The sequence below is a fragment of the Ursus arctos genome, unplaced genomic scaffold (genome assembly GCF_023065955.2).
Source record: "Ursus arctos isolate Adak ecotype North America unplaced genomic scaffold, UrsArc2.0 scaffold_24, whole genome shotgun sequence".
NCBI lineage: Eukaryota > Metazoa > Chordata > Mammalia > Carnivora > Ursidae > Ursus > Ursus arctos.
The window spans coordinates 38,579,330-38,705,793 of NW_026622919.1; the positions used below are offsets into that span (position 1 = coordinate 38,579,330).

General features: G+C 46.8%; 3 protein-coding genes across 12 annotated transcripts; 1 reads left to right on the forward strand and 2 right to left on the reverse strand.

Annotated features, from left to right (window-relative positions):
* Positions 1-367: 367 nt before the first annotated feature.
* ZNF207 (zinc finger protein 207) lies at positions 368-27,279 on the reverse strand. Of its 9 annotated transcripts, none has more exons than XR_008961260.1 (13): positions 27,096-27,279; positions 25,330-25,456; positions 20,624-20,762; positions 18,805-18,972; positions 18,501-18,576; positions 17,951-17,998; positions 16,801-16,871; positions 14,450-14,607; positions 13,472-13,564; positions 12,225-12,467; positions 11,465-11,624; positions 10,838-11,321; positions 368-8,047 (listed from the first exon to the last, which is right to left on the reverse strand). XR_008961260.1 is itself a non-coding variant. In XM_026517632.4 (12 exons), exons 1-12 carry the CDS (start codon positions 27,134-27,136, stop codon positions 11,161-11,163), a joined length of 1,485 nt encoding a protein of 494 aa, XP_026373417.1. In that variant the 5' UTR covers positions 27,137-27,279; the 3' UTR covers positions 368-11,160. The 9 variants fall into 9 exon arrangements, 7 of the variants coding, with proteins under 7 accessions (XP_026373417.1, XP_026373416.1, XP_026373419.1 ...); XR_008961259.1 differs by having other exon boundaries at positions 18,805-18,975; positions 27,096-27,278; XM_026517632.4 differs by having other exon boundaries at positions 368-11,321.
* Positions 27,280-30,788: 3,509 nt separating this feature from the next.
* On the forward strand, positions 30,789-41,004 carry CUNH17orf75 (chromosome unknown C17orf75 homolog). The gene is made up of 10 exons (XM_026517641.4): positions 30,789-31,005; positions 31,720-31,800; positions 32,638-32,763; positions 33,682-33,825; positions 34,068-34,125; positions 35,897-36,016; positions 36,916-36,980; positions 37,129-37,265; positions 38,184-38,287; positions 38,844-41,004. Exons 1-10 carry the CDS (start codon positions 30,866-30,868, stop codon positions 39,057-39,059), a joined length of 1,191 nt encoding a protein of 396 aa, XP_026373426.1. The 5' UTR covers positions 30,789-30,865; the 3' UTR covers positions 39,060-41,004.
* RHBDL3 (rhomboid like 3) lies at positions 41,001-90,918 on the reverse strand. Of its 2 annotated transcripts, XM_026517637.4 has the most exons (9): positions 90,770-90,918; positions 89,236-89,259; positions 74,960-75,118; positions 70,697-70,921; positions 66,624-66,772; positions 63,760-63,872; positions 58,280-58,380; positions 49,723-49,783; positions 41,001-46,765 (listed from the first exon to the last, which is right to left on the reverse strand). In XM_026517637.4, exons 1-9 carry the CDS (start codon positions 90,875-90,877, stop codon positions 46,494-46,496), a joined length of 1,212 nt encoding a protein of 403 aa, XP_026373422.1. In that variant the 5' UTR covers positions 90,878-90,918; the 3' UTR covers positions 41,001-46,493. The 2 variants fall into 2 exon arrangements, with proteins under 2 accessions (XP_026373422.1, XP_026373423.1); XM_026517638.4 differs by lacking the exon at positions 89,236-89,259.
* Between the last annotated feature and the right edge of the window lie 35,546 nt (positions 90,919-126,464).

Below are 126,464 nucleotides of genomic sequence, written 5' to 3' on the forward strand. Positions count from 1 at the left end.
GCTTTCTCCCAAGAGATATTTCCTTTTTTTTTTTTTAAGATTTTATTTTTTTTTTTTTGACAGAGATAGAGACAGCCAGCAAGAGAGGGAATACAGCAGGGGAGTGGGAGAGGAAGAAGCAGGCTCATAGCGGAGGAGCCTGATGTGGGGCTCGATCCCATAACGCCGGGATCACGCCTTGAGCCGAAGGCAGACGCTTAACCGCTGTGCCACCCAGGCGCCCCGAGACATTTCCATTTTTAATCAAAGTAACTGCCTGTCTTTTCCACACCAAAAACTGATCAGGACAGCCGATGCTTATTACTTCAATCATTCTCAATATAAATTGTTCTGGATACATTTAATAAAATGGGCTCAGACAAGTATCATAAATAATAAATGATTTTATTCATCTTTGTAAATAACAGGCGCTCAAATATTAATGGTTAACCATAAACAGGGGACAAAGAGGCTTACTTTTAATAATGCAGAAGCAAAAATCCTTCAACTTTTAGATGAAAACTGCTTCAGCTATGAAAATAAAACACCATTTCTCAAATGGTAGTTTTAGCTTTCTTGAAGTCTAGCAAACACCCCCAGACTACCTCAAAGAGAAACAAAAAAACTTAGTGCCTTTTGGCATGTTAGTCTTAGCGTATGGCTATACACTAAGGAACAGCTCTTCCCCCAAACCCTAAGAACCGACTAAAATTCAACACTGGTAAACAGCGTAATTGTGGTCATCCACTTCATTTTTCTTTTGCATTAGCTTCCCGTGATACATTATTGTGCAAGAAAACTTTATTTAATTGGGGGGGGGAGGGAGAGAGGGTAAATCTTAAGCAGGCTCCATGCCTAGTGTGGAGCCAGATGCCGGGCTTGTTCTCACAACCCTGAGATCATGACCTGAACAGAAATAAAGAGTCAGACACTTAACCAATTGAGCCACCCAGATGCCCTGCAAGAAATTTACGCTACTAGCCAAATTTTTTTGTTTAGCTAGATCATTTAACCATACAAAGGGACTAGTCCTTTATTCTCCCTTGCCTGTTCATTCAGATGTAACTTGCTTTTCCATTCCCCTCCCTGCCAGTACAATTATAGCGTGAAGCCTGTAAACTGAACTGAGTTTCCTACAACCCTTTGGGATCTTGAACTGCTTCACAAAATAATGCTATCCTAGTTAGGAAGGAAATGGACATACTACTCAGAAATAAATCACCTTCCCTGGTGTAGCAATTAAATGTCTTCACTTGAAGTTCCATTTACTCTTATTATTAAATACAACATCCCAGGAAGAACAGTGGAGATTCCAAATTTCATCACCTTTTCTCTTAATTTAAAAAGCACTGCTTCTGTGAAAATCAAAAACCAGCTTCACAACATTTTACTATTAAACAATGATTCCTACAATATTCCAGAAAGAGCACAAGGTTGGTTCCCCCCAGCCCCCCATTTCTGGTCAGCTGTCTACTGTCAGTTTTAACTGGAGCTGAAAAACAGAAGGCTTTAAAAAAGCTAAAAAGTTATCACTGGGTTTTAAATAATTCTTCTTGAAGGTATTTTTTTTATCAGCCACTTATTTCTACCCTGAAAAAGGCTTGAAATACAATTAGTGTTTAAAGCACCATACAAAATTAAAAGAAAACAGACCAGACAAAGGAGTTAAGGTTCATTTCAATTTAATCATTGTGCACACAAATTTGTAAAAATGCTAGACACACATACATTAAGTCCCAAAGGAGATTCAAGAATTCTTGTTCATGTCTAAACGTTATTTTAAACTATGGCAATTTGGCTACTTACTCTCACCACTATTACATGCATTTAGAGTTACATACTTACCACATTTTCAATGTCTGCTTATCCTTGCTAGGAAAGGACAGAGTTCCTTAGAAATTTACTTCACTTTAAATCTTAAAGACATAAATTGAGGGTCCATACTTTGTTTAGTGCTTATCTAGAAGAATACATCACCATTATCACATACTCAACATATCAATTTTCAGATTTTAGAAGACTATCATTTCCATACTGAAAAGCATTAGGAGCAGCTTCCTGTTCACTGTTGGCTTACAAACCTCACAGCAAGACATACAATGTGAAAACATCCTTAGCTTATATTGACATCAGCTAGGATGTGGCTAAAGACTAGGGAGAAAAAAAACCCCATGTGTCACTCTGAAGGAAAGTACTAAACAAGGCATAAAGTAATTAGAAATATACCCAGAGGCTAATTTCCACTGGTATACACAGTCCCAGAAACCAGTATTTCTAACCCAAGTTTTCCATGCAAGGTTAAAAGATTTAAAGATATCTTGAAATTTTCAAGCCTCATTCATAGAGAATCCTATAAGCACTAGTCTGCAGGAGCATTTCAGGCAAGTCCTTCTTCAAGCCTACCCTCAGCTTTAATTGCTCACGAATCACTGCAACAGCAGCTTCATGGAGAAGAGACAAATTCTGATATTTAAATTTTACACCTGTGCAGTGCAGGGACCAAAAGCATTAAGACAAAACTTTTGGTTGTCAGCTAAAAACAAAATCTTAAGCTAAAAACATTTTTCTAAAGCATTAGTTTTGAGTAAAAACATTTTTTTCCATCTTACCAAAAGAAAAAAATTGCGTGTTAAAGGTTTTTCAGTTACAGTCTAAGTGGAAGTCAGAAAAGTGATCCTGGATTATTAGGGAAATGTCAGGAGGTGAAATAATCAACTTTTAAAATACACTTCCAATTCAAGCATCTAAAGAGTGTAATAATTCAAACTGCTCACTTCTTTGATCAGTAACCCATTTCAGTTAAACTTAAAGGAAAAATTGTGACAGAGAAGTATAAAATAATACTCACCAGAAAGGCAGCTTTATAGAGATGGTTTTAAGGAAAACCATTTCCACTGTATCTACGCCATTTCTTATATAGATTAAACTGTGAAAGGCAATGAAACTTAAGCCCTTAGGCGATTTTATATTAAAAAAACAAGTGGATAGCTTATAAAATATATTTTATTATCAGTTGATTTATCGAGATTTTTAATTAAGTACATGACTTTCATATAAAATAACATTAAGATGGTCTGTTTTCAGTGGCTAATTACCATCCCCATGTAACAGAATACAAGATCAGCTAGTTTTATGGACTGTCTCAAATTAGACATCACCACACTTAGGGTGTAGAGGAGGTAGCCATGCATCCTAGTCAATGCTACAGAATGGAAGGATGGTTCAGGCTTGTACAAACCAAACTGTAAGGTTTATTCTTCTCCTTGGTATTTAAAATGTTTATCAACATAAGAGCGTAATATTTAAAGGTTAAAGGAAGGATCTCAGAGATGGTTGAAGACAACAATGAATTCTGGTAGAACCAGACAGTAATAAAAACCTTCACAGATCTTTTACAAGCCATTACACCCTCACTGCCCCTCAAAAGGAATACACAAGGATCTGTCTAGGTTTCTTGATGCACGTCAGTTTTCATTTGAATATTAAAAAGTCAGTTTTGTTATTCTTAATTCAAGGTAAAATGAGCCCACAGTGGTAGTGCACCAACAGAATAGGTTATAGTTTACAAAAAAGATGAACAAAATTAGTACTTATTTACAGCAAGAGTTACTAAAAACATTTAACAAAAAAGCAGTATGAAAACATTTTCTAGCTTATGATTGCACACCATGTATCATTGCTAGAGGTGAGGAAACTTGACTTTCTTGGGATGATTCATACTGTAAAAAGTTAAAAGGTAAAATATGAGTACCACCATGGGAGAGGCTTAAGTAAAAGAGCCTGGACCCAAAGCCCTGCACTGTTACCAGATAACCAACATGTGCATATAGCCAATTGCAACTTTTAACTGTCTTTTCCTTTTATGCACAACATATCTACTTATGGCCAACCACGACCAGATAATAAAGGAGCAATATTACACCTTTCTCACAACTGAGGTTAGCAAACCTAGCTACTTTGGCCCAAGTACTGAGTGTTTAAAAAAGTGTCCAATGGATCTATTATTAGTTATACTCACATTTAAGTAACTGCACAGCTTTCTTCCTTGTGTGGGTTATATGGTATGTTTGAAAAAAATAGGAACAGCAGGTACTTACAGATTAAACTAACCTGTACTGGCAGGGCTGTGGGATTTTTCTTCTCTACCAGTAAGTAGCAAATGCTGAAATTCTGCTGCTAGTTAACAAAAACACAAATTGTATTAAACTGAGGAGTTCAATCCATAGTTTAAAAAGTCAATGTGCATTAAATTTCCTCAGAACCTGACATTAACACATTTTAAACGTTTTCCCTAAGGCTTACAAAAGTTATCTTACATTGGCTCTTAAATTTAAAGTGACCTTATGAGAATGACTCAAAAACACTATCTCTTGGACACACTTCACTTTTAATAAACTATGTATTCCAGAATGTATATTATGTGGAAATTTTGGTTCCTCTAAAAAAGGGGGGGCATGTATGAGGGGGGAAAAATCTCAACATGGTAATTTCTAAATTTAAGTGTGTGCAGACGTACTCCTCAGAGGAAAGCAACTTTTAATAGCTTAAAATTCAATTTTCAAAACATTTGATTTCATTTTATTAGAGATTTAAAACATGGACTGAAAAATAAAATGTTTCTCCTGGAAATACACTAATAAACTAGTAACTAAAAGGGAGGCTTTGCTCAATAAATACATGCCCCATACTGTTCTAACTCAAACCTACAGAAACTTCGATAACTTCCCTTGGCTCACGTGGATGGTTAAGCAGCCTTGTTTCGTTAGTAGAGAAAGGAAATGATGCTGCAAATTTTATTTTCATTTGATTGCTCAAGTATTTATGAACAAAATGTAAAGAGGAAGATACATTATAATAAATGATTGGTGAAACCTTAATCACAAATGCAAACCAGAAGCAGGAATGCTGTTACCTTTCACTATAATTAAGGTTCTTAAGCCTAACAACATTATATGACCACCTCTCAAATAAACCTGGTCTGTGTGTAGTAAACTGGGGAAATATCTTTCTGCATTTTTATTCAAGTTGGGCATCAATAATTTCACTGCCAGCTCCGCAAATTTAACCAAAGGTGAAGGCATAGATTCATCAATAATGATGGTTTAAAAAAAAAAAAAAAAACCCCCCCCCCCCAAAAACCCAGACACGGTAAAAATGCCTAAGGGCCAAGAGAATTCCAAAAAAAGGCCTTCCCCTCTTTATACAGCATTACACAACCCCTGACCAAACACACAGCACATTACTGAAGCTGTGCCATAACACAACCTTACACAGCATTTAGAATTAATGGATGGGACCAAGTTATCAATCATTAAAATAGTTTACTCACATGCATCTTCTCTGTAATTTGATCAAGATTAAAACATATACACAAACATATTCTAATATAGCTGATTATATGCCTCCTAAAGAACCTAACCATGAACAGTCTTGACTTATAATACAGGATTCAATTTGCTTCAAATAGTAGTAGTTGAAATTAGCATCAGTGAAGAGCTCCTTTAAGTCTTCAATTTCTGCCTTAATATGACTTCTACATCCTGCTTATTAGTAAAATAAAGGTATTTCCCCTGAGAATACATGAGCTTAATTGAACAGATTGAGAGAGACATGGTTTAAAAGTTCAAATTAATATAGTTTCAAGCTACTATTTTTCCAGAGTTAGGGAGAAAATGAAAAACTCTTCCCTTTATGGCCAAATTATTATACAAGGATGTACAGAGCTCAGAGCAGAAACAACAATGCTTATAAAAAGCAATTCTGAGCTTTATTAATCTTTTTTTTTAATTCTACTTTCAAGCCTATCATTTCTCAATGAAAATGCCAAGTAAGAACATGAAGACACCGGGGAAAAGTTGGAGATATTTCAAGTATCAGGGAGCTCAAAATCAAGTCCCACATCCCCCATTTCCTACGAGTTAGTTTGACTTAGATCCCATAACAGGGAATGCCTAACAGCAAGATATTAAAGATATTGTTCTGAAAATTCAACATTAATCACAAAATTATGAATAATCACTATGTGCGTAACACTACATACAACATCATTAAAGTAACTGCTTCTCATTTTGCCAAGAAATATCACACAGAAGTTAGAGGATTTCTATGCTAGAAAAACAAAAAGTCATTTATTAAAATGATTCAGATGACAGAAAACAAAATATTGAGAAAGGGTTAAAAAAAAAAGAGCAACCTTCACTAATATTCAAGTCATGAGACAGCAAGAAGTGTAACTAGTGGGAATGTTTACTTACAAAACTGCCTTAGAATCAATAGTCTTATAACTGAATCCCTCCTTTTAGAAGAGTTTCCCATAAAAGTTACAGTAAGAGAAAACCGACTTTGTTTTGGAATAACATACAAAGGTTACTTAATATTAGGCAGATAAATACTGCCTCTTTAAAAAGATGTACCTGATTCATACAAAATTTTTATATTTTAAATACTTTCTATCCCCTAGCCAATACAAGTATCAGTTTACTCAAAACAAAATTTTATCTCTGTAAAGTAGCTAGTTCAACATTTCATTTACCAAGTATTACCAGTGGAAGTAATAGACACCTGAAGTTATGTAATTCTCAAAATCATACTACTTCAGAAGTATTTTCAACAAATTATGCCACCCTTAGAAAATCCCTCCAACCCCCAATAGTCAAGTATGTAAGAGCCTATTTTAATTATTTCAACTTTCACTATTAGAATTAGGACAAGCAGCCTCATTCTTGAATATTTCACTATACTGGGGGATGGTGGATGCAACAGAAAGCATCTCCAATTAAGGAGACTTAAGAGATGTAATTACCGAACAGGTTATAAATGTATTCTTTTGTTGTGACAAAATTTTTTTCGATCACTAAAATCTTTTTTTCCGTGATTCAGTTACAGAGAAAGTCGTATGTTCCAATTGCACAGGTGAAAATTTGGAATTCATTTAATGTATATTTTTTTCTTTATGCTTCCAAGAATTAAAACCACATAGAAAACAATCCTGGGTTAGCTAAACACTATACTATTATGTTGTTACTGTTCAAAAGAATATGCAGTCTGGATAGAACAGATGTGTGGCTTAAACACAGGAAGAAACAAAAGTAGTCCAGTTTATGTTTTGGCCTCTCTTCCATTTCCTTCTTTACTCCTCACAACATATACACATAAACACGTTTTTCACCAAATAAAAGCAAATTTTAGTTAGAATCAAATGCGCATACTTTTCATGTGTGCATACTGCATAAAATATTTTTCAGCAATGCTGAAAATGAACCTCAAAAAATGTTCCACCACAGTTCAATGTACAAAGTTTACCACGATTCAATTTCAGTTTGGCTACTTGAAAATTAGTAACCTATCCAATACTGACAGGTCTGTAATACCCAAACTCTTTTATTATCCTTTTATCAAATGTGTAGTGTATATGCATACATACCACACACACACCACCTTCCCACTCTTCACAAGGGCTCTACATTAACATTTGCTCTAATGTGGTGAAGTTTGGAAATATTAAAAATCACAAGCATTTCCACATGACCCTTCAACCTTAATGTTCAATGCGTAACTTTGGGATTAAGAATGCAGATTTCAGTATCCTATGGCATTTCCAATGATCAAACTTATCCATGAAGTTAAATTTAACAGTTTGAGAAGAAAATGACCAGTATCTTTTTCCTGAAAGTGAAAGTGGAAAATTTGAACAAAACATTCCATGCCTCCAAATCAAGAACGTCAAATTTTGTCAATTTACTAATAAAGATCGATATAGCAATACCAGCTTTACTGAGGCTATTAACACAAATTACATAAAATTACATATATCAAATACTTTTTAGGTTTATTAACACCACAGTCAAACGTGAATATTAATATAGAGCCTTCTCTGCCAAAAGAGTATAAAAATCCTAAGTTTAATTAAATTTAGGGGCCTTCACCAAACTTGCTGCAAGTTTGGGGACATAAATATCCAACAGCCATAAAGCTGTGAAAGCCCCTATAAGGAATAAAATAAATCCCACTTGCCTCAGACTGAACAGGGCAACACTGAGACTCAGCCTCAGCCTGTCCTATGGCAGGGCTATAGGAAGAAGAAAATTTTAATTTTAGAAAAACATTACCCAATTAATTTAAAAGACATGCATTAAAAAAAAAATCCCAATGATCAAGCAAGCAAAGGAAAAAAGAGCAGCTCTTTTTAAAAAAAAAAACTACTGTCTGCTGTAATTCCACTCTGAACCCATACTTATTTTTGTTGGGGATCTCCCCCCAAATAACTAAGTTCAATTAAGATGAGTTTAAGCTCAATATGTAACTTAATCAGTGGAACAGGAGTACACTAGTATTTTCCCCATTCCTAATGGTAAATGTGTGCGATTATTACTAAAATATAAGTAATCAAATTAAATGATAATTCCAGCACCCACTCAAAAGTTGATCCTCACCTGCTGGTCTTGTTCTGTCATACAGTAGGTAAAATCTATACACAATAGAAACTAGTGCCAGACAAAACGTTAAGTCACTTTTTTGTTTTGTTTTTTTTTAAAGTAACATAGGAGTGGACTAGTAAGGGAGAGCCAAAGTTGGCAGTCCCATTAATCTTACAACTTCCTAAATTATGGCAATCACAATGCCTGCCTGAATATAACAAGTCCTAAAGATGTCTTCTGTGAGGGCAAATGGAAGTTTATTTCAACTCAACTCCATCTATTATTTTAAGAAAGCATAAGTTAGAGTTAATTATTTCAACATGATTTGTTCCACTCATGACTTAACTACACTATGGACCCCAGAAGCAGTTAGGTAAAAGGTATTTTCCAGAAGCTTAATTATGCTGATGCATGCACAAATTACACTTTAAATATACCAAATGGGCACCACCTGAGCCATATACCTAACACAACACTGGAGACAGTGTGCTTAAGTGTCATGCATAACACTTTGGATTAACTTTTAATTAAAATTAAAATTCTACAACTTATTTAAAAGTAGTATTTTCTCTCTTTAGACTTCAGAAAGCAACAAACTTTGATATAAAATATCAGTTATCTTTGCATTAAATGTAAATAAAGCTTTGCATAAGTTCTGAAACATTACTAACCTTTTGTATTTTGCTGATAAGCCTGTACATGAAATGTTGAAACACAACAGATTTGGGAAAACATTTCCTATTTAATCATTCTAATTTTAATCATGCCATTTTTACCTTACAGATTTTCAACACAGGCTCTTCTTTGGCAGTCTAATAAATGTGCTGCCAAATCTAAGTGTATATTAATTCCAAAACTACTTAGTAGGCAGGTGTTTGGTGAGGGAAAGGGTAGCGGTATGGGGCTTATTAGCTGCTGGCAGAAGGAAACGCATTCTTGGTGATACACAGACAGATGTTGCCTTTTCAAGCTATGAAGTTTCTTGAACCTCAATGGTACAAGATATAAAACATTTCACTGGAGCAAATGTCTGATTTAAAACAGCACCCAGCTCTGTAAATATTTGTATGCTTTGTTTAAAATAAATGATTTTTACTTGTCATTTAAATACAGACTCTTTTATGATGATTAAAAGTTTTCAGTATTTTCCTACAAGGTTAAAACTTTTTTTCAAAGACAACAACTCAGATTTCATGTCATATCTACACCTTCACATGTAGGTTATAAAAAATTATCACCATTTTCTCACAAGCCTTAACTTTATGTTGAGAAAAACTTGACTTCATTATATAATAATTATGCTCTGTACAGGTCATTTGAAACTTAAATAATCATAAAAGTACCTTACGAAAATAAAGATTAAAACAATGCCAAAAAAGGTCAACAAGAGCTATTATTGTAGGAGACTTGCAACACAAGATACTAATAGCAGTGTCACCTCTACAGAAAACTTCTTCACAGGACACAGTCACATTCAAATTTCCAAGAATGAAAAGGTTAACAGGAAAGCCATTCAGGCTTTATAATAACAGAAGGTAGCCATCTTAAATCAAAGAAAGAATGTAATTTTCCAAGAACATAATAAAATTAAAAAATTTTAAAGCCGTCTGTTAACCATCCAGAGGCACATTTAGATTATTTTGGCATTATACTTAGAAAAGATTCCAATCCATGAACAGCAAAAAGCTATTACTGCATGCACCAAAGCTTCTAGAAGTCTACACCTGAAAAGCTTCTGAGGTCCACGCAGTACTGCAGTCTCAAAAATAATCAGAAGGAAATGAATGGGTCTGGCACTAGGCTCTGAACTTCATCAGCAGGAAAGAGGGCATACTAAGGGTTACATTTTAAATATCTAGGATATCTAACATATCTAACACGTAGTGACATCAAGGGTGTGGAAAGGTGACACAATATAAAGATTTCATACCCACTATGTAATGACTCATATGTATCTAAGTTTTTCTGTCAACTTAAGCACTAACACACAATTCTATATATATTGTCCAGTTTAAAACATGCAGCTAAGGAACAACCTACAATTCAAAGACAGAATCCAATGATATATCAAAACTGTATTGGTAACTATGAATTTTATTATGTGGACATCTACTGTGGCATGCATCTGTACAAACCTTTCAGGCAGTGGTCCACAGCTGGGTTATGAATAAAAAGGCGTAAGTTTTTCTCTCATTTTATTACAATGAAGTTTAACAGTACAGAAAAGTCACATGACCTTGGTGGGTCAGATTTCTTAAACCCTGCAACATGAGGAACTCTAAATACATTAAATATTGTTATACATTCAGACTTCCAATGTACAGGTCTCGGAAACAGTTACAGCCCTCACCAAGCTAGGTTGGGGACATGAAGTCCAACAGCATATGAAATGCTGTGAAGGCATAACTTTACAAATAGCAATGTAAGCTTACAGAACTTGCCTTTATTAAGGTGGTATGTTCATGTAATTCCAGCGCCTTCACAATATAACGAACCAAATTTACTATACTTCACTTCTAAAAACCTAGATGAAACATGAAAAAGAAGCCATACAGTATAAATTGCAACTTCAGGAAAAGTTCCTGCTTTATTATTCCAAATAATTTTTCCCATGTAAAATAAATGTCCAATAGTTCCTGGTATGTGGGAAGATAATGTTTGTTAAAGTCACAATGAAGCCTTATTGACGGAAGCTTGGCTATATAAACAGCACAAGTTGAGAAAAGGTTTAATCTCCAAACCTATTAGATTGGATGAAGTAAGATCAGTAACGGCCACCTTGCGACATTACAGGAGGTCTCATTCCCATCGGAGGTCGAGGAGGCCCACCTTGGTAAGGGGGCACCATTGGCGGTCCCTGCCCATATGGCGGCATAGCACCAGGAAGGTAACCTGGCATGCCTTGATGATGACCACCATACTGACCTAAAAAACACATTTAAAACACAAAAAATAGATTGAGTTGGTGTGTTATATTTTTAAATGCAATGTATTTTGAACATAAATTTATATGTATACTCAGAAAATCCACTAAATACAATAAATACAATAAACATAAAAAGAAATACCATGAGGCGGCATTGGGGGTCTCATTCCTTGTTGCTGTGGGATGCCTGGCTGTGGTGGCATCATACCTCCAATAGGTCCAACTGGTGGATTACCAATGGGAGCCTGTCCTGGTCGAGGAAGATTACGTTGATATTTAGGTAACTGTGCCCTTCTCTCTTCCTACGAATAAAAATGAACACAATGTTAAACATCTGAATGCAGAGAACGTGTCATTAAGCATAAAAAACAAATATCCAAAATCTTATACAGTAACTTTTAAAAAATGTACCCTTAACTTCCCAATCATTATTTTTGCTCCACAAACCAATCCAACTGCTTAAAATCTAAATGCCTTGAGGAAACGTCACCTATTTTTATATTTGAAAAATGGCTAATAACCTTCCAGGAGTTATATACTGGCTCAGCAAGAAAGTGTCTAGTGAAGAAAGTAAATAAGCTTCAAAGGATCTGTATATTCTATTCTACCTCACACTTGTTTTATCATTTACAAATTTATGTGTAACCAAAATGATTTTTGAGAGTTAAGAACCCAACTTACAGTCTTCTTTTAAAAATAGTCTGAGTAGAGGAAAGAGTGTGTTTAAGATCAAAACACACAATATTCACTCTACTTTGTGGTTCTTAAAAATCAGAATGATAAAAAACCACACAGCATTAGATCAGATTATAAGACCACTTGTGTACAAATTAATATTTTAAGAAGAAAAGTTACTACAATGGTATTCAAACTATGTTAGTAAAAACCTGTAAAAAACTTACCAGTGATATATCCTCATCTGGGTGGATCAACTTACTGGTTGCACTGGTTGTCGTAAGTGTAGCGGGCTTACTTGTTATTGAAGCCGCTGGTTTAGCTGCAGTGCTATTTGTTGTACTAGTGGTTGAAGCTGTAGACTGTGTATAAGCAGGGAATGTAGGCTTTGGGGGTTCTGTAGTTGTTGCAGGGGTACTATTTAAGGGCTTGAAATCTGTACCAACAGGTCCTTGGACAGCTGCCTGGGCCTGGAAAACACAATCTTTCATTAAGGAAACGTCAAAACCCAAAATTGAATTATCTATTATAATTAACTTAAAAATGAGATACCAACATTCAATAAAGGACCAAATTTTAAATGAAATTAAAACAAAGTTAACTAAAACTCCACAAAAAAATCTAGATGATACATAAGAATATCAAAAGATGCTGGGTCAAAGTCACATCCAAAACTCAGCAGCGGAAACAGGACTGCATATATAACTTCTAAGATGTTATCTACCTTCTCACCAAAATTTACTTGCTTTACAAAGCTTTGTATTTATTTCAGACTGATGAATTACATTGTACTGAAACAGCATGTTCTACTTTTACTATTCTAAATTAGTTGTTTAACCAATCTACCAAGCACCTCAAAAAAAAAAAAAGTTAGAAATTACAAAATACGAATGTCTGAATAAATTTTAGTTACTAAGCATAGCATAAATAGTATCAGTGGTGACACATTAAAGATGTCCCTTCAGAGATATCTTCATATAGATCATACAGTGTCCTCCCAATTAACAATGGCTAGATGATTATCATGGACAAAGGGGCTCAGTAGGATCTTTAAAGGGTAAAATTACCAGTAATAAATGTGTTACTCTTCATAACACCAAATATATGAAACATAACACTAGGCCAACTTTAGAACCAAATGCAGAGTACTAAATTTCCTTACATTGTATGTGATGCATTAGATTAAACAGCATAAATCAAAAAAGCTTAATCATGCATCAGGCTAACCATTGGCCACTATAATGCATTTACTGCTTACATGCTTTTAACCCTTTAGAACCATAGAAGTTTGGGGTACATATTTTTCTATTAGTATGAGTTCAAATTTTCAAATATCACTGATTTTTATACCATTAACTTTAAAAAAATTAAACATAGTATATTTTTTGGGAAAAGATTTAGTTTTAAAGTAGGGTCCAAAGGGTTAAATTTATAAAGCCATTTTAACAATTTTAAACTGCAACTTCCTGCGTACTTGTGCTGTGCTAGGAAACAGAGCTTTAGAAGATGCAGACAGACTTTCTGAATTGGATGAAGCTGTACTTGAGCTTGTTACAGGTGTCCCCATCTGTAGCATAAAAGAAAGGAAACAATGAAAAGTCTCCAAACAAATGGGTGAAAATAAGCCATGTGGTAGACTTTTTTTAAAGTATAGATTGCATTTTTATAAATGCAAAATATAATGCAATCAAATCTGATTTATTTAAAGAGGCAGGCAGTTAATGCATTTACAATAAACAAAGTGACAGTATGAGCCTCAAAAAAAATTTTTTTAAATCTACACCAATAAACCTAGTTAACCAGTTTCTTTTCTAAAACTGGATGTGTTTTTGCATTGTGATTTTTCAAAAATGATACCTTCAATTGAGAATAAAGATGTATTACTACTGTCTGGGGAAAAAAAAGAGAAAGTAACAACCATTATATACATACTATATATATATGTAACAAAAGGATCTTTGGCTTCTGAGTTCTGAAAAAAGACAAGTTCAGTAGGAAAGATTAAGTCTAACTAGGTCAAATGATGTCTTCCTGCAAAAGTGTAGCATTGTTGTTTGTCACTGTTCTAGATTAAAGATCCAACAAATGATTTGCTAAGGTCTTAGGATTTTCACCTTTGACTCTGGTTTCATTCCACTCACAGTTCAAGAGGCGAAAGAGGACCTCTAAACATTATCATGTATTTAAGTCCCCAGAAATTAAACTTTCACATCTAACTAAAGCTAAGAATAACCAGAGTTCACAGCTATGAAAAAAATAACATACTACACTATCTGGCTCTAGTCAATGTGTGCAAACATGGAAAAGAACAGGACACTTCTTTGTATTTAATAAATTATATTAAAAAGATTAAAAACAAAAAATTGACCTATGACAATTTCAAGGATTTGTACAAACAACTACAATTTACCTTTAATTATAAGTGCACTCCTTTTCAGGAATTTCACCTTACCTGTCCAGCACTGGGGAAAAGAGGCTTAGTAACTGGAGGCTGTGGAGCAGGAACTGTTGCTGTCGGTGCAGGTGGTCTATTAAGAATGCCTGGTGCTGAAACAGCCTGTGCTTGAGTCATTGGAGGAATTCCAGGACGGGGAACAGGAGGGGGCATACCTATAGAAAAGAAATGTTGGGAGCATGGGGGGGGGGGTGTTGAAACATTTAGTTCAGAAAAAATTTTCCCCAAAACTCTGTTAAAATATACCATATTGAAAATGTGGCTCAGCTGCTTGGGCCTCTGACTCTACATTTCTGTTCAGACTATGGGATCAAGCTGCCCATCAGCGGCCATGCTGGGTGTGGAAACTGCTTGGGATTCTCTCCCTCCCTCTCCCTCTGCACTCCCCCACGTGCTCTCCTCAAAAATAAATAAATAAATAAACAAATGAATAAATAAAAAGTTAAAAAATAAAATAAAATAAAATAAAATAAAATAAAATAAAATAAAGGAGGAGTCTGGGTGGCTCAGTTGGTTAAGCGCCTGCCTTCAGGTCAGGTCCTATCTCAGGGTCCTGGGATCGAGCCCCGGGTAAGGCTCTCTGCTCACCAGGGTGTCTCCTCTCCCCCTCCCTCTGCCCTTCCCAACTGCTTGTGCACACTCTCTAATAAATAAATAAAATTTTGAAAAAAAACTGAAAAAAATAAAAATAAAAAAATGCTTCTATACTACAAAGTTACTGATGAACTGTTCAATTCAATGAAGTCCAAATAACTCAGGCATTTGCTCATTGGAACAATCTTGCCGCAACCTTTCTATTCCTTTGTGTATGTGTTTTCAGAATTTTGGGAAGTGAAAGATACCACTAGAGATTCTATATATGGGGAAAGTAGCAATTAAGCTTACTAATATTACTGATTTGGCAAACTTTGTGAAACATGTAAAGAATTACTGCAATCATCCAACAGCTGGATGCTCTCCGAAATCTAATCCAAATTACTATAAAAACTTTGATAGGTCATATACCCATAAAAGTTTTTCCAGAAAACTAAGTTATTCCTGTAAACACTTTAAAGACTGTATTTTTCTTAAGTCAACTCTACACCCAACATGGGGCTCAAACTTAAAACCTGAGATAAAGGGTTGCATGCTCTACTGACTGAGCCAGCCAGGTGCCCCTCCTTCAAGCACTTCAAATAAATTTTCCTAAAACCCATCACTAGTGCATTCTTCAAACTTCCTCAACATTACTTTGCCTAAAATTATCTCAGAACTTAACATATGTGGAGCTACTGCCCATAAATTAATGGTTGCACTGGCAACGATCCAAATTTTGCTGCTGCCTTATTTTTCCTGTTCCTTTTACATCAACTATAACTTGAGCACTTCTAAATCTGCTATGAAGTGCAAACCAAACTTGCTAGAATTACATATAAAAAAGCAAGGAAACCAACTGAGAGCCTCATGAAGGCCTCTATGGCACACCTACTTGGCTAACCAAATCCCATTCCCCACATTATAGACTACAAAGTCAAGACAGGGTTTTTTTATAGACTCCCTTGCAGCTAGAGGGTACATTAGTCCCAGACATTAGGAGGCTAGGAAGCTTCTCAGAGAGATACTTTGCTCCCTAATGAAAAAAACCAACACTTTGCTGTTGACACGCTTTCTTGTCTGAATTACTTTGTAACAACTGAATGATGTGTCTGAGGGAGAAAAGCTAAGGTTAGCAAAGAAGAAAATTTAAAAACACATGGGTGCTTGATATCACCAGCCACTGAAGCTACCACTTTTCTTTTTGTTGAGACAATAAATGCCTACGTTTTAAAATATGGTTTGACGGTTTTCTCCATTACTTGCCAAAAGAGTCTCCATTACTCATCTAAAATATTTCTAACAAATACAACCCCTCGGGGTGCCTGGGTGGCTCAGTTGGTTAAGCATCTGCCTTGGGCTCAGGTCATGATCCCAGAGTCCTGGGATCAAGCCCCACGTCGGGCTCCCTGCTTGGCAGGGAGCTGCTTTCCCCCTCTCCCTCTGCTTATGCTCCCTCTCTCAAATGAATAAATAAAATCTTCAAAACAAAAACAAGCCCACAAATACAACCCCTCTTAGGTATATGACCTTTGGTGCATAGGTTCTGTGACTCATTTTGACTGCTTTGAAACCTGTTTATCATCTATTTTAAAACTCAAAAAACCCCAAGGTCCATTCCAACACTTCTCCACCAAGTAATTTAAAAAAGAACTCAGCAACCTATGGAAATTATAAATTACAACTGCACTAAAATCCATAAGCCTATTGTCCAAAATAGGTAAGAATAAAGCATGCTAGTCATATTAAAAAGGAAATTATCTAATGTTTCATACCTGGTGGCATACCAGGCATCAGAGGTGGTATTCCTGGTCCAGGTGGCATCATTCCACCCATTGGCATCATTCTATTAGAAAGCAAATTTCGAGAAACAACCCAAGTTAATTAACAGTATAAACTATTAGAAAATATTTTGGCTAAAGCCTGAAACAACAGATAAAAGACTTGAATTTGACCCCTAATATTGAAATCAATCAAGCTGAAAGAACACACAACACTAAAACAATTCTATCAAAATAAACCCTCTATAAACCAGCAAACTCTTGGGTTTACGAGTAAAATAAGGGGGAAAAATCAGTCTTTGTTGACAAAATATTTTCATACATTTAAAGTCACTAAAAACAATTATACCCTCAATATATACAAGAGGCCTCTTCTAAAATATGTGTAATTGGAAATCAAAATCACCTTTTGTCTCATTTGAAAATTTCCACACAGAATGTAAATAAAAGAGAGAAACTATTTCAGAGTCATCAGATTTTTCAAAAGAAAATACTGAATGTACACTGTGGAGTAAAGATTTTTTTGGAGGGTTACAAAAAAAACAAAAACCAAAAACCTACCACTGAAATTAAAGACAGTCAAAAGTAAACTCACACAATTGCCTAATGTCTATTTATAACAGCTACCTAACACTAAACCATGACTTAAAAACATAACCCATATTTATTTTCCTTCCCCTAAAAGAGCTCACCTTCAAATATCAGTGTCCAATTCACTTAAAACAGTTACAAGTTCGTGAATTCTCAATTGAGGACTTTATCAAAAGATAAACTTCTATATACAGATTTCATTAAAAGAAAACCGAATTACCTTCTACAATAATAAAGCATGTAATTTTGGCAAAATATCTATTCTTTCTTAAACAGCAACCCTTTTAACTAAATTCCATTACTTTAGCAGTTTGGGGGGAAAAACAGCTGCATTTAGAAAATGCTTTATTTATATGGGTCTATTACAATTTCCTCACAGATGTTTTATTTCCCTCCATTAAAAAACCTGTGTCAACCAGCTTGCACATTTTAGAAATTTTAGTGAGGAAGGTTAGAAAATTTCTGAAGTCAACTGAATAGATACCATTTAAACACACAAAAAAATGACATTATGATTATACCTCCTGAATTACATTATGAATGAGATGCTTACATGTTTTCACCGCAAAATGACTGGGTGTATTTTCTCTGATGATGCAATCTGTGAAAATGTATGACAAAATCAAAATCTAACTGTGATTTTCAAAATACAGTGGGAAAGTGTATTGTATACCTCTCACATCCAACAATATTTAAGTAAAAGTGATAGGCACAAGCACCTCATATTCATTTTAGTTCTTGATGATTTGACAAATAAAATCATTTACAGAGTTTGCTTCTTGTCACAACTACAAAGGTGTATTGGACAGTTCTGAATCTCAGAAACACAAATCTACAACCAACTACTTTAATTACATTAGATGCAATTGAAGCAGATGGCTGCCTACAGACATCCTAAAACCCAAAAATCTCTTCAGAGGCAAATTTATATTCCTTTAATTTATTGGTAGACCCCTTTATTACACAAGTTTAATATTTATGGAGCCCATACCTTTTAGAAGAAAAAAAAAAGGCAATGTAACATTTAAAAATTCACATAACACCCAAGTTGAAAAAGATCATTACTAGGCACAAGCCCACAAGTCAATTAAAAGTTCTCTTACCCAGGTGGCATGCCTGGCATAACTGGTGGCATTCCTGGCATCAGAGGAGGAACACCTGGCATTAATGGAGGTATGCCTATAAATAAGAATTCCAACAAAAAAAACCCACAAATATTAAAGGGGTAAGAGAAAGATTTTAATACTTCTACACCATATCAATAAAGTTCTTAAAATGTTAAATTTTGAGAAACTTTATGTACACAACTAATGAATCATCGAACTTTACATCAAAAACCAGGATGTACTGTATGGTGACTAACATAATAAAAAGAAACATTAAAAAAAAAGAACCCTTATGTAATACCTGGAGGCATCCCTGGCGCTCCTGGAACTGGTGGCAGCCCTGGCTGTGCCATTGGGGGGATATAACCTTGTTGAGGTTGAACAGGCTGTGGCTGAAATGAAGTGGAAGCTGCAGAGTCATCATCATCATATTCATCAGAATCATCTTGTTGCTTCTTTTTTTGACTCTCTGCTAAAAAAAAGTTTTAATTAGTTTTTTCCCATAAAGTAAAAAAGAAAAACTGAGCAAGCCTGACATTCAACATTTAAAAAAATTATTTTAGGGCGCCTGGGTGGCTCAGTCGGTTAAGATCTGCCTTCAGCTCAGGTCATGATCCCATGTTCCTGGGATTGAGTTCCACATAGGGCTCCCTGCTCAGCACGGAGTCTGCTTCTCCCTCTCCCTCTGCCCCTCCTGCTTGCTCTCTAATAAATAAACCTTTTTTTTTTTTTTTAAAGATTTTATTTACTTATCTGACAGAGAGAGACAGCTAGCCTCAAGAGAGGGAACACAAGCAGGGGGAGTGGGAGAGGAAGAAGCAGGCTCCCAGCGGAGCAGGGAGCCCGATGCGGGACTTGATCCCAGGACCCCGGCATCAGGCCCTGAGCCGGAGGCAGACGCTTTAACGACTGAGCCACTCAGGGGCCCCATATATAAAATCTTAAAATAATAGTAATAATAATAATAATATTACTTCAGTACATGAGATTTTTCTTACCAAAAAAAAAAAAAAAAAGTCAATACTGTTCTTTTTACTCTTCAAATGTCTTTTCAATCTACCTTAAGCAAGAAAGTTAACACACTTTTCCTATTCTATGACAGGTAAATTAATTTTCCTAAGTTAGTTTTATTTTAAAAAACAGCTTTCTATTCCATCCCAAAAGGTAAACTATGACAAAGAGGTCTGACCTCTCCGCAATGCTTTTCAAAACAAAAGTTTCAGGGCACCTGGCTGGCTCAGTTGGTAGAGCATGTGACTCTAGATCTGGGGGTCTTGAGTTTAGGCTCCACACTGGGTGTAGAGCTTACTTCAAAAAAAAAAAATTTCATGGGGCGCCTGCATGGTGGCTTAGTCAGTTGAGTGTCTGACTCTTGATTTCAACTTGGGTCATGATCCTTAGGTCCTGGGATTGAGCCCCAAGTCTAGGCTCACCCCTCAGTGCAGAGTCTGCTTGAGATTCTCTCTCCCTCTGTCCCTCCCCAAATTCGCTCGCTCCCTCCCATTCAAAAAAAATTCTAAACCTTAAAAACATAAAATAAAATAAAGGGGCGCCTGGGTTGCTAAGTTGGTTAAGCATCCAACTCTTGGTTTCAGCTCAGGTCATGATTTCAGAGTTGTGAGATCGAGCTGAGGCTCAGCGCAGAGTCTGCCTGAGTCTCTCCCTTTTCCTCTGCTCCCCCCTTCAACATGCTCTCTCACAATAAATAAAATCGTAGAAGAGAAAAAAATTTCATAGGTGATTAATAACTTCTACCACCCACCTGGATAGTGATCGCAAATTCCGAGTCAAATAACAGCACTAAAAAAATTTTTTTACTATTAATGATTACACAAATCAAAACAAGCGATCTTCATTTTCAAAAACCTCAACACCTGCTAATCCCACTTGGAATTCAGTTAGGAATAAAAACATAATAAAGTGTTTGGAATGATCCCTGTGCTATTACATATATACAAATCAAATATACAACCTTCCAACATTTAAGACCTAAAAAACAAAACTCAAAATTGGAATTCTGAATAAATCTAACACCCACTATTAAATTTATACATCAAAAGTATTATAATACTCTCATTAGTGAAGCTGTATTAAGAAAAAGAATAGATCTTAATATTTACCTTGCGTTTTCTGTTCAAGAAGTCGTCTTCTTTCATCCATGTCTTTTTCTGGAATACCTTCCATACCGTATATTTCCAATTCTATATCTGTTCTTCCAGGTATTGCATTTGGTACAGCATCTATTGTCTCTTTATGCACCTAACATTAAAACAAACTTCCATTAGATAAAGTGTCTCATAAAGTCCTTTAAGAGTAATTTGAAATTACTTAGAGAACACTTAGTATAATGGTTAAGAATAACTGGTTCTGGGGCGCCTGGGTGGCACAGCGGTTGGGCGTCTGCCTTCGGCTCAGGGCGTGATCCCGGCGTTATGGGATCGAGCCCCACATCAGGCTCCTCCGCTGTGAGCCTGCTTCTTCCTCTCCCACTCGCCCTGCTTGTGTTCCCTTTCTCGCTGGCTGTCTCTATCTCGTCGAATAAATAAATAAAATCTTTAAAAAAAAAAAAAAAAGAGTAACTGGTTCTATAGTGAGACTATCTGAATTCAATCCTCAGTTCTGCGGCTTACTAACTAGGTATGTGGATTAGGCAAATCACTTGATTTAAGATTACTCCACCAATAGTACCTAACACATTTTTAGGATTAAAGAAAATATAATGAATATAAAAAGGACTTGGTAGGATGTCTAACACATGATAAGGGCTCAATAAACATTAATTCAAGTTTACTATATAATCTTGCTTGCTTGGAGTATCAGCAATGAACAAGCAAACCCACTCATATCAGAGAAGTTTCAAGTCTGACTTAAATAAAGCTTATGAAGCAGTCTCATTATATTAAGAATTAAAATTTCCAAGAATGGATCTTGAGACAAGCCTGTGGTTACCACAAAATATAAAAGTAACTTTTACAATTAGCGTTCCCCATAACTAATGATTACCTGAGGCACTTACTACAGAGCAGTGATCCTGTCATTACCCTAAATTTATTTGGTAGATCACAAAGAGAAGGAAGTTCTATTATAAAACACTGGAAATCTACAGGTTTTTTTTTCCCCTGTATGGTTTTTGCTAGAACAAATAGGTCTCTTTTGTCAATACAGTAAAATTCCTGTCAGTCTTGGTTTCTTCAGCAACTTGCACTAACTTAGGCTAAAAAATGTCTCGGTATTTCGCCTGTACTATCAGCATCACCTGAAAGCTTATTAGAAATGCAAATTCTCAGCATACCCCCACCCCATCAGAAACACTTGGGTAAGGCTAGCAATCTGTGCTTTAACAAGCCCTCGAGATGATTCTGAGGCATGCTTCAACTTGAGAACCACTGATTTACATTAGTAAGGACTTGGACATATTTGTCCAATACTCAAATTTTTCTTTCCTCCCAAAACACTTTCATGTAAGAACAGAAAGGTAATTAAAGGAAGCTAAGTATTTTCTTCTTAGATATGTATCTCAAAGATTTTAAACAGTGACATACAAATCAAAATAAAAAATTGCCATAATTTTTTATTAATTTTTAACCACTGTTCCTTATTATGATTAAAAGATCCATAAATAAAGCTACCCAACAAGTGACTTAATCACCCTGTTTTCTTTTCTTTTTTTTTTTTTTTTAAAGATTTTATTTTTATTTATTTGACAGAGAGAGAGACAGCCAGCGACAGAGGAAACACAGGCAGGGGGAGCGGGAGAGGAAGAAGGAGGCTCCCAGCAGAGGAGCCTGATGTGGGGCTCTATCCCAGGTCTCCGAGATCACACCCCGAGCCTCCTGAGCCAGAAGGCAGACGCCTAACGACTGAGCCATCCCAGGCGCCCCTTAATCACCCAGTTTTCTAAGTTTCCTGGAATGTTACTATTCTTGACAAATGGAGATGAAGTAATTCATGTTTTCCAAAGAAATAAAATTATATTTACATACACATTAACTAGTCTGTTATATTTCTAAATGATAAGGCCAAGAATAAACATATCAAAAGCTGCTGGGAAGAAAGGAAAAGTAACATGATTTACCGAACCACCTCACAATACCCCAGCCAGAATTAGATTTCTTACGATCTTGCCTAGAAGTCGGTATGGTCTTGGCTGAAAAGATAGAAGAACTGATGTGAACCATCTAAAATATTCATGTCCTAGTATCATCTATAAAATTGGAGGATGTATCTGATTTAACTGCCATGCCTATCTCACAGGTTGCTGTGAAACTACACTAGGACTACAAAAACAGAAGCACTTAAGTCAAAAAGATGTTACTGAAAAAATTTCTCAACTAATCTCCTAGTTCCATTCCATTTCTCTGCTATTGTCTATAGTGCAACTTCTTTAAAGAGTGCCTCTACTTCCTTATTTTCTCTTGAAAGCACTCCAATCAGGCTTTCATCCTCATTCTACGAAATCACTCTTGGCAAGTGACCAATGATCTCCACTTAGATTAATCCAATCTCAGTCCTCTTCTTCCTTGACCTACCACCAGCATTTGACTCAGTTAAATAACTCACTCCTTGAAACCTTTCATTCGTTTCCAGGGCACTGTTCTCTTGGATTCCCTACCTTTTCAATGTCCTTGAATGGTTTATTTTAATCTTCCAAACTTTAAATGTTAGGAGTGGCCTAAAGTGGAGTCCTTGCACCCCTTTTTCATTTATATTCTACTCCCTGAGAAAGGACATCTAGTATAATGAATTAAAATAGACATCCTTACATGGTATCCTTCCAGCTCCACCTCTCTGAACTCCAGGCTTGTAAACACAACTGCTTAAAGGACATCTCCCTCTGGATATTCAATAGACATTCTCAAAATTAAATACCCATACTCAAAATTAACATAACACAATCCTGATGTCCTCACCTCTAAGTCTCTTCTTCCCACAGCTTTCTACATCTCAGTATATGGTAACTCATTTCTCACACTCCTCAGACCAAAAACCTTCAAATCATCTGTAACTCCTCATTTTATTATACTCCGCATCTAATCCACCAGCAAATTCTGGTCTCTGTCACCATCACCTCGTGCCTGGAATGCTCTATTCATCCTAAGTGTTCTCACTGCACTTTGCAGCCTGTCTAATCTCAAGCCTACAGCCAGGACAATGATTAAAAAAAAAAAAAAAAAAAAGTGCAACAGAGCATGCTCTACCTCTACTCAAACCTCCCAAGTCATTCAGAATTAAAGAAAATGGCCTACAGTAAGTAAGCCTTCCCATACAAAGCACATTGCTACCCTTTCCTTTTTCCTTCAATATAGGAGAATGCTTCTATATATGAGCGTCTTTCATTTGTTGGTCCCTAGAAGCTCCCACTTCCTTTCAGATCTCTTTGTTCAGATGTCAGTTTCTCATTCAGGCTTTTCCTATCTTGTGGCCCTCTCTATGCCCCCTACCTAGTTTTAGTTTTCTCTATCACTTATCACCAAACAACTATTTAGTTTATTTTCTTCCACCATATGAATCTAAACTCCACAATGGTGACTTTTTCTTCGCAGCTATATACTTAGTGCCTAAAACACTGTCTAGCACAATACCCTCTCATAGGAACTTTTTCCAATAAACAGTAATATTCTATATCTAAACTACCCAATACAATAGTGATCCAACAGCCACATGTGATTGAGCACTGGAAATGTGGTTATAACGTGACTGACATATTAAATTTTTAATTTTTAAATTAGGCTTAAAAAAAAAAAAGATTTATTTCAGAGAGAGTGAGAGAAAGCACGAAGAAGGGCCAGAAGGAGCAGCAGGCTCCCCACTGAGCAGGGAGCCTGATGCAGGGCTGAATTCCAGGACCCTAGGATATTAACCTGAGCGAAGAAGGCAGGCGCTTAACCAACTGAGCCACCAGGAGCCCCTAAGCTTCTTTTAAGTAGCCACATGTAACTAGTGATTGCCACAGTGGAAAACTGTGGGGTCCAGCATGTAGCAGGATCTAAAATATTTTTGAATGGATATTAAATTATTGTTATAGTTATATAATTGGAGTGAAAAAGATCTATATAAACTTAATTTTCTTTTATAAACTTATTTTTAAACTCGGGGAAACATCTTATTTTAATTTACCTCCCTGCCTCCTACCAACAGTAGTTTCCAATGAATAGGGATTTGCTCATCTCTCATCTCTCTAGGGTCCAATTAGGCAAAAATTCAGGCAGCTCTAGGATTGGCAAAAGTAGAAGAGATAACGTTGAATAAGACACAAAGGTACTTACTAGATCTTTAAAAATATAAATTGCAAAGCTCTCCCTACCTAGTAGTGAAAAAACTCAAGAAACCCAAAAATTATCAAATGAAACAACGTTACCACTCCAAAAGAGGTCCATGGAATAAGAGAAGCCTATCCCCAGGCAACAGATTATAACAAATCCTTCAATGGCAGTGAGTAATGGTAGCTAATTATGTATTAATTCTCATGGGATTAGAACTAGTCAGACTGACCACAAAATTTAAATCACTGATCCTTGTTCTCTAACCCAAGTACAGAGAAGATACTTTGGGACCTCAACTTAATTGTCACCAATCTAACCTAGGATAAAAAATACTGTAATTCAAAAATAAACATTATCAACATAAATTTTCTTCAAACATTAAAAAAATCAATTATCTTCTTAATGGCTAAAAACAGGTTTTTTTTTTTTAAAGCTGACTGACCACATCTGATCTTTTGCAATAAACAAAACCCTACAGCTGCCAAAGAGAAATTCAAAAATTTTTTTCATGTTTTCCAAACAAGGGGGTATAAATTAAATACAGAAAAAAAAAAAATCCTTACCTGCATGCAATGAATAGCTAAGCCAGGTCCTGTGTATAACTTCTTATGACATATGTGGCATTTAAAATGTTTTGCTTTTTGGTGTTGTATAAGAATCTTCTCATCGTCAAAATCTCTGTTACAATACCTGATCAACGTTAAGGTACAAAACCAGCATAATAACGACACTGCTTATTAAAAAAAAAATCTGTCATATAAGAGAACAGGAAGAACATTAAGATATGAAAACAGTTAAAACCAAAAATATAATTTATACAAACTTTGCCTCTGATATTTACTATACAATTCGGAATTATCTTGCCACGTAATTCGACTCTCTTAAGTTTCCTAGAAACCCATACTCTCTCTTCACCTCTAAATGAACACATCTCAGTAATCAGCAATACAGTTTTGTCAAATCCCTGCATTTAACAAAGATTTAAGTGAAACTAACTTTTCTGTTCAACATTTCAACATTTAAAATGCACACTGTAGACTGGACAGTTCAATGTTAAAAAATTCCAAGTTTGGGGCGCCTGAGTGGCTCAGTCAATTAAACGTCTGCCTTTTGCTCAGGTCATGATCTCAGGGTCCTGGGAGCCCACACTGGGCTCCTTACTCAGTGGGGAGTCTGATTTTCTCCCTACGCATGCCGCTCCCCCTGCGTGTGCTGTCAAATAAATCTTAAAAAAAAAAAAAATCCCAAGTTTATATAAAGACTGAATTTCAAAATAGAATTCATTAAACAGAAAACAAAAATTTTCGAAATACTAAAAATCTACCTAATATCTAGAATTTAAGAGTATTTATATTATTTAGACCCAAAAATCTCATAAGAACATATCCATAGAAACAGTCCATAAAGTTCTTTGCAACTCCTTACAAATTTATGTTGCCACATGGAATGTATTTAAACTCACACATAAGTTAATTAATAAAACAGAATTTTTATCTCACTCGTCAGATTATCCTAAAAGCACATTTAAAAATTTAGTGACCGTTTTTCAACTAGCATGTAAATAAATGCAATTCTGTAACAAACCGTTTTTAAGTACAAGACAATAAGTAAAACCAATTTTAACGAGTAGTGTATTGGCGCTTCCGTAAAACATTAAAAAGACGCCACGTTTTAGCAAGCGATAAGCAGCATTTTCTTTTTTTTACTCTTAAAAAGCCAGGTAATAGACACAAGAAACTCCACCCTCTAAGAGAACGCTTCTTGAAGATTAAGGCGCCAGCGGGTGAGACGCGGAAGCTAGTTCTCCCCCAACCCCGGCCAAAAAAAAAGGGGGGGGGGTTTCGAAACCAGGATTGACTAACACAAGCCTTTACTAAACCACCGAATTTACAATAAAACGGAAAAAGTGGGTGACAGACTCCGGAAGCTCTCCCCTAATCCTCCATAGACTCAATCTGCGTATTATACTCGAAGAAAGTCCCTTTGTTGAATCGTCACCAAAACAACGGAGTGCGGCAGAATATCCTTAGGGGACACTGTCCTTGGTGGAGGGGTCCAAGCCGCCTCCCAGCGGTTGGGTCAAGGCACGTACCAAAGCAAGAACCTCCTGAGTCACGAAGTCCACCGACCCCCAACTGCCAGAGCCTCTCGCCCTAGGGAATTCATTTTCTGCAAAGCATTCCCAAATCCGGCCCCAGCCACCAAGCCGCCCACCTCGAGGCCTAGATCTCAGACACACTCTGCCACAGGCCAGAGCAAGGCCTCCCAGTCCCAGGCACCACCACCCGGCGCCCCCGCTCGGCCTCGACTTCAAACCGATAAAGGATATCAGCACCATGGCTTCAGTTGCTTCTTCTTCTTGCGACCCATAACTGCGCTCTACCGACAAAATAAAAGGGGGGAAAAAACAAGCAGGAAAAACGAGGCAAAAATCGCTCACTCTTCCGACCCAACTGCCACCACCGCGTCCCACAGGAAACAGACACAAAATGGCCGACGCCCTCGTTCGCCGCTCTGCTCCCGTCAGCCACTGCGGCCGGAGGCGGTGCCAGGCAGGGAAGGGTCACATGACGCAGGCCTCCTCCCTGAGTGGGTGGAGACTGTGGCCGCTGTGATGCAGCCGCCATCTTGTCCGTTTAAGCTGTCCCGGCCCTCATTGGTTGTGGTTGCTAATCCCTCCGGTTTCTTTTGTAAGGGAGCTGGCTACCGAAGTACGCCGAGACTCTGGCTAATTGAAGGGGGACAAAAAAAAAAAAAAAAAAAAAAAAGCTGGAAATATTATCATTGGAATTACGGACAGACTACAAATAAAGAATAATGAACGCCCAACTTTTAATTTTGTTTCATTGCCCGGATTAATCCTTTCTGTAGTAAGTGTTGGGCATTTGCTTATTACAGGCTAAAGTTAAAAAAGGGGCAGTCTCTGCCTTGTAATTCACAGATTGGTGACAGATGAGTAAACAAGGCAGCGTGGTTAGCGCGGCGCTGGGGCAAATACAAGGTCCTGCAGACCTCCGGAGGGGAGACCAACAAGGGTCTTGGAGGTCACTGGGGTGTCAAGGAAGGTTTTCTGAAGGGTCAGTGGGAGCAAGGGAAGTGGAAGAGACAGAATCTCATTGAAGGAGCAAGAAGTGCAAGTCTTTGAGGCTAAGCGTCTGAAATACACTTAACGGTGTTAGGGCTGGAGCTCATAGTGATGGGGCTGGTGGCAAGAGATAATCCTAGGGAAGGGGAAAAAAAAAGGAATCCGGGCTGGAAAGGAAGAAGTAAAACCGTGTTCACAGATAGCATAATCTTGTTATGGGTTGAACTGTGTCATTGTGTGTGTCCACCCCCCTCACACGCAATTACCCACAAAGAAAAATTAAGTCCTATCCCCCAGTACCTCAGAATGAGACTTTTAGGGGTGAGCAAGCTGACACTCTAGTAGAGGAAACAGACAATAAACAAATGCATAATGTCAGGAGCGATAAATGCACTGAAAAAGAACTAAACAGTATAAGGGGACATGATAGACACTTGCTGGGATGACAGCAGAGGTTTGTGTGGGATGTGTTTTGTATAGGACATTTTCTGACTGAGGAGGTGACATTTGTGCAGAAAACTGAATGATATGAAAGAAAAAGACATGCAGATACCTGGGGGCATTCCAGACAGAAGCGCAAATTAAAAGACTGTTACTCTGGGGGAAAAATTGAAGTGTTTGAGAAACACCAGGAAATATGACCAGAACAGAGTGAGCAAGGGAGAGAGTAATAAATAGGAGATGAAGTCAGAGGGGGAGGTGGAGGCTAAATGATGAAAGCCTCTGTGCATCACAAAATCAGAGCCTTTTTCTTAAAGTTGTTTCTAAACCCAAGCAGGAGAATACAATGTAAAATAACAGTTAAGATTATAGATTCATCAGGATGCCTAGGTAGCTCAGTAGTTAAGCATCTGCCCTCGCCTCAGGTCATGATCCCAGGGTCCTGGATGGAGCCAGAGTCAGGCTTTATGCTTGGCAGTGAGTCGGCTTCTCCCTCTGCCACTCCCCCTGCTTGTGTGCTCGCTCTCGCGCTCTCTCTGTCAAGTAAATAAATAAAATCTTTAAAGAACAAACAAAACAATATGGGGGGGAAAAAAGAAGCCAGTAATGAGATTCCATAAGATCACCCTTGTCTGCATTACTTTCTTGGCAGTAATTACATTCTGTTGTCTTTCTATATGTGCACATATTCTAATTCATTCTTTTTAATAGCTGCATAGTCTTCTGGTACACATGTGTATTAGTTTCCTATTGCTGCTGTAACAAAATTAACCACAGATTTAGTGGCTTAAAACAACATAAATTTATTATTTTACGGTCCTGGAGATTAGAAGTCTGAAATGGCAGGTCTGCATTCCTTCTGCAGCCTCTAGGGAAGAATCACTTACTGCCTTTTCTAGCCTCTAGAGAATGCCCAAATTCCTGGCGTGTGGTCCCAAATCACTTCAGTCTCTATATATCACAATTGCCTTCTCCTCTCTGATTTCCTGCCTCCTTCTTACAGAGACTTTTATGGTTACACTGGGCCTACTTGGCTAATCTAAGGTAATCGTCCCATTTCAATTTCCTTAGTATAATCACACCTGCAAAGTCCCTTTTGCTATATGAGGTAACATATTCTCAGGTTCCAGAGATTAGGACGTGGACATCTTGGGGGGGGAGGGGGTGTCACTATTCTGCCTCCCATGCATGTACCAAAACTTACATAATCAGTACTCGAATGACCAACATTGAGATTTTGTCTAGTTTTTCATCATTATAAACCATGTTGCAAGGAATATTTTTGGACTTGCATTTTTCACACTTACAGAAATGTACCCATTTGACAATGTCCTGGTATTGCACTGATAGTCAAAGGGTATGTGAATTTAAAATGTTGATAAACATTTTCAAATTCCTTTCTAAACCATGTGCATGGCTCAGTTGGTAGAGCATGCAACTCCTAATCTCAGGGTTATGAGTTCGATCCCCATGTTGGATGTAGAGATTACTTTACAAAATAAAATCTAAAATAAATAAATAAAATTAAATTAACCATGTGCATTAATTTTATTCCTATCAACTGTTTAGGAGAATGACTGCTTCTTTACGCACCCCAACACAAAGTATTACCAAACTTTCAAATGTCGCTAATGTGCCAGGTGAAAAGTAGTACAATATACCACCAATTTCATTTGAAATTGAACAGTTTATTTAAATGAAGAATATGTAAATATTCTTCATTTTTATTTTTGCGAACTGCCTATTGTCTTTCTTTTTTATTGACGAATGACAGCCCTCCATCTATTATATACGTTGCAAATATTTTCCCTAGTTGGTCATTTGTGTTTTGACTTTGGGCAACACAGAAGTTTAGTTTCTACCCTGTCAGATTTACTAATCTTTTGCCATGTGGTTTTTAAGTGTTTTAAATATTTAAGAAAGGCCTTCTTCAAGAATGTTCAAAATTCTCCCATGTTTTCACCTGGGAGTGGGCATTTTAATTCTTATATCTTTTGGGGCACCTGGGTGGCTCAGTCAGTTGGGCCTCTGACTCTTGATTTTGACTCAAGTCATGATCTTGGGGTCCTGGGGTCAAGCCCGGGGTCAGGCTTCCCACTGGGCAGGGAGTCTGCTTGTCTCCCTCACCCTGCTTGAGCGTGCTCCCTCTCTTTCACATAAATAAATCTTAAAAAATAAATAGATTTGTATATCTTTTATCAAACTGGTGCACGTGAGTGTGTGTCCACGCGCTTGAAGGGCGGGAGGAGGGCCCATTCATTCCTTTCCAGGTGGTTAGCTAATTGTACCATGTTTATTACGTCTTAGACGATAGCCAGAGGAGAAAAGGGACTCAAAAGAGAAATGGTAAAAGATTCTGCGGGAGGTAATTCGGCGCGCGCACTAGCCCCTGCGGGGGGTAAAGCCCTCCCCCTCCCCCAGGGCAGCCAGCTTCCTGGCCTGCGACTCTGGGAAACCGGCGGAACGCAGGTGCGCGAGGGCCGGGAGCCGCACGAGCCCGGCCTCGGAGGACTGTACGGCAGCGGGGGAGCGGTTTGGCGGTTACACAGGGCCGCTCGGAGGCCGCCGCCGCGATGCTCCCCTCCTTGCAGGAATCTCTGGATGGGGATGAAAAGGAGCTAGAGAGCAGCGAGGAGGGAGGCTCTGCGGAGGAGCGGAGACTCGAGCCGCCGCCCAGCAGCCACTACTGTCTCTACAGCTACCGCGGAAGCAGGTGCAGCACCCACCGTCCCCGTGGCCCCGCCCCGGCCCGGCATCCCGGCCCCCCATGCCGGCCCCGCATCTCACCTCTGGCCGCTCGCAAAGGCCTTCTTCCCCGCTCCCAGCTATATAGTTTCTGGCCCTAAGGGCCCTCCTCGCCTCACGTCGTTCTTCCGGGCCACCGTCCTGGACTTTCGTGCCCCTCCTAAACCTCTGCGCTCCAACTGTCCCTCTCGACTTCTCAGCCCCTTCCTGTCGCCCCTGCCCTTTGGCGCAGCGCCTCGCACACTCATTAATGTCAATTTCCACCCCGTCCTTCCTGTCATTATCGCCCCGCTTTCTCCCATTAGCCCCACGCATCCACATGCCCCCCCGCCCCCGACTGTCCTCTGTTTTCGCTGCCTCCTTTTCCTCGGTCAGGGCAGATGTTCCTGGGGCTCTCTTGGAAAGTCTGGTTTTTAGAGGAAATTTCCTTGACTGTTGTGAATGTTTAATTTAACCTTTCCTCCGCCCCTTAGAAGGCCTGGAGAGAGAAGGGGTTCTTGTCCGCACCGTTTCATGGGTTCTCCCTGTCCTGAGGGTAGGCAATGGAGGATCCACGCACTTCTAACTTGCGACATTTTCGGTTGACTGTTCACTCCCACCCTGCTTGCCGGCGGGGAGGGGGCCATACTGCACTTGAGTTAGAGCCCGTAACTGATAGCTGTATTGCTTTTGTGATGTGCAGATTGGCACAACAGCGAGGGGACAGTGATGATGGAAGCCCAAGCGGCACAAATGCAGAAACGCCCTCTGGTGATGATTTCAGGTACAAACAGCTCGACCCTAACCCACGGGTGTACTTTCATCTTCTGTGCATCACTGTCTTGTAGAGATCAGTGGGTGCCCTACTTCCCTTCAGCTTTCCCCGAGTCAAACCACCAAGCCCACCTGTCCCCTAGGAACCTCATCTGGATTTCCTCATTAGTTCATTCAAGGCTGGGCTGATCCGAATACCGGCAGTGCTTCTGGTCTTAAGCCAAGGCAATCAATCTTAGGTCTTCGACTGGAGCTGCCTTAAACATTCAATGTCACACGGGTAGAAAGAAATCTAAAACGCTCCTTTTCCCCACCTTCAGTACCCTTTCAGAGCTCTATTGCTACACACTGGAATGTAAATTCTAGGACAGCAGAGATTGTTGTGTCTTTGGTCCATTGATATCTCCCTACCTGGCACCCTGAGTCAGGGTAGACAGTTAATACATATTTAGTAAATGAATGAATGCCTGAACCTTAACACTTGATGCGAAGTAGGGTATAATACAACAGTATGTTCACTGACTGGGTGGTGGATGATTTAAGGAATTTTTTAGGTGTTACAATAGCATTACGGTATTGTGAAAAGGAGGTAAGGTCAGTGGATTAGGGGTCCCGGTGGAGTCATCATACTAGAGAGAATGAGCTGGGAAGATAGGATTGTTTTAAGCTGTTGGATGAGGAAGATCGTGCTTGGAGACATACACACCTAGAAGCCTCCCCAGCAGGATTCCTATAAAAAGCTTTGTCAAATCCTTAAAAGAGCTCCTGGCTTTTAGTAATATTCTGCCTTACGAGGTGTGAATGTAGCAGTCCGCTGGTAAGGAACGTGTGTCTTTCATCTGTCCAGCCTCTCCTTGGTGGACACTAACCTGCCATCGGAAGTGGAGCCCGAGCTGCGCGGCTTCATTGCTAAGCGTCTTTCTAAGGGAGCAGTATTTGAAGGGCTGGGTAATGTTGCATCCGTGGAGCTGAGGTAAGTGTAAAATGTGCTGTGTCCTGAATTTTTATTTCTGAGCTGAATATGAGACGTGAGGAGAAATCGCAAAAGATCAGCTCCTACTAGACTCGCAAAGCTGGTCTTTGTTCCCTGGCAGCCTGAGCACTGGGTCTCACACACACACACATCTGTGGAAGGGAATTAATCGAGTGGCCGGCTCTGCCACCGAAGTGTACTTATTTTAGTCTTGTACTTGGAAGAAAAGAGTTAGTTACCAAAACTAAAATTGTATACTTTACAGTTTGTGAAGTGCTTTCCCAAACTTTGATGCCATTCTCTCTAGCAAGGGGCAATAGAGCAAGATGCTCTTACTTCCATTTTCAGATGAGCAAATAAACTCAAAGACATTAAGGTCACAAAGTTGGTCATATTGATGGAGTTCAGGCTTAATCATAGGTGTCCTCTGTTGACTTCCAGAAAGATTTCCATCACACCCCTTGATTGTAGTTCACTTTAGACTCGGATTTTGGCATCATTTCCCCTCAGGAGTATGAAGCCACAGCCCAAAGATAAAGCCCCAGGATTAACATGTCACATCTGCTGGAGCTTCAGTGATTCGTGAAGTTTGGGGGGAGAAAGAGAACATACTTATATTTATGTAACCATGGATATACCATAAACGAGAATAAAATGTGCATGAGTTTTTCACATGAGAGGAAAACTCAAAGAATTGCCATGTTTGAAATTCCAGGTGCTGCTTTCACTAAAGTCCATAATGTACATGTTGATTTTCCTCTGCTGTTTCATGTAAGCCAAGGAGAAGTCTAGGAAGTTCTGACCTAGTTCGCAATCTAACAGTATTGCCAGATGAAGATGACGAGGGTTTGGAGCCGTCCATAAAACTAGATGCATGAGTTAGCAAAATAATACATTTTACTGTCTTGTCTGTTCTAGGATTCCAGATTACCGGGTCGGCTGTTATTACTGTCTTTTCCAACAAGAAAAACTGCTTCCTGAAGCAGCAACAGTGGACTCTGAACATAGCGCTTCAGAGTATGTGGTCTGTTTTTTAGGAGGGTCTGAAAAAGGACTTGAGCTATATCCTTTCTTTGGTCTTTGAGGATTTCAGGAAGGAAAACATGGGAAGCCAAGTGGAGGAGTATTCCTACCAACCTCCAAAGAGCTTTCCTACCCCTTCTAGACCTACTTCATTTCATCCCTTCGTACAACCAGTTTGTCTTGGCGTGTTGTAGAGTTTGCATCATTTGAAAAGAATTTTATGTTTCCTGTTGAGAGATCACTGTCTCGATGCATCCTTTATTGCTTCCTTAAGAACGTACTTTCAGGCTTGAATTGGACAAATATATCCAAGGGCTGAAAAACAACATGAGCCGTGAGGTAAGATGATCGATTTAATTGGTAAGACTGAGATGATAAACACGCTGTAATTGCTGTGCTTATGACATCACACGGGTGGACACAAAGACCCCCAAATTCTAAAAATGTACTACGCTGTGGGCTAATAGGAAGGTGCTGGTTAAGGAAAGCAGGGAACGTAGTCCTGTAAGTGCTGTAAGTTTCACAAGACTGCTTCTCATGTTTTGTATCCAGGAAAAATTGAATCCATTAAATTCAGGGTATACGGTAACATGCCAGGGGAGGAAGAGCATGCTCTTTTCCTGATTTCTAGGCACATAAAACTTACGCTGTGGTCAGAGCTAATGTCCAGGAAGCCTCTGGCACCAAAGACATGCTGCTATACAATGGTATGACTGTCCTTGAACTCAACATCAGAGATTTGTAGAAAAATTCCATTTTTTTATTGGTTGATATCTCGTGAACTAGATACATCCATATTGGTTAAATTTTCCATTCCTTTTGGGGCGCCTGGGTGGCTCAGTCGTTAAGCGTCTGCCTTCGGCTCAGGGCGTGATCCCAGCGTTCTGGGATCAAGCCCCACGTCAGGCTCCTCCGCTGGGAGCCTGCTTCTTCCTCTCCCACTCCCCCTGCTTGTGTTTCCTCTCTCGCTGGCTGTCTCTCTCTCTGTCGAATAAATAAATAAAATCTTAAAAAAAAAAAAATTTCCATCCCTTTAAAAAACTACACTTCAGCGTGTAGTAGTTGTTAAAGTCATAACTCTTCCAACTTTACTACCCATTACATGTGGTACCAATTCCTTTTACTTGTCATGTGCTTACAAGATCCTGCGGGAGAGGAAAGGCTAGCATTGGAGTAAGCCAGGGAAAGGAGTCTAGGGGGAGCTGCTTTGCCAGAGTGGAGCTCTGCCACTAGTCCCCAGGGAGCAGCACAGCCTAGAAAGCCAGATGTGCTCGTGGCAGCATGTCTGACAGCTGGAGTGGGCTGGAGTGCTTTGATGAATTAGTGTGTGTCCTTCTCTGATCCTATTTGAATGTGAGTGAGCTGTCTCACTCCTTCAGCCATTCAGCAGGTGCTCTATAAGCTCATGCATGGATGTTTCAGGCACTGCCAAGTGCTGGGGCGACAAGGATTATTAAGAGAATATCTCCTGGGCACCTGGCTGGCTCAGTTCGTAGAGCACGCAACTCTTGATCTCGGGGTTGTGAGTTCGATCCCCACTTTGAGTGCAGGGATCACTTAAAAAGAAAATCTTAAAAAAAAAAATCTCCAACTAGTACACACAGTATGATAGGGGGAGATGGACATGTAAATGCCCAACTTCTCCCAGCAAAGAAATACCATGAAACCCTACTAATTCGGTCTCTTTATGTAACACATTTCTAAGTGTGTTTTTAAGAAATTCAGTACAGAATTAATCCCCACTCTGCTCAGGAAAGTTGTATCACAATTCCTTTTTTGAGTTGGTGGTGTTAGCTTAAAAAAAGGTGTCTATCCTCATTTTTTTATCCTCATTTTTTTAAAAGATTTTATTTATTTGAGAGAGAGAGCACGAGCAGGGCCAGAGGCTGAGGGAGAAGCAGACTCCCCACTGAGCAGGGAGTCCGACGACAGGCTCGATCCCAGGACCTTGGGATCATGACCTGAGCTGAAGGCAGACGCTCAACTGACTGAGCCACGCAGGTGCCCCTGTCCTGAGTTCTTTGCACTGTCAAGAGTATCATTAAGAAAATGTTAAGTCCACTAAAGTGAAGGGTTATATTAAAGCAGACGATGTTCTTTCTTGATCTAGGAGAGGGGCCTGGAGAACCACATAAAATCTTACCTGAGCAGCTGGTTTGAGGATGTCGTATGCCCAATCCAAAGGGTGGTTCTTCTCTTTCAGGAGCAGCTTACCTTTCTGCTACATGCCGTAAGTATTGCCCAAACGAAAGCATTTCTTTAATCAAGAGTCAGTTTGCCAGAGTTTGGGTTATTTAAAGACATACTCACTTTCTCTGAATACTACTCCTCCCCGCCCCCACCGAATATTCATTCAAACGATGCTTGCAATCAGAATAGACCATGCTCTGTTTACTGAGATCTAGAAAGTTCCATTACTCAGGTAGAATTGCAAATACTAAATCTTCCTAATAGGATAAAACATTATTATTATTTTCAGTAGGTTCCACGACCAGCTTGAGTGGGACTTAAACTCATAACCCTGAGATCAAGACCTGAGCTGAGATCAAGATTCTGACCCTTAACTGACTGAGCCAGCCCCTAGGATAAAACATTTTAAAATAATACTTTTGAAGTGATCTGGGAGAGGCACAATTTTCAAAACAATTTGAGAAGGAAAACAAAACTCCAAAGTGATTTTTAACTATATAAAAAGTCCATATAGGGGTGCCTGGCTGGCTCAGTCAGTAGAGCATGCAACTCTTGATCTTGGGGTCATAAGTTCAAGCCCCACATTGTGAGTAGAGATTACTTAAAAAATGTCCAGATAAAAAATGAAAAATTCATGAAAATATCCAGACAATGGGGGAAGGCTAGAGTGTATGGCCAGGCTTTTATTTAAATAGGTGGTAGGTAAATTCAGCTTCGACTGGATGGTCCCATGAGACCAGGGTGGTAAAGGCAGGTTTTAGGCTATCAGTGGGCAGCCTCTGAACAAGGCTCTGGAGAACTCCTGGGTAGTGCCCATCAAGAATGGTCTAGTGTGGTGGTTATTGGGGAAGCTGAAGTTTAGTGTCGAGTAGCTGCTCAATAAGGAAAACCCTTATCAATGAATCCCTGTATCAGTTAGGCTTTATTTTTCTCTCATAGGCTCTGAGTTATACTCCTGTTGAAGTTAAGGAATCAGATGAAAAAACAAAGAGAGACATTAACAGGTAAAGAAGAGTTTTGCAAGGAGGGAACCTTTTCCACAGCAAGCCTGATATTACATTTTCAAACCCCCCGCCAGTACAGAACGCATTTGCTTTCTGCCTCCTATCCTGCAATACCGTTTGTGGAAAAGAACTTGTATATGTGTGGCAGGTTTCTGAGTGTGGCCAGTCTTCAAGGCCTCATTCACGAAGGCACCATGACGTCCTTGTGCATGGCCATGACCGAGGAGCTGCATAAATCTGTGGTCATCGATTGCAGCGGCCCCCAGCCTCAGTTCTACAATGCAGGTGAGCCACAGCCCGAGGCAGCCCTCCTGGCTCTGCTGTGAGTGTCCGTGTTTGCACAGAGAACACATGATACACACTTAGCCCTCCTGCCTTATACCCTTGCACCTGTTTATCTCACACTCACCAAAAACAGTATCAATTCTAGAACCACGGAAATCCCATCATGCCCAGCAATTCCACTCCTGTGTCTATAGAGAAGCTCTTGTATGTGTACGTAAGGAGACAAGTACAGAAATAGTCATAAAGGTATTGTTTGAAATAGTGAAAAAGCCATTAAAGAAAAACACAAAGTTTTAACGTATGTAAAGTAATACTATATAAGCCTTAGAGATTAAAAAAAAAAAAGTATGGACAAAAGTTGAAAGAAATACGTGGCTATGATAATCCTTTCCGATAGGAAAGGAGAGGGCTGTGATGGGGAAGACGCACTCAGGGCTTCAACCATTTGCTATTTCTTAGCCAGGTGGTGAGTAGACTATTTTTTCAGACCGTTATAGAAGTCTTAAATAATTCACTGTAAGCGGGGCCCCAGGGTGGCTCAGTCGGTTGAACATCCGACTCTTGATTTTGGCTCAGGTCACGGTCTCAGGATCCTGGGAGCCAGCCCTGTGTCTGGCTTCTTGCTCAGCAGGGAGTCTGCTTGAGATTCTCTTCCTGTCTCTCTGCCACTCCCCCCATTTGTGCATGCTCGCTCTTTCTCTCTCTCAAATAAATAAATCTTTAAAAAAAATTCACTGTGTTTTTACCGAGAAAGAAAGAAAATCACGATGGATACACGTGGTATAAACCTGAAACTAAGAAGTTACATGTCAATTACACTTCCGTTAAAAATAAATAAAAATGAATAGAAAGAATAAATGTCTTATGCTTTGTAGGATTTCGGTTTTATTTATTTAATTTTTCTAAAATACTTCATAGGAAGCAACCGGTTTTGTGAGGACTGGATGCAGGCTTTTTTGAACGGCACTGAAGGAGGTAACCCTTTTCTTTTTCGACAAGTACTGGAGAACTTTAAACTAAAGGTAATTAATTGGCTATGTGCCAAATGCCACATATCATTTTTGTCTGAATTTTAGTTAGTACCAGTGACAGAGTAACACATCTGCTTTACAGCTGGGATTCTATTAAATAAATAGGACGTTCGCAAAACTAGAATCCCCAGAAGGCATTTACTTCATTTATATTTTCCAGGAGCTTCTGCATATTTATCATTGCATTTCCAATTAATTGGGTCGAATGCTTGCTTGTATCTCAGGGACATCAGTCTTCTGATTTGTGATGTATCTTAGTTGGAAAGCACCAAAAAAAAAAATAGTTCAGTGCCTAAGGGTTCAAAATTCTGATGGGGAGGAGTGTTGTTACTTTATTTAGGAGATTTTAAAAGTATTTTTCCTTTATGTAAGAGATAGTGTTCTCCCAAGGGCAAAGCAATATTAGCAATAAGAATGATGGAAATATTGAAAATAAAAAGCAAATATCTTGGCACCATATGTCAAGCTCTCAGCTGGATAGGAGATATTTTTCAGGCTTCATTATTATCTCACTAAACACATATTTAACTGGGTAATCTTTTTCTAGGCCATACAAGACACAAATAATTTGAAGAGATTTATCCGACAGGCAGAAATGAATCATTATGCTTTGTTTAAATGTTACATGTTCCTAAAGAACTGTGGTAGTGGAGACATTCTTTTGAAGATTGTTAAAGTGGAACACGAAGAAATGCCTGAAGCCAAAAACGTGGTGGCTGTCCTCGAAGAATTTATGAAAGAAGCCCTTGCCCAAAGTTCCTGAACACACATTTTGAGATAATTGTATTGTGAAGTTGTACATTCAAGCCTTGGTGTTGACACTGCGGTCGTTCTGTCATAGGATTGCTACTTAAGACTAATTCAGACACATTCTAGATCTCTTCATTTTGTACTTTTAAAAATTTAACTTACTTAGACCTAAAAATCTGAGGACCATTTTCACCGAGTCTTAGAATGTGTGTTAGAGTCGTGGAATTTTAGTACTGCTCAATTCTAGACCCCATAAATTCTAGACTTCAGGGGGTTGATGCTCAGAAATCTTGAAAGGTAATTTTGTGGCTTCTCTGAGGAGTTGGCTGCAGTGTTTAGCAATTTTTCCTCCCAGAAAAATTGAATATACTCCTTTCTCAATGTACTGTAGCTTCTTTAAAAAAAGATGTCCTCCTAGTCTCAGGACGGGTTAGCACCGCAACCCCATTTCAGAGACAGATCTGTGCATCCTGTGGGTGCTTGGATCGATTTTTTTTCTGTCTGATTATGGCATGGATGACAAAGCCAGCTTTTAAGTCAATACACAAATCATGAGTGTGTAAGAAATTAAATGAGCTTTAAAAATAGATGCACTAGCTTCAAGACAAAACATCGTCTCTGACAGAAAGCTACTGTAGAAGTGGCCCCCAGCCCCTTTCTTCATTCATTTGTTCACAGGTATTTGTCAAGAGCCTGTATTTTCTTTTCTTTTTTTCTATTGAAAATGCTCGAGTTTTTAAACCGAGTGTTAAAAAAGAAACAAAGTACATAAATTCTACAAGCAAACTAACATAAAGAATGCAAACAAACAGATTCTTCATATCAGAGTTACTCATTGATTTCAGTTTTTTGTGTATTTGTTACAAGCCTCATATTGTTCTGCACCGAATCAATGGAACGTGTCCTCAGCTCGAGCCATTTATAATTCCCGTGGAAGCCAGTCGTAGCTACACACGTGATGCAGTTTGTTCTGCAAAGCTCTTTAATAAATCCATTTGATAATGATTTCTGTTTAGAAGATCAGAAGTCGTCTCACTGCCCTCAGGACGCTCAGAGGAACACAAGCCCGTAAAAACCCTCTCCTAAACTCATACGTCCGTGCTGAGTTTTAACTTTTAAAATGACTGACAATGGCCTGATGCTTTCTCGTCTACAGAAGTCTGGGGACATGACTCACCAAGCCATTTCTCTTCCTTTAATGAGAAATACAATTCAGGATCTTCATAAAGGCTCTCATATGGTTTTAAATTTTAATAACTTGGATTGTAGGCAGTGTAGAAAACAAAATCCAAATAGCATTTTTTATAGCATTAAATTCAGAATGACTATGGGAAATAAGCAATTCAAAGGCACTACCCTTGAATCTGACTTTTTCTAATGTACTTGGTTGCTCATTTAGAAATCAATTTTTTTAATGGACAACATTAGGACATCAACATTTGGAGCTAAAGAACATATTTTTCATTTTCAAATTCACATATCTTTCAACAGTCCATGATGTAAATGGCATTTAAAAGTGAATGTGTTACCTGCTTCAAGCCATTTATGGATATAGTCAAGGTGTAATTAGATATTCCTTACATGTGCTCTTATATATATATTTTGTGATGCAGGCTCACTACAGTACACAGTTGTGTACCATACAGTCCTATTTTACAAGTCTGTGGCAAACTATCACTATTGTAGGCAAGGAAAATGGTGACATAGAATCAAGTGTCTTGTTGGCCATGAGGAGAAACCCAAAGAGCTCATGACCAGAAAATGTACTGTATTCAAATTTTAATAAGCTAATGTATTAACTTTTAAAGTTTTAAAAAGGATTTGTTCAAGTGTGGAATCCACTTATGTATTGTGTGCTCAACACACAGAGGAAATATGTTTGTCATGTATCAAAAATGGCCTCATTTTAATTGTAATTATATTTGTAATAATAATAATAAACCAATTTAGCTTCTCAAGAGTCATTTTTATTTCACTAGTTCCATTCTCAAGGCTGACATTTTTATTAAAGCACGACAAGTTTAGGGGGGAGATTATACTTCTTATGCTAAGGACTTTGTTGAAGAGAATCACCTCACCTGCTGGAATACGCATTTCCGCACCTGCAGGAGGCGTCAGGCGGGGTGTGAGGGCAATTTCCCTCACTATGTTTTATTCATTGTCCAGGGAAGTTACACCTGTAGAACTCAACCCAAGTCACTTCCCTTCACTCTCATTCATTATTAAGGGCGTGCTTACACCAGATGCTAGGAAAGCCTGCAGGCATCCGGGAAATAAGACGAGGACCACATTTTCCTAACCATGTGTCTTTTCAGTCATGGAGAGTCCCCCCCCACCCCAACACACGCACCCCGGCGTCGATGAAGTCTTTCCTCTTGGAGGTCTAAGAGGACAGCTCCAGTTCTGCAACTGCTAAACTTCTTAAATGTGTCACAGACTTCAGATCCTTCTGAGTTGGCATAAATGCTAGATCCCAGAAGTCGGGGGTGGTAGGGAGCGGCAATGAATTCACAGCTGTGGATTTTCTTGTGAACTATTCTAGGAGGGCTGATAAAGCAGAGACCCTGTTAAGTGAGCACTCAATGAATGTTCCAAGGTCCATTACTGTTACTAAAGCAGTGAGACTGGATCTTGAAATGGACACCCTGGCCCTTCTACAGGTTTCGTGCCCGTAAAGTCCCATACAAACAGCCGAGGGGTGAGAGCGTGAACTTGGGAACCACAGTGCGAATCCGTCTATGCCATGAGGTCCCCTACGCGTCTCTCAGCCTGCACCTCACGTAAACACGGGCATATTGATACCCACCTCACACCAAGTAGCTGTGCACTAAACGAGGATAATCTACGGAAAATGCCTCACACGATGCCCAGCACATACGAAGTCATCAGTAAGTTGTCTTCACAGTTACCTTATCACCGGTAAATGTCTCACAAAGTCATCGAAGAATCAGACTCTGGCAGAAGCGAGGAACCAGAAAAGTCAAGGGGGCAGAGAGAGGAGGCCCAAGGCGAAGCCAGCTAAACAGCTTCTGGCTGTCCAGGGAGCTTGCCCCTAAGCACCTCGGCGACTGGAGCCTGGAACTGAGCCCCGAGGTCCCGATTCTCCCTCCCCAGAAGTTCCTTAGCCACCGTGAAACGGAAATGAGTTCTTTGACCTTGAACCTGAACTGTACTCTCAAATTTGTTCTGGGATGAGTTCTGCAGCTTTTAGCAATGTTTTTCAATGACCTACAGGAAACCAATGTGACAGAACATTAAGGAAAACAGCTCCCATGCTGAATTTAACAGGATCGTTTAATCCCTGAACGAAATTTAACGGTAATGAGTGGCAAACCCACGTACGCTGCCATCAGTTTAGAAAAGCTGGAGAAAACACTTCACTTTCTCAGACTGCAGCCATTCAAACCCATTTGATTATGAAACTTACCAAGCACTACACTTGACCATTTACGCCCCTCTTGTTCTCCCCTTCTGTATGTGAACTATGTACTTTCACCCTGAGAACATTCCTATCCCTTCCTCAAGATCCAGGTGTTGACTGCTCCTAGAAAGACCTAAAGAATAGACTATTGGGGTAAAGAAGGAAGTTCCTAGATATTTCAAAGATCACTCCAATAACAGTAGTCAAAATATTAGTCTCCCGTCAGAGTATAGGGTAAGAGGAGAAGAGGAAGACGGGGCGCCCAGCAGGACACCTGGCACAAATGTTCTTGACCTGAAGCTATGGACCAGTTTCCTTATTCACAGACCACCTCCCTCCTCCACATTGTACACAAAATCATTCACTTTTAGAGCAAGAGAAAGCACAGCTTTCATCAACCACTCAAAAGAGTTCAGTAATTTAAGAACGGTTAAGAGCCACCGAGCCAGAAACACCAGCACCAAGCCCCGACTCCCAGAGCTGTGATGTCTGTACATCAGGGGCCCAGAGCTACTGCTGTCCACCGCCTCCCCCCTCCCCAACCCACACAGAGATGAAACAGGCTCCCAGTGCTTGCCCTTCAGGTCACTTCCTGAGTCACCGATGGCTTTAAAAAAAAATCTTTAATGGAATCTGTGTTCAAATAATATGTTACAACAAAAATATACAGAATGTACACAATACAAAAATATTTAGAAACAAACATTGCAGCTTGTGTTTCCCTTTGTTTCCACTGACTCAAGTCCTGGGGGTGGGGGGTGGAAATTCAGTGTTGGGCACTGTTTTGTTAAGGCAGAGGAGTATCCGTGCTTGCTGGCCAGCCCCGGGAGCCACAGGAAGGATGCCAGGAAAGGGCTTCCACTGCACCCGGGAATCTGCATTATTCGCAAACGAAATTGGACCCTGGGGGAAGACCTGGGTTTGGTGAGCAAGGACTCCCCTAATCCTCTGGGTAAGAAGGGTCCTCGTGGAAATGGAGCGTCCTATTAGCTGGCAAAAACACCTCATTAGGGAGCTTTTCCTAATTAAAAAAAATGAATGACTAATGGTGTCATTAAAACCAAATTTCTCCTTTGAAGATCTGTTTTCCCTTCCCTAGTTTCTGTGAGTCCTCTTCCGTTTAACGAGCGAGCACATCTATGGCTGCTGTTCGGGGAATCCCCAGCTTTCAGTCTCTGTATCCCGTGGATGCAAGGCCGGCCACCCTCCATGGCCCCAAGAGGCACGCCGGGCCGCTGGCTGTACCAGCCCAGGGAGGAGGGATGACGGCGACGTGCCGCTGGCAGGGTGTGGGGGGCGAGGGTGCACAGACGGGCTGAGGAGAAAGCCAGACACCCAAACGGAAACCTTTCTTACCAGACAGTGATCTCTGGCCCTGGTTTGGAGACCTGGGTTGCATGGAGTGACCGTGGACCCCACTGGGTGGCCCTGCTCGGAGCTGATGGTTGGGCGAGGGTGGGGAGGTGGGTGTGAAGCAGACCAAGGAACTTGTGGGTTCCTTTTGGACCCTGCTGACAGGGAACGGCTGGGGCTGGTGGCCTGAGATAAGATGAGGCTCCCTTGGTGGGTCTGAGACAGGATGGCAGATGGGATTTTCGCCTCAGGCAGTCCTCCCTGGCAGCAAGCTCCCATCTGCAGCCCTGAGGGTACTGGGTGCTTCTCTGAGGCCTTTCTAGAGTCTTCTGGTTCACAGTCTTCTCACCCCTGCGAGAGGGAGACCCCTCTCCAGGCTGCCTCAGATGAAGGTAGGGGGGACTCTCCACTCCCACCACCCACAACCCAGAGCACCCGGGGGCCTGGGGGGGATCCCTGCCCCCCCCGCAGAGCACCGCCTGCCTCTGCTCCTCCAGGGAGGGACAGCACCACCCAGGTTTCGGGGGCTGCAGCCCACGGCAGGGCCCCCCTCTCCATCCTTACCTAAATCCTCTCAGGCCCCAGTTCCAACTTGCTCTCCTCTCCTAGGAAGCGGACTCTTCCAGCTACACCCTTCCCTCAGTGGGGCAGAGACAGGCTGGCAGGGGACAGACAAGATGCCCCAGGGTGACACAGCTCAGCCACCGATCTGGGCCTGTGCCAACTCAGCCTGGCAGTCCTCAGTACTGTGCTGGCACGAGGGCGGCACGACCTCAGGAGCCCCGTGCGGGGACCAGGACAATCTATTTAGCACCAGGCAAAGACGGGGAAGGGCTTGGCATAGCCTGGGGCTGCATGGAGACCCTGCCCAGTCACGTGTGATCACTGAGGACAGGAAGCCACAGTGGCCCAGGACCGCTAACTGCCTGGCCCGGCTGACTCCAGACTAAGCTCCTGCTCCCGCCCCTCAGTGACCCAGTCCCTGTGCCTCCCGGACTGGAGTTCTTTGTCTCTCTGGGTTGTCAGTGGTTGGGAATTCCAAGAGCAGAACACAGGGAATCACATATTTTGTCAAAGGCCATCCTCCCCTCCCCCTCTATTCAGGGCCCCCATCAGCTCCGGCTCAGAAGTCATTCCCTTAGCCTGGTTTTCCCACTTGGGCCATGGGGGTGGGGGTGAACCTGACAATAACCAAGTTCCCTCCAAGCCCTGAGCACCTGAGCCTATGGGCTGCCCTCACTTCTGGCCCTCATCCAAATACCCGACAATTCTCTAGAAGCAGTTTTCCCCTAAACTGGAATTCCTTTACTACAGACTTCTGTCTGCCCTACTCAGTAGACACACGGCTTCAATATTCCTGCCCCAGCCTGTCTTACACCCCAAAGCTCCTTCCCTCCTCAGGAAAACAGAACAGAACCATCTCAGATGCGAAGGTCATTCCAGAGGGAAACAAGAAGGGAGCTTGGCAAAGGCCAACCGCGGCACCCTGAGCGTCCCTGGGAGGGCCCAAGGTCTCCCTCCACCGCAGACAAGTCTCCAACTGGTCAGTGGCTCTCGGGGAGATGCCTGGAAAGGATGAGGAATAGGAAGGAAGGGGTAGCTGGGCTGAAAGCCAGATCCTCAGGGGTCACACCCTCCCACCGCTCTGCGCCTATTTCCCTCTCACACAGACCCTTCCACACACCCCCACGCCCCCTACGGGCTTCCTCTGCAGCCTCTGACTTGCCTCACGTTCTTCCCACGGCATCTCCTACCATCCCATGGGTGTCCTCACCCGCCAAACCACACACCCACACACGCACAAACACACACACACATATACACACACACATCCCCATGACCAAAGGGGAGGCAATGTAGGGTCAGGGCAATGGAAGGGAAGGAAAAGGCTCTAAAAACAAGGCAGGGCATGGGACGCTGGGGCACCGATGTGAGATGTCAGCATTCTGGGAGACAGGGAGGGAGAAATCCAAAGCCGGCACTGGGCCTCGCCTCGGGTAGCGCTTGGGATGAAGTTTATTCCCTCCTGCTTGGGTTTCTCTGGCTGGATACCCCCAGGGCAAGGGTGAGGACTGGAGTTACAGCAGCTCCCTCCTCCGCCTGCCCCAGGCGCTAGAGGCCATGCCCCAGTGCCCACCGCCAGGAGGGCACCCTGGGCTCTCCTGAACCAAACCCAACCTGTCCACCGCCAGGCCCTCCTCCGCTCCAGAGCTCCAAACCCAACAGCTGGACAGCGGACATTTCCCGGCCTGTAACTGTATCTCTGCGCTGGCCAGGGGCCTGCCTGGCTACCCTCCCCTCGGAGCTTCCTGACATCTCAGCGTGGGGATGAGGGGAGGAGACTGCGGTTCAGTCTGCGACAAGGGAGGTGTCCCCTGAACACACAGAACAAGCCCAGCCCCAGGGGAGGGCTGCTCTCACCCCACCCCTTTGCCCTGGCCCGCCGTCCTCAGAAGAGTCTAGAAAAACAATGGTAGCCACGTCCAACTCATCCAGCAGGCGCCTTTCAGAAAAGAGGCCCCATTGTCCAAACCCGGACACCAACATCACCACGGCCCAGCATCTCGTCCTCTCCGCCCCGGCCTCGCGGAGCTGGTGCCCAGAGCAAGAACGTACATGCTCCTTCCTGCTGCTGCTCAGCGCCCCCCTCCCCGACCTCGGTCCCCCAGCGCCTTAAGGAGGGGGTGGCAGCTTTAAGTCCAGCAGGGTGTAGGCGAAGATATTCCAGAAGACAGCGAACAGCACGAAGACCGTGTACATGGCCACAAAAATCCACCACAGCGACTGGTCCTGCAGCCTCTGCTCATAGTTCCTCAAGACCACCACGCCCAGGGTGATGCCCACAGCCACGCCGCCCAGGTGCGCCACAAAGCTCGGGTGAGGGCACGGCGGGTAGGCCGAGGGGTGGAACCGGAGCCACACGGCCCGCCCAAACTCCATGCTCACTGCAAGGGGAGGAAGCACAGAGAAGTCACAGGAGGGCCGCTGGGCAGGGGCGGAGGGAGAGGCCTGGCACGCCATCCATCCACCTGGCCACCCACTCACCCACCCGTGAATTCACTCACTCCCCACTAGGCCGAGCACTGTTTGTTCCCGGCCCTGCAGATACGGGAGTGAAAGACAGACAAAGCCCTGTTCTCACACGGCTTACAGATCTGGCAATCGGCCAGCATCAATGACATACCTCGGATAATTTCAGTAAGAAAAATTATAGGGGGTAAAAAAGATAGGTAATTTTAAATCAATGCCGGGTGTAAGGAGGGGGTTTCTTTAGTTTGGGGAATCAGGCAAGATCTCCCTAGAGATGTGAAATGTGAGCAGAGACGTGACTGTCAAGAGAAGACCCTAAGGAGAGCAGTCCAGGCAGAGGGGAGAGCTTGTGCAGAAACCCGAAGACCCTGGCGGCCCTGCGCTCGTGAGTCTGGGAGGCTCAGTTTCTCCATCTGTAGAGTACCAGCCTACTTGCTGGGACATTAGTAACAACTTCAGTATGTGCTAGCACGTTACAGCTTAGAAAGTTCTCATCTATTATTTTAAAACCCTTAGATTAAAAAACCCCTCGGAACCAGTGCTTTTGTGATTGGAAGGAAAGGATGGATGGGGGAAAAGGCAAAGGAACGGGAATACACAGCCCCAACAAAATGCTGGAGTTTCTCTCTTAACGGATGCTAAATTGCCCCCATCCCATCCTCCAGTTCATTCTTCTTTGCCTGAACCTGTTGGGTCAGCCCATCCCATGGGATGCACTCTCTCCAAAGGATAGGTGCTGGGAAACGGCCATTGCACGGCCCACGATCCAAAGAACACTAAGGGCAGGCATTCTTATCCCCATTTTGCAGATGAGGAAACCGAGGTAAATTTGACGAGTGAAAGAAAGTCCTTTGTGGAGAATTCTGTACTTGTTCAGGTACCATTTAGTTAACCAGCATGCCTCTCTGCACCTTCGCCACTGTGGTGGGTGGGGGGCGGGGGGGGGGGGGCAGCAGCACCTCCAGGGATGTTCATTCCCCTGGGGATTGCCTATCTTCTGGCCTGGGCCCTGCAAGTCCAAGGATGGCCAGTAGATGGCAGGAGAGGAGCAGCCAGGGACCGACACTGAGTCCTCCCCACCGTCCCCAGGCCCTGGTCCCCAGGCCCTGGGCCATCGTTCTGCCTTTGCTTAGCAGGCCCTTCGTGCCACAAAGTTCTGAGAGACATTGGTCCATTCCCCCCATCCCCCGCTCCAAAACGGCATTTTCGGTTTTATGAGGCTTTGAGTTGGATTTCTCTACACATCGAGACTCAGGCTTCTCCTCCCTTCCTAGCACGCAAACTCAGAATCTGAGCAGACAGGGAAGCTAGGCTCACCCCGCTCCCACTCCACTGCCCCTCAGTGTCCCCCACTGCCCTGGCTTGAAGGGTCTGTGGGCTTCAGAGCAAGGGATGTGGAAAAGGGCGAAGTACAGTCCACACGGGCCCCCCTCCTGCCCGTGTCTGTTCCGGCTCCTCTTCCTCTTCCCCACATGGCAGGTGGGTCCGGGCAGACCGCCCAGGGGCTCCTGCCCAGCCTGGCTAAAGTGCCCGCATTAGAAACGGCACAGGCGGCTCTGAGGGGATAGAGGCTGACCTCTGTCACCTGCAGCTGGGTGGCCGTGGGCAAGGAACATGAACCCCGCTGTCTACCTGTAAAGGCAGCCTTATAAAATATACGTCTTCTACAAACGTGTTCCGAAGACTGACGGAGAGACCGTGAGTCCCCTCTCCTCTGTCTCTGCCTCCATCGAGCCCGTTCAGATTCTTACCTTTCCGCCTCAGAATGAGCCTCTTATAAGGCCTCTGGTCTCACTCGCCACCCCAGCTCCTTCTCCACTCCGGCCTGAAGAGTCTCGTGAACTCAAGCCTCCAGTAACTCTCGCGTTGAAAGCCCTCCAGCGGCCTCCCCGCGCATCCAGGGTGAAGGCCAGCCTTTCTCTTTGCGTGTAAAGCCCTCAGGACCCGACTCCAGCGATTCTCTGATCACTAACACACACAGTCCCAAACCTCACGTCAGTCTTGCCCGCCGACTGGACGGCCGTGACCCTGGCCCGCACCTGTGGTCTCTGCTCCTGCCGCATCTCTGCCTGGAGCGCCCTCTTGTGCCTTGTCTCTGCGGTGAGCACCTGGCTGTCTTTGACCCTCAAAACGACCTCTGCAGGCAGAACCGACCTCCCCCGACTAGGGCCCCACCACACCCTGTACCCAGGGGTTCGCGGATCAGTTACAGTCTACTCACCTGCTGAGCTGCAAGTGTGTGTGCGTGTGAGTGCGCATGTGTGCACATGCATGTGCGTGTGTATATGTGGGTTCTCCTGGGGGGCCTCTAGCTTCTAACAGGAGATCTCGAAGCATCGACTCCATGACCCAAAAAGTTATTAAGAAGCTATTTTTCTTGAGGCAAACCATAAGAGACTCTTAACTCTAGGGGACAAACTGAGGGTTGCTGGAGGGGAGGTGGAGGGGGGATGGGATCACTGGGGGATGGGCATTAAGGAGGGCACGTGATGTAATGAGCCCTGGGTGTTCTATGCAACTGATGAATCAACGACCTCAACCTCTGAAACTAATAATACACCACATGTTAATTAACTGAATTTAAATAAAAAATTTTTAAAAAGTTGTTTTTCTTGAGCTGGGTACTGGTCATTGAGCTGGACACTCATCCTGCATTTTTCTGGGCGCATAGTACATGTCAATAAAAAGTTTAAGAAAGGTAGCAGGGTGGGCCGGACTTCTGTCATAACATCCCTACTTTGTCACACCCTGTTGACATGTTTCTCCTCTTTTCTTGACCACAAAGGCCTCACCCTCAGGGACAGCGCCATCTTTATACCCTCCAGGCCTGGGGCAGAGCTCCACCCACCCAGCCTGCCCCGCCCGTACTTACTACAGACCAAGGCCACAGCCATCCGCAGGAGCTTGAATTGACACTTCATGCCTGACCAGTTCTAGGGGAAAAGGAGAAAGTGACATTAGTTCCAGATCTGACCACTCCTCTACGGATGTATTTCACTTCAGAAAACCTAACATGGGGCACCTGGGTGGCTCAGTCGGTTAAGCGGTCTGACTCTTGGCTTCGGGGGGCTCAGGTCATGATTTCAATGGTCTTGAGATCAAGCCCCTTGCCGGGGCTCCTGGCTCAGCGGGGGAGTCTGATTGAAGATTCTCTCCCCCTGGGGCACCTGAGTGGCTCAGTCAGTTGGGTGTCTGCCTTCGGCTCAGGTCATGATCCCAAGGTTCTGGGATTGAGCCCCACGTTGGGCTCTCTGATCAGCGGGGAGCCTGCTTCTCCCTCTGCCTCTGCCTGCCGTGCCACCTGCCTGTGCGTTCTCTCTATCAAATAAATTTAAAACATCTTTAAAAAAAATCTTTAGGGGCGCCTGGGTGGCACAGCGGTTAAGCGTCTGCCTTCGGCTCAGGGCGTGATCCCGGCGTTATGGGATCGAGCCCCACATCAGGCTCCTCTGCTATGAGCCTGCTTCTTCCTTTCCCACTCCCCCTGCTTGTGTTCCCTCTCTCGCTGGCTGTCTCTATCTCTGTCAAATAAATAAATAAAATCTTAAAAAAAAAAATCTTTAAAAAGAAAATTCTCTCCCCTGCCCCTCCCCCAACTTGCGCTTGTGCTCTCTTTTTCTCTCGCTCTCTCAAATAAATAAATAAATCTTAAAAAAAAAAAAAAGAGTCTCCATTAAGTCTTGAATGAGGTAGTTGTGAGCAGATCACAGCAGCATGAGATTTCAGACAATGGTGAATTTATTACTGTCATAAAAGCGCTTGAGCTGGAGTAAAGGAGGATGAGAATTCCGATCTAGGGAGACGAGGGCCCTGTCCCCTCCACATGGGCACACGACCCCCGAGAGCTGCAGTGATTGCTGGGGCCCACGTTTGCAGAAGGGATGCAGGGCAGCAAACCAAGCAAAGTCAAAGCAGAACCGTCAGGATGATAAAAGAAATCAAAATCCGGCCTGTGAGCAATGGATGGACAGACGACCCGGGAGTCAAGTTCACTGTTGTCAAGCATCAAATGAGTCACGGTAAGGACAGGGCACATTCAGGGTAACCTGTAAGCGGAAAACTCATAGATGAAAACTTCAGGGGTTTTTTAAAGCACAGGATGTTTCCCTTTCTAATAAGTTGGAATATCCCATCTTGGGGGATAGGGAGTTTCCCATCACCGAGAGGTTTAAACCGGGGATTGACATCACTTGGGGGCGATGCTCTCCAGAATCAGGCACTGGAAAAGGGGGGAGCCAGATGGCCTTGAAACAGATCCCTCTTTCCCCTGAGAATCTCAGAACACTCTGAACCTCCAAAGCAGATAAACAGAGTACAATTATTCACCTTACAAAAGGATTTTTCACTTTACAAAAGTCTTCGCCACAGGGTTCCTTTGAGGGGCTCTCCCGCAGCACATTCAAAGCACCATTCCATTTGTACAGATACACACACACACAGAAACGAGTCTGGAATCTTCCTGGAACACATCAGCCCTAGGGAAGGAAGCAACCGCAGACAGCCAGGGGCTTCTGTTCCCTCCCACCCACCCACTCTGCCTTTGCCGCCTGGCCCAGGCCCAGCAGAGGGCATGTCTCACACTCCTCTGATGTTGGGGGAACACGTGCTCAACGTTACCGGGGCCCTGAGCGCTGGCACATACACTAATGTCTGTGGAAGCTTCGACGGAGCAAGCAAGATGCAGGGCAACTGCCCAAAAGAGGGTACAATCCTGCAGAAGGCGTTCGAAGGCCCGCCCATCGCCTCCCTTTCGCCCAGTATTCGGCAGTGACTGGCAAGCCCGCTTCACAACCGGTGAGGTGGGTGACACGCAGCCCCTTTCGGGCGGGGGGAAGTCTCATCTGTGCTTGCTGACAAGTTCTATGCTCGGAAGCAGATGGCAGGCCACATTGTCGCCTGCTGGTGGCTGCCCACAGGGAAGCCCAGCCAGAAGATAGGGAACAGAACAGGAGTGGGTGCCCTCCACTGGACCTGGTAACCCGATCGAACCCAGCCCTGCCGGCTGATGGTGGGCGGCCCCTCAGCTCCTGCAGGATGAAACCCTAGGGTGGGCGGGTGCTTGGGAGTCACAGCACGGACCATCTCCTGCCAAAGGGCAACACCTGCTGCCCAGCAGCTGATGAAAGGGCCCTCCCACCCCTAGGACACCCCTGGGGCAGCCCTGTGAAGGCGCTCTAACCACTGAAAAATTCTTCCTGCTGCGGTCCGGCCAGGCTTTGCCTCCCTGTCACGTCCACCCATGGATCCTAAGTCTCCCCTCAAAGTGACACCCATGTTCCTAGCAGCATTGTTCACAAAAACCAAAAGGGGCAGAAGCAAACCAGTGTCCGTAGATGGATGAATGGAGATAAAAAGGAATATTATTCACTTTAAAAGGAAGGAAATTCGGACACATTGTAACGAACGAACCTTGAGGACATTATGCTAAGTGAAATAAGCCAGTCCCCAAAGGACAAATACTGTATGAGCCCACTTCTACGAGACACCTAGAGCGGTCGAATTCATAGAGACAGCTGGTAGACGGGGCTTGCCGGGGGCTAGGGGAGGGAGGAATAGGGAGTTGCTTAATAGAGAGCTTCAGTTTTGCAAGATGAAGAGTTCTAGAGATAGATGGCAGTGATGACTGTCCAACAGCGCGAATGTACTCGACACTACTCAGCTGTATACTTAAAAATGGTTAAGATGGTAAATTTCATGCTATGGTATATTTTACCACCATTAAAAACAAACGTGATACAGAATACTTCCAATATTCCTCTTCCTCATAAAAACCCTCTGAATGAACATCTTACTAAAGACACTGTCTCTTTCACTGTGTCCTGAGTGATAATATCAGGCAAAGTCAGTCTAGAATAATGTCCTTCAGCTGAGGTCCATGCCCCCTTCAGGCCCTATCTGGGGCCCGTCTTCAAAAGCACCCTCCGTATCTTTGATCTGGCAAGGCCACTGGTGAGGTGGCTCAGAACTCCTTTTTGGCTAGTGTCTTCGTTTGTAAATCTGGGGTAACGTTAGTGCTATCTCAGGTTGTGAAGGTAAAATGAGTTCATACGTATAAAACACTAAGAACGTTGCCTGGCACGTGGCAAACATCATGGAAGTGTCTGTTATTATCATGGAGACCTGAGGCAAAGACAGTGGGTTTGCCTTGCACAGCACCTTTAAAAACTTCCGAATGACCTTTGACTCGCCGGGGAGCCCCGGCCTCCCCAGGCTCCCCAGGCCAGCCAGTACCCTTTAGAATCACTGCCTGGCCCCTGAAGGCATTGGAATTGGCCAGGTTGATCCAGTCCCATCTCCAACCCTGTACTTAAGGGAAGAAGAAACCCAGAGTCCAGGACGGCTGGTTCAAGGTCATAGTAAGTTAATGTTGAGATGGATAGGGCCCTCAGTCCAGGGCTCTGTCGGCCCCCAGTTCAGAGACGGGGTCATGTTCTGTCTGTCCCTGCGGGCTGCTCCATCTGCCCCCAAAACGTGGGTCAATGACTTGTCTCCCAGCAGCGGAGGGGTTAAACTACAGTCGCCCCTTCTCACCCGCTGCTTCATTTTCCTGACCCATTATTCCCTCCAATAAAACGCACCAGCGCAGTGAAACAACGGGAGAAAGAGAGAGGCTCTCTCCACAGCCAGCACTGCTGGTATAAATGTGGAACTGCATGCGGCCCCAGGGAACACACATCTTTTGCAGACCCTTTTCGTGGGTCTTTCTCTCCCAGAGCTTTGCAGGGTGAGAAAGAACCCACCCTCAGGAAACAAGGGGGTGCCCAGTCCCCTCAGCATCTCAGCATCTTGTTCCCCTGACCAGTTAAGAGCACAGAGGCTGGGGGCGCCTGGGTGGCTCAGTCGGTTAAGCTTCTGCTTTTGGCTCAGGTCATGATCCCAGGGTCCTGGGATAGAGCCCCCCCCCCCCCCCAGCATCATGCTGCTTGCTCAGCAGGAGGCCACTTCTCCCTCTCCCCCTCTCTGTCAAATAAATAAAAACCTTTAAAAAATTAATAATTTAAAAAAAAAAAGAGTGCAGAGGCTGAAACTCAGGCGGGAGCTTGATAGCTTTACATATCCTAGTAGAAACGACTCCCAGAAAACCCAGCACAAGGAAAGGGAGAGCATGACACAGATAAATTAGGGAGCGATTACTTGGCCTATGAAAGGATTTTTATTAATAAAATGAGCCTTACAACATAGAGATCTCGGGTGTCTTTTAGACAACAATCTTTCCTTGTGTTTTGACAATATGGTCCTGTTGCCAAAACTGAGATCTCAAACATGTTTAGGTAAACATCTATCGTACGGAGCAAAGTGTAAGTAAACATCGTGTGTATTTAATAATGGAACTCTGGCCTGTGGGCCCCAGCAAAAAGCAATTAATAAATTATTCAATTATGTGTATCTTTATACTTCTAGCATTTTTTAAAAAGATTTTATTTATTTGAGAGAGAGAGTGAGGTGAGCACGAGCGGGGGCGGAGGGGGGGTCTTGGGCAGAGGGAGGAGAAGCAGACTCTCTGCTGAGCAGGGAACCCAGTGTGGGGCTCGATCCCAGGACCCTGGGATCATGACCCGAGCCACAGACACTTAATTGACTGAGCCACCCAGACGCCCCTACTTCCAGCATTTAAACTAACAAGTCTCGACTGTAGGCCCTCTATACCACCCAGGTTTTTTGTTGAAATATTTTCTTTTTTTTTTTTTTTTTTTTTTAAAGGAAGATTTTTTTTTTTAAAGATTTATTTATTTATTTATTTGACAGAGAGAGACAGCCAGCGAGAGAGGGAACACAAGCAGGGGGAGTGGGAGAGGAAGAAGCAGGCTCCCAGCAGAGGAGCCTGATGTGGGGCTCGATCCCATAACGCGGGGATCACGCCCTGAGCCGAAGGCAGACGCCCAACCGCTGTGCCACCGAGGCGCCCCCTTTTGTTGAAATATTTTCTGAACTTAATCCCTTGATAGAAGCTGTAAGCTTTTTGGAACTCAAAGTGCTTTTGGGGGGTTTTTTCCTTAAGATTTTATTTTTATGTAATCTCTACACCCAACATGGGGCTCGAACTCCCAACCCTGAGATCAAGGGTGGCATGCTCCACGACTGAGCCAGCCAGGCGCCCCGGAACTCAGAATATTTTTAGGAAAAATAAGACATGCTTTCATTTAAGGCGGAATCTCTCCCTTAAACAGTCCTGAGAACAGAAGTGTTCAACATGCTTCTACTTTGTATCTGAAGTAAAAAGGACACATTTCCTCATTGTTCTCTGCAGTGAACAGGCAAACCATGTAAATATAAAAAGTTACATGTAAACACACGCGCACACTCACACATATGCACACATAGGGTACTCCCAGCTGTGTGGTGATTTGCCACATGGAAAGCATTTTCTCATTCATCCTTTTCATGTCTTTCTCACAACTACCTTGTGGAGAAGGGGTTGCAGATGAGGGAGAGGAAACCCTGAGAAGTGAAGGAACTCACGGCTCTTAAGATGGTGACACCAGGACTCAAATCCAGATTTTCTGACCGTCACGCCCTTTCTCCTGTCTGCTCTGACAAAGTGCTTTATTGCACACGCGTGCGCACACACACACGCACACACCCCAAATCTTCATTTGGCAATTGAAAATACTTAGCATATCTATTAGACGGAACCACATGAAACTGCCAATGTTTGACTGCTTCTGGACCGCAGAAATGGCCACCTTACAGGGTGTGTCCTGATGCCATCTCTGAAGTGCTGGGCACTGAGCTAATTTGGGTAAAGGCGGCCTCTGGGTGAAAGGAAACCAATGTTTCTAATGAGAACATAAGGGTTTTTTTCACCATCAAATAAGCACCACACAACTTTCCAGGGAAAGGCTACCAGACGTCACGCTCCAGGGACTGCAAAGCTCCCAGGGGGCCAGAGAAAGACGTGTCCTTCTGGAAGGGCAACGGGCTCTTGGGTGGGACTGCTCATGTCCAGCACCACAGGCCATGGGCTACTTGCCAGAAAGAAGGGTAAATTGGAACAAAATGGCTTTCACCCCTCCCTCCTCAAGCGCCATGCCCCACCTCCTGGTTCTTGGGGTGCTCTGCCCTCATTGCGGGAACTTGTGGGGCCTTGGGGCTGTTTCTCATGTGGCGGGGAAGGGCCGGGAAACAGGGCATCTTTAGGAACTCATGTCTGTTTCTCTTAGTTGTGCTGTTCGACCCCCCCCCACACACATATGTTGGGGGGAAGGGGGGTTTGTTAGCAGTTACGGCCCCTACAGGAAGGAACTGGGGCAGGGGGAGGGGGAGCGGCGGAGGTGGAATTCAGGGAAAACGCTGTGCCTGGGGAAAGCTGTGGCACTGATACAGAATGACCCATTTAGAAGGGCCATGTGAGGCAGCCCCGTGCTGCCAGGTCCCTCAGCAGACTGGCCTTGTGCGTGCGTGCGTGTATGCACGTGTGTGTGTAAGCGCACGTCCGCACTCACACGTCCACACAAGCTTTCCCACACCTGCTGGCTCTCTCCAAGCGCTCGCGTGACGTTGCCAAAATTCAGACAAGTAGCAAGTGCTGTCAGTGTCTGTCTGTCTCTCCCCTCCCCCTTCTTTTCTTTCCCTCTGTCCCTCTCCTGCTCTCTCTCTCTCTCTCTCTCAATGTCCAAAGGGGACTCTGGTGAAAAGAAAAGGGGTGGTGTGTTGAGCCGGGCAGGTGACAGTGGCATTAATGAAGAAGCAACGGGAGAATTTAGGAACTCCAGACTGTTTTAACTGAGCGTTCACACATCCGCCACGTGGGTGAAGAGAGTGACGGAGGAGGGAGGTGAGAACGGGAGGACCCTGGCGGGAAGCTACGCCTTTTCCAGACACTGTTCATTCATTCCTTCCTTCCTTCATTCAAAATTTAGTTGGCGGGAGTGGGGGGAGACCTGGCAGGCTCAGTCAGTGGAGCATGGGACTCTTGATCTCGGGATTGTGAGTTCGAGCCCCATGTGGGGTGTAGACATTGCTTAAAATAAGAAAATTTAGTCAGCACCAGCTACCATTTGTCCAGCCCTGTGCGAGTCCCTGGGGATGAGTAAGACCTAGACCCCGCCCAGAGGCCCCCTCCTTCCACCTGCCTCTAACACAAGGACTTTGGTCCCCTCTGAGACTATCAAACTGATTCTAGTTTCTTGCCTTGAAGACTGTCTGTGAGCCCACCCTGGCCTCTTCTGGAAGAAGTAGGGAGTTAACATTTATATGGCGTGGTGATAGCTTCACTTTACCTCATTTATCACATATCACAGATGTGGAAACTGAGGCATAGCACGGTTAAGTAATTTGCCCAAGGTCCCTCTTCAGGAAGCAGGTAGCCAGGAGTCAGATTTAGGCTGACCGGCTCCAAAGCCCGTGCTTTTAACCATTACCCTAGAATGCCTTTCAGGAAAAGGCAAAGAAGACCATGGGAAAGGAAGAGCAGTGTCCCGCCACTGTGAGAGGCCGGTGTAAGGGAATGACACTTGAATCGTTGTCAGGAGCTAAGGGTTCAAGTCCCGATTTTGCCACCAGTGGTCAAGAATTGTAACATTTTTTAAAGTCTTTTGTTTTTAAAGTAGGCTCCAAGCCCAGCGTGGAGCCCAATGAGGGTCTTGAATTCACTGAGATCAAGACCTGAGCTGAGATCAAGCATTGGATCCTTAGGGTCGCCTGGGTGGCTCAGTCAGCTGTGTGTCTGGCCTTCGGCTCAGGTCATAATCTCAGGGTCCTGGGATCGAGCCCCTGGAATCTGAGCCCCTGGGATCAAGCCCCGAGTCGGGCTGTCTGCTCAGCGGGGAGTCTGCTTCTCCCTCTCCCTCGTCCCTGCTTGTGTTCTCTCTCTCCCTCTCTTAAATAAATAAATAAAATCTTAAAAAAAAAAAAAAAAAAGAGTTGCAGGCATCCCCCCCCCTTTTTTAAAGTAAACTCTAGGCCCAAAGTGGGGCTTGAACACATGACCCCAAGATCAAGAGTCATGTGCTCTACCAACTGAGCCAGTTTCTAAAGTGAACTGGGAAAGGGGCCGACTTAGGGAAATGGGTAATTTCATAACCAAGAAGAAAAAACATGGGGCTCCTGGGTGGCTCAGTCGTTAAGTGTCTGCCTTCGGCTCAGGGCATGATCCCAGAGTTCTGGGATCGAGCCCCACATCAGGCTCCTCCACTATGAGCCTGTTTCTTCCTCTCCCACTCCCCCTGCCTGTGTTCCCTCTCTCGCTGGCTGTCTCTATCTCTGTCAAATAAATAAATAAAATCTTAAAAAAAAAAAAAAGAAGAAAAAACATGAATTGTACATGGAAGGACCCCATTTGAAATAAGCCTGTAGAAAGCGAGGAGCGTCTGTGAACCCTACTATCAACCAGGTCTGCCTGGCAATTCTGGGCCTGAGCTGGGGAGTAGACAAGTACTGACATGCAGAGGGGATGCCAAAATAGACACATTGGGACAGGAGGTGCTCACCATCACGATGTTGGCTAGATGGGCAGAGACGAGCGCATACACCCCTCCAGAGGAGCCCACGACTGGTGCAGTCATGTCAGCCACAGACACTGCCAAGGACCCTGGTACAGAGAGAAATCAGGAATTCAAGGAGGCTAGAATGCACTCCCCGCCTCGCCCCAGGCCCCAGGCCCTCGCCTCTAGCAGCCTTGGGGGTAAGACCCCAGAGCAAAGGCTCCATCTCCTCTTCCCTTCATCCCTGGAGCCCCCCAGAGGCCTAATTCATGGCTGAAAGAACCATTTGATTCAAATTTCTCCTTTTATAGGAGACTCAGTGGAGGGGAGGGATCACCTGCGGGTCAGAGCAGCCTCTGTCTCACGTGGTGCCACCTGTCGGGGTTCTGGGCAATAAGAAATAGTAGCAGAGGGACGCCTGGGTGGCTCAAACGGTTAAACAGCTGCCTTCGGCTCAGGTCATGATCCCGGGGCCTGAGATTGAGCCCGCATCTCCAGCATCGGGGCTCCCTGCCCAGCAGGGAGTCTGCTTCTCCCTCTGCCTCTGCCTCTGCCCCTCCCCCTGCTTGTGCTCTCTCTCAAATAAATAAAAATCTTTAGAAAGAAAGAAAGAAAGAAAGAAAGAAAGAAAGAAAGAAAGAAGCAGAAGCCACGCACGGGCACCACGCATCAGACACTGGCCACGTGCTTTACGTACACCGTCCCCTTTAACCCTTTAAGAAAGGTGACAGTGGCTGCAGAGGTGAGGAAACGGAGCCGAGTCACTCAGTAGGAAGGGCTGGAACCAGGATGTGAGTCCAGCTTTATAGACACAAGACCAGTGCTCTTGGCCTCGACAGCAGCCACTCCCCAAACTGGTACAGAGGTCACCATCCCTCCTCCACCATCGCTCTGTCTGCTCAACTGCATCTAGAAACCTGCTTGGCATCACCTCCAACCTCCCTCCAGCCAAGTGAAATCACAAAAGGCCAACAGGATCTCCAGAGCAGAAGGTGGGGGGTTCTCTGGGGGAAAAAATGTCCTTGAAAAGTCCCAGGGAAGAGAGAGAGATGATGTCATACCCTCTGGGGGAAAGGAAGGGTGTAAACTCTGGGTCTGGGGGATGACAAATTTTTGTGCTGGGAGGGAAGCCGGGCAGAGAGGAGAAGGGAAATGTATTGTTCTGGTCTCATTTAAGTGTGATCAATGCTTTGGCTTCCAGGGAAGGACACAGGAGACTAAAAATAACTGGGAGGTAGAGCCCAGGGCTCAGAGGCTGAGAGGTGGCCGGCCTGGGTGAGTGTGCAGAAACCACCACTGGAAAATGCCCGCAGGCTCGGGAGCCAATTAGCTGCTGCCTGGGCGGAGACAGGAGGGACCTGCGGCCGAAGGCCAAACTGCAGGTTCTGCGGAGGTGGGGGGTCTGCTCCTTAGGCCCAGCCCCAGGAGCCAGAGTGCCTGACATCCCTGAGCATGGAGAACCCCCATAATATGATCCACCCTCTCTCCCCTACCTGCCCCCGGTACTTCTCTCAAGGTGCTGTGGCTCACTGAGAGCCTTCAAGCAAGAGATCCCCACAGCAAATCCTGGGTCTCAAGGGGGATGTGATCTCCCAGGAAAAAGCACTGTCATGAACTGAGAACTCCCAAGTCCTTCTCCCCTCCCAGGGTAACTATAAATCTTTCTTCTCCCCTTTCATGCCTTCCCTCTGGCTTTAATTAGGTATTGATCTATTGTCAGATAACTTTTTTTTTTTTTACTGCCTAGCCAAGGGGTCAGCCATATATAACAGAAAAAAAAAAAAAAAAATCCCAGGATGGCTAAGAGGCAGTCAGTGGGATCTGCACGACAAAGGATTCCCACGCTCTCCTGGCGGCCCGCACAGCAAGGAAGGCTGCATTGCAGGGCTGCAGAGGGCTGCCTGCCCAAACAGCTCATTAATTACCGCGTGGACAGAGGAAGCCCCAGCCTCCCTGGGCTGGCCTCTTTCCTCTCGCGAGTCCCACCAAACCGCCCAGCTTCTGCTCCCTCGGTCTCCCCAGTGTGGTGCGATCCACCAGGGGAAGGGAGGCAGTAGGGAAGCCAGCACGGCCCAGGGTCCAGCCTCCCCACACTGACCCTTCTCTCACCCTACCCATGGATAGAAGTCCCAACCCCAGGGTCAGGGGTCAGTTTGGGATTGTGACAGGAGTCTGGAATGGGGGCGTGGCTGGCAAGTCGTGTGACCTTGGGCACAGCCCCCAAATTCTTTGGGCTTTAGCTTTCACATCTGTGAAATAAAGAGGTCTAAGGCTTTCCAATTTCTGAGCTGTGAAACCGTCTTTTCAAAGGAAACTTTACCCACACCCCTACCCCATGAAGCAGAGCACAGGGAGACTATGGCTGAATGGGGATGGGGTCTGGGGAGTCAAATTTGCCACCCATGGGAGGGGACCTCAAGAGTTCCTTCAACAACCCGAATCTTGGCCTGAGGTCCAGGATCCAAGGTTTAGATCCTGATTCTAGAATCCTAAAGGGAACAGTCTGGACTCACCGGTCATTCCTCAAGTGGCTGCAGATTAGCCCTGGACTAGAGGGAGTGGGAGAGGTCAAATACAAGCATGGGCATGTGTGCCTATCAACAGACTAATAAAGGCCACCCCAGGCGCAGGAAGCCTGGGCCAAGCAGGATTCTTGACAAGCTCTTTGGAACCTAACCTAACAGCTGACAGTTCCATAAGGCCGGTATGAATTCCCCAGAGGTCATGGGGACAGAGGACAGGGACTGAATGGCAAGCTGGAGGGACACACACATGTCTGCACAGCAGCAGGCCCAAGGACTAGCTCTAGTCGGGGCTATGAACTTTCTCAAAAAAATTCTGGGTCCACACCAGCAGGCAGATAAATTGGAGACTTTATCATCATGCACAGCTGTGATAATTTTAGCCTGAAATATTTAAAGAAGGTGTTTTCCAATGTCTCCCTTGGCCGTTAAAAAAAAAAAAAATCCAAATAAAAATACCAGAACACCTCCCTTTAAGCAATCTAACTTTATTTATGTATGTATTCTTCCATTCGTTCTACAAATATTTGTTGCTTAACATATGCCAAACCCTGCGTTAGGCTCTGGGAATGCACGCTTGGCTTACAATCTATATAATCTATAAGAAAAGCTTGCTGAAGCCTTAAAATACAGGTTTCTACAATATCTAAAATTTCAGCCATGTAATTGTTAGCCAGATGCGAGAGACACATGGGCCTCAAGCCCTGGTTAGAAGCATGGGGCAGAAGAAGGGTTTCCACTCACTTCTAGGACTTCTTAGCCCTTCTGAGAAAACTGCCTATAAAATGAAGGTGACAATACCCACCTCATAAGAGTTGGTGGATACAGGACATAATGTGTGAGAATCCTCTGTCATAGGCGGGGTACCAGACGCGCCTGGCGGAGGTCAGCCACCATTGCTACCAACTGTGACGGCCTTGCCTTGGGAATATTTTCACTGGGCAGGAACTAAAGGGTAGGGCCTGATGTCTATGAAGACCTCTCTGGGTTTTTGATAATATATTATCGGCACAAAGGAAAAGGTCTGCCTTTTGGTTCTCATTGCATATGGCAGTAGTTTGAAACGCAGCCTTTGGGGTCAGGCAGCCTGGGTCTGGGGCCAGCTCTGCCACGTACAATGGAGTCTCCTTGGGCAAGTCGCTGAGGCACTCTAAGGCTCAGGTTCTGTACCTTGACAAGTGGCAAGTGCTAGTACCCGCCTTAGGAAGGCAGTCCCTTCCTAACTACCAGGTATCCAGTCAGGATCTGGCTGTCTGTGAATGGGACCCCTTCTCGGACTTGGGAGGCACACGGAGTAGAGAGGCCTGCCCTGCAGGCAGAGCCATCAATTCGATCCTGAAGATCGATGACATGATATATGGTGACCAGAGTGCCCTCTCTGGATCAATGCCTCAGACAGAAGAGCACACGTTAGTTGCTTTATGATACAGCCCCACACCCTGCTGGGTAGTTGGCAAGCCCCCTTCTGTCGGTGCGCCATCCCCCTCTGCACTGGTGTCACTGGGAAGTGTCACCAGCACTGCCTCCCTGCTGGGTGTCATCTGGTTTGGGTGAGGCCTGAGTCGTCTTGAATCTGATTTCTGTCTTCTGGATTATTGGCACTCCCACCCAATTGATGGCTAACTGCAAGTATTTTGAGTGTCTTTCCTGTTCCTCGCTATTAACCATCTGGGTCTCTGGGTATCTAGGTAGAGAAATGTGGCTATAAATCTCCAGATGTCAAGACTTGGGGGGGGGGTGCGTGGGTGGCTGAGTAAGTCTGGCACACAGAGCTCCTCATTAGACCTTTTGTTCAAGGATGTGGAAGGTACTGAATGCAGGGAGGAGCTCGTGGGGGTGCTGTCCAAGGTGGCCAAGTTTTCAACACTCAGCACAGAGAGAACTGAAAAAGCTGTGGGGCCAGTGTCCCACGCTGAGAGCTCACGAACTAGCAGACCAGCCTCGCATGGGTGGGTGGGGTGGGACCCTGCCCTCTCGGATTCTTGAAGCCACTTCAGTTACTCCCAGGGTCCCTGTTTGCCTGTTGTTTACAAGGTCACCGGTGCCCTGCTCTCCTGATGACAACTTTAATGCCACTCAGAAAGGATTAAGATCTTACTTAAACATACACCCAAAGCCCCCTTGGGCACAGCTGTCAAGGTGAAAAGCTGAGGCGGCAAACCTTGTTAAAAAAAAAAAAAAAGCCAGCTATAAAGTTGGAAACATCACGAGGGAGATCCCTCTGTCCAGAAACCTGGTTGGTGCAGACTTTTCCTGCAGAAACGCAGTCTGCTCTCCCCAGCTCACCCCAGCCTGCCTCACCTCCACCAGGGAGGGAGAGGGGGAGTCCCGCTGGTCATAGGGCACCCCCTTCTCCCCCCTGACTATTCTCAAGGTCATGGTCCTCTGCCATGTGAGCAGAGTCAGCGGGGCCCCAGTCTCCTTCAGCTGGCATGGGTGCTCGCCAACTCTCAGGCCAGACTGTTTCCTGTTAGCAGTGAGTCAATCAAGAGGACATGTGCTGGCCTTGCTGGAGAAGGACCTGGCTCCACCCACACCTTGGATGTCCCTGCAGGAATCTCACTGTCCCCAGCACGGTTTACACAGCCCTCTTATTTCACCTGTTACCTCCCTCTGTAGTCCTAACATCCTACAGGCAAATCTGATTAGTTCCTTCCTAAAACCTAATGGGGCCAAGAGAGGTTAAGGAATTTCCCCAAGCTCACACAGCTTCAGCATGGCAGTGTAAAGAGGAAAGTCTCCTCCCCTTGCCATCACACGCCTCTCCCTGTGGACGGTAATCCCCTTTGCAGCCCCCCCCCCCGGGCACGGTGGGGCGATTGGCCTGGAGGACAACCCTAATAGTTAGGAGCCTTGGGGATGGGGTCCAGTGTCCCTGGGAGCCTGGGACTTGCTCAGTCCCACAGGGTCTCCTCGCCGCTCTGGGGAAGTTTACCCCTGTGGACTCGTGGCCCACCTGCCTACCTGCCACAACGCCAGCCACGTAGACAAGCCCAATACGGGTTGCTCCGTGCACCATCTCCAAGGGCACCCCCACAAGGAGCTGCAGTACCACGTTGAGTCCCAGGTGTTCTATCCTGTATAGAAAGACCACACTCCATCATTCATTCATTCATTCATTCATTCATTCATTCAACAAACACTGTATGCCAAGATGCAGGGGATCCAGCAGTGAATTATACCTGCTTTGAGGAGCTCATGATCTGGGTTGGTGGGGGGCAGGAATTACAATGCAGACAGACCATCCTGGAAAGAGCATACCTTGCCTGCCACCTGGGACAGGAACGGTACAGGGCCTGGGCAGTGTTTGGCCACGTCTGCACTTGCCATAGTGAAGAGGGGGGCTAACCATGGTCGAGATGCAGCAAATCCATTGACTGACACATGAGAAGCCAAGGCTCAGAGAGGGGCATTGCCTGGCTTAAAATCACACAGCCCGGGTTCCTCATGTGCAGAATCTACTCCACTCCCCAGGCCTTGAGGTTGCTCTGGCTCCCTAGTGCATGTGTAAGAGCCACTGATATTTAAAGAGAAAGATGGTTTCAAAACAAGTGCAAGCATTAGAGGCAACTCTTAGAACTTAATAATTCAAAGTTATCCCTTAAGATCTTATACGGGAGACTTCTCCCTCCTGGTGTGAGAAGGGACCCACTTTACTCCCAAACTCCCGGGGTTGGGTTTTCTTATTCTGTGAATACCTCCCTTTTTATACTATCATACATCTGTGACCAGATCTTGTTGCTTAATGGTGTCTAGCTGAGTGCACCTGTTACTAGAAAAACTGTAACATTATGATCACTACATCAATGGGTGCTTTCAAGTTTACAAAACACTTGAACATCCATTATCTCATTTAAACCATGCCTACAGCAGCTGCACAGCTCCCTGGGGATGTTAAGTTATAGGGTAACAGAGCACATCATGGGAGGACCCTGGCCTGGGTCACAGCCCTGGTCCTGGTCTGCAGGGCTCTGCCTGGAGGCCAACTGCTGTGCCACTCAGGTCCACGTGGGCACCTGCCCGCCCGGGAGAGCACCTGCAAGGCAGCTCAGACAGATGAGGCTCTGTCCTAAACTCCCACCACGCCTGGAGTCTTCTAGCCCACACCGACTGTGCCAGCCGAAAGGTTAGAAGCATCAGACAAGTGCACTGGAAAGGAGCTGGGTAGTAGCATCAGACTCAGTCCTTGGTTTATAGACGTGAGCCCGAGGCTAGAAGACGCCAGGTGAGAAGAACCCAGGGCTCCTGCCTCCCAAGCCGAGCTCCTTCCTCTCTACCACCCTGATTTCTGGATTCACGGGCCCAGAGTAGGCCCCCCGCCATCATAGGTCCCCTTGCTGGGTTCTCCCCACATGCTGGCCAACCATCCCTATCTCCTGCCTGCTGCGGCACGGTCCAAGAGCCCCTCTCTCAAAATCACACACCAGGAGACTCATCCCTGGGCTCTCCCAGGCAGACACTGCCCCATCAGAAGCTTCAGCCAGAGAAAGGCCGGAGGCCACCCCTACGGGCCTCAGCTAAGAGCTTCTGTGCCTTGTCCGCTTTGGCCTCCGGGCTTTTATCTCCCAGAGTCAGGGAATGGACAAGGAGACTCTGGAGGCTTGGTGCATGCTTGTTCCTCACCCCAAAGGCTCAGGGAAAGCCAGAGGGCAGTCCCGGAAACAAGACAGGCAGTTCCATCCCCTGTGCAGTCAGAGGCTGGGCAGCCTGAGCAGGGAAGCCACCCCCCACCCCCCGTTCCTTGGTTCACAAGAAGACCCATGCATGATGAGCCTCCCTCATTCTGCTCCTTACTCCTGCGAGAGCAAAGCCTGGGACACGGCAGGCAAAGCATCAGCCTGTGTGAACCATCCCCTCCACTGGCTCAGAGTGGAAACATCCATTGGTAACCACGGACATGGCTCCTCACGCTTCAGTAGGTGCAGCCCAGTTAGGGGTTGGCCCCTGTGCTGCTCTGGAGGCCCGGGGGGGGGGGGCTCACAGTGTGGCTCCCTCTTGGCCATTGTGGGTCTTCCTGCTGAGGAATGGGAATGATGGAGCCGTGGGGGCCAGAGTGATCCCTTTCCCATTTCCAACCCCAGGGACAGACCCCCCCCCTCCCCCCAGAGCGACTCCCAGGTGAACGGTGAGCCCTGTCACTTCTCTCTGGAGAGGCTGTAGAAGACACAACACAGGTCTAGTGTCTGGGACTCTGCTTTCCTAACTCAGCACTTTGACTGTGTGAAAACAGTCTACAGCCAAGATCATGCTCTTCAGGGGACTGGCACCTGGGTGGTCACCTGGCCAGCCGGTAGTAGGTCCTTCTCATGGGGTAGGAGGCACCCGTGAGAACCGACTATATGCCAGCCCCAAAAGACACCACACATCTGTCAACAGAAACTACCAGTATTGCTAGAATTCCTCAAAAAGACTCTCACCACCTATGGAGACCACCTCAGGAGAAAAGCACGTTCAAGAAATCTGTCCTTTATTTCACTTAAAGGGCACTCACATACACACAGCGTTTGTGGACAATGAACTTGGTTGCTAACCGCATGTCCTTTTTTGCTTTGGCCACTAGGAAGCTCAGAATAAACTTATAACTTACATTTTACTGCTCTCGTTGTGGGTGGGCTTAAATTGAGCATTTTTGTCCATCTGTTTCCCCTTCCCCGGACACTGTCAATAATTAACTCATATGTCTTGGTATTAGGTAAGTTTCAAGGACCCACCTCAAATGCTGTGCCCAGGGAAATAAAAGTAACCTAAAATGTATTTCAATCTAGGCTCCTGGACCTCCTACTTACCCACAGGGACTCTGGCTAGAGTGAAAGAAGGCAGGTGCTCACCCCGCGTGCATGAAGATGTAGGTCAGGAAGCGCCATGCCTGCGCGCGGAGCTGCGGGTGGTAAACCAGGGAGTTCTTCAGGTACCGTGGATGGGTTACCTGCAGCACGAACTGGTCCAGCGACACTCCGTTGTAGAGGAAAAAGGCAACCTGCATGAAAACCCAGGATGGCGAGGGCCTGTTACTAGACGCAAGACTGCCCGCGAGCCCCTTCGGTGCTAACGCTCGCGATCCCTGCTGGAAGTTGTCCCTTTTCCTCCTCGGAGAACGAGGGACACCTGTAGGGCCAGCATGCAGCCTAGCTTTCAACCACCTCTCCCCCCACTTCTGTTTGATTATTTTGGCTTTTTTTTTTTTTAAGATTTCATTTATTTATTTGAGAGAGAGCACAAGCAGAGGGAGCTGCAGGCAGAGGGAGAGGGAGAAGCAGACTTCCTGCTGAGCCCAGTGTGGAGACTCGATCCCAGGACCCCGAGATCATGACCTAATCGAAGCAGACGCTTACCCGACCGAGCCACCCAGGGGCCCCTCTGTTTGATTATTTTGTATTAAATGGCCACAACATGGCCACATGGGCTCTGTCCGCATCTCCTCGTGCTGGGCAGGAAGCGTTCGGGGGGTTTTAAACTAATTGCAGTGGGGCGCCTGGGTGACTCAGTCGGTTGAGCATTGGACTCTTGGTTTCGGCTCAGGTCATGTTTCATGGTCGTGGGATCGAGCCCCACGTGGGGCTCTGTGCTCAGTGAGGAGTCTGCTTCAGATTCTCTCTCCCTCTCCCTTCCCGTGCTCACTGTCTCTCTCTCTCTGTTTCTCCCTTGCTCTCAAATAAATAAATAAAATCTTTAAAAAAACCTACTTGTTGTAATAATTTACATACCCATTTGGGGTAGGAGGCAACTCCACATAAGGAAATTTTTTTTAAATTGTGGCAAAACACACATAACATAAAATTTCCCGTCTCATCAGTTTTAAGTGTTCAGCTCAGGGGCATCCAGTATATTTACGTCGTTGCCCAACCGTCACCGCCACCATCCACAGAAGTCTTCTCATCTTGTAAAATGGAAACTCTGTCTCCGTTAAACGCCAACTCCCCGCACTCTCCTTTCCCCCAGCCTGGCAGCCACCATTCTACTTCCTGTCTCTATGAACTTGACTCCCCCGGGCGCCTCATCAAGGAGGACTCATACAGTGTCTGTCCTTTTGTGGCCGGCTTATGTCACACAGTATCGTGTCCTCAAGGTCCCCTCATGTTATAGCACGTGTCTGAATTTCCTTCCTTTTAAAGGCTGAATACTATTCCTCTGAATATATAGATCACAGTTTGTTACCCATTCATCCATTCACTCAACATTGGGTTGCTTCCACATTTTGGCTATTGTGAATAATGCTGCCATGGAGACGGGTATACTAATGTCTCTTTGTGTCCCTGCTTTTGATTTTTTCGGGTATATACCCAGAAGCGGGGTGGCTGGATCACATGGTAGTTCTGTTTCATTTTCTGAGGAACCTCCATACCGTTTGTGGTAGTGGCTGCACCATTTTTGCGTTCCCACGCTCAGTGTACCAGCGTTCCCATTTCTCTGCCTCCTCGCCAACACTCCACAGGAGCTGATTTTGCAGATGAGTGAAGCATACTTGTTTACCCCTAAAAGAATTTTATTTTTTTTCTAGAACTCTTCCTAAAATGGATCATTCAGGGATGCCTGGGTGGCTCAGTCAATTAAGCATCCAACTCTTGATTTTGGCTCAGGTCGTGGTCTCAGGGTCGTGAGATCGAGCCCAGCGTCAGACTCCGTGCTCAGCCTGGAGTCTGCTTGGGGTTCTCTCTCTCTTCCTCTGCCCTTCCCCCCATTCTCTCTCTCTAACAGATAAATAAATAAAATCTTAAAAAATAAAGGGGCGCCTGGACGGCTCAGTTGTTAAGCGTCTGCCTTAGGCTCAGGTCATGTTCCCAGCGTCCTGGGATCGAGCCCCGCGTCGGGCTCCCTGCTCAGCGGGAAGCCTGCTTCTCCCTCTCCCACTCCCCCTGCTGGTGCTCCCTCTTTCGCTGTGTCTCTCTCTGCCAAATAAATAAATAAAATCTTAAATAAATAAATAAATTTAAAAAATAAAAATTAAATTAAAAAATAAAATGCATCATTCAGGGGCACCCAGCTGGCTCAGTCGGAAGAGCATGTGACTCTTGATGTTGAGGTCGTGAGTTCGAGCCCCATGTTGGGTGTAGAGATTACTTAAGTAGCCTTTTTTTTTAAAGAATAATAAAATAAGATAAAACGCATCATTCATGTCCCCGCGCTCCTCCTCAGTGTGTCTGCACACTCTTTTAAAGCTGTCTCAGGCACTGATCTGAGCTGTAGGAGTGAAGTCTTCTCCAGCAACTGATGGGGTTTTCACTCCTACAGTAAATGCCCACAAATTCCTCAATTTCTTTAAGACTCAGGTCTGCTTCTAAATTTTTCGTCTTCTCCCATACTTTCAGGTTGTCAGCAGGTTGTTAGCCGGGTACTACAACCGGGTTCTTACGCCCTATTACTGATCGGTCGTGAGCCCCTTTTAGTAGCTTCTTACCGTGTCCCTTCCATTCTCTGTTATGGAACCTTAAAATCAAGTTCCTAGAACTGTTATGTAAAACAAAAGCTTTGGGCTTTAGTACAAGTACTTGGAAATAGTTATTTCCGTATTTTCTTCTAGATTGGAGGTTTGTGTTTACATAGCTGAAGTTTCTGGAAATTTGAATCCAATCTGGACACTCAATCTGGCCTCTCTGGATGACTGTGGATAAAGTATTTGAAATCTCTGGTCGTTGGTGTCCTCGCCTGGAAACGGGGATGCCAGTGCCTATCCTTCCAGGGTGGTCATGAGGTTCGAAGGGGGTGAAGTACCCAAAGAGCACACAGCAAATGAAGCTATAATTAGTATGGGGTTCAGGGCCCCCCAGCAGGACTCCCCTGGGCTCTCCCGGGAACCTCTCGGTCCATCTTTCACAAGGCGGGTGGCCTGGCAGCGAATACAGCTCCCGAGGCAGCTCATTATTATTGGTCCTCAAATAGAACTTAATAAATAGACCAACACAGAAAGCATTTGGAGAACGATTCCAAGAATATCTCAGAAAAATCGCATCTTCCACATGGACTCGGATGAAGCCGTAACAGCAAACAAGGGAGCGTGGGGATACAGACCAGCTAGTCTGAATTAGGAAAAAAGGAGGAGGATGCCATGGAGCTTGACGATCCTGTTACTGGATCCGGCATCAACTTTACAAGAACACATGCCCGGGGAGGGGGGGGTGGGAATTAGGCCCATGGCTCTGGAAGAGAAATCTCTGCTGACTCTAGGAGCTGGGGTTGGGGGCCCACAAGGTTGTAGGCTGAACAGCCAAAAGAATTCAGAGTTTCTCACACATGGGCACTGATTCAGAAAGCTGTCCCTTTGGACTCAGTTGCATAAGCAGAAGACGTTTAGAATAACAATAGGTGTGGATGATTCCCAAAGGGGAGAATGTTCTTTCAAAGTCCGTTAAGCCCACATTTACCTGTTCATAAACACCCCTCCCATATGCATTTGGAATGCTTTTGCCTTCAGAAAGCACCACCAGCCACTCTTGCTCTAGCCAGAAGAGTCCTATGGGAGGAGGGCAGGTCTGGTTATCCCCACTTTACAGGTGGGAGATGGAGTCCCAGGGGAGCAAACCACTTGTCCGCATTATTTGCTCAGGGAGGAATTCAAATAACTTGGTTTTAATGAGTTAGCCTGGCTAACTACTGCCCATCAACAAACTTATTGGACCGCTTGTGGTGCTGCGGTTTTGGGAGGGGTGGAAATATGGGGATTCTGCTGTAGTGAAGATGGCTTGGTAATAATCTTCGGGCTATCCTTGTGGTCCAGGGGTTAGAACCACACTTGCAGGCACTGTCATGGGGCCTGACTGCTCAATGCCAGCTGATCCTCAAGCACTCCCTTTTGGCGAGAAGATGCCATCCTTCCCCTCTCGATCTCAGATAGCCTCCTGCTTCCCCACCCCCTCCCCAAGACTGAGCAGCGCCCTCTCCACCCCCGCCCCCACCCCATCCTTGCCTCCAGCAGTGTGACTGTGATCATGAACCAGGGCGGGGGGCAGCAGGTGTAACTGTCGTAGTACCACTTCCGGTCAATCTCCCGGGGCAGGGTCTCGTAGGCCACGTGGCGGATCAGCCGCTGGGAGAGGTTCAGCCCCTTCTCCTCCAGTAGGGCTTTGCTGCAGAGCCTGCGGTTCCCCTGCAGGATGGCCTGGCGGAAGCTGTTGGACCGCTTGTTGCTCATCTGCATGGACACGTGGGGGGCAAAGGGTCAGCACGGGGGTCTCGGGGCAGCCCTGAGCCGCTCCGCCAGACAGCACATTCCTTGGACCAACCAAGCCTCATCCCACCTTCCTCTTTCTTCTATAATAGTGAACAAGAGGCAATATTCACTGAGAACTCTTGTGGCCGAGGCGGTTCTAAGCTCTTCACGTTGTGTTGGGCTCACTGGATACTCTTAACTGGTCTACCTGTTAGGTAAGGACTAGGAATATCCCCGTTCTACCAAATCACAGAGGGTTTTAGGAATCCACCAGGTTCAAACCCAGTAAGGCTCCGGAACCTCTGCTCACGTTCACTGTTCCCTCCTTCCAGGCGCCCATCCGTCAGCTGTCCATCACAATTCACTGGGCAACTACAAAGTGTGGGCACACAGTCAGACACGGGGGGACTGGACGCGCTCAAGGCAAGGAAGCAAGCAGCAATCATGGTTCCGAGTGAAGGCCGCCGAGGGTGCAAGAAGGCGGGAGCCCAACCTGGAGGAGGTGGTAACTGAGTGAGAACTGAAGGACGATGAGTTCGTGTCCTCAGACATCCTTGCTTGGGAAGAGGTGGGCAGACCTTGGTTAGATGGGCGAGTTTGTAGAGAGGTCTCTAGAACTGGAACCCAAAGTTATGCTTGGGGGAGCCCATCACTCCTGAAGGGGTTTAAGGGGCCTATAATGCCTAGTGAGCCCAGGAACTGGTTCTAGAACTTTGTCTGCAGACCGGTCCTACTCTCGGCAGCCTAATGCTGCCATGATGAATCCTCACTGGTGTCCTGGCTGCCTCGCTCTGTGGCCGGTCCTGCTAACTTCCAGCCTCCCGGGGCCTCTGTCACCTCCCACCTGCCCTCCATAACCATGCTCTAGACCCTTCTTATGGGGAAATAGAGCTCTCCCAACCCCAGAGCCCACAGGGCTGCCTGGGGAGCTGAGGTGGGGACTAGCGACATATTCCTGGGGCTGTGGCCTTAGCAGTGGGCATTTGGCTGATCCTAATGGCAAAATTCCAGAGATGGCTGGCCAGGTGAACCAGGCCAGACCAAGGCACAGGGATTTGAAGCCGTGTCAGGAGGGAGTAACCAGAGAGGATCTGCGTTCAGAGCAGGCCAGGTGGAATGAGCTTCTGTCTTCAGTCCCCCTTTTCCCTTCCTGGGTTCTATGGTCTTTTGCCTTGAAAATCTGGCTTAAGGCTCGCCTCCTCCAATAGGCCTTCCCAGATGAACCCCTTCTACTGATTCCTATTCTCATCCTCTCCATGCCTACAAAGCTTGGATCTGGTTCTTGGTGGCACAGGAGGAGTTCTGGAAATGTGGGCAGAGCTTGGGGCTCCAAGTTCAAGGCAGGATCACGTTGTCAAGCTGTTATCTTTTTCTTTTTTACGAACTAGTTTTTTAAAATTTATTTTTAGAGAAAAAGAGAGAGCTCACAAGGAAGAGGAGCAAAGGGGCAGAGGGAGAGAGAGAGAATACTAAGCAGGTCCCACGCTCAGTGCAGAGCCCAACACGGGGCTCAATCTCACGACCCTGAGATCACGACCCGAGCTGAAATCAAGAGTCAGACACTTAACCAACTGAGCCACCAGGTACCCCTGTCAAACTGTTTGCGGTCACTCTTACCACCCTCTCTCCCAGTCCCCGAGCGTACACAGCATACATACGCACACTGCATCCCTGGCCACATCCTGAAAACCGATGCCAGGGGTGGGCTTGACACAAGATCAGGGGAAGCAATGTGCACACACACCCACCATTTGCCTGCACGCTGATGTCCCTAGAACTGAGCTGGGTCTCGGGCCTCATGGGGCTTACAAGGAGAGGCAAATTATTATAAAGATGGGGACTAGGGGCGCCTGGCCAGCTCAGTCAGTACAGCATGTGACTCTTGATCTTGGGGTCGCGAGCTCGAGCCCCACATTGGACAAGGAGATTATTTAAATAAATAAAAAATAAAGATGGGGACTAAAGCTTGGAGAAGGTGAGTAATTTTCTCAAGGACCCAAAGAGTCAGTATTCAAACCCAGATACATTTGACTCCAGAGCCCATGCCAGCCTGTAGGGTACTCTTGTGCCATTAGATAAGGGGGTGGAGTCTTCTCTTGTAGGTGGATTCACCCATTCTAGGCCTTGGTGAACATAGCCCAGGCCAAATTTCCGTCCCCATGCATCTTACTGGCAGGCATCCTTGTACAGTACACAAGCTTCACGTCCGTACATGACAACCCTGGCCACCCAGCTGTAATACAGTGTGGTCTGTGCTCTAAGAGAGGACTGGGCAAAGCACTGTGGGGGCTCATTCTGCCTGGGTCGGGTTGGGGAAGGGCTCACAAAGGATGCAGGGGAGTTTACCTGGGGGAAGAACATTAGAGATCTTTCAAAATCTCCAATCTCAAAATCTTTCAAATACTTCATTTTATTTAATCCTTCCGACAACCCTGAAGAGGGTATCCTTTGGCTTCACTTTACGAATGAGAACAACCAGGCTCAGGAGATCTTTCTCAGTGAAAGGCAAAGGCAGAGGCAGAAGCAGGAGCCAGGTCTGCCTGACTCCAGCCCCTGAGCACTCTGCCTTCCTGAGAGCTTCCCTCCCGGAGAGCCCCTCCTCAGTCCTGGTCTCCAGGGCAGCCGTGCTCACACGAATCCAGGCTCTGGCGGGCTGCTGCGGCTAGAACGTGAATGCAGACACCCCGACAGGAACAAGCAATCGACTGTTGGAGTTCACGTGGGAGACGCCACAGACCCGCAGCTGGACAGAAGCATCTCACTGGCCCAGCAAAGCCCTCGCTCCGCCCTGAGCCTGAGCAGGGCATGTGGCAGGCAGGCTGCGTGTGCATGAGCTGATGCAGGCTCAAACCCGTGGCCTGGTCTTTGGTGGCACCGCTGGGCTCCAAGTCACGGGGCTCACCTCCACGGCCCCTCCTCCCATGAATCCTGACTGTCCCTACTCCCCCGTTTAGCTCAGCTCTGTCCCCCACCCTCTAGGAGATCTGCTTTCTGGGTCCACTCCGAACAGCAGATTTCTTCACCCCTAAAAGTGCTACAGCTGCTCCCTGCAATCAGGCTAACCTCTGGGCAAAGGCAGGCTTCCATCAAGAGGCAATGAGCACACCTCCAAAGTCTGGACGCCCACATTAGAGAGCTCACTTGGCACTTGGCACCTGGCTTCCCCCATCACCGGTGCCTTCGAATTCTAGAAGCCTGGGGAACCTCACACAGATCAATTCATTCTTGTCTCTCCGTGGGTGACAAGGAAAGGGGTGACTATCTCCACCTCACCAACAGGGGAACCAAGAGGAAAATTCTAGCCTCGTATTCATCCTGCTAGTTCATCCAGCTTCTATCCATGTCCCATCCACCCATGGCGGGATGCTTCCTGCTGAACTCCACTGAACTCCACTCCCACCCCGCCACAGTGGCCCCCATAACAGCACAGTCAGTAACCCCTACTGAGGAGGAAGTCCCTACTCCGAGACCCTGGCCCACTGGGCAGGGTCCACAGGCCTCCCGTCTTTAGCTCCTCCAACAACCCAGGACATCAGCCAGCAGGTCTGAAGAGCTCTGGCCTTCACCCATATGCCCAATGCTCCCAACATCCACTCCCCAGCTCCCCTCCTTCCCACCACCTCCCAGCCCTCCCTCTCAGCAGAACTGACCCCACCCCCAGCACCACGGGCGGGCACAGATCAACTTGAGTCAATCAACACACCCCATTGACCCAATCTAGGTCAAGGGGAGGGAGGAAATCCCAAGCTTTGTGTGGGAACTACCACAGAGGAGACTGGCCAGCTCAGTCTGGACCTGCCAGGGCTTCTTTGGGTTCGTGCTGACACCGCAGAAGGTAGAAGGGAGACAAAGAGAAACCGTGTCCTCAGGGAGGTTCTTTCACCTTCTGAAGGCTGGACTTTTTCAACGCTGCAAGCCAACAGATCCCTCTAATTGCCTAAAAAGGTCTAGAAGACCTTAGAGAAAGCCATAATCCCCCGAACAGGCCCCTCCCAGCAGTGAAGGCCTCAGAGTGCTCACCAGGTTGACAAAGTCCTGGTAGCAGATCTGCCCATCGGCATGGCTGTCGGCGAGGGCCAGGAGCACCTCCCTTTTATGCGGGTCCAGCTTGGAGCTGTGGCTCTCCAGGAGGCTCCGGAACTTGCCGGTGCTGATGTAGCCTGTGTTGCCAGGGTCAAACTGAGGAAGAAGCACACACAGCCGCAGAGTCAGTGGGGCCCTGCAGGTGCCCCGTCTCCATCACCACTCAGCGGCTCCTGTCCCCAGCCCTTCTGCCAACAGAGGACCGGGCCGCGTCTGGGATGTTTCCAAGGCTCCCATGGGAAACATCCAAATAGGGCATGGACAACCCCTTAAAGTCCTAGAAGGCCCTGGAGCCCTCTGAGATCGCCCAATCCAACCATCTCGTGCATAGATAGGGAAACTGAGGCTCAGAGGGGGTAAGCTTCCTCCTGTCCACCCCTAATCCTAACCCTGGACAAGAGAAGAACAGGAAGGAAAAAGACAATGAGGGGAGGAAGATGAGGAACTTCCGGGGCGTGGACCAGAGGGACTCCAGTGGGGGATGCTGAGGTCCTGGGGCCCCAGGGAGCAGGGGTCCAGCCTTGCAAATCCGGCCACACCTGAATGCTGGCACTTTTCACACCCGAACTCACTTACCCCCATAGCCATGCACACGGGCCTGGGTGGGGCTCCCCAGAGACACCGTGCAGCTTTGCACAACTGCATTCCTCAGCCTGGGGTGGGGGGGACCTTGCCACCCTCGTCTCCCGGGGAGACTCCGACTCACCGTGCCCAGTAACTCTGTGCAGTCTCAGGACTCCCCAGGACACTGGCTGCTCTGGCTGGCCCCTGCACATCGGACAGACCTCTGGCCACCAGCCTGCCCGGCCGTCTAATCTCCTACCTGGGCCTCCTCAGTGGGCTGCCGGGTCATGGGCACCAGTGGCGCTGCGTACCCCAGGGTTTAGCAGGAGCCTGGCATGCCTGGCACTCAGTAAACATTTCTTGGGCAGATACATAGTGGGTATTCAGACGAAAAGAAGGGTACTGATCTTCCAGGGAAAGTATCTCCGTTCAGGTAGAAAAGGATCTCATTCGTCTCTCCCAGAGAAGCCCCCAGCCTTTCTGTGCCTCTTCTGCCACCCCTCCTTCCTCACAGGGCCTCCCCAGGGTCCCCCCCACCCAGCACACTCCCTGCTAGAGAATGACGAGAACCGTCTCTGGCCGATGTTGGCAGCTGTCCTCTTCCCCAAGTGCCTCCCCTCAGGGCGTTGCTGGGCCTACAGACGCTGCAGTGGGCGGCTGAGATCATAAAAGGCAAACAGATGCTGTGATGTCCTTGTGTGCAGGACAGGGGAGCCCAGACGGCCAAGCCCACGTGTCCGCCCTTTTCTAGAGAAGGTCAACGGAGACTAATTTCGGAAGGCTGATTCGCTGTGCAGTACCTCTGAGACAACCCAAGAGAAAGAGCCAAGAGTCACAAGTCTTGGGCTATTCAAATTCTTCCCAGAGCTCAACGAGGGAAAACAGCCCGAAAGACGCTTATTTAAAAATCTGCATGTGGGGGCGCCTTAACCTTAACAGCGGTTAAGCGTCTGCCTTCGGCTCAGGGCGTGATCCCAGCGTTATGGGATCGAGCCCCGCATCAGGCTCCTCCGCTGTGAGCCTGCTTCTTCCTCTCCCACTCCCCCTGCTTGTGTTCCCTCTCTCGCTGGCTGTCTCTATCTCTGTCTAATAAATAAACAAACAAAAAAATCTTTAAAAAAAAAAAATCTGCATGTGTCCCCACCCTCCATTCCAAATACCAGGTTCCAGGGATGACACCCATTTGGTTCACACCACTGAGTATTTCAGGAAACTCAGCAACTCCCTGAGCCTTAAAGATTTTTAAGGATAAAAATTTGCTGACTGTTTTCATGGGGCCAAACACCTTTCTAAGCACTTTAGGTCTGTAATTTCTTTGACCCCCCGACAACAACTTCGTGAAGCAGGTCCTATTATGAGCCCCATATTACAGATGAGGAAATCGAGGCACAGGGAAAGGAGTACTGAGAGGTTCGGTGGCGTGCCTGGCAAGCAGCATTCTGCACCCGGAGGCTTAGCGCTGGTGGCCGCTGACCTTCATCCTCCAGGGACTGCTCTGGAGCAAAAGTGCAGGGCCCAGGAGGTGAGAGGAGGGAGAGAAGGGGGCCGGACGGGTCTCAAGGGCCCACCCTATGCAGATTTTGAAAGCGGGAAAGAGCCGCACCTGGCAACAGTTCTGAGCCCCCGTTGCTCAGATAGGAAAGTGAGACCTGGACGGGGAGTGGCCATGACAGCCAGTGAGGGTCTCCTTCTGGTGCCTGGGACCCCCTGCATCCCCACAGGCCGACACAGGCCACCTGACTCACCGGCCTGGCCTCACGTGGCCCCTTGTGCTAGGTGGGCTGAGGGTGGGGGTGGAGAGTCCTAGGAAAATCCACTCTCCCCCAGTGCCACCCCCTGTGAGCACTGCGGGGGGTGGGGGGGCAGTGATGTGCCCACAGCACGGAGTCTGTCCTGACACGGTCTGGGGGAGGAAGCCCAATGGCCTCTCATTCAAGAGCAGGGACGCCAATCCCCTCCCAGGGGCTGCCCGGGAGGCTTGGGAGGGCAGCGGGGTGGAGGACTGGGATCAGGCAGGGGCCCCTCTCCCTTGTTCCAGCTCCAGACAAAGAACCACCTGCTCCCCTGCTCTCCCTCCGCCTCCAGGGCTCCCTGCTGTTGTCCTAGTGACAGGGGCTGCCCTGTGGCTCCAGGAGCCCCCCACCCCCTGCCAGTCCTGCCCCCACCACATTATAGGCTCCAGACTACAGAGAATGAGCTGGAAACAGGCCGAGTCTCCCTTCTCTGCCAAAACTCTACCTTTCGTGCCAGGGCCAGACAAGCCAGACAATGGGGGTCATCGCTACCCTAATAATGAGGCCTCGGGGATGACGGAGGGGCCTAGCGGGGAGGGAGACGCAGGGAAGGGGCCAGCTCCGCACAGGACGCCTTCTCCCCCCCCCACCACCACCCGGGAAGATGACAGGCAGAGAGAGGGAGACAAAGGGAGAAAGAATCAGAGAGAGAGGACAGAGTTAGGTCCCATCGCCCCGGAAGAAAGCTGAGGGCTTCTGAAGGAGGCTACACGGAGCATGGCAAAATCCCACCCTCGTCTCAGCCACTAACTAGTTTGTCTAATTTCGAGTAAACATCTCCAGCCATAATTGCCTCATCTATCAAGCGCGCCTCCCGTCCCCGCAGGTTGTGGGGCTTAGAGCAAACGCAGGGCAGCCGCTCTCCAGGGCCGACTGGAGGGCGACTCAGTGTCCCGTTCTTCTTGCCTCATTCAAAGCAAAGCAGGGGGCACCCCTGTCACAGGGGCTTGGCTGGCCATCCTGGGCACCCCTCCTGCCTTTGGGACTCCTTCGAAGCCAGGTATGGGGGATAAGATCCGTGGTTTGGAGCTTTTGGGAAAAGAAACCCTACAAATGCAATTTTCCTCATTAATGATGTGCTGAAGGCCCCAGAGCTCCCCCCTGCCACGTGCCCCATGCCCTGGATTCATCCAGTTTTAGCAGTGGGTCGCTCTCAGGACGCGGTCTGGGCTGGGCGGGCTCCAGGCAGCCTGACGAGGGCCGGGGCGTGTGTGTGGGGGGGTGTTGGGGGCAGTGGGCTGTGAAAGGGCCGCAGGCAGGGGCCCAGCGGGGAGCCAGGAGTCAGGAGCCTCCTCGCAGCTGCCTCCTGAATGGGGCCCAGCACTGCGGAGGGAGGGGGCAGGCCAAGGCCACATTCAGCCAGCGGAGGATGCCGGCAGCAGGGGGAGGGGAGAGGCTCAGAGTGAGGGCTGACCCTCCCTCGGCTCCCGCCCACCTGCCTCCACCATGAAAAGAGCTGCCAGAGGTTCCTCGGGGACGTTTAATCCCAGCACCACCCAGCCCGCTGGCCCCTTAATCCTCCAGGTCGCCCGTTTTCCCCAGCCCGGGGCCCCACACAAGCCGTGCCACGCACCGCGTCTCGCGACCCAGACCCCTTCCCGGTGCACTCCTGACCTGGACTGGGGAAAGAACCCACCACATTCCCTCAGCCCTCCTAGGGCTGCTTCCCCTCTTTGGGGCAAGGAGTAGGGGGAGGTTTTCAGAAGGGACCCTGCCCCCAGGGGCTGCGCCATCATTGGCAGATCATTAATCACGCTGCCTCAGTTTCTCTTCCAATCACATGGTAGGAACTCTCCCTTCTCAGGGTGATGTAAGGGGGTCCATCCCCATCCCTGCACACATAAGCACACCATATACAAATGGAGGTCGGGGAAAGAGATCCACAACCTGGGGGCACCTGGGGGGCTCAGTTGGCTAAGCGTCTGCCTTCGGCTCAGGTCATGATCCCAGGGTCCTGGGATCGAGTCCTGTGTCGGGCTCCCTGCTCAGCAGGGAGGCTGTGTCTCCCTCTCCCTCTGCCGCTCCCCCTGTTTGTGCACACACACTCCCTCTCTCAAATAAAAATGTTTTTTAAAAAGAAAAAGAAAGAAATCCACAACCCAAACGGCCCATGGGGGGAGCCAATCTTCTCTCCAGTCAAAGGGCTGATGGGACATTTGGGACCAGGATGAGGCAACTAACATCGGGGGTGAGGTCTGTGCTGTCAGAGGGACCCAGTGTCGGTGGCGAAAGGGGCCGCAGGCCAGGGAATCGGAATTCATGGTCTAGGAGAGCTGGCAGGCATCTCTATGGGTCTCAAACTCCTCCGCAGAGTTTTAGGGGCTCTGAGGCCCCGAGAGGGTGGGAGGGGGTTGCTGAGCAGACCCCGCTCTGGAGTTGTTTCACATACTGGCCTTCTGCACAGCACTCGGTGGGACGACATGCTAGAAACTACAGCCAGGAGCTGGTGCAGACCGATTCACATCCAGGCAGAGGGGCGAAGGGCCTGCCCTCTCCTATCATTAGGACCATATGGCTCAAAATGGTTTGAGAGACCCCAGTCCAATCTGGTCCTTTGTTCATTTAACAAATATTTACTGAAGATTGGCCATGTGCCAGACATCGCACCCCTCATTTTCTGGACAGGGAAACAGGTGCAGAGAGCAAAAGAAACTAGCCCAAGGTTACAGAGTGAGTTAGTGGTCAAGATGGGAACAGTTCTGGGTTCCTCCATGGGAATCTGCCCCAGTCTTGTTCTTCCTTGTCTTTGTCCCATATTGTATATGAAATATGGCCCCTGGCTCAGAGTTTCCCCATGTGTGTTTTGAGGAACACCAGGCCCAAGATGGTGTCTAAAATAAGGGTTCCAAGGTCCCATAAATTTGGGAAACCCTTCTGGAAGGGCTGGATGCATAAAACCATACTAAGGGCTCTGCAAGTTCTCACAGTGAAGAGACGTGTCTGATTTTGTTCAGCCCGGCATTTCCCAAACTTATTGGACCTTTGAGCACCATACTTTCCACAGCAACACGCCATAGAACACTCTTTGGGAAAAATGCGTGAGTCCATAGAGTCATTATTCTTCCTTTTGCGGAACGCAGCCCCTCTGTCCATGGTTCCAAACCAGCCTTTCACCTCCATTTTCTGAGTGGCAAAGGCCCTCAAGTCTGCTGACACTTTGTCTAGAGGCTTCCCGAAGTTAGAAGTCTGCCGGACCCAGGCCGCAGCCCAAGGGTTGAGGGGGATGCTGCCCGGGAGAGACTGAAGAATCAGGGACTGGCCTGAGGGAAGGCTGGGCTGAGCTCTCAGAGAACAGCCCTGCGGGAGCCGGGATCTGCCTGCTCAGCACCCGGGACAGCGGCGCCACATTTCCCACCCCCCTCCCTCCCGCATCTTCCGCTGCTGCCGCTGGCCAGGGAGCCAGGCCAAGTTCAGAGTTTACCCAGCAGCAGTGAAGCATAAGAAAAAGAAGAAAGGAACACACTTATTTTACATCTATTATGTATGTGCGAATTGGACAAAGTGCATTTCCAGGACAACTGCATGTCTGGTCCCTGTTCCCAGAACTCGAATTCCCTTCCTGCTCCCAGGACGACCCTCTCCCTCTTCCTGATGTAGAGAGGCCCAGGATTTCTGAAGGGTGTGGGTACCTTCAAGGACCCAAAGGCAGTACCTGGAGTGCCATCGTGGTGGAGACCTCTCCAGTCCGGAAGGTCAGACCTGGGATCTAAGGAAGGCTCCCATCCCTGGCCCCAGTGTCCAATCTCTGCCCTCCAACAGAAGGAGCCCTGGGAAGTGACCACATGGCATGCATGCGGGGGGCAGGGCAAAGTGCAGGGAGACAGTGGGGACAGTGACCAAGCCTCATCTGCTGGGTCCTTGCATCATTACAGAGATGAACAGAGATGAATTAACGAGGCTACCCGGGGTAAGCCACAGGCTCAGCAGAGTTGTCCCCACCCAAAAGCCACAGCCCCCCAGGGAACCCTGGCCCATTACGGATATTTACTGCCCCATAAATTAGGTCCAGGCCTGCAGCTGCTGAGGTCAGGAGGTGAGGTTATGGGAGTACCAGATTTCTCTTCCAGTTCTCCTTCCTTGCAAATCAGGATGCTAATTCTCCCCATAGACAAAACCGCCTCACGCCAGTCCCCTGACTTCTCCCCCTGACTCTGAAATACTGATTTTTCACAAATACCTTATTACTTTTTTTCTCACACCAATCCTAGAGTGAGTGTGATTAGTCCCATTTAACAGACATGGAAACTGAGGTACACAGAGATAAACCGCTTGCCCAGAGGCCCTCCCAGTGAGTGGAAGGGGGCACCACCTGGCTTGCTCTAGCTGGGGCTGGAGTGGATTCTCAGACCTCAAGTCTCCCTGGGAAGAAGAGAGACCAGTTCCTGAAAACCAGGTTTTGACCCTCCTGTCCTTGGGTCTCCCTACAGGGAGGCCCAAGTGACCCTTGTGCTCCCCTGGGATTTGGCCAGGCCAGGCCTCTGACAGCTGGAAAAGCTTCTATGATTCTAGGATTCCCAGCTGTATTATTTCTGTTCTTCCAGTTGCCGTGGGACGGGCCTGGGGGAAGGCAGCTTGTCCCTCTCAAGAGGTTTCTCCCAGAAGCCCCAAGATGGTCTCCCAAGCATCCCTCCTGCCCATAAGTCAAACAGCTGAGGTTGGCAGTCTGGTTAGGGAGCTAGAACACTCTTCCCTCTGCAGAGAAGTGGGCATCCTGGCCTGAATCCAGGCTGAGTCGCTGGATAATGGGCATGTTTCCAGAAACCACCCAACTCTCTCAACACCTGGGCTGGAGGGAAAGAGCTCCCAGACTACCCACCCCAGTGCAGGAAGCTGGGGTTAGGAGGGCAATGAGGGGTGGGGCTGGCTCTTTCCTCCGAGCTTTGTCTCTTTCCACCCTAAGAGCCTCTTGGAAGACCCTCTTCTCCTTTTTTCAGAGCCCCCCAAAGAAGGCCTTGGAGACTCTGAGAGGGCAGCTGGGGGCTGTGACTCAGAGGCAGGTCCCTTGGGTCCCCAGGAGCAGACATACTGCCCGCGCTGACTCATCCAGGCACAACCATCACAGCCGCCTGGGGACTAAAGCTGAGTCATAGCCACAAGGGCAGGCGTCCAGGCCCAGGGGGGGAGTCACAGGAGGGAGGGGTGGGACTAGGTGTGAGCAGGGGGCAGGCGGTTGACACCTGACCCATCCCTCCCTTCAGCCTAAACCCATTTCCTCCTGCTACTTCTCTTGGAAACCACCAAAGGGTCCCTTGTTCCCAGAAATGAGAGGGCTGAGAGATTCAGGGAGGAGGGGAGTGGGAGCCAGGCAGGTAGGATAAACAGTCACCAAACACTTTCACCTCCTGGGGCCCTTCACCCTGTTTCAGAAGCCACTGGAAGCCGTGTGGACAAACACATACAGCGCCTTCCGCAGAGGGCCCTCATTTGCTTTGTGTCTCTGGGCAAGCCCCACCCCGCCCCCTTGGGCCTCAGTTTCCTCCTCTGTAAAGAGGGGATAGCACCCCTCACCTCACAGGGCTACTGAAAGGTCAAAATGAGATAAGGACCTCTGTGCATGCAGTAGGCACTCAATAGTTGCTCTCTCAAAGAAATATTTACGAACTCAAACCTGTAACTTGCTTCAGAAAAGCTGGTGGGAGGGGCGCCTGGGTGGTTCAGTCGGTTAAGCGTCTGCCTTCCACTCAGGTCATGGTCCTGGAGTCCGGGGATCAGGATCGAGCCCCGCATCAGGCTCCCTGCTCAGCAGGGATGTCTGTTTCTCCCTTTCCCCCTGCTCCCCCTCATGCGCTCTCTTTCTCTCTCTCTCAAATAAATAAATAAAATCTTAAAAAAAAAAAAAGAAAGAAAGAAAGGAAAGCTGGTGGGACAGAGGTGCTGGCTACCCCGAGTTGCTCACAGCTCAAGATACACACAGACTCATTTCCAGAACACAGAAGCGTGCCCTATTCTCACGGGAGGCCACCGGGAACTGCCAAATGGGACACCAGGCAGAGGAGGCTGGCTCTGGGCTCTGGTTGCCTGATGGCCGGACCCTTCACCCTCAGCGGTGCAGGCATCCAGCCAGTGAGCAGAGGGGACCCTTGGGTGCCACCCCCATCCCAGGCAGCCTTTGTGCCAACACTTCCCTTCTTTCCCTGCGGAAAGTTCAGGAGGCACGTGGAAGAAGCCAGCTCGATAGGGTAGAAGGAGCCCCAGACCGGGGATCTGGACGCTATAATTCGCCACCGATAACTATTACGTGTCAGAGCTTCTTTTAAGAACAGCATCCATTTTCTGAAGTTCCAGTAACAAGACATGACGGCCTCGCTACGTACTGTGTCAAGTACCACACACAGGCCACCTCCCGGGTGGTAGTCTAGGCAGCTCACAGGTGAGACCGCAGAGGCTTGGAGAGCTCACCTGGCCTGCCCGTGGCCACACAGCTGGGAGCAGAACTGGGACCTGAGCCAGACGTGTGTCCTCCCCGCCGCCCTAGTCACTCAGGACGCCAAGGAAGCCAATGGAAGGCTGCAAGGGCTGGTGGCGGGAACACAGGTCAGAGGGCAGCAGAACCGGGCTCTAGTCCCAGCTCCGACACGACTGCACCACGTGATCTCAGAAGGCCCCTGACCTCCGCTTCCGCATTTGCCAAATGAGCAGACTGGACAAGATGCTTCTCCTAACCTAGGGGCCTCGAGGCGGGAGCAGCCCCAGAGGGGCCGGCGTGAGCGAGGCAGCCCCACAGTCAGGGCCTGCGTGGGGAGAAGACATTTGAACCCAAGACAACACATGCGGGCCTGCAGTCTGATGTGTCGTCTGCTTGGACACGTGCCTCTCACGCGGCAGGCGGCCTACAATCTCCATCCCTCAGCCCCACCGCTCAACTGCCATCAAATGTAGTTCTGTGAGTGGTCAGGGATGAAAGGGTTAATTCAGCAGGCCTGCCAAGGTCCGGGGGGGCGGGGCGGGGGCAGGATAGGAAAGCTGGCTTTGTGGTGGAGGGACATCCACAGCCTCAAGGGCCCTGGAGGCCACCTGATAAGGGTTGGAGGTGGCAAAGCCTGAGCAAGGGCTCCAGTCAAACTCAGTGCCTCGTTCTGCTGGCTAATCAATGTGTTCCAGGGGCGCCATCAATGCCCCTGCCTCTGGGGCAGATGTTTTCTCTGCGGCTCCTCACTAATCCATTCAGTGGCCCTGTCTGAACCTCTTTTCAGCTCCCAGAATTTAATCCAGCTTGTGGGAGAACTGCAGATGAGGTGGGCTTCAGGGTCAGGCCAAGGGAAGACCGCAGGCTGGAGAGATGGGGGCCAAGCAGGGGAGACACTTGGGGAAAGGCAGCAGGAAAATCCTCCGGGCTCAGAAGTGGCTCCCCTTCCAGGAAAGGCAAGGAGCCGGTTTAAAGAGGCTGCTGCTTTCCTTCCCCGTGGGGGCCTGGATCTCAGAAGCAGCCTTGTGCGTCTTACAGCAAACTCATTCCCAGTTAAGAGGCAGTTGTCGAATGGCCACTGGGTATCATACATTGGAAAGAGTCTCCTCTTCCATTTAATTCCCACCATTGTCCCTGGAGTTCAAGATCACTGTCCTTGTTTTACAAATGAGGAAATCGAGGCTCAGAGAGCTAACACCACTTGGCATCTGCGACAAAGGCAGTAGGGCTTGAAGCCAGGTCTACCGGACTCCAAAGCCAGGGTTCTGTACCCAGCAGGCCGTCTCAGTTGCTCTGCGTGCTGCTTGTAACACATTTATAATTTCAGTGGTGGGACAATCAAAACTTGTCTGCTCTCCTTCTGGAAGATTAGCAAAGCTGGGGCTCTTATGGGGGCCTGAGACATGCATGCTCCCAGGGGAAGGGGGGAAAAAAAAACCAAATTACTTCTAATCCTTCCTTTTCCTTCTCACTTATCTGAGCTCAAAAGCAACTGTGCTTTGCTGACGTAACAGAACTCTGCTCCCGACACTGTTGCTCATTTAACATTTGCAGATCTTGACGGCATTTGAAGGGTGAACCTGGAAATGGCTTTCCCACCCTGGAAGCCCTTTACGGGTTAAGTGCACTCTGGTCCAGTATCTGCCACTGACCCGCTCCTTGACCTTGGATCCCCGACGGCACCTCCCTGGAGTTCGGGAAGTGACTGAGACTGTCAAAGAATAACCTGAAAAAGAGGATCCCATGGAACCACATAAAGCAAGGGCTGAAGGCCCACGTGACCTGCGCAAAATTACAAACAGCAGCGCGACAGATGAGACATAAAGAATAAACCCACACACATAAAAATTTACCAAGGGATACAATTTTCCAAACACATTAAAGGAAGTGTTTCTTAGTAAGTGCTGGGATAACTGGATAGGAACAAGGTCAGGATGGAGTAAAGGGTTAGGTGATTTCTTTGGTCACAGAAACTGTAGTAGGAAATAGAAGTGCATATTTATAAGATCTAAAGAGGGACGAAGACTGGGGCACCTCGCTGGCTCCGTCGGAACAGCGTGCGACTCTTGGTCTCAGGGCTGTGACTTTGAGCCCCACGTGCGGCGTAGAAATTGCTTAAGTAAATATATAAATAAACTTAAAAAAAAATAAAGGGGGATGAAGACTGTCTCAGGTCCAAAGCAATAGAAGGAATCATGAAGGAAAAGCTCAACAGATTCATGTATAGAAAAATAAGACATTTTGTACCACGATAGTACGCTAGGACGACAGATTCTTATTTAGGTAACTCTAAAATCTAATATTTAGGAAAAACGTTTCGATCTCAAGCACATGAAAAGATAATTCCCGCAAGCAGAAGTGGAAATAGGAAACAAAACGTATGATGGACAGTCTCGGGGTTGAATGATGACCTCCAGGTTTCCTGCCTGCTATAATTCCCGGGACCCACAGGGAAGAAGTCAGGGGTGGGGTAAGGAGGGCTGGCATGCTACTCCCCTGCTTGAGAAGACCAGCCAAATTCCCAGAATATGGGGAAAGGGGGACAGGTAAACCTCCAAGGGACTGGGGTCACCTGTTTTCTTCACTTCCAACTCCCACAAAAGGCATCCTGACCATTTAGATGACGGGTGACCTTACAGGACCAAAGGGCCAAGGTCATGGCTTCTAGTTTTTGGGGTTTAATTAGCTTCATGTTGGGTCAAAGCCACTCCATGTGCTGAAGAACCAGACAGCACAGAGGGAACTGGTGCGACGCCAGATATCCTGAAAACCTGGGGGAGAAGTCCCAGCAGGTCCCAGTTCGAAACTGGGTGTTCACTGGTGTTCCCTTGACGGAGGAAAGAAAGGAGGACCAACTGGGGCCAGCTTCTCAACCCATCGACCTCTGGAGGGTGAACACATCAGTTCGTAGGGACTCTGACAGGTGTCATGAACCCCACCCCACTGATCAGTTTGACTGGTCAGGGCTGTCTATTTTGGATAAGATGGTTGGGGGGCTGCCTCAACCCCCAGTCAAATGTTCCTTCCTAAATGCACCAAGGTCCCCAATCCTCAAGTCCTACCGTTAAGCAGGCCCACAGGAAGAGGCAAGGGGAAAACCCTTCCAAATTCCAAATAACCTCACGTTCTGAAGTTGTACACCCCTTCGTGAAGCTTCATGGCTACTCTCCAGTTAGCGCCACTGGGGAATGGTCCAGGGGCAGCTTCACGATGTAGGCGCGAGGAACACCGAGGGACTGGATCTCTGCCAGAGGGCAAGCACTGCTCAGGAGCAGCGCTCCTTAAACACAAATCACCCACGGGAGGGAAGGCGACAGAAATGCAGTGCTGCTGATGCTTTTTTTTTTTTAAGATTTATTATTTAAGAGGGAGAGGGACAAGCAGACTCCTTACTGAGCACAGAACCAGATGTGGGACTCGATCTCATGACCCCGAGATCATGACCTCAGCCGAAACTAAGAGTCAGATGCTTAACCAACGGTGCCCCCCCCCCAGGCGCCCCCAGAAATGGGCTTCTAATGCCATGTGATGGATGGGGACTAGACATAAGGGAGAACTTACTGTGAGAGAAAATGGTTTGCCCAGGGTTCTCTGGGAGTTTCTTTCCTAGAATTAATTTTGTCTGTCTGGCACGGTTTCCGGGTGGGCCTTCCCAGAAGCAGGGGGATGCTCCCGCGACACGAGGGACCTCCCTCCAGTGGGAGAAAATGGATTTCAAGGACCACCCGCCAATATGAGTTGCTACACAGTCTCTCTGCTCTCTGCACACTGTCTCCTCTCTCTGCTCCAGATTCTTCCTACTAAAAGTTTTCCTCCGTTCACCCAAATAGTTCCTTTTAAAATGTAAACATACACAGAAAATTAATCAAATGAGAAAGACAGACACAGAGGGAAAAAGAATGATACACTTTGTTCTAGGTTCTGATTCTAAATCTGGCAGGAGGTGTGAAGGGCTGGCAGCTTGCTGGTCGTGGTATCGGTGGCAGCAGGCGGCCCCTCCTGCCTCAGGGCGGCAGGCCAGCAGCTGCTGTGCTCCCAAGAACTGGAGGGAGAGTGGGTGGCGAGTGGGAGCAGAGGGAGCGATGCACTACCCCGCTGGGACGCTAGGATGGGAGCCGAGGCTGCTCCCCAAACCAGAGCCAGGCCTCATGCTAATGTGGGTGACACCGGCAAGTGTCCCCCCCCCCATGATTTTCCAGCTGTAATTCCAGGTCTCAGTCCCATTTGGTGGGTTCCTCAAATTGAACTGGTCTGTCACCAAAGCTGTCATTTTTGCCAACACCCCACCCCCACCCTGATTTTCCCCTTTTCCTTCCAGGTTCAGAATCCCAAAGTTATCTGTGCATTTCGCTCATCTACTCGGGTCCAGTGAGATCTTCCAATTCCCCCATTGCCACAGCCCTTTTTCCCTTTCCGTTCTGGGCATCCTCCACATCCATTCACCGTGGCAGGTCCCTGTCTACTCTCTCTCATGCCTGCCATCCACCTTACCTGCGTCCCACCAGCACACAGGACCTTTCCAAAGCTTTGCTTGAATCCCTGCTGAAAATACTTTCAAAGGCTTTCCCTGCCCACAACAGGATGAGGTCTAGTCCAAGCTACTTTGTCAGCTTTATCTCCTTGTTCAACCCAACAGGTTCCCTCTGCCCCAACCAGACTGGGCTCTTAAAGTTGCACAAACTTACAGCATAATCCTGCCTACTGCAGGGCACAGCGCTCACTAGTCCCCCTGCACTGGGACATCCCTTGCCTCTTCTCCTCTGTACTGGGGAATGAAGAGGGAAAGGGAAATACACAAAAGCTCTCAACACCGTACTAAGTAACGAAGACACTGTTTCCTTGCCAAAGGTCAAACGTCCATCAACAGATTCCAAAGTTCCCAACTCCATTCCCCACACCTAGACGCTAGGCGTTGCAAACAATCACATACTATTTCCCATAACTCTCTCATCCCTGCCGCAAAGTTAGAGTCAGCTTTCAAAAGAGCCCATACTGTGAGTCACCCTCCAAGGACAGCTGAGAGTTGACTTCAGTAGTGGCCATGGATCTTTGAAGGTGGAGGTAAAAAAGGAGAGGGGATATTAACCTAAGCCCTTCCCCCACCTCTCCAGTCCGAACTGCAACCCCCCCAACCCCTGAACCCCGCACATAGGGAATGTCCCAGGCTTTCGATACCTATTGTGTAATTTCTACATGGTCTAAACCCAGCTCTGGTGAGGCAGAGTTGGGAGGAGGAGGGAGCGAAGGATCTCTCAGGGGAGCCCACCGCCCGCTCCTGAAACCTGGAGAGCAGTGGAGAGCCCTGTCGATCAGTCTCAGAGATGCACTAAGCCACGCCCCCACCACACGTCACCATCTCAGGAGTGCAGAGCTAGGGAAGCCCACGCAAGCAGGGAGACTGATTGTGGGGAGGGCTGGAAGGAAGTGGGGGGATTTAACTGCTCACATACCTGATCAAACAGGACCTTCCAGTGCTGGTAGAGGGGGAGGCCATGCAGAAGAGGAGAAAGAGGAGAGAGAGAAAGAAACACACACTTATCACCAAGGACTCTCTAGCCCCCTGATATTCCTGACACAGCCTCCCAGCTGCTGCCCAGAGTCAGGAACCCGCCACCAGACACCAGGGGAAACCTGGGAAGAGCTCCCCAAATGAGTCTGCACTAGGCAGAGAGAGGGAACTCGGGTTGGGGAGGGGGTATGTCCCTCTCTTGGAGACAGGTGGGAGGAGGGATAAGCAGAACAAGGGTGATTCTCAGCAATTACTCAATAAAGGCATCCAACTCTATCCAAGGGCCTCTGATAACTTCTGCCTAAAGCTCGTGTCCCTGTCTACTTCCACACCTGGGGACGCACCCTGCTGCAACAGTCGCCACCTGCTCACGGCCAGAGAGCCCTGGTCAGAAGAACGCAGCCCTGAATAAACACTAATCTTTGCCTGCAGTTTGGGAGGAGGGGTCTCCGGAATGCGCCGAAATCTGAACAGTCTCTCCAAGGCTGAGTCTAAGTGCTGAGTACACGAGCCTGGTGCGTACAGGGCTGCGGGGTCGGAAGCAGGTGAGATGTCTAAACGGCGGGGGGGGGGGGAGGGGGGGAGAGGACGGTTAAGCAACCCTGGGGCACATTCACTGGTAGGTTAGGGGTCCTGGCTTCACTCCATCTCCCTACCCTGAGAGTGGGCTAGGGCAGGGCAGAGTGTCTCTCCAGTTTTTCACCTCTATTTGCAGGTTAACCTCAGGAGGGAGTAGCTTAAGAAATCCCAGTTCCCAGGACTCCCCAGTGCCCGCTCCGCCGATGGCTCCCCCGGCCAGTGGGAAGGAGACTCCAGCAGCAGATGGCAGGGAAGCCCTCTGGGGCAGCCCCTCCCCATCCTCGCCCGGGGGGCCGTCGCTGGCACCGACTCGGTCTGGGACTCCTGGGCTCTTCTGGAAGCGACACCGCTCCCAGCACTCCGCCTCTCCCTCCTCCGGCCGGGTTCAGGGACCCGGGCCGGCTTGAATTTCAATCAGTGTCGCGACAGGGCAGGTGCCGGGAGGGAGCTAATCCGGAAGCGAAGAAGGGGGTCGCCAGGCCGGTCGGCGCTGCCGGGTTCCGGGGACTCTGCGGCGCCCGCTCCTTCCCCGGGCTCAGAGAGCCCGCAGGTCGCGAGTGGGAGGGGAGGGGGAGTCACTGCTGTGACGCCGCCGCCTCTGCGGGAAAACGCCGTGTCCCGGGCACTGCACCAGCCGCGGGGAGGGGGCTCCCGCGGCCGACCGGTCCCCAGCGCAGCGGCGGGGCTGCGTCCCGCAGGGAAGCCGCGGAGCCCGAGCGGGGGGTGGCGCGCGCGCGTTTGGGGGAGACCGGTCCCTCCGCCCCCTCCCGCCCGCGGGGACCCGGCCAATCCGGGGTGCTCCCGCGTCACCTTGAAACCTCTAAGTTGCCCCGCGGGGGCAGCTCCCCTTTAATGCCCCCCAGAAAGTTTGCCCGGGCGGGGGAGGGGGCACTCACGTCCTCAGGCGCCGCCGGCCGCTCCTCGGCCTCGGGTTCCAGCTCCTCGATGCGCTCCGCCTCGGCGCAGGCTGCCACTGCGGGGCCCGGGCTGGGGTGCTCGCCCATGCCGCCGCGGGGTCCAGGGCCGGCGGGCGGCTGCGGGGCTCGTCCCGGGGCGCCGGGCTAACTTTGCGCCGCGCCGGCCGCGCAGCTCCAGGGGCTCTGTGCGCGCCGCGCCGCCTCCGCGCCAGCCCCGCCGCCCGCGCCCGCCCCCATGGCCCCGGCCCCCGCGCCGCCGCCTCGCAGCCACGGGACGCCCGGCCCCCCGCCGCCAAACTTCTCGGCGCTCGCGGCCCCGCCGGCCTCTGCCTGCGCCCCGACCCCCACGCCCGGCTGCGAGGCGAGGGCGCCCTTGGGCCGGCCCCGGCCCCGCGGCTCCCCGCGCTCCCTTCCCGCTTCCCGCGGCCCCCGCTCTGCGCCGGAGTCTCCTCCTCCCCGCGGACTCCTCGGGGGCGGCGCGCGGGCGGGGGCGGGGCTGCTCCCGGGGACAGCGGTCCCCCGCCCCCGGGCGCCACCGCCAGAGCCAAATCGGTCAGAGCGGCGAGGCCATGGGAGGGGAGGGGGCAGAGCTGCGGCGGGGTTGGCGGGGAAGTGGCTGCACCGCCCGGGGCGGAGGAGGGGGGTGCGGAGGGGAGTGCTGCGCGGTCCCTGGCCCCATTACCGCCAGCCTCCATCCCGGGCCCTGGTTGGTCTCAAGGCCGGAGTGGGGTGCAGTGCCCACTTCCCGAGACCCACTGGGTTAACGTTCACTCGGAGGCTGCAGATGGGTGAAGGAGGCAGGGGCAAGGCTTTTCCTAAGTTGGCAACGTCAGGGTTAACTGGGAGTGAATTGGGGCCGGGATGCTGGGAGGACGGGATCCTTCTCTCTCTCCCCCTCCCTTGGGTCTCAGATTCTGGGAGGTCCAGATACTCCCAGTAATTCAGGGATGGGAGAAGTCAGATAGGGCCGGTCGGGACCCCAAATCCTAAATCTTGCCCTCCCTACAAAAGAGCTATGTGACTGTGCCCTGGCTTCATTTGACCAGGTTGACAGAGGCAAGCCCAGAGAAGTGCCCCAGCTGGGAGAAGGGTGGCAAAGAAGCTAAAGTCGTACTGAAGTTAGATCAGAGGAAGAGGGGATCTTATAAGAAATGGGTGTTGTTTCCCTGCGGGAAAGCCCTCCCGGGAGATCGTCTCCCAGAAGCAGAGGCTCTGCCTCAAACTGGTCCAGTGGTCAACTAGGACAAATGCCACCTCTCCCAAGAGGCCCAGGGACTCACTCCTGGTCAGTCAGTGCCCTTCCAGTCCTCCTCCCAACACCCGCCCACTCACCGGTCTTTGCTCCTCTCTCTCCCTATGAGAAACGGAGACTCTTTTCCAACAGAGAAAGTTGCAATTAATGCTCTCATCATCATAAAGCAGGAGCACAACCCAGGCCCCGGAATCCAACCTGTGACTGGCTCACCCGACAATGACTATTTCCCTTAAACACAGAGGAGGAAATTAACTCTGTCTAATTAGGTGAGTTTGCTACAGACACCAATTTTCATCTCGGTTTCAGAAAGTGTGATCATTTCAACTATTTTTGTTTCTCACCACCCTCCCCCATCCCTACTCTACTAACAAGTCAAGATCCTGCCAAGATCTCCTTGTAAATAAAACTGTCTGCATAGGATGTGATTTTGAAAACAGCCTTCAGGGGGACAGAAGAGAGGCCTACTTCTTTGTGGAAAGATGCCTGCCTGGAAGGACCAAAGGAAGCATGGGGCCCTGGGTCCATATCACTGCCTCCTCCCCACCCTCCGGAGTAGAATTTACGTGATCTGACCTGTCTGGGTGCTGGCTGTGGGAGACACAGATCTCTGGGATGGACCAGTCGTCCAGGAAGCCTGGGGTGGGGGGAGGGGAAGAAGGGCTCAGAGAGGCGTCAGCCACTCTGCTGAGATGTCCAACAGCCCTGGACAGTGTTCCGACCCCAGCTGCCCTTTGGTTTCTTCAGCCCAGGGGCATCTCTTATCAACAGATCCAACTCTGTCAACCCCTCAGGTGGAAGGGACCCCAGCAGGCTCAGTTCTCTGAACACTGACTGAGCTCCTACTGAGTGCCAGTGGAATACAGAGATAAATAGGATCTGGACCCTACCTTCTAGAAACTGTTTAACTGGAGATAGCCAGGGAAGTCCAGGGGGCATAGAAACCCAGAAGATGGGGTTCTTGAGGGTCCAAGAAGGCTTCCCAAAGGGTATGCCCCCAGAACCAGGCGAAAGTGAGAAGAAACCTGAAGGGAAGGCGTTCTAGGCAGAGGGAACAGTGCAGGCAGAGGTGGGGCACGGGAAGCAGCATGGTAGGGCAGGGGAGCTATGAGCAACCTGGCATGGCTGCCCACGAGAGCAGGCGGCTTCACGTGAAGAGCCCAGCCTGGAAGGGATGGTTTGAAGGGCTGTGAATTTCCTGAGAAAGGAGCTTTGACTTTACCTAAGGCCATTGGGGAGGCATCGAAGGACTGTGAAGAGCAGAGTAGTATTTAAAAAGATCCTTCTGGGGGGCGTGTGGGTGGCTCAGTTGGTTAGGCGTCCGGCTCTTGATTTTGGCTCAGGTCATGATTTCAGGGTTGTGAGATCCAGCCCCATGCTGGGCTCCGTGCTGGGCATGGAGCCTGATTAAGATTCAATCTCTCTCAAAAATAAATATAAAAAGATCCTTCTGGGGGCACCGTCAGTTGAGTGACTGACTCTTGGTTTCAGATCAGGTCATGATCTCAGGGTCCTGGGATCAGCCCCATGTTGGCCTCTGCACTCAGCTGGGAGTCTGCTTAAGATTGTCCCTCTCCCTCTGCTCCTCCCCACTGCATGCTCACTCTTGCTTTCTCTCTCTCCCTCTCTCTCAAATAAACAAATAAATCTAAAAAAAAAAAAAAAATCCTTCAGCTGGAATATGGAAGATAGACCAGGCGGAGGTTGGCCCGAGCAAAGGAAGATGGGAGACACCATCCAAGGAAGAGGTCATGAGCACAGCAGCAATTAGGGGAGAGGGAGGATCCGAGAAGTCTCCAGGAGGGCATCTTGTTTCTCTGTCTGCCCTAGGAACATTTCACCTGCACCAGAAGTATTCTAGGAAAGAATTCCCAACCGTTAACCGAAGCTTCCTTTCGGGAGACTGCTTCCCTTTAACTGGCCCCCGCTGGAAGGAGAATGGCCAACTGGACTTGGAGATGCGCTGTAACATGCAGCCTCCTCCATGCACCTGAGGCCGGACTCTCACTGTTCGCATTCAACGTAGCCTCCGCCTCACCAGCCAGCCGGGCCCAGGGAATCAGCAGCTAGAGACACCCAGCTCCCCAGCAGGCGGTGGGACCCCTCTGAGGGATGGGAGTGGCCAGGCTGTCTGAGAGCTTTTGGGCCACTCTGGACTAGGATAACCTGAGGACTGGCACATTCAGTGTCACACTGGGGACAGAGGAGGGAATGGGCGTTGGTGCCTGCTCGCTTTCCCTGGATGGCTGCCGTGGGCCAGGCACTTGTTAGAGAACCGTACACAGGGCCCTGCCCTCAGAGAACCCGAGGTCTGCTGGGAAGTGACAGCAAACAAGGGCTGATTGGCTTTGATTGATACCCTGCTCTTCATTTTGTCAGTGCTCCACACCCATGACGTCTCTTGAAGTTCCTAAGGAACATTCTTTGTGGCTGCAGTGCAGGGTAAGAGCCTGGGGGGAGAGCAGTTTGAGCTCCAGAGAGTCACACTCAGTTCAGAGAGGAGCCTCGAGAGATGGGGCAGCTTTAGGGGAGACAGTGTGGAAGGGTTTTTGGGTGGAGGGAACCATCGCGGCAAAGGCACAGAGGTAGGAAAGCCACTGACGGCATTGAGAACAGCTCAGAGGGTGAGCACCGAGTGGCCAGGTGGTGAGAACCATGTCTCCAAAGTCCTTGAGTGCTGGGCTGAGGACGTGGGACCTCACTCAGTGGGCGATGGAGAGGAGGGATAGCTTCTAACTGGAGCAGCATTTTAGGAAGATTAAGTTGGCAGCAGCTCAGGAGTGCAATTCAACGAGCACATTGCAAGTGTCCATTATTTGCCAGACCCTGGCCGAGGTGCTGGGAACACAAAGGGAGGAAGACCCAGGCCCTGGCCTCCTGGGAGAAAATCAGATAATCCTCTGATTACAGCTCAGGAAGAAAAGGAAGGAGGGAAGAGGAAGAGCTGTTTGGGGTCTGAGTCTCTAAGATGCACCCCCCAAGAGAGGGCGGAGTTTTTAAGGATCTGGTGCTCTGAACCTGGGGGCTAGAACGATGGGTGGCCAGTGGTGAGCTGAGAAAGCCAGGGGGAGCCCCTGGGAGGGGGAAGCGGGGTGAGGGGAGCCAAGAAGTTTGTGGACCACATGAGCTAATGAGAAGCCAGGGAAAGAACATTAAGGGCTGTAATTACCGCCCAAAGCAAATGGCAGAGCAGAGCAGGGGGTGAAAGGGGGGTGTGATTTTCTCCAGAACTTCTCCAGCTTGGGCCTCTTCTCCAACAACAGCTTCCCATTCTGAGGTCTCCCTCGGTCAAGTGTGAGCCCCTCAAGTCCCTTTCTCTCCCTAAAGCAAACCCAACCTGACCCTTGCAGACCCCACTCACCACGTGCAGTTCCAGTCTTCTGAGAGACCTGCACACGGCCCCGAGCGCTGCCGTGTGCCTGCCTGAGATGAACACATGAGTTATTTTTGACTGAGATCCAAGCCCTAGCCCTGAATTCTTTTGTCTTGCAGGAATCCCCCAGTCATGTTTGAAGCCTGCAAGTCCGAACAGCGGACGCCGCTCAGGGAGGAGACCGCCACTTGGAATCCAACCACCCTCAGTCCCAGCTCCCACATTCTTCCATTATTGCCCGCTGTCTTGGAGATCAAACGGCACAACGCTGCTTTGCTTTCGTCTCTTGCCTTTCTCACTCCCTCCAGGGCCCCCAATTGGCTGAGACACTTAAATCGTTTCGGAAGGATGTCTAGGTTCGCAGACACCAAGCCCTTTCAAAGAGAGGCGTGGGTTCCCAAAAGTAAAGCTCAGAAGGGCACAGAGGACACTCTCCAGGTTCCAAAATGTAGCCAGCCACATGTTCAAGGGCTTTGCTGGCTCTCCCCTTCCTTCTCTGCCATCTCCTCGGGGCTCGGCTGGTCCCCTGGGTGCCTTTTCTGGACTCTCTTTGGGCCTCCAGCACTCTGTGGGACCTTTGGTCATGCGAAGGGTAGGATCACACGCACCTCTCCGAGGCACGCCCCTCCTTCCCAAAGCCTTTCCTTAACCCTCCAGCCCAAACGGACCCACTCCTTCCTCTAGCTAGGTTTTATCTTCTTTATCCAAGAATGTCTGTTCCTTGAAGAAGAGGAGATGGCCTGTTTAGTTTTGCATCCATTGTAATCTTCAACGTTGCGCACCGTAGGAGCCGAACAAATGTCTGTTTAATGAAAAACAGAGCATGTCTGTTGATAGGACATGAAGTCTAATTACAGAGTTATTACTCTCAGCCCCCACCAAGCAACGAGTTTGATGTTGTGGAGAAAAGATCCTTCTGCATAATAAAAAACCAATCATATGCCTGCTGCCTTTATGTCAGAGCCTGTCATTCTGTCATTCTGTTATTCCATTTGTGGGTCTGTCGTTCCATTTCATCCCCCTAAAGCTGGCTTTTTCGAGGTGAGCAGAATGGGTACAATTGCCTCCATTTTACAGATGGGGACACGAAAACCCCCTGGGCCCAGAGGAACTCTGAGTCTCCATTCCTCTCACCAAATTTCTTATTTTAAGAGTGAAGGTGTGGTGGTGGGGGGGTGGATGTGGTGAGTGCCCTTGGCCCCAACTACCGGTCTGCCCCCAGGGCAACCAGGCAGGGCTAAGTCAGGGTGCCCAAGCGAGGCTTGTCCAGTCGCAGGCCCCTATGCGTCAGGGGATGGCTTTGGCTTCAGGGAAAAGCCACTGGGCTGTTTCTCTGCTTTGTTTCTCTCTCTCTCTCTCTTTTTTAAGATTTTATTTATTTATTTGACAGAGATAGAGACAGCCAGTGAGAGAGGGAACACAAGCAGGGGGAGTGGGAGAGGAAGAAGCAGGCTCTTAGCGGAAGAGCCTGATGCGGGGCTCGATCCCATAACGCCGGGATCACGGCCCGAGCCGAAGGCAGACGCTTAACCGCTGTGCCACCCAGGAGCCCCTCTGCTTTGTTTCTCTTAAGCTGCCTGTGCAGTCCCCTCCCAGAAGGAGGGGGACCGTTCGCCTTTATTCACCGCAGCACAGGGCCGGCCTCCCACGACAGTGTTCAACCGGCTGTGTGGACAGGACAGGCCCCGAGGCCCAGGGTCAGCCTTTCCCCTGAGCCTACACTCCATGAGGGCAAGGACTTGGTTTTATTCGCTTACAATAGTGGCCGTGACTCCTAGGACAATTCCTGGCACGTAGAAAGCTCTCAAGAAGTGTTTGCTCAACGAATAAACCTGTCCCACTGCTACTTCTCCAGGCTGAAGGAAGGCACCCCAGAGGTCAGAACTCCTGGGAAGTCTGCCCGGCACCTGGCCACAGAGGGCTTTCCGGGCCTCCTCTGGGAAGGAATGTGATACATCCCACACCCACTCTGGTGAAGGGCTGCAGTGAAGAATGCCTCAGGGCCCAGGAGGCAGGCTTTCCGAGGATGGGGACACGGGAGGGCAGCAGCCACAGCCACCACCGCCTGGGAACGCCGGGCAGGGGAGTGAGACAGCGGGCACTCAGATCTGCTTCCTGCATCTCTCAGCCGCGGCCCGAGTGAGGCGGTGTGAGAACTTCTCGGCGCACATTGTAAATACCATCTGTCACACTGCCTGCCCAGACGCGGCCTTCCTCCCTGGAAGGAAAGCGTTCTTTATTCTTTATGCAGAACGCACCCTACTTAAGTGCTGTGCCACCGGGAGAGGGAAAGAAAAGCCCAGAAGAGGCGAGGACTCCAGGGACCTGCCCTTGGATAGCAGCTGGTCAGGAGGGCTTGGCCATCTCAACTCTTTGGGGGGTTAGGAGGCATGCATTCTCCTCCTCGCTCTGCCATCAGCTTGCTGTGTGACCTTGACCAAAGCACCTCACCCCCGTGGTCCTCCGTTGTCTCATCCGTAAACGTAGATGTCAGACTAGATGGGCTGTGACCTCTTCCCCCGCCCTGAAATATAGCTGGGTCATTTGGACCCTTCTCCCTCCTGCTGCTTGTCCAGAAGCCTGTTCACTTCCCATCACCCTTTCCACCTGGGCTGGTTGGGGGAAATACAGATCAGGACGTGATTCCTTAGTACTTGCAAGCAGGCTCAGGAGGCAGCAGGCCCAGGAGTCAGCAGACCTGGGTTCTGGTCCAAGCTCTGTCATTCTTTAGCCATGCAACCTTCGGGACTAAGAGATTGCAGTAGAAGAATCCATCTCAAAATCCCACAATCTCCGACTTTCCATTCCAAAACAGTGCCTATAAACGTCTTTGCAGACTGAGGATGGGACACAGAGATGAATGAGACCTAGTTTCTGCCCACAGTGAGCTCTAGGACAGGTGGGGACGACACGCCAGAAAATCCTTCCGGCACAATGCTATTGGTGCTGAGTAGAGATGTATGCAAAGCACGTGGTGGCAGAAAGGGGGGCCGAGGAGGGGATGCCGGAGCTGGATCTTAAAAGACCAAGTAGGAGTTTGCCAGGTGGATGAGGGCTTGGTGCGTCCAAGACAGAGGGAACTGCATGTACCAACGCAGGAAGGTGTACATCTGCATAGAAACGGCCTCCTCGTTGTTAGGTGATGGGGATATTCTGCGAGTCTTTGCACTGACTGCTTTCTCTCCTACCCTGTTGGAACAATCCAGTACTCCCCGGATGGGGGTGAGGGGGCTTATGATTGATGGCTCGGCTTGGCTTCCCGGTCCATGAGGCACATCACCAAGGATATGAGAGACTAACAAGAGTCTCCCTTCCATCTCCTACCATTATGTGTTCTCTGAACTAGAATCAGTGAAGCAGGCTGGAAATAGGGGCATGGCTTAAGTGGCCCCAAGGTGACCCCCGAATTTTCCAGCCTCGCACACCATCAGGCCAGGTCAGAAGAGGAATGTGGCTCTGCACAAAATGGGGCCCGCCGGCTGGCAGTCGGGGTGGCTGGGCATCCTCCCATGTGTGGCCAGAGCACGTGATCTGTCTACAGCTGTGGCAGCCTGTTGTGGCTCCTTGGGGAGCTGTCCAAGTCCTCTGCAGAGAGATGGAGTTAACCTGTCCCTTCTCCGTGAAGGACGTCCTGCAACGGAAATGCGCTCGATCTGGTTGCTGCAGCTATGGTCTGCAGCTCGCATGTCTGCTCTGCATACTCCAAAATACACAGGAACAGCACAGAGGAAAATGCACGCATCCAAGACATCCATTAGCTGTGAGCAGCCTCCTCGGCTGCGAACCATGGGGTTAACCAGGCTCGGGGAAAGCCTGTGAAGCACTGGAAGCGTTCTGCTGGCTTGGCTTGCTGCAACGTTTTATATCCAAGAAAAAGGGGCTGCAAGTCAGGGAAATACCAGAACCGCTGAAGGAACGGGCACATTTGCCAGATGGTTCCTGAGGCACAATTGTATTTGCAGAGGGACGGTCTGCAGAGGGAGGTCCTTTCCTCGGAGAGCAAAGGCGCTGGCTGATGGCTCATTCATTATCCTAGGGCTCGTTCGGAGGAGGGTGCTGGCTTAAAGCACACCCACGCTTGTCCTCTCCCCAGAACCTTGCAGCTGTGATTGCCTGAGCTTGAAGTGGCGTTCGGGATTAGGGCTCTCCAAGCACTCTTAACTGTGTTTCTTTAGACACCTGCCACCTGTATCTTTTTCCCAGCTGAAGCCCGTTAGTTCATTTTCCCAGCTGCCAGCTGTCATTCTCTCTCCTTAATGTATCTGACTGCATTTAGTCAATTACACAGCTTGGGCTCTTATGATGTGAGTTCAGTGGTGCTGCCAGGGCTGAACGATGAGGCCATAGCGACAAGGCTGGGGGAATGGTTAAGTGGGTTTGAAAATATGAAGAACGGGAAGGGCATCTTAAATTATTTGCTACATTAGAACAGAATTTTCAGGAACTTGCTCTTGCTTGATCACGCATGTGTCTGCCTGTGCTTTCCTCCATGAAACTACTGACTGTGAGCAGTAGAGGCCATCTCTGTCTTGGTTTTGCTACACACTCCAGGTGGGCAGGTGGTCATGGTCTGAGTCACGCAGATGCCCCCCAAAGCCTGGGTCAGGGGGCAGATGGGGTGAGGGCGAGTGGGCAGTCAGCACAAAGGCATCAGTCCTGCAGAGCCCTGGGGATGCCCTATCCCTGGTGGTCAGCGGGCTCCCCCCTGCAGAAGGACAGCATCCCAGCAGGGGCAAGCTGCCTGCGGTGAGGGTGCCCACGTGTCAGGGGACCTGTGATCACGTGTCTGTTTGTCGTAACGTCTGTGTTACATCATGACCTCCATAAGGACAGGCTGCCTTTGTAATTGCCACACTGTCTCTGTTCTCTAGTATCAAGCTTTCAGCCTGGCATCTAGGGGGTTAGTGGAAAACAGACAGACTTAGTCACAGACCTCCATTTGCATCTGGCAGGATAACCTTGACCAAGTTAGTTCACCTGGGCTCAACGGGACTCAGTTGCCTTGGATTTAAACGAGGCCGATATGACACATCTTGCTAGGATGTAGATAAAAAGGATGGGGCAGTGCCTGGCACAGAGGAGCTCTCTGTAAGCAAGCGTCATTTCTCCCTCCCTTTCCCCCTTGGATACTCAATACATGGTGTTGAATTGATGAATAAATTATTTCAGAGATGAACACACTTTGGCATCTTTCTTGGATACAATCACATTCCAAAGAGCCCATATATCACAGTTGTTAAAAAAAAAAAAATTCCAACACCAAGTAACCAAATTTGGTTTGCAGTTTACAGCCGGAGGCAGCCAGCCCTGTGGGGGGCGAAAGTGGTTTCCGACAGACATAGAAATACCTCTGTTTATTTTTAAAAAGAAAATACAATGAAACTACCTTGGGAAACAATGCCACAGGATTTTGTGTTTGACATCTTTCATCTCTCTCTTTGACACAAGAGGCACACAGTTGGGGCCTAATAAGGGCACGCCAAAGGTTTGGTCTTCTGAGAGGCCTCCAAGTTGCAACACTGACTGGGAACCACGTGAAGTCCTGGAGCCACAGTGTCCTCTAGTGGGGAAGACCGTCATAGCACCCCACAGAGCTGACCCAGACACACAAAGCCCCAGGTTCCCTAACGTGCCCAGGACCAGCCCCATCGTGCAGCCACGCGGACAGGCTTCCAGGCTGTCTTCACGACTCGGAAATAACAAACAACACATTCTTCAGGAAATGCTCTCCTGAATGCATTACTCAGAGACAGCCATCGAAGTCACATTTGCTCCTTAAAATTCATTAGGCATCAGTCAATTAATGGGGTGTAGGCAATGATTCTAGGCTGCTAACATCACAAAAAGAAACCAGACATTTGGTGCCTCTGATGGAAGCACACAGCATAACCTTTGACGTATTTTTTTAAAGTAATCTCTAGGGGCGCCTGGATGGCTCAATTAGTGAGGTGTCTGCCTTTGGCTCAGGCCGTGATCTCGAGGTCCTGAGATCTAACCCCACGTCGGGTTCCCTGCACAGCAGGGAGTCTGCTTCTCCCTCTCCCTCTGATCCTCCCCCCAGCCATGCACGTGTGCGTGCTCTCTCTCTCTCAAATAAAATCTTGAAAAAAAAAAGAAAGAAAAAATAATCTGTACACCGAAGGTGTTGCTCAAACTCAGGAGCCCAGGATCGAGAGTCACATGCTCTCCCAACCGAGCCAGCCAGGTGCCCCAGCCTATGATATATTTTTTGCCACAGAATTGAACCTGAGCCAGGCAGGGCACCTGGGTGGCTCAGTCAGTTAAGCATCTGACTCTTGATTTCGGCTCAGATCACGATCTCAGGGTCGAGGGATCGAGCCCAGTGTCAGGCTCCATGCTCAGCAGGGAGTCTGCTGGAGATGCTCTCTCTCCCTCTCCGTCTGCCCCTCCCCCACTGCTGGTGTGCGCTCTCTAAAAAGAAAAGATAAAAAGAATTGAACCTGAGCCTGATCAAGTCTAAATCTAACCACCAATTTACAGGAAACAAATTGGAAGTTAACGAATTAACAAATTTACAGAGGAGTATGTTGAACAGCACCATGGGGAATGCGATCAGGAAAAATCCTGACTCTGGAAGACTCTACGGGGAAATGACCTGCTTTCTTCAGCAATAAATTGCAAAGAGGAGAGGAAAGAGATGAACCTTTTTTGAGATCTTTTTTTTTTTTTTTTTAAAGATTTTATTTATTTATTTGACAGAGATAGAGACAGCCAGCGAGAGAGGGAACACAAGCAGGGGGAGTGGGAGAGGAAGAAGCAGGCTCATACCGGAGGAGCCTGATGTGGGGCTCGATCCCATAACGCCGGGATCACGCCCTGAGCCGAAGGCAGATGCTTAACCGCTGTGCCACCCAGGCGCCCCCTTTTTTGAGATCTTGATTTAAACAAAGTGAAGGGGAAAAAAAGCTTGTTTAGACAATTTGGGAAACCTGAACACTGTATAATTGATCTTAAGAAATTGTTCATTGTGGAGCGCCTGGGTGGCACAGCGGTTAAGTGTCTGCCTTCGGCTCAGGGAGTGATCCCGGAGTTCTGGGATCGAGCCCCACATCAGGCTCCTCTGCTATGAGCCTGCTTCTTCCTCTCCCACTCCCCCTGCTTGTGTTCCCTCTCTCACTGGCTGTCTCTATCTCTGTCAAATAAATAAATAAATAAATCTTAAAAAAAAAATTGTTCATTGTTTTTAAAGTGTGAAGATAGCATCGCGGTTGTTTATTTTTCATAGATTCCCTATATTTTAGAGGTACACGCTGAAATATTTCCAGATGAAATGATGTGCTGTCTGGGATTCGTTGAAAATAATTTCGGAGTGGGTGCGGGGAACAGATGAAACATGGCTGTGGCCACGTTTAACTGTTAAAGCTGGGCGGGGGGTACATGAGGGTTCATGACACTGTTGGCTTTGCTTTTGTTAATATTTGAAAAATTTCGTAACTAAATGTAAAAAAAAATCCCTACTAGGAAACATTTCAACCTTGACTCTCCTCGAGAGAGTCCACGGTGACTCCTGTAAGAGCTTTATTCTGCTGCCTCCAGAAAACAGGAGCCCATTATCTGACAACTTCTGTACCATGAGGTGTTAGAGATTGCTTCCACCTGGCATGTCTGAGAACTACGGTTCCAATCAGATGAACTGCTATGTTTTCTAGATGCACTTCTGTTCCTCTATTTACTCCTGGGTAACAGAGTAGGAAGAGGCCAAGAACCAGTGCTCCGACTTCGGGGAGCCACGTGCTCCCATGCTCTCTGCCATCTCCAAATGTTCTACGCGACCCTCTCTCCTTCGTGATAACTTTTGACCCACAGCTTTCCAACAAAAGCACTGGACATCAGAGCATTGGCAAGCATATGGGTGACCCAGCCCCCCGCCCCCCCCGCTCCTCGCTACCCCTCACCCTCTCCTCTGCCATCGGCTTACATAAACGCAGCTGTATCAGCAGCCCGCCAGCTGCCAACTCGCCTAGAAGATATTCGGCACTTTTCCTATTCGGGCTAAAAATAAGTCCCAGGCTCTCCTGGGTATCCGCAGGTGGTGTGCTCGCTCTGCCGTTCTGGAGTTTTCCTAGGTGGCTGTAACTCAGAAACAGGGAATTGTTTCTACCAAGTCTGGGGTAGGAGCTCTGCTCCTTCTCTGGGGAAACAGTCACAAGCACTAGCAAAGTTGAAAGGAGCTGAAGACCCGTCCCTGAGGGCTGTTGCTAACTGGGTACTCACCTCAATCATGGCGGCTGACAGAGGGCGCTGGTTCAAGTCCCAGGCCTGCTACTTAGCTGGCCTGACACTGGTGATTCAAACTCCTTTAGTGGCAGTTCTGTTACATTTATAATGGGGACTATGCCTCTTGGCTATGAGAATTAAATGATATGGAAAAAGGACTTTGGAAACAGCTCCATAATATGTGCTAATCCCCCCCTTTTTTAAATAAAACTCTCCCTCGACCCCCTGTGCCAACAGGCTCTCATTTATTCACTTAACAAATCTCATTCATCTCATTTGCTTAACAAGTAGCTGAGTGTTCGCTATGTGCCAGGTACCATGGTGCTAGGAGCTGAGAGTAAAGCAGTGAACACAACAGATGAAAATTCTGCCCCCCAGAGCTAATGGTGAGGAGATTAACAAATACCAAAATTAATTGTATAAGAGTACAGTTTGTGAGAAGATAAGAGCTATAGGGAAGAGTAAAGCAAGGATTCAGGAAATGCCTCTATGAGCAGGCACTGAAGTTTTAAAAATGGGGTGGAAGGGAAGATCTGATGGAGGTGATATATTTTTTTAAGATTTTATTTATTTGACAGAAAGAGAGACAGCGAGTGAGGGAACACAAGCAGGGGGAGTGGGTGGGGGAGAAGCAGGCTTCCCACTGAGCAGGGAGCCCCATATGGGGCTCGATCCCAGGATCCTGGGATCACGACCTGAGCTGAAGGCAGATGCTTAACAACTGAGCCACCCAGGTGCCCCCAGAGTGATATTTGAGTAAGACCCTGAAGGAGGTGAGGGAAAAGGCATGTGTACGTACGGGAGATAAGCATTTCTGGCAGAGTGAAAAAGCAAGTGCAAAAGCCCTGGGGTAGAAGCATGACTCATATGACTCAGAGCAGATAGAGAGGAGAGAGGGAAGGAGATAAAGCCAGAGAGGTAATGGATGAAGTCAGATGAAGTCATGTAGGATCTTGTCAGTCATTTTAAAAACTATGACTTTTTGGGGCGCCTGGGTGGCACAGCCGTTAAGCCCCTGCCTTCGGCTCAGGGTGTGATCCCGGCGTTATGGGATCGAGCCCCACATCAGGCTCCTCCGCTATGAGCCTGCTTCTTCCTCTCCCACTCCCCCTGCTTGTGTTCCCTCTCTCGCTGGCTGTCTCTATCTCTGTCGAATAAATAAATAAAATCTTTAAAAAATAAAAAAAAATAAATAAAAACTATGACTTTTTATCTGAATAAGACAGGAAGCCACTGGAAAGTTCTGAGCCAAGGGGTAGCATGTTACATTTGAACATGTTGACAAAAGCCCGAAGCTAGGCAAAGGTAGAACCAGGGAAGCTTTGAAGATATAAAAATGCCCAAAATTGAATGTGCAGAGAGAAAACAATCCCAGGCATGCCTAGGTGAGCAACACGCTGGAAAAGATTAAAAAATAAAGTGGTAAAAAAACAAAAAACAAAACTGGAAAAGATTAACAGAAGGAAAAGAAAAGATCAGTGAACTTGAAGACATAGCAATAGGAGCTTCTAAAATAAGAGAGAGAGAAAAAGACTAAAATACGAAGGGAGAATCAGTGAGCAGTGGGACAGCATCAAGGAGCCTAATATGTTTATGCTAATGTGTGTTTGAAGTCGCAGGAAAAGCAGGGAGCAGGAAAAAAATATTTGAAGGAATAATGGTCAAGATTTTTCTAGATTTGATGAAATCTATAAAGGCACAGGTACAAGAACCTCAATGAACCCCAAGTGCATTTCTTGCAAGAAATGAAGAAAATATGCAAAAGCACTTCCTGAATCAAATTGATTAAAACCAGTGATAAAGAGAAAAATCATAAAAGCAGCCTGAGGGAAAAGACACCTTATATACATGGAAACGAAGATAAGATGACAGGGTATTAATGCCACCCACGTCACAAGCCAGAAGGCAGTGGAGCAAGATCTTTAAAATGCTGAAAGAAAAATACTGTGACCCTGGAATTCTTTACCCAGTGAAAATGTCTTTTAAAAATGAAGGTGAAATAAAGACTTCTCAGACATATAAAAGCTGAAAGAATTCACCACGAGCAGACTTGCACTATAGGATATGTTAAAAGAAGACCTTCAAGCAGAAGGAAAATGATATCAAATAGAAATCTGGCTCTATACAGAGTTACAAAGAACACCAGAAAAAAATAAGTGGGTACTGAAGTATGTGTATTTTTTTTTTAATTTAAATGTCTTTAAGAGGGGCACCTGGCGGACTCAGTCGGTGGAGCACGTGACTCTTGGTCTCTGGGTTGTGAGCTCAGGCCCCACACTGGGTGTAGAGATTACTTAAAAATAAAATTAAAGGGGTACCTGGGTGGCTCAGTCGTTAAGTATCTGCCTTCGGCTCAGGTCAGGATCCTGGGATCGAGTCCTGCATCGGGCTCCCTGCTCAGTGGGAAGCCTGCTTCTCCCTCTCCCACTCCCCCGGCTTGTGTTCCCTCTCTCATGCCTCTCTCTCTCATGCCTCTCCTGTCAAATAAATAAATAAAATCTTTTAAAAATTTTAATTAAGAAAACAAATGTCTTTTAGAGATAATCAATTTCTTTTTTTTTTTTTTAAGATTTATTCAGTCATTTGAGAGAGAGAGTGAGAGCGAGGTGGGGAGGGGCTGAAGGAGGGGGAGAGAGAGAGCTCAGCTGACTCTGCACTGAGCATGGAGCCCAACATGGGGCTCATTCTCACAACCCCAAGATCAGGACACGAACCAAAACCAAGAGTCGGATGCCCGGGTGCCCCAGGGATAATCAGTTTCTTCTCTTTTCTCTTTTAAGATTTTATTAATTTATTTGAGAGAGAAAGAGAGAGAGCATGAGCAGGGAGAGGGGCAGACTCGCTGCTGAGCAGGACTCGATCCCAGGACCCCGGGATCACGACCTGAGCTGAAAGCAGATGCTTAAGGGGCGGAACCACCAGGTGCCCCAATAATTAATTTCTTAAAACAAAAACAGTAATACTGAATCATGGGGTTTATAACATATGTGAAAATAAAATAAGTGACAACAGTAGCCCTAAGGCCGGGACAGGAGAAGCTGAAGTAAACAGTTACAAGGTTTTATTTTTTGTCGTTGTTCCTGCCCTGCCCTGCCCTTCCCTTCCCTTCCCTTCCCTTCCCTTCCCTTCCCTTCCCTTCCCTTCCCTTCCCTTCCCTTCCCTTCCCTCCCCTTCCCTTCCCTCCCCTCCCCTCCCCTCCCCTCCCCTCCCCTCCCCTCCCTTCCCTTCCCTTCCCTTTCCTTCTTTTGGTATTGAAGTATAATTAACAGAGTGTTCTATGAGTTTCAGGTGTACAACATAACGATTTGACAATTCTATACACTACTCAGTGCTCACCATGGTAAGTGCAGTCTTCATCTGTCACCATGCAATGTTTTTACAATCTTATTGACTATATTCCCTATGTTGTATTTATCATCGCCGCGACTTACCTATATTATACCTGGAAGTTTGTATTTCTTAATCCCCTTTAATCTATTTCGTCCATAAGATTTTAATAGAGTATGTAAAGGTAGATGGAGATAAGCTGAAGGTACATACTGCATGACCTAAAGCGAGCACTACAATAAAGTTATTGCTAAATTGGATAAAAACATCACAATCTATAGGATATCTACAAGAAACTTACTTTAAATAAAAGATAAGTTAAGGGGCGCCTGGGTGGCTGGGATGGTTAAGCATCTGCCTTCGGTTCAGACCATGATCCCAGGGTCCTGGGATGGAGCCCACATGGGGCTCCTTGCTCAGCAGGGAGCCTGCTTCTCTCTCTTTCTCTTTATGGCAAATAAATAAATAAAATCTAAAAAAATAAATAAATAAAAGATAAGTTAAAAGTAAATATCGATTCTGCACAACTTCTTCCGGATAACTGAAGAGGAGGGAACACTTTTCAACTAATTCTATGAGGCCAGCATTACCCAGACACCAAAACCAAAAAAGGACATTATAAGAAAAGAAAAGGAAATGACACACCCATATCCTTTATGAACATAGATTCAAAACTTCTTACAAGTTTGGCAGATCAACTGCAATATATATGTAAAGGGTAATACACCATGACCAAATGGGGATAGCCCTAGGTATGCAAAGTTGGTTTAACATTTGAAAATGAATGTGATTTAACACATTAACAGAACACCCCCCCCCAAACAAAACAAAACAAAAAACCCAAACAACAACGCAAAGATAATCTCAATAGATGCAGAACATCATCTGACAAAATTCAACATCTATTCATGATAAAAATTCTTGGGGTGGCTTCTGTGTTCAGAACAGACTGAAGGTGAGCAAAGGAAGAAGCAGGGAGACTATTTAGAAGCCTATTACAACAATCCCAGCTGGAGAAAGACCAGGGTGATAATCTCATCACAGAGGCGGTGAGAGGCGGTCAGACTCTGGTTATTCTGAAGGTAGTCCAAACAGGATTCGCTAATAGAATGGGTAGGGAGTAAGAGAAAGAAAGGAACCAAGAAGGATGACTCTGAGATTTTTGGTCTGATCAGTTGCAAGGATAAAGTTGCAGTGAATAGTGATGGTGGGATTTGGTGGTTTGGATGGGACAAATCAAAAGTTTTATTTTGGACATGGTGAGTTTGAGATGGGCGTTCAAAATCCACATTAAGATGTCTACTAGGCAATAGACATATAAATCCAGAGACAGAGAGGTATCACATATGGGCTCCAAACTGGGGGTTCTTCAACATATAATTGGTGTTTAAATTCAGGAGAGCAGATGAAATCACCAAAAATCTGAGAAAAGATAGAAAAAATGTTAAGGCCTGTAGCTCTTTGTTTTTTAAAGATTTTATTTATTTATTTGAGAGAGACAGAAAGAGAGGGCACAAGCAGGGGGAGGGGCAGAGGGAGAGGGGGAAGCAGGCTCCCCGCTGAGCAGGGAGCCAGACCCCAGGATGCTGGGATCATGACCTGAGCTGAAGGCAGATGCTTAAGCCACTGAGCCACCCAGGCGCCCCAGCCTGTGGCCCTTTTATTAAAAGATCTGATAAAGGAGGAAAATGCAGCGAAGGAGATTTGAGAGGAGTGGTTAATGAGGCATAAAGAAAACCAGGAAAGTGTGGAAGCCAAGAAAAGAGAGTATTTCAAGAAGGAAGGACATGTTGTATCGAATGCTGCTGATGAGAATAAGATGATGGCTGAGAACGGACTATTGAACTGGCAACGTGGAGGTCACTGGAAATCTCGGCAAGAGCAGTTTCAGCACAATAGCGCAGGCAAAAAGCCTGATTAGAGTGGGTTCAAGACAAAATAGGAAACCAATCCTTCACAAACTGTTCCAAAATATAATACAGGAGGAAACACTTCCCAAATTATTCTATGAGGCCAGTATTGCCCTGGTACTAAAACCAGACAAAGACATCACAAGAAAACTACCGATCAGTATGCTTTATGCTATAGATACAAACACCCTCGACAAAATACTAGCAAACTGAATCCATTCTAAAGTCCTTTTTATATACAAATCTCACCAGAAGCAAGTGGGATTTATCCCAGAACTGCAAGATTGGTTCAACCTACAAAAGCAATGTAATACATCATATTAATAGAATAAAGCATAAAAACCTTTTTAGGATAAAGAGATCATTTAACAGATAAGAAAAAAGCACTTGACAAAACCAAACACACTTTCATAATGAAAACACTCAACAAAATAAGAATAGAAAGGAATTTACTTAATCTGATAAAGGACATCAATAAAGAACCCACAGCTAACAACTTACTTAATGCTGAAAAGATGGAATATTTTCCCCTAAGGCCAAGAATAAGACCAAGATGTCCATTCTCATCACTTTTATTTAATACTGTACTGGGGTTCTAGCCAGGGCAATTAAGAAACAAAAATAAGGGGCTCCTGGGTGGCTCAGTCTGTTGGACATCTGTCATGATCCCAGGGTCCTGGGATTGAGCCCCACATCCTTCTTCTTGCTCAGCATGGAGTCTGCTCCTCCCCCTTGCTCATGCTCTCTCAGTGTCTCTCTCAAATAAATAAATAAAATCTTTAAAAAAACAAAAAAGAAAGAAAAATAAATGGAAGGAATCGAGGTTGTAAAGGAAGAAGTAAAACTATCTCTATACACAGATGACATGATCTTATATATAGAAGATCTTTTTTTTTTTAAGATTTATTTATTTATTTGGCAGAGAGAGAGACAGCCAGCGAGAGAGGGAACACAAGCAGGGGGAGTGGGAGAGGAAGAAGCAGGCTCCCAGCAGAGCAGGGAGCCTGATGCAGGGCTCGATCCCAGGACCCTGGGATCACGCCCTGAGCCGAAGGCATACGCTTAACGACTGAGTCACCCAGGCGCCCCTATATATAGAAGATCTTAAGGAATACACACACACAAACTATTAGAGCTAATAGTTGCAGGATATAAGATTAATATACAAAACTCAATTGCATATCTATACACTAACAGTGAATGGTCTGAAAATGAAATTAACAAAAGAATTCCCCGGGGCACCTGGCTGGCTCAGTTGATAGAGCATGCAACTTTTTTTTTTTTAAAGATTTTATTTATCTATTCATGAGAGACAGAGAAAGACAGAGGGAGGCAGAGGCAGAGGGAGAAGCAGGCTCCCTGCAGAGCTCGAAGCCCGATGCAGGGCTCAATCCCGGGACCCTGGGATCATGACCTGAGCCAAAGGCAGAAGCTTAACCAACTGAGCCACCCAGGTGCCCCAGCATGCAACTCTTGATCTCAGGATAGTCTGTTCAAGCCCCACATTGAGTGTAGAGTTTACTTAAAAATAAAATTAAAATAAAAAAAAAAAACAGTTCCATTTACAATAGCATCAAAAAGAGTAAAATACTTAGGAATAAATTTAACCGAGGAGGTAAAAGACCTATACACCAAAAAGTATAAAGCATTGTTTTGGGTTTTGTTTGTTTGTTTGTTTTTAAAAGATTTTATTTGTTTATTTGAGAGAGAGAGGGAGAGCCCAGAGGAGAGGGAGAAGCAGACTCCTTGCTGAGCAGAGAGCCTGATGTGAGGCTCAACCCCAGGACCACGAGATCATGACCTGAGCTGAAGGCAGACACCTAACCAACTAAGCCACACATGTGCCCCAGTACAAAACATTGTTGAAGAAACTAAAAAGGACCTAAGTAAATGGAAAGACATCCCACGTTCATTGATTACAAGACTTAGTATTATTGAGATGGCAACACTCCCAAGTTGATAAACATATTCAATGCAATCCACATCAAAATCCCGGCTGGCCTTTCCCCCACAGAAACTGACGAGCTGATCCTAAAATTCATATGGAAATGCAAAGGATCCAGAATAGCCAAAACAATCTTGAAAAAACAACAACAACAACAAAAAAACAAAGCTGGAGGACTCACAACTTCCAGATTTCAAAACTTACTGTAGTGCCACAGTAATAAAGACCAGGTGGTACCGGCATAAGGATAAACACATAGATCAATAAGATAGAATTGAAAAATAAACCCTTACGTTTATGGCCAAGTGATTTTTGACAAGGGTGCCAAGACTATTCAGTAAGGGAAGAATAGTCTTTACAACACATGGTGCCGGGACAGCTGAATATTCACTTGCAAAATATAGTTGGCCCCCTAGCTCACATAACTTATAAAATTAACTCAAAATGGACCAAAGACCAAAATGTAAGAGCTAAAACTCTTAGGGAAAAAAAAAAACAGAGATATAAATCTTGGTGACTTTGAGTTGGGTTATTTTGATAAGATATGATATCAAAAGCACAAACAACAATAGAAAAAAATAGATTAAAAACTTAGATGCTGGGGCGCCTGGCTGGCTCAGTCAGTACAGCATGTGATTCTTGATCTCAGGGTCTTGAGTTTCAGTCCCACATTGAACATAGAGATTACTTAAAAAAAAAAAAAGAAACTTATAGGGGCGCCTGGGTGGCTCAGTCGGTTAAACATCTGCCTTTGGCTCAGGTCATGATCCCAGGGTCCTGGGATTGAGCCCCGCATCTGACTCTCTGCTCAGCGGGGAGCCTGCTTCTCCCTCTCCCTCTGCCTACTTGTGTTCTCTTTCTCTAGCAAATAAATAAATAAAATCTTTTTTTTAAAGATTTTATTTATTTATTTATTTATTTGACAGAGAGACAGCCAGCGAGAGAGGGAACACAAGCAGGGGGAGTGGGAGAGGAAGAAGCAGGCTCCCAGCGGAGGAGCCCGATGCGGGGCTCGATCCCAGAATGCCGGGATCATGCCCTGAGCCAAAGGCAGACGCTTAACGACTGAGCCACCCAGGCACCCCAAATAAATAAAATCTTAAAAAAAAAAAAAAAGAAACTTAAATGCCTCAAAATTTACTCTAAAGAAAATGAAAAGGCAATTCACAGAATGGGAGAGAATACTTGAAAGTTATATATGTGATAAAGGACTAGTATTCAGAATATGTAACAAACACTTTTAATAAAAAGATAATTTTAAATAGGCAAAGGATTCAAAGAGGCAAGTCTCTAATGAGAACATACAAATGACCAATAAGCACCTGAGATGCTTAACATCACTAGTCAATAGGGAAATACAGGTGAAAACCACAATGATATACCACTTCCTACTTACTGGGATGGCGACGGTAAAAAGGACGGACCATCACGAGTGTTAACAGTGAGAAAGAATGGTGGGAATGTCAAATGTTGCAGCCACTTTGGAAAACAGTCTGGCAGTTACTCGGAATGTTAAACATGAGTTAAAGCATGATCCAGCATTTCCAATCTTAGATAGATACTCAAGAACATTGAAAACATATGTCTACCCCAAAACTTGTATACGAATGTTCACAGTAGCATGATTCGTTATAACCAAAAGGTGGAAAAACCCCCAAATCCATCAGTTGATGGATAGATAAACAAAATGTGGTATAGCCATGCGATGGAATAGTATTTGGCCATAAAGAGGAATGAAATACTGATACATACTATAAAGTGGATATAGCTTGAAAACAGGCTAAAGGAAAGAAGCTAGACACAGAAGGTTACATATTGTATGATTCCATCTATATGAAAGATCCAGAAAAGGCAAATTCATGGAGACAGAAAGTAGATTAGTGTTTGCCAGGGGCTGGGGGGCAGTGACTGCTAATGTGTATGGGGTTTCTTTTTGGGGTGATGAAATGCCCTCAAGTTAGAACACGGTGACAGTTTTGCAAATTTGTGAATATATTAGACACCATGGATATATATTAGGATTGTACACTTTTTAAACAGGTGAACTTTATGGGGTGTGAATTATAGCTCAAGGGTTTTTTTTTTTTTTTAAGATTGCATTTATTTGAGAGAGGGAGAGAGTGCACGAGCAGGGGGAGGAGCAGAGGGAGAGGGACAAGCAGACTCTGCACTGAGCACAGAGGCCAACACGGGGCTTGATCTCACTACCCTGAGACCATGACCTGAGCTGAAATCAAGCGTCGGATGCTCAACTGACTGAGCCACCCAGGTGCCCCTGTCCCCAGTTTTAAAAAGAGAATAGGAGGAGACATGGGAGAAACTGTCAAGCAATAAAGGGAAACAGAGGAATGGGGACAAGGAGATAATGTTTTCAGATGGCAGAAATAACAATATGTTCGTACAGAGAGACGCAGGAGGAAGAAAGGTTGATGAGGACGGTGGGAGAGGAGAGTGAGAGAAAGAGGGAGAGAGAATTGCTGCGGTAGATGAGAGGGGCTGGAATCCAGTGCTGAAGTAACGGGCTGCCTTGTGGACAGTTTATCTGTTGTAAGAGGAGACACAGCACAACAGATACATAACAAATGCAGGCAGGTGGGTACTGATGGTGTGGGAGCTTGAGGAAGTTCTCTTCCAAGTGCCCTCGTTCAGAGAGTTCCATCTGTTTTCCTCGAACCTCTTGCTTATAGCCTCCTGTCTCAACACACGCCTTCAAAGAAAGCAAACTGGCCTCAAAGAAAATAAACAAGCGAGCAAGCACATTAATCTCCCCCAGATCACCTACCCTAGCAGCTTTTAAAAAATTAATTCTACCCTAAGCTGGTCATTCTTTTGCTCTGAGTTCTTTCAACCATGTTACCTCTGTTATTTTAATCAAATTTAAGATTAAATTTTATTATTAAAGAGTAATTCTTTTTTTTTCTTTAAAGATTTTATTTATTTATTTTGACAGAGAGAGACAGCCAGCGAGAGAGGGAACACAAGCAGGGGAGTGGGAGAGGAAGAAGCAGGCTCCCAGCAGAGGAGCCCGATGTGGGACTCGATCCTGGAACGCCGGGATCACGCCCTGAGCCGAAGGCAGCTGCCTAACGACTGCGCCACCCAGGTGCCCCTAAAGAGTAATTCTTGCACAAATAAAATTCAAAAGGTACAGAAAGCAAACCCCTCTCCTTCCTCTGTCCCCAGTCATCCTCCTCGAGGCCAGTTTACTGTATACCCTCCAAGAGATAATCTATGTATATGAAAGCATATGTGTGTATATTTGCATATATATCCCACATCGCTTTTAAAAACCGCAAATGGTATCCAAACTCACTGTTCTGCATCTTGCTGTTTTCACTGAATATGTATCTCGGAGATTGTTTCATATCAGTACATATAGCACTGACTCATTCTTTTCATAACTACCATGATAGGACAATTTTAAAATATGTTTGCAAAGTCTTTGATATTCCTCCCTTTGAGAGGTGGAGTTCGAGTCCTCAGTGTGGGCTGAGTCACATCTAATGAACTAAAGATGGCAGAGCCAATGTGTGTCCTCTGAGACTAGGTCATAAAAGACAGTGCAGCTTCCCCCTGGTTCCCTGTCTCTTGGATCACTTCCTCTGGGGTAAAGAGAGCTGCCATGACAGCCACATGGAGAGAGGACCGTGTCGTGAGGAACGAAGGCTTCCTGCCCAAGCCATGTGAGTGAGCTATTTTGGAAAGGGATCCTGAGGTCTTACTCAAGCCTTCAGATGCCTGCAGCCCCAGCTGGCAGTCTGAAACCCAATCAGAGACCCCAAACCAGAACCACCGAACTAAACTGCTCCCCAGTGTCTGACCCACCAGAACTGTGAGATAACAAGGATACCTATTTTTTAAAGGATTTTATTTATTTGAGAGAGAGAGAGCTAGGGAAGGGGAGAGGGAGAGGGAATCTCAAGTAGACTCCACGCTGAGTGCAGGGCCTGATGCAGGACCCGATCACACAGCCCTGAGCCGCAATCAAGAGCCGGTCGCTCAACCGGCTGAGCTCCCCAGGCCCCCCAGGACTTTTCATATTGAAATGGGATGACAAAGGAGATAGGACATATTTGTTTTAAACATGTAGAATTGTGGGGCATCTGGGTGGCTCTGTCGGTTGAGCGTCCGACTCTTGATTTCAGCTCAGGTCATGACTCAGGGTCGTGGGCTCGAGCCCTATATCAGGCTCCGCACTGGGTGTGGAGCCTGCTTGGAATTCTCTCTCCCTCTCCCCGCCCCACCCCCTGCTAGCACACACACACACACACACACACACACACACACACACACACACTCTTTCAAAAGAATAAAATATATATATATATATATATATATATATATATATATATGCCCCTTGCCAGCCATAACGTGTGTCATGAATATAAAATATGGTGATTTCTTGTCCCACCATCCCCCTGCCTTTCCAATGAGGATCAGCATATACACCTGAATTTGCTCAAACCACATGGCTCTGCAGTAAGTGTGGCATGTAGGCCTCTGAACTGTGTCTGTGCTGGCCCATCTCGTGTGTTCTCAGGTGATGATTTCCCCAGAAGAAGCTGATATTTTCATCTGTGTTTCCACCAGCAATTCCCTGGGTTAATGTGAAAGCCATATAAATTTTTAGTTTTTTTTAAAAAGATTTTATTTATTTATTTGACAGAGAGAGAGCACAAGCAGAGGGAGGGGCAGAGGGAGACGGAGAAGCAGGCTCCCCACTGAGCAGGGAGCCCGGGGGTGGGGCTCGATCCCAGGACCCTGGGATCATGACCTGAGCCGAAGGCAGATGCTTAACTGATTGAGCCACCCAGGCATCCCTAAATTTTAAGTTTTTTCTAAATGTTTTCACTTTGTCCTGAAAGTGAAGTCAGCTATGAAACAAATCTGGTTCTCTGGACTTTTCTCTCTCTGCTCCTGACCTGGGCAGGCCTCCCAGCAGTGTAGACAGGACCTGTCAACTGTATTCTGACGATGAAGATAAAAAAAAAGAATCTAGTCTTTTCCCTGGAGGGGAAAGCAGCTAATAGCATTCAGATATTTTGAGATGAAACTGTTACCATGGGAATGTTTCCCTATCTCTCCCTTAATAATGACGGGTAGAAACAATGATCAGTATAGCTCCCAGAATTCTAGAAATAAAGGCAACAAGGGAAGGAAAATGAAGCCGGAAGAACTCGTCCCAAAGAAAGGATCCATTAGTTCGGTCAAAACTCTGCCCTGGCGGCATCCTAGGAGACCTGTGGTGGTTCCACAGGTCAGCAGTTTTTCTCCAAGGATCAGAGTCCCCATATGGGCTGGAGGTGGGTGATCCTGAGATGAGGGGGGGGGACAATTCTTCGGTATTGCTGGTAAGGGAGCTAAGTTGCTCTTTCCTTCTGTGTGTGGGGCAGGGGGGTGCGGTAGAACTAGAGACCTAACGAATTCTGATGCTTCTGAACACTTCTGGGGGCGCCTGGGTGGATCAGTCGGTTAAGCGTCTGCTTTCGGCTTGGGTCATGACCTCTGGGTCCTGGGATCGAGCCCTGCATTGGGCTCCCTGCTCAGCTGGGAGTCTGCTTCTCTCTCTCTCTCCCTCTGCCCCTCCTCCCTGCTCATTCTCTCTCTGAAATAAATAATAATAATAATAAATAAAAAACAAACACTTCTCCATTTCTGTCCTGGCAAGAGGTCAAAGGGCTTGGGGATCCCTCCATCCTCAGGGCCCCAGACTGTAAGCTGAAGGCAGAAGCATGTTGGTACAGACATTTTCATCTCGCAGCCCAGAATTCCCTATGCTGACTTGCTCCCTACAAGTAGGCTCAGAAATCATTTCCTAACCAAGAAGGGACAGGGTGCTACCTCGTCGCTCACCCTAAACTACCTACTGCTTGAAGCACTAGGGGTCCCCCCCCCCCCGCCCCGCAAGCTTACTGCCAGCTGGACTCCTGTTTCTCCAGGACCTTGAGAAGTCAAAGGACAAATGGCTCACTGATGAGCAAAATAGATTAGGTTTTGTGGTAGGCATTTTACCCTGGTCTGCTATAACCCCATACATGCTCTCAGAAAGATTTGTTGCCTTTTTTGTTTCTACTTTTTGAGAAGGGGCATCCCTAAATAGAGCCATCCTGCCTACAGAGTAAATGGGGATCCAACGTGCTGGCTGGGAATTTAAACACCCGTTTCGATTAGTGGGTAGATATGCAGATTACGTACTCCCTTAATGTAAGCGCCTCTTAAAATATCACCCAAAGAGGAAATAAGTGGATACCACCTCACCAAGCACCCCTGCTCATGTGAGCTGATCTAAGGTGAGACAGGATGACAGCGGACCGCCTATTCACCTAAACCCTTGTCTGTCAATTCTCCCAGACCTGGGTTTGCCTGGAGCGTCAGAATCTAGGGATTTCCTTTTGCTTGTGAGATCTTCAGTTAAAAAGCAACGTAAGCAGCACTTGAACTGTTCCTTGGAAGTAGCAGGTAGAGGTTAATCCTTATGGGAATGCAGCTTCAAGACCAGAACCTTATTGGGTCGGGTAACAACAGAGGACAGTGTTTTCCTTCTCTAAGCAAGCACCCAGTAAAGGAACACAACAGCTGTCCCTGTCTCTCACAACTTCCAGAACCATATATTTTCGGTTCTCATATTTATGATTCACAAAGAGAAAATCAGTTTAAAATTTTGATCTAGCATAAATATAAACTCAGCGGAGTACAGCCAGGAGCTCTAAAGGTGGGTGGCTCCACTGACACAGAGAAACCAGCCAGCAGACACCCAAAGGCAAGCTTCCTCGGCCAACTTCCCAGGTCGCTTGGTTTTGGGATCTCCACAGACCTGGCTACATAAGAAAGGCTCTCGCTGTCAGATGACATGCCTCTCTTAATCCATTCTTTAAAAAAAAAAAAAATTTTTTTTTAATGAGCTCTACACCCAATGTGGGGCTTGAACCCACGACCCCGCAATCAAGCATCACATGCTCTACCAACTGAGCCGGCCAGGCGCCCCCTTAATTCTTTCTTACTGACTACTGGGCAGGCAGAGCTTCTCCACTGGGCTTTGAAGGACATTTCTGGCAGGCAGTAACTCACTCTCAAAATGTGAATCCTAAAACGTGGCGGAATCCTGATTGCAATGTAAGATGCACCTGGCTTATAATCCGGTACAAGTTTCAGCGGCCACTTATTCCAAACAAATCAACACAGCTTTCACGCTGCTTGAGATAAACGCCTATTCTGTTCCAAGTGCATTATTACAGAGCATATTTTTCAAATTCAGCTGCTACTTTGACATCTTTTATAGAAGTGTGTCTATGTTTTTACATACCATGCTAGAGAAAATCCCTCCAGCCCCGGAAACAGGCAATGCACAGGCACTTGAATTCCTTCAGCCCAAGTGAAACTAAGTACTTCTTATGAAAATATAGTAATAATACATACACAATACATACGTATTTACATACTTTTTATGTAGAAGTTGTTCAACGTCAAGTTGAACTCAACTTCCTCCACAAAACTGTTGGGAAGCTCAACGTGAGAAAAATCCCCCTTTGTTTGAATTCCCATTGCACTTGATTTTACCTCCTATAGTTATTATTTTTCTACCTGCAATAGACACTTATTTACACGTTGCCTCTTTAAAGATAAAAATCTTCCAATATACCACCTCCCCGCCCTGTAACTCTTCCATTTTATTTGTCCCACGCTTGGCCCCCACACTGAAGTTTTATTTATTTTTGTTTCAAGTTTTTATTTAAATTCTAGTTACTTAACATATAGTGTATCATCAGTTTCAGGTGTAGAATTTAGTGATTCATCACTTACCTATAACAGCCTGTGTTCGTCACAAGTGACTTCTTCAATCCCCATCACCCATTTAGCCCCTCCCCCACCCATCTCCCTCCATCACCCCTCAGTTTGTTCTCTATAGTTAAGAGTCTCTTATGGTTTGCCTCTTTTTTTCCCCCTTCCCCTATGTTTATTTGTTTTGTTTCTTAAATTCCACATATTAGTGAAATCATGGTATTTGTCTTTCTTTAATTTTGCTTAGCATAATACACTCTAGCTCCATCCATGTTATTGCAAATGGCAAGATTTCACCATTTTATTTTTATTTTATATATATATTTAAATATATACTTTATATATATTAAAATATATTTTTATTATATATAAATATATATTTATATATATAAAATATATATTAAAATATATATTTTATTTTATATATAACGTCTTTTTTATAAAAAATATATTTTATTATATATATATAAATATATATTATATATATAAAATAAAAAAAAATAAAAAATATATTTTTATTATATATATATATATATAAAATATATATTAAAATATATATTTTATATATATATATATATATATATATAACGTCTTTTTTTTGTTTAAAGATTTTAAAGTAATCTCTACACCAACGTGGGGCTCAAACTTAGAACCCTGAGATCAAGAGTCCTACGTTCTACTGACAGCCAGGTGCCCCCACGTCTTTATCCATTCATCAGTGGATGGACATTTGAGTTCTTTCCATAATTTGGCTATTGTTGATAACGCTGCTATAAACATCAGGGTGCACGTTCCCCTTTGAATCACTAATTTTGTATCCTTTGGGTAAATACCTAGTAGTGCAACTGCTGGATCGTAGGGTAGTTCTATTTTTAACTTCTTGCGGAAACTTCACACTGTTCTCCACAGTGGCTGCACCAGTTTGCATTCCCACCAGCAGCGCAAGAGCGTTCCCCTTTCTCCGCATCCTCACCAATGTCTGCCGTCTCCTGCAGGAGGAGAGAGATTGCTGAGCTCAGGCTGGGGGGCTTCATTGATCAGATGACTTGAAGAAAAGCCCAAACCCCAATTCTGAGGTCCACTGGATCCAAAGTATCAGAGTCCCTGCCATTCTGTAGTTGATTTTGCTGGGGCCCCTCCCCACAGCTCAGTTGTCAGAGCCCATCTCCGCAGGAAATATTTAGGTTTCCCTTTAGTTTTTATTTCCTCACTCAGTCCACCATGTTGCACTGACTTCACAGAGTTTTAAGGCGAATAGCCTGGTTGGTTTATTTGCCTGTTCTTCTGTTCATTCAAAACACTTACTGGGCACTATGTGTCAACTATTGTTCTAGGCCCCGAGGACACAGTGATGATTTAAGACACCCTGACACTGGTCTTGGCAACGAGTTTTAGAATCTGACTCCATGGGGCGCCTGGGTGGCACAGCGGTTAAGCGTCTGCCTTTGGCTCAGGGCGTGATCTCGGCGTTATGGGATCGAGCCCCACATCAGGCTCCTCCGCTATGAGCCTGCTTCTTCCTCTCCCACTCCCCCTGCTTGTGTTCCCTCTCTCGCTGGCTGTCTCTATCTCTGTCAAATGAATAAATAAAATCTTAAAAAAAAAAAAAAGAATCTGACTCCAAAAGTAAAGGCACTAAAAGCAAAAATAAACGAATGGGACTACATCAAACTAAAAAGCTTCCGTACTGCAAAAGAAACCATCAACGAAATGAAAAGGCAGCCTACAGAATGGGAGAAAATATCTGCAAGTTATATATCTGGTAAGGGGTTAATGTCCAAAACATATAATGAACTCGTATAACTCAATGGCAAAAAAACCAAGCCATCCAGTTAAAAAGTGGGCAGAAGATCTGAATAGACATTTTTCCAACAAAGACACCCCGTTGGCCAACAGGCACATGAAGAGATGCTCAACACCACCCATCATCAGAGAAATGCTCATCAAAACCACAGTGAGGTATCACCTCATACCTGTTGGAGAGGTGGTTATCAACAAGACAAGAAATAACAAGTACTGGTGAGGATGAGGGGAAAAGGGAATCCTTATGCGTTGTTGGTGGGAATTTAAATTGGGGCAGCCACAGGGGCGCCTGGCTGGCTCAGTTGGTAGAATGTGTGACTCCTCATCTCAGGGTAGTGAGTTCAAGCCCCACACTGGGTGTAGAGATCACTTAACAATAAAATAAAAATCTTTAAAAAATTGGTGCAGCCACTACGGAAAACAGTATGGAGTTTCCTCAAAGAATTAAAAACGGAACTACTGTATGATCCAGCAATTCTACTTCTATTTACCTGAAGAAAAGGAAAACACTAAGTCGGAAAGATACGTGCACACCCATGTTCACTGCAGTGTTATTTACAATAGCCAAGATATGCAAAAACCTAAGTGTCCAATGGATGAACTCATAAAGAAGATACACACACACACACACACACACAGGACTACTATTCAGCCATAAAAAAGAATGAAATTGGGGGTGCCTGGGTGGCTCAGTCTTGATCTCTTGATCTCACCTCAGGTCATGAGGTTGTGAGTTCAAGCCCTGTTTTGGGCTCCACGCTGGGTATGGAGCCTACTTAAAAAAATAAATAAACCTTAAAAAAACATTACAGTACAAACCCAATTAATAGAAGTAGAAGAAATGATAGAAGTAGAAAATGTGGCAAGTATCACAGTCACGACTATTCTGTGCAAGATCAGTACGAGTCACTATCACAATGAGATACCACTTCACACTCACTAGAATGTTTACAACAGACAACAGGTAACAAGTGTGGGCAAGGATGCGTCGAAACTAGAACCCTCGGATACCGCCGCAGAGGATGTAAAACGGTGCAGTCTTTGGAAGACCATTTGGCAGTTCCTCAAAGTATTCACACGCAGAGTTACAGATAGCCCAGCCATTCCACACCCAGGTATATACCCACGGGAATGTGAAAACATATCTGCTCACAAAAACTGTACACAAAGGTTCACAGGAGCATTATTCATACTAGTCAAAAAATAAAAGGGCACCTGGCTGGCTCAGCTGGAGCACACAATTCTTGATTTTGGGGTCATGAGTTCAAGCCCCATGTTGGATGTAGAGTTTACCTAAAAATAAATAAATACATACATACATACATACATACATAAATTTTGTTTTTAAAAAAGTAAAAACAGTCTAAGTGTTTCAAGTGATAACATAAACAAAATGTGGTATGTCCATACAATGGAATATTATTCAGCCAAAAAAGGGGAATGAAGTACTGATGTGTCGCAGTGTAGATGGACCTTGAAAACATTATGGTACGTGAAAGAGCCAGTCACAAAAGATCACATATTGTATGACTCCACGTATTTGAAATGCCCAGAACAGGCAAACCCTATTATCATTTTTGTAACTTGTAAAATGTTTCAAACTCTTTTGAAATAAAAAATTAAAAAAATATATCAAGGAGCTCAATGAGATCACCTGGAGACAGAGTATAGGTAGGGTAAGAAAACTCAGGACAGAGCCTTGGAGAACACCACCACTTGAGAGGTTCGGCAGAGGTCCAACAGCCAGCCAGAGACTGAAATAGAGAAAGTAGACAGCAAGATAGGAAATTCAGCTATTGTGCCACCTGCCAAGACAATAAGGGGGTAAGGAACATTTTATTGGGCCCAAGACTCAAGACAACTTAGTCAAGGCATTTCTCAGATACACGCAGGAAAAACATATTGGCTGTAACCCAGGCCTCTCCAGCTCTCCCAGATGCAATGGTTGAGCTCTGCTCAAGCACGGGAGGAGCAGAGCCTTGCCACCCAGCGGTGCTTGCTGTGGGAACTCCTCTTGGGGAAGGAGGAAGGTGAAAAAACCAGGGACAGATCTCAGTGAACGTATACAACGATCCCACTCTTCATTTTATAGGGAGGGGGAGACAGAACCAGAAGAGTCAAGTAATTTGCACAACGAACGTGGCAAAGTTGAGATTCAAACTCAGGCCTTACCCCTGAAGTCCATGCTTTTCTATCCTTGCACCTGCAACCCAGTGACTTCCCAATACCACTAAGAGATCACTTAGTTCCTAGAGCTGCTCGTCAGTGTCTCCACAAGGGCGGCAGTGACTGAGTATAGCTGCTTCTCAAGAAAGGGCTGCATCAATCAGGAAAACTAAGTGAGACACAGGAGGTGGACAGGGATTCCCCTGGGTACTCTAAGAGTAGGAGGTGCGGCGTGGCAAGTGGGGCAAAGACCTGAGACTTGGTGCGTGGCCAGCAAGGCAGAGCCAGGCGGGCCGGAGACGGGTCAGCTACTCCAGGTTCAGTTCCTTAGTGGCAGAGGAAAGGGCGATCTGTAGACACCTGCCTAATACATCCCTCCCCTGCTTAAACCCTTTCACGGAGCCTCTAGAGAGGGCAGAAGAGATGGTCTCTGGACAAAACACAGGTGAGGGCTGGGGAGCCATGTTGCAAAGAGGGGGGGTAAAGTGGACAGATGCATTGTAAACAGCAAGGCCGGACCCCAGCAGCCTGGCCTCGATCGTCCTGAGACCTAAAGGATAAGGAGCTGGGACGGCAGGGTTTTAGAGGGATCCTCTGCAAAGCACCCAACAGAGTAGCGAGGGGCCCTGTTAGAATGGAAGATCTCTTTGGAGTGTAGTCAGATGTGAGAGTGCAAATTTGGGGGCAAACAAGGTCTGGGTCAGGTCTGCAGGGCCTTGTCAACCACTTTACCATTTGAATGTTATCATGAATAGAAAAGAAAGACCTTAATTTGCTAACCTTGGAAAACAATTTTAACCACTGTTAAGTTAAACTTGGAAAACAAGTTTAACCACTGAGCGCCTGGGTGGCTCAGTCGTCAAGCGTCTGCCTTCGGCTTGGGGCGTGATCCCAGGGTCGTGGGATCGAGCCCCGCATCGGGCTCCCTGCTCTGCTGGGAGCCTGCTTCTTCCTCTCCCACTCCCCCTGCTTGTGTTCCCTCTCTCGCTGCCTGTCTGTCAAATAAATGAATAAAATCTTAAAAAAAAAAAAAAAAAGAGTAGTTACAGCCCTACTTCCCCCAGTAATCTATCCCCGAAATAAACCTAACCGCCAAACCTGCACGCCTCTAAATAGACACCATCAATTACCTGGTGACAGCTACCAGCAGTGAAGGCAATATGCCTCAGAGGAGCTGAAAGTCTTTCAGAAAATTTGCTTTGCCCACTTTGACCCTTAGTAGTAGAGATGTACGCTATTGGTTTTTTCTTTCTTCTTAGGCCTGGCTTTTAAAACCGAACATATTGCAAAGTTACTAAAGGGAAAAATCAAGTCAAGTTGTCAAGGGCTGGCTCCGACAGTGTTAGGAGCACTGACCTGGGAGTCAGGACCTGGGTTCCAGTCCCAGCTCAGGCAGGACTAACAGCGTGGCTCCGAATACGTCACTTATACTCTTTGTGCTCAGTTCATTCTATAGAGGTATGGTGTTGGACAGATGATATCTTGGTCTATTTTAGCTCTGAAATTTTGACTTTAATATCTAAAGAAATAAGCAGCATTATCGCACTGTCATGCATACAAAGGGGGTCAATCGTCCAGAAAAATATAGGTCAAACTGAACACTCTTGTGGGATTCTTTCTTTTTTTTTCTCCTAAAGATTTTATCTATTGAGAGAGAGTGAGCTTGAACATACAAGTGGGGTGGGGGGGGGGGCAGAGGCAGAGGGAGAAGCAGGCTTCCTGCTCAGCAGTGAGCCCAACACAGGTGACCCCAGGATCCTGGGATCACGACCAGAGCTGAAGGCAGACACTTAACTGACTGGGCCACCCAGGTGCCCCTCCTGTAGGATTCTCTTACCTTCCAGGTGTTCAATTACACAACTGCACACATGGAAAACAAACATGGATAAAGTACCAAAAGAAGAGCTCCAGGTGAGTGCTTGGAGGAAGTGAAACTGATGTTCTCTCTACCTGCTTAGGCCACGCCGCCCTCCAAGGTGAGGCCAGGCCCCGCCAGAGCACCATGTTCTGGTGGACACTACCACCGGCAAAAGTGAAACAAAGACACACCTCCGACAGATCCAATCTTAGTTTCCCGACAGATAAAACATGACCACAATACTTTCCAGTTCTTCCCAGTATTATACCTTTTCGAATTCCAAAACAATCAGGGAAAACTTTTTTTTAACGACTAGTAAAAGCTGCTGTGCATTTATTACTATACTTTCATAGGCACACCGGCGTCAGTCAGATCTGGCCCAGATCTGGCCTGTTTTTGTACAGCCCTTGGACTAAGACGGGTTCTACGCTTTTGAGTGGTTAAAAAGTTAAAAATATTTTGTGACAAATGAAAATGATATGAAATTCAAATTTCTACGCCTATAAATAAAGTTTTATTAGAATGCAGTCACGGTGGGCTTAAGTGTCTGACTCTTGCTGTCGGCTCAGGTCGTGATCTCAGGGTTGTGAGATCAAGCCCCGCATCTGACTCCTTGCTCATCAGGAGTCTGCTTGAGACTCCCCTCTCCCTCTGCCCCTCCTCGTGCTCACAAGTGCACTCACTCTCTAAAAAAAAGAAAAATTTTTTTTAAGAGGATGCAGTCATGTCCATTTGTTTTGTCTGTGGCTGCTCTCCTGCTATGACAGAGTGGAACAGCAGCAAAAATTTCAATATATTTACTATCCGGCCTTTTACAGAAAGAGCTTGTGACCCATTAAGTTATCCTACCTCATATATACCCACATCATTCTAATAAAAATTTCCAATGGTTGTCTGATTATAAAAGACTTAAATATAAACCACATACAGGAAAATCCTCAAAGAGGAAAAAGTGATCATGTGGAATTTGATTTTTCCAACGTGTATGTATAAAGGCAATAATGGCAATGCCTCATCCGACATACAGCTTTCGAACCCAGAACAAATGGCAAGCCCTCACTTCAGTCTGACTTCTGCACCACTCTATGCTAAAGGAGAAGATAAAATCTACGGAGCAAGGGGCGCATGGGTGGCGCAGCGGTTGAGCGTCTGCCTTCGGCTCAGGGCGTGATCCCGGCGTTCCGGGATCGAGCCCCACATCAGGCTCCTCCGCTATGAGCCTGCTTCTTCCTCTCCCACTCCCCCTGCTTGTGTCCCCTCTCTCGCTGGCTGTCTCTATCTCTGTCAAATAAATAAATAAAATCTTAAAAAAAAAAATCTACGGAGCAAAACACTATCACTGGAAAATACATCTGAAAACTGGAAAGGTATTAGGAAGTTAGGAAGCGTTTCCTAATGACGTCAAAATCTTGCTTTCTGGTAAAGGTGTCCATACTTTCTGAGCCAAAAATAACGGGATAAAAGGTTCTGAATAGTTTGCGTGTGCCACAGGAGTTGCTGAATTTGGGATACGCTAAAGAGAAGTCAAATTCGTAACTGTGATCCTCACAGTTCATTCCCACAGATGGGACTTTTGACAGAGTTAAAAAGACAAGAATTACTTGCAAGTTTAGAGGTTTTAACAAGTGGGTTACTGGGGATGTGAAATCTGCAGACCGGGGTTTTAGGGACAGTCTACGTGAAACACTCTTGCCCTAAACATTAAATAAATTTAAGCATCTTGACGTCCTACTTCCCAAAAAGTACCTAGTCCCAAATCAGCTTCCTAAAAACACACGGACTATTAAAATTTAAAGGATGATCCAAATAAACGCGGTAAGGATAACTTGGTCACATACTCACGTTTAAGATTTGTACAGATATTTTAAAGACGCTTTTATGCTGATTTTTACTAGTACAACTCAGACAAAGGGGCCCCACGGCTAACACCAGGTGAATCCTCAGGGCCTACTTAGGAAAGATTTACACTCTACGCAGAGTTCGTGCACTTACCTCGGTTTCCCCTTTGCTATTCATTATTCAG

What these genes read in the sequence shown, in the direction of transcription:
- ZNF207 (XM_026517631.4), bottom strand. Translation starts at nt 27,136, where the DNA reads ATGGGTCGCAAGAAGAAGAAGCAACTGAAGCCATGGTGCTG. An exon ending in TCTTGAACAGAAAACGCAAG is followed by an intron (nt 18,976 to 20,623) that starts GTAAATATTAAG and finishes ACTTTTTTTTAG; the next exon opens with CAGAGAGTCAAAAAAAGAAG. An exon ending in ATGCCAGGCATGCCACCTGG is followed by an intron (nt 17,999 to 18,500) that starts GTAAGAGAACTT and finishes ACATTTTCACAG; the next exon opens with ATTGCATCATCAGAGAAAAT.
- CUNH17orf75 (XM_026517641.4), top strand. Translation starts at nt 30,866, where the DNA reads ATGCTCCCCTCCTTGCAGGAATCTCTGGATGGGGATGAAAAGGAGCTA. An exon ending in CCCTCTGGTGATGATTTCAG is followed by an intron (nt 31,801 to 32,637) that starts GTACAAACAGCT and finishes TCATCTGTCCAG; the next exon opens with CCTCTCCTTGGTGGACACTA. An exon ending in ACAAAGAGAGACATTAACAG is followed by an intron (nt 36,981 to 37,128) that starts GTAAAGAAGAGT and finishes TATGTGTGGCAG; the next exon opens with GTTTCTGAGTGTGGCCAGTC.
- RHBDL3 (XM_026517637.4), bottom strand. Translation starts at nt 90,877, where the DNA reads ATGGGCGAGCACCCCAGCCCGGGCCCCGCAGTGGCAGCCTGCGCCGAG. An exon ending in ACCAGGACTTTGTCAACCTG is followed by an intron (nt 70,922 to 74,959) that starts GTGAGCACTCTG and finishes GTGTCCATGCAG; the next exon opens with ATGAGCAACAAGCGGTCCAA. An exon ending in TACATCTTCATGCACGCGGG is followed by an intron (nt 63,873 to 66,623) that starts GTGAGCACCTGC and finishes CTTTCTATACAG; the next exon opens with GATAGAACACCTGGGACTCA.